General features: G+C 39.4%; 7 protein-coding genes, 2 long non-coding RNA genes and 1 pseudogene across 12 annotated transcripts in view; 4 read left to right on the forward strand and 6 right to left on the reverse strand.

Moving 5' to 3' along the window:
* The window catches only part of LOC122661976 (zinc finger CCCH domain-containing protein 14-like), a 12839-nt gene extending 12830 nt beyond the window's left edge, over nucleotides 1–9 (reverse strand). The window contains exon 1 of one of the 3 annotated variants that reach the window (XM_043857504.1): nucleotides 1–9. This exon is cut by the window's left edge and continues 227 nt beyond it. The gene's annotated coding sequence lies outside the window, so the exon portion shown is untranslated. The other 2 variants (XM_043857505.1, XM_043857507.1) reach the window with 2 other exon arrangements.
* An 8244-nt stretch (nucleotides 10–8253) lies between these two features.
* LOC122662884 lies at nucleotides 8254–11114 on the forward strand. The gene is made up of 2 exons (XM_043858590.1): nucleotides 8254–8592; nucleotides 10635–11114. Exons 1-2 carry the CDS (start codon nucleotides 8254–8256, stop codon nucleotides 11112–11114), a joined length of 819 nt encoding a protein of 272 aa, XP_043714525.1.
* Nucleotides 11115–32598: 21484 nt separating this feature from the next.
* Nucleotides 32599–33615, forward strand: LOC122662885. Its single transcript, XM_043858591.1, has one exon. The coding sequence runs from the start codon at nucleotides 32599–32601 to the stop codon at nucleotides 33613–33615; it is 1017 nt and encodes a 338-aa protein (XP_043714526.1).
* Nucleotides 33616–45476: 11861 nt separating this feature from the next.
* LOC122660911 lies at nucleotides 45477–48985 on the forward strand. Its single transcript, XR_006332805.1, has 3 exons — nucleotides 45477–45487; nucleotides 48264–48278; nucleotides 48858–48985. It is a non-coding gene; the product is annotated as an uncharacterized LOC122660911 (long non-coding RNA).
* A 1377-nt stretch (nucleotides 48986–50362) lies between these two features.
* On the reverse strand, nucleotides 50363–69887 carry LOC122662746. Of its 2 annotated transcripts, XR_006333089.1 has the most exons (3): nucleotides 69238–69887; nucleotides 50437–50812; nucleotides 50363–50395 (listed from the first exon to the last, which is right to left on the reverse strand). XR_006333089.1 is itself a non-coding variant. In XM_043858466.1 (2 exons), exons 1-2 carry the CDS (start codon nucleotides 69773–69775, stop codon nucleotides 50556–50558), a joined length of 795 nt encoding a protein of 264 aa, XP_043714401.1. In that variant the 5' UTR covers nucleotides 69776–69887; the 3' UTR covers nucleotides 50434–50555. The 2 variants fall into 2 exon arrangements, 1 of the variants encoding a protein (XP_043714401.1); XM_043858466.1 differs by lacking the exon at nucleotides 50363–50395 and having other exon boundaries at nucleotides 50434–50812.
* Nucleotides 69888–74501: 4614 nt separating this feature from the next.
* Nucleotides 74502–75762, reverse strand: LOC122662886 (AAA-ATPase At3g28580-like; the record flags this gene model as incomplete). Its single annotated transcript, XM_043858592.1, has 2 exons — nucleotides 74502–74906; nucleotides 75385–75762. Coding segments are annotated over 2 exons (783 nt in total), but the record flags the coding sequence as incomplete, so codon positions are not given.
* Nucleotides 75763–95975: 20213 nt separating this feature from the next.
* LOC122662299 lies at nucleotides 95976–97421 on the reverse strand (annotated as a pseudogene).
* A 2232-nt stretch (nucleotides 97422–99653) lies between these two features.
* On the reverse strand, nucleotides 99654–103468 carry LOC122662887 (receptor protein kinase-like protein At4g34220). Its single transcript, XM_043858593.1, has 2 exons — nucleotides 103283–103468; nucleotides 99654–100130 (listed from the first exon to the last, which is right to left on the reverse strand). Exons 1-2 carry the CDS (start codon nucleotides 103466–103468, stop codon nucleotides 99654–99656), a joined length of 663 nt encoding a protein of 220 aa, XP_043714528.1.
* A 12101-nt stretch (nucleotides 103469–115569) lies between these two features.
* On the forward strand, nucleotides 115570–117027 carry LOC122662888. Its single transcript, XM_043858594.1, has one exon. The coding sequence runs from the start codon at nucleotides 115570–115572 to the stop codon at nucleotides 117025–117027; it is 1458 nt and encodes a 485-aa protein (XP_043714529.1).
* Nucleotides 117028–117593: 566 nt separating this feature from the next.
* Nucleotides 117594–119341, reverse strand: LOC122661203. Its single transcript, XR_006332843.1, has 2 exons — nucleotides 118853–119341; nucleotides 117594–117924 (listed from the first exon to the last, which is right to left on the reverse strand). It is a non-coding gene; the product is annotated as an uncharacterized LOC122661203 (long non-coding RNA).
* Nucleotides 119342–144179: the final 24838 nt, after the last annotated feature.

Raw genomic sequence — 144179 nt, forward strand, 5'->3', positions numbered from 1 at the left:
ACCCGGAGAGAGAGTGAAACTGTGAAAGCCAGAATAGACAAACATGATATACCCGCACACAGTACACACATGTATACAGTGAGAGCCAGAGGGCTATAACCATTAATAAGGATGTAAATGAATAGTCGAAATCCACTTCCGAATTCATGTTCAGATCCATTTAGCATTATCCGAATCCGTCCAAAAGCTAAATGGATACGGATACGAATAGATTATAACTATTCGAAAAGCTATTTTTATATGTAAACGGATAAAATATCCGATCCGTATCCATATCCGTGTCTGTATCCGTTTAATACTATCCGAATTCGTCCGAAAGCTAATCGAATGCGGATGCAGATATAATACTATCCAAGCCGAAGCCGATCCGTTTACATCTCTAATAACTATCTTACGCCAGGAAAATGCGGCGCCGAACCATAGTAGCTTTTAGCCTTTGGGCATCTTTGTGATTAGAGTGATTAGAATGATTAAATGGTGATTAAGGGTGATTTGGGGGTGATTAGCCAATGGCAATCACGGGGAGCCCACACCTGAAAGTGTCACCATTCTTAGTTTGTTACCAGCTGTCAGAGATGGTAGTGGGCCCACCTGACAAAAAGAGCAAGAGGAATGTCATTAATTAGGAATGATTTCAGAACGGTTGGATTATTTTTTTTTTTTTTTTTTTTGGCAATTGTCTAAAACTCTAACAACGAGTTTAAACAGATATCTAAAATTAGATGACAGCACATATTCTCTATTGGGAGGAATTGAGGAGGGTCGATCATTCAGAAACTCTAATCAAACGAGGGGAAGATCAGTTGTTATATATACTTTTAGCTTTGCTAGTGCAAGACCTTCACGCAATCTTAATCAGTTAATCGTTTCATAGAAAGTTCTTCCTACCACACTAGTTAGTTTTTTGTTTCCGTCAAGTCAACCACTACCAATTAGTAAAGTTTTCACAAAACTTCAATATTGTACCTCACACGCTCAAACAAGAGAGATGGAGAAGGGAAGTCAATGAGAATAAGGGTGTAACTCGGTTTGGAACCGGGTATTCGGTTTGGTTCCGATTCGGTTCCAAGTAGTGGCAGTGGGATCCAGATCCAAACCAAGGTCCGGATCAGTTCTAGAATTGAATACTCTAACCAAACATGGTTGGTTCAATTTGGATCTGGTTACAATTCGGTTCATGTATTCGATTCTTATCTGGTTACTTTATCCGATTTTTATCTGGATACATTAGAGTCTCATGAATCATTATTTTCTACAAAGTAGTGATACTACAACAACAACAACAACAACAACAACAATTGTACATCATGCAAGGGCTAAGAACAAATGCACAATGGCTACTATGGCTCCTGTAGACTAGAGATCACCCTACACATAAGTGGAGAAATCCATATTCATGATAGAATATCATTTTCGAAGCACAATCTTGGTCGAACAACCCTGGTTTTGTCAAACCATCAGCCACTACGCTAAAACTATAGTTTCAAAGTAGCAAACAAGAAGTCTACAGAATCGTATTCATAGGGTTAACTTAAGGCTTAAGCGTTAAAGCAGTAAAAGCTATTAGAGTTTTAACAAGGCGGGTCATTCGGTTCGGGTTCGGTTAGATCCGTCAGTTTAGTGGCGAGATCCAAATCCGGACCGAACCGAATTATAAACACATCTTTCAGATCGAGGACTTGACCATATTTTATTCGGTCTGAATCAATTCAGGTTATTCGGTTCCACATTGACACCCTCAACTGGGAGAGGAAGAATTGGTTGAGATTAGTTGGGAGAGTTATGATTTCCTTCTTATCTCTCAATATATCTCCTTAAAACTCTTTTAGAGGATATTGGTGATTTGGCTTTCTATGTTGGAGTCAATCACCAATCAACCCCTAAATTATACCTTATAGATCAAATCCTAAAATGGTATGACTTCGGTGTAATTTGAATTCACAATTCAAAAATGTAGAGAAATTCTCTTGCACATCATCTCTCTAATATTGATGTGAGATTTCATCTCTCATCAAAAATCCTTTATTCAATGGATATTATCTAAAATACTATGGGCAATAATAAATATACTATATTGATGGGTTGTACTAATCGGGTAGGAGTAGGATCTCCCATTGAGATTCTATCAAACATGCCACGTGACAGATCATTGCCACATTCTCAATGTGGTATTTACCTACACAGCCAAATAGGTGTATCCAAATTCTCCCAAATTAAGTAAGTAATTACACATCAGTCCCTCTACAATATAATATCACAATAGGACATGTATAAATTTCTATTAGAACCATAGTCTATCGAAAATGCCATTTCAAAGATTTTTTAATGTCGATTAGACCTTTAAAACATTTTCAGAAATATTTGTGAAAATAAATAGAAATAAATAATATTAATTTTCAAATCTTTCCAAATAATTTTACCAAAACGCCATTGGTACCAAATTTGTGTCCAATCAATTATAGACATTCTCTCTTTTTTATATGCTCTCAATTAAAGCAATGACTTCCATGTTGAACATTTTTTTTGAATACGGCCGAACACTGCAAATCCAATACACTGATATATAGTCAATGAAACATCAACTGTAACGTCCCGAACCCAGAAAAGGTTCAAGGCACTGCTCTCGCGAGCACCAACCCAGAAGGTCACAAAAAAATATGTAAAGGTAGTAGCAAAAGTCCCAGTATCGCATACAACACAGCGGAAGCATAAAGGTTAAGTAAGAGTTAATTGATGCACTAGTGACAAATAGCTACATTTATGTATATACAAAATTCTGAATCTAACATATCAAAGTGTTATTTATAATTCGAAAAGTCAACTGTTTATAACATCATGAAATGTCTTTTGGGCCCTAACCTTAAGTTCTCAACTCACATACACTAGAGTCGCACAAGCCTCTTCATTTGAAAAATATCAACATAAATGGGATGAGCTTACGCCCAGTAAGGTACACATGATTCTATACATGCAAGCATTCAAATATACGATAATGGTTACAAAGACATAAATGACATACCTTAGAAATTCATTCCTTAATTAATTAGATCAGGTCTGCCCATTTAGTGAACTATTGTATTGCACAATCTGTTGAGGGTAGTAGTTGACCTCGTATCATTATTCTACTCGTATTCACAGGCACTGCAGCCCTGGGGAGGATGATAGGGTGAGCATTATAGACGAGCTCTACTCCTGTGTATCCAGGCACTGGAGCCCTAGGGGAGGAACCCTCACCTAATAAACATCATACTATTTAGACGGGTTCTACTTCCATGTATCCAGGTACCGAAATCCTGTAGAAGGAACCCTCATCTAATAAGCATCATATTAATATAGACAGGCCCCCATGTATCCAAGCACCGGAGCCTTGGAGGAGGAATCCTCATCTATAAACATATACTAGACATGTCTACTCCCATGTGTCCAAGCACCATAGCCTTGGGGAAGGACAAGCTCTAGTTCATTGTAGGCCACATCTACACCTTGTTTCAAGAGACTAGAGCCCTATGGCGAACGTGGTCCTACTCATCATAAGGCCCTTATCTAGTACATAACCCCTACTGGAAAGGGGACGGTAGTCACAAGGATGTTTTACAAAGTTACCATTAACCATACATATATGTTTCTCTTTCATTCATTTACTTCATCTCTTCATTACCTTTTTCATTTCATAATCATTCATTGCTTTCTCTTGGCATAACATGTGAAATCGTTCTCATACATATTTCATTGCATGGCATATCAGATTCATATCACATTCATAAACCATATGCTTAGCATTTCATATAAACATCTCATGTCATACTTCTTACAACATCCAAGTAGTATCAAGTAAACACTTTAAGAATTTTCATGGCATTCATTCATATAACAATATATAAATCAAGCATCATTTAATAAACACATAACATTATACAATTCATACCCATGCTTCCCTCACACAACATGCATACATTGTATTATAGTACATAATCATGGATCCCTCACCTTTGACTCAACTTCTTTGTTTCTTCTTAATATCCTTTCAATTCACTACTCTAGTAGCACTAAAACTCATTAAAATATATAACAACATCAATAAATAATATCAGAGAACAATAGAACATTCCCACCATAATACAAATATAATAAAACATTCATAGAATTATAAAAATATTCAATTCCATCTAAATATCAATAAAAATAATTATGACATGCATGTGGGGTGTTACATCAACCATTGGTTCGTCAAAACTCACAATGCATAATCATAATGATAAGTATACCTCAGGTCAAAGGACCAACTATGCACTACAAAAAAGAATTCTATTCCCAATCATGTAATAATAACACACACGTGAAAATTTTGTATGATCTTAGTTCAAAGTTCACACTGTATATACACTTGTACTAATGCCCTAGAATCTCCATCCTTATGTACATACAATGTGATGATCATATAAATGGGATATTCAGTCTCGTCCTTAGTCGTGAACAATTTTAGGTCAAAACTTAAGGACTACCAAGGCCCGTCAATAAATCATATAAATTTATTTATTTAATTAATAAAAATATGAATTTAATAGACATATTTTCAACAATCTTTCATTTGTACATCAAAGACATCAATTTGTTTCACATATTCTGAATATGTTTGCATCCTTCACCAATCCCTTTGTTAAGTGATTTAAGAGATCATTCATTGAGTTGATCAACTGACTGGATCAATCTTTTGACACGATGCAATTTGTATTCCTCATGCAAGTGTAAAACTTCTCATTATCACATATTTGGACAATAAAAAATATATTCTATCAGTTCATGAATAGTTTCTTGTTTGGTCAAGAACATCTCTCAACCAAACATCCTAGCTAAGAACCAATATCCAGATGTTCCACTACTATAATAAAATCTTTAAAAAAATTTACTGTTTGGTACCATTCCAAAAGACATCACCATCATTGAAATGTAAAACCTTGATTAATATTGATTCTATGACATTCTTGCCAATTTACAAGTAATCTAGTATAACTTAAAATCGACAATTACCAACATCACGAACTAAGATTTGCTTCTCAGTAATTCTCAACTATTTGAGATGAAATTGACAACAATCCAACTTTTTTATCTTGAAATATTTATTTTAAACAAGTCCATGTAGAACAAGACAACACTTTTCACTCCCACTTAACACATTGTCCATCTAAAATCTTATCAAAACAAACAATTTGATATATAATCAAAGGAAAATGTTTTGGATAATAGAAATTGTCATGAGATCGAAATTAGATCTCATAATCCACACACTTTGCTTTTATATTCTTAGAAAGATAAAAACTTTATGGATACTGCATGTCAATACCTTCTTAAGATATTAACCGAGGAAAGTAGTTTTATCGTCATACTGCCAAATCTATGACTATCATAGTGTGCAACAAGGAACAATAAAACCTTAAAGGATTTCCTCATCACTACTGGGTAAAAGATTTTATTACCCCCTAGGATATGGCCTTTGTCAACAGTCTTGCTTTGATCGCTATCTTCCATCTTTGTCTTCTAATGGACTTGCACCTCATAGTAGATCAATAAAAATTCAGATTTGGTCCAAATGTAAAGAGTCAATTCTAAAGCGTTGATCTTTTATCATTTTCCATATTTAGATCTATACTGCTTCAATAAAAGTCTGTTTGATCCGAATAACCAGACACATTTTTAGAACTATTCGACCAAGTCATCCTCCTTTACAAGAAGGGTATGGCACGTAGGAGGTTTAATCATCCCCCCACTACATTGAGACTTTCAAGGATGTTTCACAAAACTGGTAGTCACAAATATCGATTCAGTTGAAACACATAGAACTCTTCTATGTCCTTAGAATCTTTTTCTTTTTCTTATTAATTTTTTACCCCCGAATATTATTTGGGACCCGGGGAGGCCCTTAAAATTTTATTAATAAAAGTGGAATTAAAAATCAAATTCAAGGGGGGGGGGGACATTGCCGCCTTACCCCAAACTACGGGAGCTCGAACTCTTAATCACTCAAACAATGAAAACCCTTACCCTTTACATCAGAAGGAAACAAAAAGAAAAAAAATCAAGCACTATCTTTTTCAAAAGATCGGCAAACCAGCCCTATTCTTAGAATCTTATGACGAAGTGATACAATCCTCTTAAGAAAAAACCATAGCCAAATATTCTACAGGATTATAAAAGCCTATATTGTTTATCGGGTATCCCAAAGAAATAGCATCTTCCTCATATAGACTCCATCTCAACTCTCAGCTGTCTTTCACATGTATGTTATGCAGTCTTTATATCTTAAGAAATCACGGAATAGGCTTTTTCCCACTCCATTATTCAAAAGGCTCATTAGATACATATTTTAACTGATCCTAATTCAAAATATTCACAACTATTTCAAAAACATAATTCCAATATAACAACACTTACTAATTCAAAATATTCACCACTATTTCAAAATTATAATTCCAATATAATAACATTTGAAATTTTCCTTATAAGGTCCTATTAAATCTTACAACAACATCATACAATTTGATGTCTTCAGACCTCTCAATAGAGAAGAGATTTTATACCTTTTTAGGTAATCCAAAAGAATATCCGATAAATACTTCCACTTGATCTAATTAAGATTCTGGATGAACACCTAATTGGTTCTTAACCTCGGAATAGGAATCCTTGAACCTTTCAAGTTTTACTTTTTTTTTATATATTAAGGAAAATGACATATGCACTAGCTGGATGTTATGAAATCTTACATATTGGCATTGTCTTGACCGTTCGATGAAACAAAAAGCATTTCAACTATTTTTTTCCTCTATTGTTGCATCACTTGCCCACCACTGGTTTTCCTCTTTATCTTTTCTCTCTCTTCCCTCACCAATTCCAGCTACCCCTCTTCTTCTTCCTCTTCCTCTCCAGCCCACCTTGGCCCACTCCCTGACATCTGCCTCCCTTACGTCAACCCCACCCTTACAACTCCCCACTTCCCAAACCCTATGCTTACCCCTCTTTCGTTTGCCTCCCATAACCCATTTCATCAAATCACCATCCATGTCCCTGTTTTATCAATGAATATCTGTTCTTTCCTCACTTCCTCCTCCTCTCTTTTAATCCCCGCTTCCTCACCTTTAGTTTCTTCCCAACATCTCCATCAAGTTGACAATTACAATGTGATTGTTCATCGTTGTTTATCTTCAACCAAAATACTAAATAGAAATTACAGAAAGAAGGGTTCATACTTCATATAAAACGGGTTGCAGATGCCAAGGAAATGTATTATTATGATGCCAATCAGACTCACATTGATCTTAACTACAACACTATGAACATTGTGGTCACACATGTCACTATGTTCCTCCCTATTTTCAAGCTCTATGCCTTGAAAATGCCTAAAGAACTATTAAGATTTCTTTCAATAGACAGTAGCCGCACTAGAATCAGATTTTAGAAACAGTTTTGGTGTCTTTTAATTTAAGATGCAATTATCTAGGTCCTTGTTTTACCTGCTAACTCTCGTTTTGATGCATGACACCTCTATGATGGAGGTTTGAAAAATAAATTTAAAATTATTTTGGCACGTAGAAAGAATTTGAAGGGAATGATGCAGTTTTGTTGTCAACACAATCATTTCAGAGGGTTGATAGGGGATGAGCTTGACTTAGAGATCCGCAGGTGGGTTTGCGATCTGTCAACATTAAATAGGGTCGAATAGCAGAGAAGAAGAAAGGGGGATAAAGAGGATCAAATTGTCACATGAACTCAAATTGTTCAAAAAAAAATCCCAAAGTAGCACATGAACTCAAATTGTTCTATTTGATCTGTTATAGGGAACTAGGGCACTAAAATTGAAATTTGACTTAATCATCCATCTAATTTGAATTAACAAAGAAATAGTGCTTTTAAACTTCCAAGGGTCTCAAAAGTATTTTTTTTTCCATGAAAAGATGCCAAGATTAGATGATAAACTCAATATATTATATTTTAACTATTAATTGTCCTAGAGGAAGAGGATCACTCCAGCACATCGTGCCATCTCATGCCTTCTATTTTTTGTAAATTACATCCTTATTTCTTTCTTATTTTATGTAATCAGATCCCACAATCAAAGGAACAATTTTTGTATATATTTCCTTCTGTTTTATCCTATTCCAAATTTTCTCCTCCACATTTTGTTTTTATGACTGTCATTCACTCAAAACAAGAACCCACTACCTTCACTGAAGCCTGAAACATGCTCATAGGAGAAAGGCTATGACGGATGAGATTCACGCCTTTGAACAAAATCAAACTTCATCGTTACAGTCCTTACCTCCAGGCAAGTTCTCCATTGGCTGCAAATGGGTCTACAAAATCAAACGCAACGCAGATGGCAGCATAGAAAGGTATAAGGTTCGCCTTGTCGCCAAAGGCTATACTCAACAAGAGGGCTTTGATTACACTGACACTTTTGCTTCAGTCACAAAGCTTGTCATGGTTCGTAGTCTTCTCGCCATCGTTGTTGTGCGTAGTTGGCATTTACACCAACTCGATGTCAATAATGTAGGATCTCAGCGCCTGCCAATCTGTCAAAACCCTGAAGTTGTGAAGAATGTGCTACTTAATACCTAGTTGTAACGAGACAAGCACCACGACTGGGCCGGGGTCTGGGCGGGCGTTGGATTCCTCAACAATCCCCCCCAATGCATGCTCAGGGACCACTCGCAAGTATAGTATGCTCCGCAGTATGTCGCACGCAGGGAGACTCAAACTCGTGACCTCGCTCTGATACCAATTGTAGGATCTTAACGTCTGTCAGTCTGTCAAAACCCTAGAGTTGTGAAGAAGATGCTACTCTATACCTAGTTGTAGCAAGATAAGCATCACGAGCCGAGTCGGGGTCTGGGCGGACGTGGGATTCCCCAACAAATAATGGCTTCTTGCATGGCGATCTTCATGAAGATGTCTATATGCAAGTTCCATCGGGGTTTTCCAAATAGGGGAGACTCAATATTGTAAACTTCATAAATCACTTTATGGTCTCAAACAGGCATTTCGAAATTGGTTTGTTACCTTGACTCGTTCTCTTATTGTCGGTTATCGTCAATCCAAAGCTGATTATCCATTATTTGTAAAAAAGCACTGGCACCACCTACACTATCGTGCTTATTATTGTTGATGATATCATCATTGCGAGTGACGATAAAGTGACTATTCAGGACCTCATATCCTTTCTCAATCATCGTTTTAAGCTCAAGGATCTCGACAAGCTTAAATTTTTTTCTCGGCCTTGAAGTTACATGCAGTCCTAAGGGAATTTTTCTTAATCAATGAAAGTATACCTTGGACATTTTATCAGAATTTGGGATGTTAGTGGCTAAGCCCATGTCCTTTCCTATGGAGTAGAACTTACGGCTTGATCCTGACACCGGACCATCATTATCCGATCCATCTCAATATCGACGTCTAATTGGTCGTTTGCTCTACCTCACCATCATGCGGCCTGATATTGCCTACTGTGTCAATAATTTGAGTCAATTTTTGCATCAATCGAAATAGTCACACAAGGATGCCGCCATCTATATTCTTCGGTATCTGAAGTCATCTCCGAGCACTGGCATCTTCTTTCCTATCTCTTACAATTTATGGTTTATAACCTTCTATGACTCTGATTAGGCTGCTTGTCCTACTACCAGGCGATCCATCACTGGCTACATTATTTTCCTTGGCAACAACCTTATCTTCTAGAAGTCAAAAAAGCAAAGCACAGTTTCCCATTCATCCGCTGAGGCAGTATATCGCATTATGGCCACTACTATATGTGAGTTAATCTGGTTGCACACTCTTCTTCAGGATTTTGGGGTCCTAGAGTCCATTCCCATGTGGTTATATTGTGATAACCAGGTTGTGCTTCATATAGCTGCCAATCCAATTTATCATGAGCGAACTCGATATTGACCGTCATGTGGTCCAGGAACGCATCCAAGACGGCTCCATCAACACTTCCCACGTTACTTCTTCCATGCAACTTGTTGACATATTTACCAACCCACTTGGTCGTGACAACTTTCATAGCCTTCTTTCCAAGGTGGGCGTTCTTGATCTTCACGCTCCATCTTGAGGGGGAGTATTAACGGTCCTAGTGGAAGAGGATCAATCTAACACATCGTGCCATCTCATGCCTACCATTTTTTGTAAATTACATCCTTATCTCTTCCTTATTTTATGTAATCAAATCCCACAATCAAATGGACAATTTTTGTATATATTTCCTTCAATATTGGTAATGAAACCATCCACATATTTTCACCAGAAATCCCAAAATTAGAACAACTATTACAAGGAAATCAGGCTTAATTTATCCCCAAAACATAACTGAAACATGAACTAGTGCTTTTCAACTCCCACAGGTCCAAAACATGGATTAAGCATACATGCCCTCAGATGCCCTAACAAATGCAACTCAATATGTTATGCTTCAGCTATTCTTGGGAACTTCTATATTAAAATCCAAATTTGGCATTATCTACAGTCAAATTTGAACTAAAACTTTCAAAATAAGAAAGTTGCACGTGAATCGTGCTTCTATCTTGTGTTGGTATCTTTGGAGAGCGAGGAACGATTTTGAATTCAACACTAAAAATTGGACCCCACAGGAGGTGATCACAGTGGTTGAGCGAGCCTTTCTTGAGTTCCATGCTGCATCTACTGGTGGCTATACATCAGCATCTGCACCTTCTAGTGCTCGAGTATCTTCTGTGGCTAGTGCACCTATTATTCCCAATTGGACAGCTCCTTCGGTTGGTTACTATAAAGTTGCTTGTGATGCGGCGCTGGAAAATAAAACTTTAAAAGGTGGTGTAGGTTTCATTTTTAGAGATCATAGGGGCTATCGGGTGAAGGTGATCTCATCTCCTCTTCACTTTGGATCGACGATTCAAGGTGAAGCTATTGCAATTCGAGGTGCTCTTGTAGAAGTTGTGGCTGCTGGTTTCACTCACCTTCAAGTGGAATCAGATTGCAAGGAGGTGATCAATTATATCCATGACCAGAACCGAATTCCACCCTATGAAATTTCTATTGTAATTTCAGATATTAGGAGACTATCCTCTTCTTTTGGTTCTATTTCTTTTTAATGTATTCCACGGGCTATGAATGGTGTTTCAAATGCCCTGGCTAGAAAGGCCACGTCTATTATGTGTGTGACAACTTGGCCAAATTCCACTCCATGGCTTCATGATCTTTGTGAATCTGAAGCCTTAGGATGTACACATTCTATCCTTCAATGAATTTTTTTTTTACCAAAAAAAATAAAAAATTGAACTAAATCTTTATTAATTTTGTACTTCAACTCCCAAGGCTCTCAAAGGTGCATAATGTGAGCACACACTCAATATGATATGTTAGAGTTATTCATGGTAAATTAGACTTAAAAACTTAAAAGGGAATGTCTAAATGATCTTTCTATAGGTGTATTTATTAATAGTGAATTTGATTGTCGTATGTCTTTTTCCCAAAAGTTTGGTAAAAAAGGGGTTGTCAACCTAATTTGAAAACATAGGGACAATTTCCTAGACTACTAGATTAGAAAATTAATTACAAATCAAGTAAGTGTAAACAAAATCAAATCTATTTATTTTATAATTATTTTCTTATCGACCTAAAAAAATGTCGTAAAGTAACTTATCAATCAAATCTACTTATTTTGTAATTATATTCTTATCTAGTAGACCTAAGAAAAGTCCCAAAGTAACTTTTTTTTTTTTGGATTAAGAGCTTGTATAATAGGGGGGGGGGGAATTAGGGATGGGGATAGGCCCCAAGGTGGTTTGAACTCATGACCTCTTATTTGAGAAGTTGGTCTTTTACCAACTGAGCTGACCCCTTAGGGCAAGTCCAAAGTAACTTATCTGTTACAATAGGATAGTGATCCCATGTGATAGGAATTTTAGTGTATTTACAAGATTTGAGTTCTTATCATAAAGAGGACTCCAAGACTAATATGGAAGGTGCTCGAATACCGTGTGCAAGAGTGATTGTAGGAGTTTCACTCAAACACACACACATGGAAAGTAGGATAGACTTGGAGTACACGCCAGCTTGTGAAGGAAATCTCGGTTGAGCAATTCTTATTTGGTTTAGGAGCATGTGATATAAACCAAGAAAGAAAAATGGATAGCAATTCTTGTTTGGTTTAGGAGTATTAACATATAGTCACTTTTTTTTAAAATGGTCAATTAAGGACTCGGATCCTCTCCAACGCGTTAGTGCGTCCTGCATGCATCGGACGGCTGGGTAGGCTGGCACGCACCCAAGGCCAATGTCCAATGGTCTGATGCGTGCTGAAGAGGATTTTCATGCCTAATAATTTAAGTATCAGATATGTTAAGGTACCATTTGATAATGTTATGTTTCTAGTGTTTCTGTGCTATTTGTGTTCCCAACACACAAATAGCACAAAAAAACCGTTTGATAAACCTGTTTTGTTTCATGTGTTTTTGGTACCATAAATCAAAATTTATGGTAATTTATGCTAACAGAAACAAATTTGTAGAAACAACAAATACATTTTTTTTACCATTTTGTGGTCCAAAGTGAAAAACGGTTGCCTGATAACACTTGAAGGAAAGCCCTAAAATCAAAAGTGTTGCCCGATAACACCCAACAAATGCTACTCTTGTCCTTTCTCTGAAAACCCTTCTCTCTCAATCTCCTTGAAGAAACGGTCTGAGATCTAGGTAGCCTCTCTCTCTCTCTCTCTCTCTCGCTCTCTGAAAGCTCTTCTCTCTCACCTAATTTTGACTTTTACCTCTCCTTCTACCCTCATATTTTTTTTAGATGACCAAATTAACCCTCATTTTCAAATGTTATTCAGTTCTCACTTCCCCCCCCCCCCTTTTTTTTATTTCTCATATATATGTAGCGCGTCATATATAACTATGCAATATTCTACTACCTCATGTATATGTAGCGCACCATATATAATTTAAAGAAGCCACAAGTAGGACGTCAAGTCTTTTTAGACCTAGGACACATGCACATATATTTTAACGTTATCTAACGTTGAAGCCTACGTTACCACAGTTAATGTTAGGGACTCCTCATAGCTCACGTCATTGCCTTGCTAATGGCCATTTTGTTAGAACAAACAATAAGCAAAACAGGAATAGAAACAAAAAAATAGATTAGGATGACACAAAGATTTAACGTTGTTCACACACCAATATGATATGCTACGTCCAAGGACGAAGCTGAAGATGTTTCACTATGTAATGGAAGAAAGTTACAATGTGGAGATCTCTCAAAACACCTAAAACGGCGATGTTTCTCTCTTCTGAAAAATCCTAACACGAAAACCCCAAATTCAACTCTCATTACAACAAGACAGATAAAAAATATAAATACTCCTCCATCGGGTCAATCCATTGGAAAGAAATCATCGGCAACAGTTGTTTCTCATTACAACAAGACAGGTAAAAAATATAAATACTCCTCCATCGGAAAGGAATTATCGGCAACAGTTGTTTTCTTTGAAGCTCAATTTTTTCCCAAAAAAACAATTTGTAATTTGCAAAACATGATTTTTGGTGTTTCGAAATAAATCTTTCAAACACAAATATGATGCCATTTTTTTTGTTTCATGGGCACAGAAAATACCAGAAACGTGTTTCTGGAGTGTTACCAAATGCAACCTAAATAAGTTTATTTGCCATACACCATGTTTTGGTGACAGGCAAGTTGCTATTTATTTATCAAATTTGGTTACAAGTATCTGTTGGTAATTAATATTGCTATTATATATGTGGTAAATTGCAAAATTTGGTAATGTCTACATAAATGAATATTCGTCGTCCAGGGCTATTGCAAATCAAAGACTTTTGGAGTGCACCATAATTCAAGTTTAAGAATATTCGTGGTCCAGTGCTATTGCAAAAAATCAGACTTTGAGGTGGACCATAATTTCACTTTATTATATTGTTTAATTGGATTATTGTACATATATTCTGATTTCTTCTTAGCTTTTGTCTGGTCAAACTAATATATTAAGGACTATGTGATTGAAATGGGAGATTTTGGGCTTTATTATTTTTCTATCAGATTGGTTTTATAACTTATATTACATGCTAAGATAAAATTTTGGAGCTTAATTATGACCTTAACATTGTATAAGAATGGCAAGTGTCTCTGTTGACTGAGTTACATTGAGCCCATTATGGATGTGCAGTGCCCTTCATTGATGATTATGTTGTCAAATTACTGTGGTTCTTATATATAAATCAATATCAATAAAACTGGGCCATAAAACAAAGAAAATTCCAGAATTTAGGAGAAAAGTCACCAAGCAAAATCTAAAATTCAGATAGATGGATAACTTTGGTCGGGTGCTTGTCTTAATGCTTATAATAGTTGTTGAAAATATCAGCAAGATTTAAGGGCTGGATCTGATTATATAGACAAGTCCTTGTAGAACTAGAACTCAAAATCAGCCAAACAACAAAGTCGTTCCGATGATCAGATTTCGGATTCAATCCATTACGTACTGATCAAGAAAATGGAGCTACTGTGGCTAAAGCGAACCTCCTCGTCCCCCAATAGCATGTACACCCTATTACTACACATAACACGATAGCTAACACCACCACCACCCAAATGTTCGTCATCTCCTTCCCACTTGGCTCATGGGTATTAGGACTAGCTCGGTCAGATATGCCACCAGCCAGGCGGCCATCACCTGTAAAAGAAAACAAAGACAAAAAATTCACCCGCTGATAACTTTTCTCTTACATTGGTGGTCAAATGAAAGTAGATTGGTAGATGCCCAAATTTTTTTTTTTTTTCATAGGCATTTGTAAAAGGATGTACTTTGATTCAAACTGTTGCTTAGTCGGGTATGCACAGAACACAAATCAGTGACGAAAAAAAAAGACTCTTCAGCCTGTGTTTACCTCTTCCTAAGAGTAGAGTACAGGATGGATGAACCATGTGAGATCGATGGACTCGATCTTCAGCCTGTGTTTACCCCATCAATGAAGGATGACCAAGAAGGAAATGTAAAAACTATGGAATCTGTATATATATATATATATATAGAGAGAGAGAGAGAGAGAGAGAGAGAGAGAGAGAGAGAGAGATGTGGACAGAACTTGAAATACTCAAATTTGGTAATGATTTTTGGTGGAGTTTGTCCCCTATTTATAGGTGTAATGGTGTCTATATGGATGGGCATGTACCTATATGTATAGGTACCTATTGTGCCCCTGTATACATGTATGGGTGTTTAATTATGGTGCTATGCCCACTAAATGATTTTTTAAGCTTTTAATGCAACGACGAAAGGTAGTAAGAAGCTAAAGCACTACAACGTTACCAACAGAATACATTTCTGTTTCTGTATTCTATTTATGCTATAAAGGGTATTTCAGACATAAGTAATAGAGAGAGAGAGAACTTGAAATGCTCAAATTTGGTTATGATTTTTGGTGGAGTTTCCTCACCTATTTCTAGGTGTAATGGTGTCTATATGCATGAGCATGTACCTATATGTATAGGTACCTATGGTGCCTCTGTATAAATGTATGGATGCCTATATTGCTAGCCCACTAAACGATTTTTGAAGAAGTTGTTAATGCAACGACGGAAGCTATTAAGAAGCTAAAGCACTGCTACAACGTTACCAACAAAATACAATTCTATTTCTGTATATAAACAAAATACTATAAGAGTATTTCAGAGAGAAAGAGAGAGAGAGAGAGAGAGAGAGAGAGAGAGAGAGAGAGAGAGAGAGAGAGAGATCGATCTGGACAGAACTCTAAATGCTCAAATCTGGTTATGAGTTTTGGTGGAGTTTCCTCACCTAATAGGTGTAATGGTGTCTACACGTATAGGTACCTATGGTGCCCCTATATACATGTATGGGTGGCTATGGTGCTATGCCCACTAAACGTTTTTTTGAAGAAGCTTTTAATGCAACGACGGAAGGTATATATATATATATATATCATACTATAATATAAAAGCACGTTGTAGCAAATATTTCAGTTACCTATTCTACCCTTCATTCTTATTTAAAATTCCATTCTTCTACCCTTCATTCGTATCTAAAATTCCATTCTTCAATTCTTATTCTTATAATTTCATAATCTTAGGTACCCTTAGTATTAATTATTGTTTTTAATTAGTGGCAAAATTATCTCATCTTCAATGGACCTCCTTGTTTTCCATAAGCAATGTTATTACGGATTGTTTCATTGAATAATATAGGCTCTTGGCTTACCAAACCCATCTATTGCCTTAACCAACTTGGCGTACCAAACCCATCTTAGGTACCCTTAGTATTAATAATTGTTTTTAATTAATAATATTTATTATTATCTTAGGTACCCTTAGTATTAATTACTGTTTTTAATTAGTGGCAAAATTATCTCATCTTCAATGCACCTCCTTGTTTTCCATAAGCAATGTTATCACGGATTGTTTCATTGAATAATATAGGCTCTTGGTTTACCAAACCCATTTGTTGCCTTAGGCAACTTGGCTTACCAAACCCATCTTAGGTACCCTTAGTATTAATAATTATTTTTAATTAATAATATTTATAATTATTTAAATTTAAAGACAGTTCATTTTTCTTAATAATATTTATTATTATTTAAAGCAAATCTTTCAATTACCTCTTTTATCCTTCATTCTTATCTAAAATTCCAATTTTCTACTCTTAATCTATAGGTCATTCTTTTTTATAATTTCTTAATCTTAGGTATCCTTAGTATTAATAATTATTTTTAATTAATAATATTTATTATTATTTAAATTTAAAGACTGTTCGTTTTCTCCGAAGAGAAAATTTAACTTTTCGTTTCCCACGAAAAAAACTAAGTACTCATTTCATTCCTCCCTAAACCGTTTGGTTTCTTCTTTAACTAGTGTGTTTATATCTCCAGCCCTCTCTCTCTCTCTACGGAACACACCTTCCAAAATCCAAAAGACATGTCCATTCATTCCCTGTTTCTTTGGAAACCATTCAAGATCCTATCTGAGACGTCGGAGCTCTCTGCAGAGTAAACCAGCAAGAAGGTTTTCTTGTTCCGGTTATCTGTCCGAGAACTTGGAGCTTTCTTGCAAGGGAAATCACAGTATCTCCTGTCGAGGACATCCCACCGAAGACATCTCCAACCGGATTTACAACTTTGCTGCAACCGAAGTCGCTCAACATGTGAGTCCTTACCTATTCCTCTATTTCTTGGTGAAGCATGACCATACCTCTCAATAGGTGAGTCCTTACATTTTCCTATATTTCTTGGTGAAGCATGACCCTACCCCTTAAAGATTCCCTGATCAGTTCCCTCAAAGCATGCCCCCATCCCCATTGATGATCTTTAAGGTCATTGGCACTGCGAGAAGGAAAAGTCCTGATGGGTACGATGCACGCCCATGTCGTCACCACGGGCAGCCAAATCGACCAATCTATACATGAATCTGATATATTGGTCCGTTGCCTTACCAAGGAATCATGTGGGTGCTTTGATACACCTGCTTAGTTTGCTTTGTTTGCTTGGTTTGTTATCCATTTCTCACTTGTAGGTGAGTAAAAAACAGAGTTGATATGAAACAGAGAAATCTTTTTTTAGAGAAGAATCTGTTTTTTGATTTGGAGAAGGCTACTACTTTCCTAGGGCTTACTACTAATAGGAGGATTTGAGAACAAATCTCTAGAGAAACAGCTTGTTCTACAGTACTTTTCACTTGGGTACTTGAGAAACCTGCTTCTCTCATAACTCTACTAACACTTGGGTCATCTAAGATATATATAATTAGTTGTTCTATCTCTACCTTCACAGTAAGGAGAGGTTGTTGCTGGTTCTCAATGGAGCCACAGTGTTGGTTGGCTTGCGCGTGCTTGAAAGCTGCAACCAAGGCATCGGAGAGTGAAGGGTGATGGTGAGAGTGGTGACCCATTATAGGGCTAGAAGTTGATGCAGGCAAGCGGTTGAGAGCAACATTGAAGCAAAGCTCAGGGGCTTTGCATTGGAGAGGGTGGGAGTGAGGTTGAATACAAGCTGTTCGAAGAAGGCCAGTTGAGGAAGCAAGCATGGTGTTGGCTACATGGAGAGGAGTTACTTGGGCATTGCCTCGCTGTTGTGCAAGGTTCACTGCTTGTTTCACAACACGAGCAGCTTTTGAAGTTAGTGTCTGCGGCACTGTGCAACCTCCTGCTCTCATTTTGCTCTTCAAGTTGTTATCCTTATTCTCCTTCTACCAAAGCAAAAAAGTAGTAGATGAAGGCAAAGAAGAGAGGAAAGATTAAGGAAGAACTTCTATACTGTGTTGTATCATTTGGATAAGAAGAAGAAGAAGAATGAGAATTGGGTATGGAGAAAGAGAAGATATGAATGAGGGGATGGAGTGGGAGAGTTTAGAGAGGAGAGACAGAAGGAGGAAGAGGTTTGCTATCTATTATGGAGGTGAGTAAGTGTAAGGGTATTTATGTAATATCCCTTCATATGTTCTAATATAATCCTACTTGTATTAATGCCCAGGCTGTGAGGGGCAATCTAGTAATTAACCCATTTGACCTAAACCCTAGTTTCCTATAAATACTAGTTGGAGGCAGCAGTCTGGGTATTCCAAACTAGATACCCAGGGTGTAATGCTTTAAGCAACCTTGTGCTTAAACCCTAACCCTAACAATCTTAAAGCATTATAAAGGGATTGAACAAAGATCGAACATTCAAAACTACGGGGGAGATGGGGTTAAAGACCATTTAGTCAGGTCTTAATCTAACCCAGTATTATTTTGAATTATTCGAATCTCATCTAGCCTTGGTAAGCATTCGGGATAGTTTACATGTTTCAGATAACTTAGTTAGGTTACTAAGTATGGGGGTTTGTGAAACCATTCCAAATTTGATGGTGTAGCAAATTTTCATGTGAAGTTTTCTTACTTTGTTATTCCACAAAGGAATATGGAAATTATCTGATATGTTTCAATGATATTGTGCTAGTCTTTATGTCATTCCAAATTTGATGACATGTCTTTCATAGTATGGTGTACCATTCCAAATTTGATGATACAACATAAATCTATGATTGATATGACGAACACAGTATTTCAAATGGAAACATGGTATGATCTTTATGATAGAGACTATATAGGATTGGGTTCTTTTAAAGAAACTTGATGATGATGTTTATTGTTTTTTATTTACCTTCAGCCATATATAGAATATACTAAGTTCTTATTGTTGAACTAGATACTATTGTATAAATGATTGAATTCATATTATCTTATGAAATTCATATTTGACAAATTACAGAGAATGGCGAAGATAGAGGAGAACGGTTGAACCTGGATCTCGATGAGGATGACTTACTTGATGAGTAAAGTCACATGGATTGCAAGGACTTTTCCTTTTTTTCTTTTGGTTTAGCCACTTGCATGTGGAACTTCGGATTTATTGTTGGATTTAGTTTTGATCTAAAACTCTAGTTTTATTTCTTGAAATTTACTTATTGCTTACTTGATTTTTTGGATTATTGATATTCAATTTATATTGATTCAAGTACTGATTGAACAATGGTTTTCTATACATGTGTGGTGGATATATGTAGAACATAGGAGGAGATTGTAAGGGTATTTATGTAATATCCCTTCATATGTTCTAATATAATCCTACTTGTATTAATGCCTAGGCTGTGAGGGGCAATCTAGTAATTAACCCATCTGACCTAAACCCTAGTTTTCTATAAATACTAGTTGGAGGCAGCAGTCTGGGTATTCCAAACTAGATACCCAGGGTGTAATGCTTTAAGCAACCTTATGCTTAAACCCTAACCCTAACAGTAAGTAATGAGTAATGTGGTAGTGAGGAGTGGGTTTGAGTGAAGTTTTTATGGGATATGGGTTGTTCTTTTCTTGTAGGTGACGGAAATTTTGGGGGTCAAAGCCTGATATTGTAGTGGAAAATGAAATGCATGTGCTGACAAGCAGGACGAATGCTGCAATCTCAAAGGTAACTCAGCTTTGCTCCCCTCCTTCTCTAGCTCTTTCTTTCTTTCTTTACACATATTATTAAAATATACACAAACACCCACAATTATATAAAACTAAAGAGGTTTTTTTTTTGGGTAAAGAGTTAAAGAGGTATTTGGGACTAGACTTAGAGTGGGTCCTCTTTAAGCTCTCTAAATGTTAACCTAGAAACTTAACATTTCTCTCTCTCTCTCTCTCTCTCTCTCTCTCTCTCTCTCTCCAATTTGGATCCTTTGCTGCAGCTGTTTGGCGCCAGCGTGCAGCCTCACACACGCAGGGGTGAAATAACTATCTTACCCACTACCCATGCGGCTGGCGTGCAATCTCACACAAGTAGGCGCAAAATGACTGCCCTACCCATTGCCTATGCAGCCAGAGTGAAGCCTTACATAGACAAGGTGTGGACCCCACGTGAACCCCACCCTGGTAGGGTGCTCAGGTAGTGGGTAGAATGGTCATTTCATCCCTATCTGTGTGAGGCTGCACACTGGCTGTACGGTCAACGGCAGCAGAGGATCTGCCTAGCATTAGAATAGTCTATTTTTGTTCTTTATACCCCGAATATGTCATGTATAGCAAAGAATATTTGAAGATTTACCAAACCCAACATCAGAAAACAACCATTGAATAGTAAATTAATGCATGCCACAATCTAAGAATTGTGCTTGTATCCATTGCTTAATTTGTAAGTAAACTCCCCAAATCAGCTTTTTGGCCTGCAAGGGTTAGACATAATAGTTGAATGAATGTTAACATCGTGGGCTGTAGTAGCCCTCTTGTATATATAAACAAAGAAGCATTGTTCTCTATTTAGTCTAATACATGAAAGGATGTTACTGAATTAGGCTTCGTAACTTGACATGTGTCTTCTAAATAGTATCGTTGGGTGAAGTGGGTGGAATTATGCTCTGTTTAGTTTAGAATGAATTGTTGGTTTTGTTATCATCGTTTCTGTGAGCTTGGTCATCCATAGGTAAGCTTTAGACTCTATTTCATTACTTTAAATAATGTGATCCTATCCCCATCAATTGCCTGTTATTCTCAAAGCATGTCCATAGGCTGGACCATGTTATCCTTTTGTTGGTATTAAAAGCTTTATTTATCTAGGTAATTGTTTGAGTTTAATTTCAACATATTATCATTCTTCTTTTCATACTTTTATGGCTGATGGGCAGAATCTCAAACCAACTCATAGAAAATTGGATATTTAAACAATGCCACTTGAACTTAATAGACAATGAAGAATAGCAAGTTCTATGCAATATATAATAGACAAAACACAGAGTAGCATTAAATTTGTGGAACATTGTAATAATAAGTTGAAATAATAAGATTTGGTATTATTCCTTCATATGTTTGTTGTTTTTTTAACTGTAACACTTTGGAGATTATTCCTTTTTTATTGAGTTTAATTTTACATTGGTATTCTTGCTCAGCAATTTCTCAAAGAGATTGGGTATTTTCGTAGAAGTGGGATATATTCTTCATAGCAATTTCAAGATTTACAAGGTTAGTGGACTCTTGCTTTACCCACATTAGACAGTAGTTTTTTTTAAGTAAACATATCAAATTCGGATGGTTACCATGGTCTACAGGGACCACCTGACCACTAAGACAAAAGAACTCTTTCTTTCTTCTTTTTATTTGTTTGGTGGTTGGGACGGTATGAACAGTGATGGGACAATGTGGGTTTAGTTCTTTTTTAAACCATTCTTTTGTATGAGATTCTTCTTATTGTGGAATGTTTCTCTATTGGTTCAATGGAGTTTTTCTATTGAACAACTCTTTGTTTCTTCTTTACTATTATTTAATTCTTCTTATCCGTCCATGAATGGTTGTACGATCTAAACTGTTAATATCACAAAAGAAAGATAAACTTTTTGTACATTTTCTAATTATTATTATTATTACTGATGATTTTAATTCATTTTATTTTTTCATCAATTATGCCTTTATAGAATTTGTATTTGTATTTAATAGTCAGTTGCTATTTCCTATAAGGATGTTGGAAAGGCCAAATCAGTCTCCATGTGCCTCACATCAGTGGACCATGCGGAGCATGGTCCATTAACAACCTGAATAATGTAAGCATCTAACACATCCAAAGCTAATATATTTGGACTTCTCTCTCCAAATGTTTGTACTTGCATGCTTTAAGAAAACAAATATGATATGAAAGAATGGGTCCATTATCTTTAATAGGCCTAGACAGTTCTTCTTTGCAATTCCAACACCTCTGTATTTCATGGTTCTATCTTGTAGATACTTATATAACTGAAAGCAATAACTTCCTCAAATAACCAAAAAAAACTTGGAATATATCGAGACCAAATGGTTCATATTTATAAGAGTATTGTTGATTTCAACAGTCAAGGGTTTTTCATCTATTGCATTTGCAAATTCACTACAAATTTCAAGTTCCAAGCGGGTATCAGTGGCGAAATAATGCGGTGCCCCATGCACAGTAAGACTTCCTCTATCACAATATGCACCTACATCCAAGTTTCCAAATGCAATGATTTGCTTTCTTTTCTTTGGATGAATACGCAAAGCCTGGATTTCCCCAAATCTATTGTTATAAGTAAAGCATTTGCTTGGCCTAGCATTGCTGACTCTGCTTCAATTCCTCCAACTTCTCATCCAGTAACTCAACCCATCGATCATAGTTGTATGGGAATCAATTCCAACAGCAACATCAGGGTACAGCAGGCCATCAGTTCCAATGTAAGTACAATCAAATTCCTAGTGGTAAAATGACTGTAGCAAAAAAGTATACTAAAGTAGTACTAATGCTTTATGTAGATTATTGGAAACCATTTTAACTATGAAGTTTTTATTAAAACACAAAATATAACTATTTCTAAAATTCTAATTGCAAGTTGTTATATTGAATCATTACAATTAAAGTTCTAATTCAATGTTTATTTTTCAATATCCTAAGCCCTCCTAACAAATCTTATTTTTTACAGGAAAAATGACAAACATTGTCAATATAAATCAATTAAAGACAAATGAAAGAGACTGGAAATTGAAGGTGGTAGTACTGCACAAAAATATCGTCAAAGAATATAATAATAAAAAAGGGTCAGAAAAAATTCAAAAGATAACTGTAAGTGATGATGAGGTACATAAAACTAATTTATAAATATTTTAATATAGTGATTTATATAATAGTCAAAACCAAAGTTTAAGTCTTATTGGTAGAATATCTAATTAAAGAGTCAAAATTTCATTTTATAGGGAATCAAAGTACATACAGTGATGCATAATGAGATTGTAGATAAATTTCATGATAAACTAAATGTTGAAAAAACATATTTTATTACGGATGGGTTGGTAAAAATGGTAAATTCAAATTACCCAAATGTTCATAAGGAACATGAATTAACTTTGGCCAACATGTCAGTAATAGAAGAAGTTGAGGATGGGACAACAATTATCACACCCCCATCCCTCAACCTGGAAAAATATGACGGGAATACCCTTGTATTCCACACCGATCAACAGGATCAACGCTTTGCTGTGTCATGTATACTATTCGGGTTCTTATTCAGAATATAAGAATCGAAACCAGAGTTGCAGCGGAATAAATATGTAGTCAATTCGAATATATTAGGAATTTTAAACGATAATTTTCTTATATAGATACCGGCCTCAGTTTTCAACTCAACAGTTAAATACCACATATAGCAATTAATAATATTCAAAGAAAATAAATAAAATCCCAAGGTTATTGGTTACAGTAATCCAAAATGTTAACCAATAAGAAAGAAGTGAAGTTCCAATCAAAGGGCCCTTAGCCTGAACTACAGTGTTTCATGAGCACACTCATCACACAGGTAGTCAGATGCATGCTCCATCTCTGGTTGACTACCCCAAGCCTCATAATCCTCACCACCAAGATAGGCCGGGTCAATCTCCACTAGATCCGCCGTCCCTGCATCCATATCTAAAAACAAAGGATCCCGAGGGATGAACTTACACAAGACCAACGAGCAATCAAACCAATCACAATCATACAATAATAGATATACCATCAATGCATGCTAAAGTATGCACATCACATATGATGCATGAATGCTTTTGTTCAATTTTTCCCCTAACAACAAGATTCTAAGTCAAGTCAAGTAATACAATAACACAGGCAGCATCGTCGACAAACGGTACCATAAACGGATAACAAATAACGGTACCATAGAAACGGATGGTATTTTGATCATGTCGACCCCATGTTACTAAGAAAACCCGCGAGACCGGACTCACTCACCGAGTTGTCTGCGAGCCTCCAATATAAATCCCGTCCTGGCGTCTACCGAAATACGATCAGGACCAAGGGTTTGCTCGACACCTACAACCTTGTCGGAATGGTCGTAGTACTGGGTATGTTACATCCTAACCAGCAAACAACTATTGACTGCATATGTATATATATATATAATCTCACGCGTGCGGGTGTAGCCTGGAGATCGAGTCCATAGTGCTTTAATCGGAGGCCAACTATCCTCTCGTTTCTCCAGCTTATACCCACACCAAGTATCAATATGGCGGGTGTGATACCGAAATAACGGTCGGCCAGTCACTACCCAAATCAAATCTATCAATCAATCATTATAGAATTTCACATGTAAAGTATCCTACACTATCCACATCTCATTCTCATATATAGTATTATGCATAACTGATCATGTTTCATCATGTTTAATATCCAATCCTATTAATAGTCAAGATAAAGTTGAATCAATATGTAAAACTCATACAATTCAGCATGCACAACTAGCTTGATGCCTAATGAGAAACACGCCGTAAAATAGTTCAAACGTTCGATCCACTCACAATCAAGTATAGGTATCTTTTGCTCCCATATAGTGCACGCTCCTCCCGTACGTGTATACTAACCTAACATGACAATATAAAGGCGTACAACAAGTGAGAAGAGGTCTGGTCAGAGGTCTCGGGTTCAAACCCCAAAATAGCAGCATTTGCACTAGGCAGCTCATGTTCTGCATTTCCTGGCAGCTCATGCATCAGCCGCCTACGGCATCGTCCGCCAGAGTCCGAGAACTCAGTATTTGGCATGGATTACTGCCAAACTTTGGTCAATGGCCAAGCAGCCATTAGGGGTCAGTGTGGGGATACTAAGGGTCTCCAATTAAACTATCCTACCCTTGGTTTTGATCCAATTAGGATCCACCAAGCAAGACTTGACCCAAACACCAAAATCCATGAAAATGGAGTTCCATAATGGGGCTTTCATGGCACTATAGCCATAGGACTGAGAATAGCCCAACCTAGGGTTCCAATTGATGCAGTAGGCATACAATTAGACAGATATATCATCAAGTACGAAAAGCCCTAAGATTAGATGCAAGATTGAATTGATTCCAATCAAATCTAAACATGTACTAACTAGGAAATCACTAAGGTTGGAGGGTTTACCAAGTAGTGAGCTAGAACAGTTAAGTGGAAACCTTCAATGGCTGAAATGGAGCTCCAAATAGTTATTCCCACAAGCTCCAAGAGCCAAGGATGGAGGCAGTCAGCTAGGAGGGCAAGGTGAGCTCCAATGGGTCTTCAATGGAGGTGGAACCTCCCTTCTTCCTTCTAGCACCCTCTCTCTTCCTTTCTTGCTCTCCATGTTTTTCCCTCTTCTTAGTGTAGTGAAATGAGAGAAATAAAGAGAGAATAGGGTTTTGGCTGGGTTTAGCTAAGTGGCTTAGGCCTTATTTGGTTTGGGAATGGTTTTAAGGTCTAAAATGGGTTTGGTACATGGTGTAACCCAAATAGACCATAGGTTTATGGCCAGGGACGAAAGAAAAGAGAGAAGATAATCGATTTCTGCCCAGACCTACTGCACCATGCCTTAAGAACGAGGCTCTCGGATGGTGGGTAGCAATTGAACGTCTATGACAGCAAAGCTACGAATGACTATCAAGGGAATTCACGCAGTTGAGCTACCAGCCTACTCTGACCAGGTGTGCAACCATTTTCAGACCTTTTGTAATATGCCCTGTCTTGCTATACCTGAGGCGACACGCCGCTATACCGAAAAAATATGGTGTGTAAGGTAGGGCCAAAGAAGGTAGCATGGCTACTGGCAGTGAGACTAAATGCTTTAGTAAGTTGGTGAAGGAAGAATACCTGAGCTTCAAGCAAAGAAGGCGGGGACCTCGGGCCCTCATAAAGTCAACGATCTAGCCGGGAAAACATTCCACACCTAGATGTACACTCTCAGGCCCTAGCCCAAGGTTTAGGGTCTAGTTGAGTCATTTGGGTCCCAAATAGCCTAAAATAGGCAATGGCTAAGCCCTAGGCTAAGGCATGGTCGAACTAAGCTAGTCTTAGCTTCACAGAAAAGCATTTCGACATCTGGCGGCTCATGTACTAGCGGCTAATGCATCATCCGCCAGATATCTTGTTATTAGAGCCGCCAACCCCAAATGACAGCTTGAAGATCCTACAGGATTAGGGCCTCTTGAGTGGGTCTAAACAGGCAAGGTGGGTAATAATAGACATCAAATAAGAGGGTTGGCACACCCAATTTCCCAAGGGCATAATTAGAAATATAATAATGTAAAATGAACATACCTTCATTCCTCCAAGGAGGGTAGTTCCGGGGGAAGGTTGACATGTGTGGAATCGTTGATGAACCTTCCTTGAATCCTATCGAGGAACTTCTCCTCAATAGGTTCGCCATCCGATATATTAAAGACCCTATAGGTTGGTTTCATGGTGATGTTCCAGAGATCCCCAACATAATAGAGCTCCGCCCCTACACACAAGTTTAAATTAGTATAGGTTTGGTTACAGATGTAATATTCTCCCCACCTTATCAGAAATTTTGTCCTCAAAATTTGGCTTACCTGATAGTCCGAAGAAATCTAGATGTCTCGCCCTTAGCTCGCTCTCGAGCTCCCAGGATGCTTCCTGATCGACGTAGTTGCTCCAACGCACCCGAACATAAGGGATAGAGCGGTTTCGAAGGTTATACTCTTTTCGCTCCAATATTGCAGCAGGTTGCTACTCATATATCAAATCCTCATTTATTTCTGGTAGTCCTTGGGAAAGAATATGAGTTGGATGTGAAACATATTTCTTTAGCATGGACACGTGGAACATGTCGTGTACCCCTGCCAAGGTAGGAGGCAGAGCCAACCTATAGGCCACCTGCCCAATGCAGGCTAGGATTTCATATGGTCCAATGTACCTCGGACTCAGTTTCCCCTTCTTCCCGAATCTCATCACCCATTTGGTGGGTGACACTCGAAGAAATACCTTCACCCCTATTTCAAACTCGAGGTCCTTCACCTGACATCGATGTAACTCTTCTGTCTTGCTTGAGTAGTCTTCAACCGTTACCGAATAAGATCTACCACGCTACAAGTCTCCTAAATCAAGTCTGGTCCTAAGATGCATCGTTCGCCAACCTCGTCCCAATACAATGGTATCCGACACTTCCTTCCATACTGGGCTTCGAAAGGTGCCACACCAATTGATGCCTGATAGCTATTGTTGTAAAAAAAATTTGACGAGAGCAATGTACTCATCCCAGCTACCCTGCATATCGATAGCACACATCCTAAGCATTTCCTCTAATGTCTGGATGGTATGCTCCGACTGTCCGTCGGTCTGAGGGTGAAAAGCTGTGCTAAAACTTTTTAGTGAGCCCATGTCCTTCTAAAAACCACCCCAAAATCTCAAAGTAAACCTCGGGTCCCGGTCCAAAATAATGCTAACCGGCACACCATGTAAGCGAACAACATTGTCAATGTAAAGCTTGGCTAGCCGGTCCATAGTATATGTCATCTTCATAGGGATGAAGTGTGCTGCCTTGGTTAACCGATCAACAATGACCTAAATGGAATCTACCCCTCTAGCTATGCGAGGTAGACCAGTGACAAAATCCATGGTAATGTTATCCCATTTCCAATCTGGGATAGGCATCGACTGTAGTAGCCCATGGGGTCGTTGCCTCTCGGCCTTTACCTGCTGCCAAGTTAAGCATCAGGAGACATAAACTGCTACATCTATCTTCATACCATACCACCAATATTTCTGTTTCAAATCCTTATACATCTTGGTGCTACCTGGATGTACCGAGTATGGTGAATAGTGAGCCTCGCTCAATACTTCCTTCTTTAATTCCTCATCATTAGGTATACAAACCCTTCCCCAAAATCTAAGTATGCCATCCCCAGATACGGTGAAGTCCGGATCGGAGTTGTGCCCACCTTGAGCCTTCTTCATCAACTTCTGAAATTCTGGGTCGTTGGGTTGAGCCCCCTTGATCCTCTCGATCAAAGATGATTGCGTTGTGAGGGCAACAAAGGATACCATTGTATCATCAATTAGATTGTTCTCCATGAGGGTTGCTAACGGCATTGCTACATTTTCCACCAATACCTCCAGATCCATCTGGTGAGCTTTCTCAATCAACTTCTCACACGTGGTCAATGCCGCCAAAGATGTAGTTTGAAATTTTTGGCTAAGGGCATCCATTACCACATTTGCCTTGCTGGGGTGGTAATGGATCGTGCAGTCATAGTCCTTCATAAGTTCCAACCACCGCCTCTGTCTCATGTTTAGCTCTTTCTACATGAAGAAATACTTCAGACTCTTATGGCCATTATAGATCTCACTCCTCTCGCCATATAAGTAGTTTTGCCAAATCTTCAAAACGAAAACAACTGCCGCCAACTCAAGGTCGTGAGTGGGGTATTTTTTCTCATAGTCCTTCAACTATCTCGAGGGGTAGGCCACAACCTTTCTATTTTGCATCAACACGCATCCCAATCCCAGTCCTGAAGCATCACTATAGCAGTCATCCCACCTGTGCCACCAGGCAATGTCAAAACTGGTGCAGTAGTCAAGTTCTGCTTCAATTCCTGAAAACTTTTCTCACATTCATCAGACCAAACAAACTTCACTCTCTTTCAAGTTAATTTGGTTATAGGGGCAGATATGCGTGAGAAGTTCACAATAAAGCGTCAATAATAACCGGCCAATCCCAGCAAGCTTCAGATCTCCCCTGCATTCTTCGGTGCCTCCCACTCCATTACCGCCTTTACCTTGCCCGGATAAACTTTAATCCCTTCAGTTGATATCACATGGCTTAGGAAGGCCACTTGTGAGACCCAAAACTGTAAAATCCGCCAAAAATTTAAAACTTTTTGGAACTTGTATGATTTCAGGTTCCAGCTCTGTGTCCATGATTGCTTCGATGCTATGGGCTGCATTGGTCGAGGACACAGATGAAATACTTGACACACCTATGGAGGATTCCAAGGATCCTTCCCATCTTGCCCTTCTGGAGTCAGAGGACCCCGATGGAACCCCGCATCGGAGTTACCTGTGTCGGATTTGCTGCCTGGAGGCTATGCAGAAGCTCTCCCTCAATTAGAATTATTGTAAGTATGATTTAAATAGATTTATATAATGTTTTGTACGATCGAATAGGGTTACAAGGGTATTTTAGTAAGATTGCCTCTGTGGGACCCAGTTCGCCAGTGGGGAATCCTGTTCCAGACAATTACCCGTGTACGGATTACCCCCTTGATGTCGTCTGACGTCATTCTATGGTTAAATTAGTGTAATAGGTACGAAGTTTTCGTTAAAATCAAATTAGAAATCAGATTTAAATCTAATTTCATCAAAATGACCATTTTGCCCTTTAGTGCTTAAGTTATGTATATCAAACCCATTCTAAAATAAATACTATTCACAACTCTAAGCCTTAGAAATCATAAACGAGTTTCTCTCTTGGAGAACAAGAAAGAAGAAAAGAGAAGAAGGGAGAAGAGAGGGCTGTTCTTGAAGGCTTGGATCCCATACCTGGAATTAAGCTTTGGAACCACCATTAGAGGCTGAGCTGCATAGTGAAGGTTGTTTCCATCTTGTTTTCACTTTTGAATTCAGGTAAGCCATGAACCCATGCTGTCCTCTTCCTTATCTTCTCTTATCTCTATCCCTAATTGACCTCTCTAAAGAAAACTGTCATTAAACCTTAGCATAGGTGGATTAAATTACCAGAACCCATCTCTGACCTCTCAATTTAAACTTATCTATGGTTCAGACCTGAGATTTAGTTGTGAATTTCATGTTGTTCTTCAAATCACAGTTGAATCTCTTATTCTATTGAGCCCTAAAATACTAATTTAGGTTAATTAGCTAAACCCCCCCCCCCAATTTAATTATGGTTTTAAAAATTAAACTATGAAATCAGGTTGACCCACTTTAAATATACTTCAAAACCTGCAATTAGGGTCATGCATGTTAAGATCTGGCCATTTCAAGCAAAAACCCCTAATTCGGACACTGAGCCGGATGCTGTTGCAGGCCCAGGGGCGGTTGACCGGCTCCCTAGAAGTCTGATCTGGTTCCCCCTTTTAGTGCCCTTATGACCTAGACTCTATGGGATTTGACCCTGGGCCATGTCTGGGCCTAATGGATGTTGTTTTCGCATGCTATATAGGTCTATTTCTACTATTCTTGTCTGTTTTGCTGGGCCTTGGAGAGTTAATTGCAATAGGCAAAGCTACATTTCATGTAAGGGGATTTTGATTTTAATTTCGGCGTGTTTGTGATATTTAATTTTGTTTTGTTATGACTGTCATGTCATGCATCATACCAATAACACTGATCATGTATTTTTGTTAGCTTTAACTTCTTTGTATTAGATGTACATGATATTAGGTTGCATTTCCATATTACATTTTGCATTTATTACTTGATTCTTGGAATTTATTATGATGTTGATGTGGTTGGACAGAATTGTTGTATTATCTATTATGATTCATATGTCATCATGATAGTATGCATTGGGTTAGGATTGGCATGAACCCAGTGCTACGACCCTTACCAACAGGGGTTGAGGTGTTGGATAACCCGTGGTTGGTCCGAGGGATTAATTCAGGAATGCCATTCACTGTCCCATGTTAGCTTGTGTACTCCGCTGTGGGAACAAACAGTAGGGTTAGTCATTGGGGGTCTGCTAGGGTCCGATGAGTTCATGCCGGAACTGGCGGGTTTCCACCGTAGTAGAGTGGTATTCTTGGGAAGACCGATGAGTTCATTCCGTGACTGGGAATATCATACCTACTACAGTAGCATTTATACCTCATGAGACTTAGTATTGCTATTAGGTGCATTCTTAGATCTAGGTCATGCATCATGGACTATTTGCACTTGTTTGTGTGTTTCCCTTACTGGGCTCGGTGGAGCTCACCCCCGTGGATCCTTATTTTTTTTTCCAGATGATCTTGTTGTTGCTTCTGTGGGAGTCTCCTCTACGCAGGACTCTCCTTCAGCCCTTGAAGTTGATGCTCCTCTGACGGTGGTGCACGATGCTTCGTGCTCGTGCAATGACTGCGCGTTCTCTTGAGATACTGCTAGATTCAGGCTTCTTCCCCTCTTTTACTTATACACTTTTGTATAGTTTATGTACATAAAACCTTTTGTTTAATTCTTTTGTTTATGGAAGAATCACTATAACTCTGGTCTTTTGAATATGTATATATATATATATCACTGTTCAGTTTAGTGTTCCTTTATTGTTGTCTTATTTATGTATTTAATTGCTTCCGTTGTTTTTAATTCTGTATTTGTGGATATGATTGCGAATAGAGTACAGCACTTGCGATCCTGGTAGGTTGGTTGGATGTGAGACACATCCAGTCATACTTGGCCCTTAGAAATCGGGCCGGGGTGTGACATTTAAGTGATATCAGAGCAATCATGCTCTATTTTTATTCGCAATCAACTTCATGATACGGCAGCTCTTGGACTCATTGATCTGAAGGTGAGTCCTGTCTAGGGTTAAATAAAAACCTTAACTAAAAGCTACCAAGTAAAAAGAAACTTGATTGTGAGACTTGTATAAAAAATAATAATAATAAAATAAAATAGAACCTAAGATACATCAAAATAATAAAATACATAGAACAAAAAATTAGGTTAAACATGTACATTAAAAGTATGTATTACTGTAACAAGTGCGAATAAAGAAAGAAATTAAATACCTTATGATACTAAAATATGTATTCTTGTGTTGTTATTATTATTATTATTAATATTGCATATAGTGTATGATGAAGCATACTATATTGTCAGTTGCTGCATTCATACTTTATATGCGCATTCCTGTATCAAACTATAAATGCATATGCTAATAGTTTGATTTCTTCCTCAGCTGATCAATTATGGTGGGCCAACATCCTAACACTTATCAGAGGCGTACCACTGAGGGGCGTGCACAGGCAGCCCCTTCCTCTAACCCTGCCCATAATGATCCTCCAACTGAGGGTGCACAAGGAAACCCGCCTAACATGCCTATACATGACGTTGCTGGCCTTGTGAACACTAAAATGGAAAGGCAGCAACAGCAGATGCATCAGATGGTCACTACCATGGGTGATCAATTCCAAGCAGTTATTAGGAATTTACAGACTCCACAGGCAGCCCCTGCTGTCCCTACCCCTCCTGCACCGCATAATGATACAGAAGGTCGCCTAATGGAGAGGTTTCTGAAGATCCAGCCACTCACATTTGTTGGGATTACCTAGGACACACTGCAGCCCGTGAGATGGGTAAAAGAAATGGAGAAGGCTTTTAAGTTTCTAGGTTGTACCGAAGAGCAGAAGCTTACCTGTGCTGGTTATGAGCTTCAGTCTGAAGCAGAAGCTTGGTGGGAGACAAATAGGCCTATCTTAGAGGCTGCCCACCCAGTTCTGACATGGGAGATCTTCAAGCAAGCCTTCTTTGGAAACTACTTTCCCACCAGTGTAAGAAAGAAGAAGGAAATTGAATTGGCTGAGTTGACACAGGGACCTAGATCAGTGTTGGAATACCAACAGAAGTTCGAGGAGCTTTTCTTCTTTGCTCCTCCTCATCTAAACACTGATGAAGCTAAAGCTCAGAAATTTGAGGATGGGTTGAGGCCACAAATTGCCTCCATCATGACTACTCGAACCACCCAGGGTTACTCTGAGGTAGTACAGCTGGCAAAGAGAGTGGAAGATAAACAAAGAGATGCCTATCAAGTAAACCAAGGCCTTGGCAAGAGGTCTGTACCATTTGGAGACAGAGAATACAAGAAGTTCTCCAAGCCCTCCTATTATAGCTCAGCTCCATCTCAGTCTCAAAAGAGTGATTCCAAATCATCGGCCCCCAGGCCGGTATATGCAAACCCCACCATAAGGGCTATTGAAGCATCGATACCTGCTGCCAATCAAGAAGCCAAATGCTATAATTATGGTCAAGCGGGCCACTTTTCAAGGTCCTGTTACAACCAGAGACCCATACTCCCTTATCGACAACAAGGAAATCAGCCTCAGGGGCGAGTTATCTTCGTCTCTGCTGATGATGCTAGGGCAAACCAGACAGTTGCTATAGGTATCACCCTTGTCTATGCATCATTAGTATATTCATTGTTTGATATCATGCATGTGTACACACTAAGTCCCTATCATATAGGTACCATTCTTGTTTGTTTATCACCAGCATATGCACTGTTTGACACCCATAGGGTCAGTGATAGAACTAAGCACGGTATCTGGACCATGTTCAGTAAAGATTTCTGGCCAGGAGATGATTGCCCATTTAATTCAGCTTGATATGACTGACTTTGAAGTCATATTAGGTATGGGTTGGTTGGCGGCATACAAAGTAGATGTGCTTTATGCAGAGAGAAAAGTCTTATTCAAGCCAAGAGCCGAGAAAGAATTTATGTTTGTGGGTGACAACAGTGAAGACTTAGGAGTATAATATAGCTTAGGAATGCCTTAAAATAATAATAATAATAATAAATAAATAAATAAATAAATAAAGAAGAAGAAGAATACTACATTGCTTAGATTAAGTAAACAAAAGAAAAAGGATAAGAGAAAGCTAGACAAATGGGAACTCATCTCACAACTGATACAAGGGGGTTTAATGAAGATAAAAACATATATAGACTTTAACAAAGATCAAATAGGACTGCTAAGCAAACCACAATAAAATCTCTAATACGAACTATAAGGAACTAACCTAATTTCATGGAAAGTGCATTGGAAATTAGACCCAAAAAAAGTATAGAACTATAGGTGACTCAACCCCCTATGAAAGCAACCCAAGAAGCCATAGGAGACATGTAGAAGCGAATAATAACATTTGATATAATTAGGCTAGGCTTACCTAAGGCCTAGGATCTATTAAAACCCCAATCAAATTTTAAGTAACCTGAAGTATTAGAAGGAGAACCTCCTAGATAAGAAGAAATTTCACATAAGAATACTTATGAACAATCCAAGTATTGAAAAGTATAGGAAAATTTAAGGATTTCATAATGAAAGACCTAGGAATGCTAGTTTAGGCATCCTACCAAACACCTTAAAGGCATTAGAATAACAAGCTCTTCTTAAAATAAAAATAAAAAAATTTTAATTCCTTCACTTAAAACATAATGCAGTCAAGACAAGAACAACTGAGAATAGAAAGGGACTGAAACTGAAAGATTTGATAATACTTTGCTCAACGACAGGTATGAGTGGAGTAATGGGTTCCCAAATGTCCCCTTCGTTATTGGGAATGAGCAATAGGGATCCCATCAATATTTCAATTCATCCTACAGTTGAGTTAAGTATTGCAAAACCAGAAGTGAAAGTCTTCATAAAGGAAAAACCCTATAAGCAAGAATTGTACAAATTTATACACTACAACCTAAAGAATAATAAGAACGAAAATAATGATAACAATACTAATGAGAATATTTTCTTTGGATTCGTAGTGTAGATACTTACTTTGTCGATATACTGAGTGAGCCTTGTAATGGATTGTTCCCAGCTTACATTAGATACTCTAGGACCCCCCTGTTGTTTATTCTTGTGCGTTTACAGAAAGAATAGGAGAGTTTAGGAAATGAGAGTAATGTCTTTGGTAATTTTAAAATGTTGTCTGACCCGGAACCGGTCAACAAAGCCATCAACCAATAGATCGTACGGTACCCAATACAGGAGACGACTTAAGAGTGTAAGTTATAATGCAGTTGAAGTAACCTCAACTGTTCGGATTACCAGCTACGTCAATTTCGAGGACGAAATTCTAATAAGGGGGTGGAGTGTAAAATTCGCAATAAATTTAAAACTTTTTGGAACTTGTATGATCTCAGGTTCCAGCTCTGTGTCCATGATTGCTTCGATGCTATGGGCTGCATCGGTCGAGGACACAGATGAAATACTCGACACACCTATGGAGGATTCCAAGGATCCTTCCCAACTTGCCCTTCTGGAGTTAGAGGACCCCGATGGAACCCCGCATCAGAGTTACCTGTGTCGGATTTGCTGCCTGGAGGCTATGCAGAAGCTCTCCCTCAATTAGAATTATTGTAAGTATGATTTAAATAGATTTATATAATGTTTTGTACGACCGAATAGAGGTACAAGGGTATTTTATTAAGATTGCCTCTGTGGGACCCAGTTCCCCAGTGGGGAATCCTGTTTCAGACAATTACCCGTGTACGGATTACCCCCTTGATGTCGTCTGACGTCATTCTATGGTTAAATTAGTGTAATAGGTATGAAGTTTCTGTTAAAATCAAATTAGAAATCAGATTTAAATCTAATTTCATCCAAATGACCATTTTGCCCTTTAGTGCTTAAGTTATATATATCAAACCCATTCTAAAATAAACACTATTCACAACTCTAAGCCTTAGAAATCATAAACGAATTTCTCTCTTAGAGAACAAGAAAGAAGAAAAGAGAAGAAGGGAGAAGAGAGGATTGTTCTTGAAGGCTTGGATCCCATACCTGGAATTAAGCTTTGGAACCACCATTAGAGGCTGAGTTGCATAGTGAAGGTTGTTTCCATCTTGTTTTCACTTCTGAATTCAGGTAAACCATGAACCCATGTTGTCCTCTTCCTCATCTTCTCTTATCTCTGTCCCTAATTGACCTCTCTAAAGAAATCTGCCATTAAACCTTAGCATAGGAGGATTAAATTACCAGAACCCATCTCTGACCTCTCAATTTGAACTTATCTATGGTTCAGACCTGAGATTTAGTTGTGAATTTCATGCTGTTCTTCAAATCACAGCTGAATCTCTTATTCTATTGAGCCTTAAAATACTAATTTAGGTTAATTAGCTAAAACCCCCAATTTAATTATGGTTTTAAAAATTAAACTATGAAATCAGGTTGACCCACTTTAAATATACTTCAAAACCTGCAATTAGGGCCATGCATGTTAAAATCTGACCGTTTCAAGCAAAAACCCCAAATTCGGACACTGAGTCGGATGCTGTTGCAGGCCCAGGGGCGGTTGACCGGATCCCTGGAAGTCTGCATCTGGCTCCCCCTTTTGGTGCCCTTATGACCTAGACTCTATGGGATTTGACCCTAGGCCATGTCTGGGCCTAATGGATGTTGTTTTTGCATTCTGTATAGGTCTATTTCTACTGTTCTTGTCTGTTTTGTTGGGTCTTGGAGAGTTAATTACAATAAGCTAAGCTACATTTCAAGTAAGGGGATTTTGACTTTAATTTTGACTTATTTGTGATATTTAATTTTGTTTTGTTATGGTTGCCATATCATGCATCATACTAATAACATTGATCATGTATTTTTGTTAGCTTTAACTTCTTTACATTAGATGTGCATGATATTAGGTTGCATTTCCATATTGCATTTTGCATTTATTACTTGATTCTTGGAATTTATTATGATGTTGATGTTGTTGGACAGAATTGTTGTATTATCTATTATGATTCATATGTCATCATGATAGTATGCATTGTGTTAGGATTGGCATGAACCCAGTGCTACGACCCTTACCAACAGGGATTGAGGTGTTGGATAACCCGTGGTAGGTCCGATGGGTTAATTTTGGAATACCATTCACTGTCCCATGTTAGTGTGTGTACTCCGCTGTGGGAACAAACAGTAGGGTTAGTCATTGGGGGTCTGCTAGGGTCCGATGAGTTCATACCGGAACTGGTGGATTTCCACCGTAGTAGAGTGGTATTCTTGGGAAGACCGATGAGTTCATTCCGTGACTAGGAATATCATACCTAGTACAGTAGCACTTATACCTCATGAGACTTAGTATTGCTGTTAGGTGCATTCTTAGATCTAGGTCATGCATCATGGACTATTTGCACTTGCTTGTGTGTTTCCCTTACTGGGCTCGGTGGAGCTCACCCCCATGGATCCTTTTTTTTTTTTCAGATGATCTTGTTGCTGCTTCTGTGGGAGTTTCCTCTACGCCGGACTCTCCTTCAGCCCTTAGAGTTGATGCTCCTCTAACGGTGGTGCACGATGCTTCGTGCTCGTGCGATGACTGCGCGTTCTCCTTAGATATTGCTAGATTCAGGCTTCTTCCCCTCTTTTACTTATACACTTTTGTATAGTTTATGTACATAAGATCTTTTCTTTAATTCTTTTGTTTATGGAAGAATCACTGTAACTCTGGTCTTTTGAATATGTATATATATATATATATATATATATATATATATATATATCACTGTTCAGTTTAGTCTCCCTTTATTGCTGCCTTATTTATGTATTTAATTGCTTCCGCTGTTTTTAATTCTGTATTTGAGGATATGATTGTGAATAGAGTACAGTACTTGCGATCCTGGTGGGTTGGTTGGATGTGAGACACATCCAGTCATACTTGGCACTTAGAAACCGGGCCAGGGTGTGACAAAAACTCACACTTTCTAAACTTTGCATACAACTTCTCTCTTAACTGCTGCAATACCATCCTGAGATGCACTGCAGGATCCTCCTCAGATTTTGAGTAAACCAGGATGTCTTCAATGAATATGATCACACACTTGTCCAATACATCTTGTAATACTCGGTTCATCAACTCCATGAATGCAGCTGGGGCATTAGTCAAACCAAAAGACATCACGAAAAACTCATAGTGGCTATAGCGTGATCAGAATGCTGTCTTGCTAATGTCACTCTCTTTAATCTTCAACTGATGATACCCAGACCTCAAGTCTATCTTGGAGAATACTCTTGCTCCTTGGAGCTAATCAAACAAATCATCGATTCTATTGTGAGCTTGTTAAGCTCCCTATAATCAATGCACATCCTCATGCTCCTATCCTTCATCTTGACGAAGAGGACCGTTGCTCCCCATGGAGATACATTAGGATGAATGAAACCCTTCCTCAACAAATCTTGCAACTGCTCCTGTAATTCCTTCAATTCGGTTGGAGCCATCCTGTATGGGGCTTTGGATACCGGTGCCGCTCCAGTTAGTAAGTCAATGGCAAACTCGGTCTCTCTATCAGGAGGCAACTCAGTCAAATAGTCCGAAAAAACTTTCAGATAGTCTTTCACGACCCCCCCTCAACTCTTCTAATGGCACCACCTTAGCCTCTGTGTCATTACGGATGCTAGGTAGCATTCACACCCTTGATCCATAAGCTTCTTGGCTTGAAGAGCCAAAATGATAAGCCTTTTGGATCGCTTTTTCCTAGCACCATCAAATACAAATTCTTCCCCATCGGTAGGTTTGAAAACAACCTGTTGCTTCATGCAAGCTAGGTTCGCCTTATAGGCAGCCAACCAATCAATACCCAAAATCGCATCGAAGTCCTTCATGTCCAATTCCACAAAGTGTGCAATCATATCTCGACCATTGATCCGCACGGGGCATGGTTTATAAGCTGTGTCTAAGTCAACCACACCTCCCGTAGGTGTACTAACTACTAATCCTGGCACTAGAGTTTTCAAACTAATACCCAACTTCTTGGCAGAAGAAGAGGATACAAAAGAATGCGACGCTACCGAGTCAAAGAGAACGTATGTGGGGATAGAAGCAATAAGAACGGTACCTGTTACAAATACATTATACAACCATGCATGCATGAAGTGACATGATGCAACACATTAATTCAAGTAGCTCAAGGTTAGAGAATTACCTGTCAGCACCCCAGGTGTTGCCTCTGCCTCAGCATCAATCATAATGTATGCTTGGGCTGGGTTTCTATTACCCTGTGTTTGCACAGGGGGTTTACCCACCAGCTTGATGTGAGATGCCTGCGAATCTGAAGCCTGAGTTGTAGTCCGTGGCACCCAAGGCTTAGGCTGAGGGTAAGCCTTGGAGATATGTCTGTGTTTGTTGTAGTTGTAACACCGTATGGTGCCACCAGTGGAAAGGGATGAAGCTACAGATTGAGCAGGCTGTGCGGGCTGGGTTGAATTCGCACGCTTGTAATATGTGGGTGCATAGCCTGAGTACTGTGTCCGAGAAATTTGCTCGATTCTCGGCCAATTATTGTTGTTGCCTGCCTCTTACTCTGAGCCGAGTGAGCAAAGTACACACTCCTTTTCCTGTCTTCAATGGTCTTGGCTATTTGGACCACCTTGGCATAGGTCTGGGACCCATGGGATGACAAAATCGAGCTAATTCCCGACCTCAAGCCCTTCTCAAACCTCTTCCCCTTCTCAATGTTAGACCTCAGGTGGGGAGGTGCAAAGTGGAACAACTCCTCGAATATATTTGTTGATATTCGAGGACAGATTTGGCCCCTGAGCGACCTCCATGAACTCCATCGCCTTCCTTTCCCGAAAGCTCTCCGAAAAGTAGTTTTCGAAGAAAGCCCCCTTGAATTGTTCCCAAGTAAGGTTGGGATGCTCTATAAGGAGGTTGGGCTCAGTTGATTTCCACCAATCATCCGCCTCACCTTTTAACATGTAGGCGGCACACCGAATCTTGCAATCTTCGGTGCAATCGATCATTGTGAACGTCTTCTCCATTTCCCTAATCCACATAGACAGGTGCAAAGGATCTTTGTTCAGCCCATTGAATTCCATGGGCCTCATCTTTTGGAACCTCTCAATAATCTTCGTAACATCCACTAGTTAAGTCATTTAGGTCCCAAATAGCCTAAAATAGGCAATGGCTAAGCCCTAGGCTAAGGCATGGTCAAACCAAGCTGGTCTTAGCTTCACAGAGAAGCATTTCGACATCTGGCGGCTCATGCATCATCCGCCAGATATCTTGCTGTAAGAGTCGCCAGCCCCAAATGACAGCTTGAAGGTCCTACAGGGTTAAGGCCTCTTGAGTGGGTCCAAACAAGCGAGGTGGGTAATAATAGACATCAAACAAGAGGGTTGGCACACCCAATTTTCCAAGGGCATAATTGGAAATATAATAATGTAAAATGAATATACCTTCATTCCTCCAAGGAGGGTAGTTCCGGGGGAAGGTTGACATGTGTGGAATCATTGATGAACTTTCCTTGAATCCTATTGAAGAACTTCTCCTAAATAGGTTCGCCATCCGACATATTGAAGACCCTATAGATTGGTTTCATGGTGATGTTTCAGAGGTCCCCAACATAATAGAGCTCCACCCCTACACACAAGTTTAAAATAGTATAGGTTTGGTTACGGATGTAACAACAATAGTCAACATGAAATACAACTTCAGCAACCTTACAGATTTTAAAAATCATGTTGAGAAAAATGAGGCAATATTTAGTAAGTAATTATAATGTTTAGAATATTAAATAATTATATATAAATTAACTTAAATTTAATTGTTGATGAAATTAATAGATTAACTTTATTTGTTTATTTATGTCTTTTGGCAGATGTTATTGGAGTAGTTTCAAAAGTAAAAAATGTGGCCACAATAACAACAAAAAACAATGAAAAAAGAATAAAAGAGAAATTGAGATCAACAACATGGAGTAAGATTTGTTAAATTTAAATAATTTTATAATATATTTTAAGATAATAACTAACAATATTTTTAGCTATTATTCATATTGATTAATAGTTCAGACACAATAATGTTAACATTATGGGAAGAATATGCTACAAATGAAGGAAGCGAAATAATAAATTTAGCATCACAAAACCCGATTGTAGCTTTCTCATCAATTGCAACATCAACTTACCAAGGTAATGTATAAATTATTAATTTTAATTATTATTCATAAAGTATAATAAAAATACCACTTTTTAAATTAGCAGGATTCTCACTGAATACTACTAGAGCAACATCAATTAGAATAAATTCAAAAATTCTAGGAACTGAAGAATCAAGAAGATGGTATGTCTCAAAATCCAGAAAATGAAGAATTAAGAAGATCATAGGTCTCATAAATTATATATAAATACATATATCTCACGTTTTTAAAATTATGTTACAGGTACAAAGAAAACAGTGAAATCAGAAAAATAAATCAAGCCAAATCAAAAGAACACAAATACAAAGAAGCGGAGCTTCTTACAATTAATGATTTAATAGAGAAGTCATTTTCTGCAAATTCGATAAATTAATATATTGTAATTTAAGTTAGTAAAATATAAAATATAACTATTGTTTTCATTTTACTTTGAGGACTCTAACATATACAAATTTGCAGAAATTTTTTTATTAAATTAGAGGAATAATCTCAAAAGTTGAAAATGAAGAACCATGGTACAACGTATACATAAAATGTAGCAAAAAGGTATTCCTCTAAGGAGCAAAAGCAACATGCGAAAAATGTGCAAATGGTGATACAGATACACAAATGTAAGACTCCATTTTACCAATAAATTAATACAAGACATATTTATTTTAAGAATATTTTAAATTATTAATTATTTTACATTGACAGGTACTTGGTAAAATTCAGGGTCTCAGATAATACAGAAACAATAATTATGACAATATTTAATAATATTGAAACAATTACCGGAGTTTTAGTAGTTGAATATGCAAAATCAACAGAAAAGGTAAAGAAATTATATAAATTTTTTGAAACAAATTTATTAAAATAAATAAATAAATTACTACACTTAAATATATATTTAATGTTTGTTTTCTATTTTGCAGCACAAAAATTCTTTAAAGTCTTGCGTATCCAAAATATACTGTTTCTACTTCAAAATTGATGACAGGAACTGTTCAAGTAGAACATAAAAAAGAATCGTTGCAGATACACTCAATGAAAGAAATGCGAAAAAGAAGAAAGTCGTTGATTTAGAAGACAATCAAAATCAAAAAAAAAGAAGAAGATAAAAATTGCGAAGGAATAGATATGGAAAGCTAAAAGGCATAGTTACAAAGTATTTAGAAGTTATTTCAGGTTTGATGAGAATGAACATTGTAAATATTAATGATATTAGTGTTTTAAATTTATTACTCTTAATTTTAACTTCAATTTCTTTTTTTTGGGAATGATTTTAACTTCAATTCCAACCTAACAGTAGCATCACTATTTACATCTATTAGTTCCACTCTTTAATAACTCTACTTAGAATCCACGTATGGTCACACGTGCATTTTTACTAGTATGTATATATATATCAAAGGAGAATTCAAACATCAGAAACATGTAGTGGTTCATTGGAATCTATTACATCATTATCCACAATATTTACAACATAAAAAGTGAAGAGAATAGATAATTGGATTCAATATTCATTAAACAATATATACATAAAAGAGTAACAAGTATTATATTTAATTAACTGCAAAATCACCCTCAGTTGATTATTTTTATGAGATAAAAGAAGTCCCTTAACCCCCTTCCCTTCCTTTTTACTTGTTTGGGAAAACCACAGGTTACCACTATTAAGTTTTCCTTTACAAAACTACCCAATTTTGGGTTTAAAAAATTATTCAATACAATATTCCACCCTCAATCATGTGTATTTTTTTATCATTTTACCCCCACCTCTCCTTCTCCGATCAGTTTCACCCTAATCTCACTTTGGTTCATCGGGTTTCAGAGCTATTTTGCAATTGCAACGGGTGGTGGTTGCTATTTTCCATGCCCCTCCTCAAGCCCACTCCACCACCGTAGTCGACCCTATAGAACCTACCACCTACACACAAGCTAAAGATAGTCCTGAATGGTGGACGGTGATGGCTGACAAGTTTAACGCCTTGGTTCGTAATAGAACTTGGTGTCTTGTTCCTCCTAATCCCAAATTTAATGTTGTTGGTTGTAAGTGGGTTTACAGGATTAAAAGAAAGGCAGATAGCTCCATTGAGTGCTACGAAGCTCGTCTAGTGGCTAAGGGTTCTCACCAACAATAGGGCATTGACTCAACGAGACATTCAACCCTGTGGTTAAACAAACAACTATTCGAACGGTTCTTTCAGTGGCTGTCACTACGGGGTGACCTGTGCGCCAACTTGATGTTCACAATGCTTTCCTCCATGGCGCCCTGAATGAGGAGGTCTATATGGTTCAACCTTAAGGTTTTGAGGATCAAAATAACCCTGGCTATGTTTTCCATCTGCATCACTTGTTATATGGAGTTAAACAAGCCCCACGGGCCTAGTTTCATTGTCTATCGCAGTTCCTCATTCAGTCAGGCTTCAAGGCATCGAAGACTGATCCTTCCCTCTTTATATATGTTACAGATACTGTCACCACCTATGTCCTAGTATATGTTGATGACATCTTGGTGACTACTAGCAATGGCTCTCGTGTATCAACCCTCCTTGTGCAACTCTCTAGGGAATTCTCCATCAAGGATCTTGGACTGTTACATTATTTCTTGGGTATTGAGGCTGTGGCCCACCCACAGGGTCTCCTCTTATCTCAACAACATTATATCACAGATTTGCTACGTAAGACTGGCATGACTGATTGCAAACCGGTGCTCACCCCGATGCCTGCATCCTCTAAGGGCCTTCAGCTCGGGGGTGCGGTATTTAGTGATGCCACACTGTACCGCTCCACTGTTGGAGCACTCCAGTACGTTACTCTCACCAGGCCAGATGTGGCTTGCCACCATATGCACTCCCCGACTGATGAGCACTAGGTCCTTGTAAAACGTATTTTGTGCTATCTTAAGCACACGAAGTGCCATGGCATTCTGATCGATCGATGGTCCAGTCCTTACATTCAGGCTTACTCCGATGCTGATTGGGCGGGTGACTCTACTGATCGCCGGTCCACTGGGGGTTTTGCAATTTTTATGGGTACCAATTTACTCTCCTTGTTCTTATGCAAGCAACGCACTGTTGCTAGATCTTCTACTGAAGCCAAATACAAGGTTTTTGCTGGTACTGCAGCCGAATTGACATGGTGGGTAGCTTTGCTTCCAAAAATGGGTATCTCTCTTTCTCAACCTCCTATATTATGGTGTGACAACATTGGGGAAACATACTTATCAGCCAACCCGGTATTTCATGCCCGCACAAAACACATAGATATTGACTATCACTTTGTTCAGAAAAAGTTTGCTCGTCGTGAAATCTCAGTCCAATTCATCTCCATAGCTGATCAGCTTGCTGACATCTTCACCAAGGGATTGTCATCGAAGCACTTTCAGTTTCTAAGTGCACACTATATTCGGTTCCCTTGGCAATATCTTCCACACCTGGAGTTTCCTTGTGCGTCACACGATCAATAACCCACAGTTACCTTATATTTCATGTGAATAGAATAAGAAGATTTTCTATATTTCATGTGATGAATATAGTAAGTTCTTGGCTAAGAATCCTTACCAAGGATCTCATCACTCATGTATATAACCATACTGTGCCACGTTTATGGTGAGGCAAAGATCAAAATTAATACAAAATCTCTTTAGAAATTACATCAGCCTCAATACCCAAGAAATAATGTAACGGTCGAAGATCCTTAATGGAGAATTCCCTGGAGAGTTGCGCAAGGAGGGCTGATACATGAGAGCCATCGCTACTAGTCACCAATATGTCATCAACATATACCAGGACATAGGTGGTGACAGTATCCGTCACATATATAAAAAGGGAAGGATCAGCCTTCGATGCCCTGAAGCCTAACTAAATGAGGAACTGTGATACACGATGAAACTAGGCCCGTGAAGCTTGTTTAAGGCCATATAATGAACGATGCTGTCGGCAAACATAGCCAGGGTTATTTTGATCCTCGAAACCCTAGGGTTGAGCCATATAGACCTCCTCATTCAGGGCGCCATGGAGGAAAGCATTGTGAACATCAAGTTGGCGCACATGCCACCCCTTAGTGACAGCTAGGGAAAGAATTATTCTAATAGTCATTAGTTTGACCATAAGGCTGAACGTCTCATTATAGTCAATGCTCTGTTGTTGGTGAAAACCCTTAGCCACTAGACGAGCTTTGTAGCGCTTGATGGAGCCATCAGCCTTTCTTTTAATCCTGTACACCCACTTACAACCAACGACATTAAATTTGGGATAGGAGGAACAAGAGACCAAGTTCCATTACGAACCAAGGGAAGGCCCTAAGAAAGAGGGCATAAGGGAAGAAAAAGGAAATGAGAACTCATTGAAACGGACATGCCTGGCAATATAAATTTTATTAGTAGCAATATCTATACAACGCTAACCAGAGTGAGATGGACTATAAGTGGTAATGATGGGCATTGTGAGTGGTATGAGTGGCATGAAGAATGGATGATGGAGCAATGGTGGTAGTGGACGTGAGGTTAGAGGTTTGGATGTGAGTGGGATCTGTTGTGGCATTAGAGATAGGAGTGGAGGCAGATTGGTCCTCGATGGAGATGGGTAACCCATCCTCAATAGCCATAAGAAGATAGAAGGTAAAGTCGCGGCTGCATGCTGAATATGTTGAAGAAGAGACCTAGAAGAAAAAGCTCAGTGGAGCTATTGTGGTAAGAAGATTAGAGAAGAGGAAAGATGCTTATTTGAGCTATAATGGCTCTGATACCATGCTAAACTGACAAAATTTCTGAAGAGAGACTAGTCCCAGATGTGGCAATCGTGAGGCTTGGAGAAAGCCACACCACCTTCTTGGACACATTTGCAGAAGTAATGCCCTCCACTAGCACCATCGCTACCAAGCTTGGCTTGGAGGAGTTGGTTAGCCCATAGCCTCTTGCCGTTGGTAATGGGTTGTCATGAAGGTGAAGATGTGTTGCACACAAATAGCCGCATGAAAGGACAGTCGATGTTAGTGGTGATCTTCGATAAAGGCAGGGCATGCTACGGGGAATGGGGTGCGAGAGGGCTTCCCTGTTAGGGTGCTCACAATGGGGGTCGCGGAAGGTGCGGCCGGAGAGGGAGGGGGAGGAGGAGCCGATTTGGTACAATCTTCTTTTTTTGTAAAATTCCTATAATTACCCTCAAATATTGAAAAAATGAATAAAATATATGGATAAAAAAAAGTAATAGTGAAACAATCCACTCCACTTGCCTTAGTGCTGCGAAAGATTACCCAAAAAATAAATAAATAAATTAGGGTTTTCTTCCTCTCTGTAACTCCTTTTTCCCTGGATTGTGATTGGACAAAAATTAAGATAAACAAGGGTTCAAAACTTTTTAAATTGGAAACACCACGGAGAAAGACTTTGGTACCGTTTAATAACGTTACGCATGTTTCTGTTCCGTTTCTCACCAAAAATGTTTTTTTGGTGTTTTTGGTTACAGAAACATATTTCTGGGTTGCAAAATGGTGTTTGATAAGCCTGTTCCCATTCTCTTCCCATACTCCACCCATTCAAAAAGACAACATTCATTCTTCTTTTCACAACCAACTTTAACACGATCCCCAAATGCTTCTCTTCCAAACTAATTCGTCCCTAACTTCATAGCAAACGCATCTACTATTTTTTTTCTTCCCAAAATACTATCTCAAATTCACTTTAAAAAAAAAAAGATGGAAGAATACAGAGCCCGTGGATTACCAATAATAGTAGATAGAGCACAAATATAAACAAGTAAAACTAGGTAGTCTGAGCAGAATCAAGAGCTATAACATGGGTATAATATCAAACAGAACATAAGCATATCATTAGTAGCCACAAACTCAAAATGATGGAATCAAGTTTAAGAATCAACCAAGAAACGAAAAGAAGGGGATGGGAAAAAAATGACCATTCACTACACCTGTGACAGAACTTGATCGAATCGAGATGGGTTTCCTTAGATTAAGATGTACAGCTGAAGATCTAAATGAAATTGAAGACAAAGATCCAGGCAAAGTAGAAGAAGAATTTGTGGGCAGACGACAAAGCGATGGGCAGAGTCCGTGAAATTTCACAGAGAACTTTAGGGTTTCTGCAAAATGAAAAGAACCCTAAAAATTGGTTAGAAGAAAGATCCAACATAGAAATGCTAAAATCGCAGCATAATACACAGAAGAAGGTTAAACCGCAAGATAACAAAAAAAGGAAAAAAAAGAGGAAGAAGAAGAAGAAAACGATGGCTTACCTGAGTTGGCCATCGATGTTCAACAAACCGAGCTTCGGCTTGGAGAGGGCTTCGAAATTCTGGATGGAACTTCCGAGATTGCAATAGAGATCCTCAAAGTTCGATGTTCACACTTCATTGGGAAGACGGTCGATGGAGTGGAGAGAGCTTCGAATGATATGGTATAGGAATTATCGGGCACAACTTTCCCTTTCACCAATTTTTTATCGAGCAATACTTTTTCACATTGGTACACAAAATGGTAAAAACAAGTAAAACTTGGCACCGCTTGATAACCTTCCCAGAATCAGTTTCTGGTGTTTTTTTATGCTGAGAAACACAAAAACACTAGAAAGTGCTTGATCACCACTGTTCTGTATAAATTGTTCTCTGGTGGATAAATCATTATTTCTATTCTCCAGAAGACTTTTTACAGAACATGTGTTACATGTTCTGCATTGCTCAACACAATTGGACAAAAAGTGTGCCCGATAAATCTTTAACCTAAACCCCCCAAAACCTAAACACTCCTTCACCCTTACGAACTCTCACATTCTTCACGGCGGGAAACTCCTCCATTGCTTTGAGAAGACTACCCTAACGACGATTCCAGTTGCTGTTGCCCTCGTCGAAGCCTCAGGCCATCGCTTCGAGTTGCTGCTGCCATCGTCGAAGCCTTAAGCCGTTGATTCGAGTTGTTGCTGCCATTGTCGAAGCCTCAAGCTGTCGCTCTGTCTTTCTCTCTCTCTCTCGCAGGCTCTGCAACTCTCTCTCTCTCTCTCTTGTAGGCTCTGCAGCTATCTCTCTCTTAGTCTCTGCAACTCATACCCTAAATCGAGTGAGAGCAGGAAACGAGGTCGAAGCTGAGGATGCTAGTGGGTATAGTCCCTTCTCCGGTATGTCATGTTGAAGAAGATGAAGAGGGTTGCGATGGATTCTTCTCCTTCTCTCTGGGTTTAGCAAACTTTATTTAGTTTTTCTTTGATTGATTGATCGGATTCTACTTCTAGGGTTTCTATTCTCATCTGCTAGATTCAATAGATACAGTTTATTCATTAATGATTCGGAGTCCATTCAGGCTGGGTTTGAGATCATTTTTCTTCAAGCTTTTTTATGAACGAGCTTAGACAAGAGGAGGCGATGGTGGGTAGCGAGCATGAGTAGGAGCTTGGCAGCGAGTTTAGCGGTGATTGTTGATTAACAAGAGCCCAACCCCAAAGAACAATCAGAAAGGCATCGATTACCTAGAAATTCTCAGCCCTCTGTTATCAGATTGAATCATGAGAAAGTATTTGAGTTCTGTGCTTCCTCTTATATGGGTATTCACCTAACCACTGTATTCACCCAGGAAGAAATTTGAACATAAATTTTTTTTTTTGGCAAGAAAAATAACATTACTTGTGTAAATGGAAGTGAATCTACAGGAGCTCTCGCTCTCACGATTGCAGTCTCTCACTCTCCCTTCAATTTGTTTATTAGGTTTTAGCTTTGGTTTTCACCAATAAAGGAGAATTTGTTGTATGTATATTTTGTTTCGGAATCAAGTCGGAATTGAAGAGAAATTGAAGAAAATTTCTCCTTGTTTTCTGTGAGCTGTTCTTTGGGTTCTATTGGAGAGGATTATTTGTTTATGAATTTCACCATTATTGATGGTTCATAGAACACTTGCAGATGCTCTGATCAGCAAGAGGGGCGTGCAAAAAATAATAAAGGTTGGTGCAAGGAGGAGTTGGGCTCTGGTTTCTGTTGTTGTTGTTGAAGGGTTTGAGAGACGAAGGTGGAGGAGGGAGGAAGTTGGAGTGTAGGAGGGAGGTGGGTGAGTGTTTTGGGAGAGAAATTGGGCGAGCCAATGCCATTTTGGGGCTTATTTTGGAGTTGGGAGAAGCAGGCAAGAGGATAAGAAATTGCAGAGGGAGTCCCTTGGGAACAAATTTCCAGAACAGGTTTACCAAGCGGGTAAAAAACGGTTTCTCAGCAAAGAAAATGAAAAAAAAATGTTTTGGTGTTTCGCAGCACACTTCCAGAACAAAAACACCAGATAAGGTTATCAAGCGGTGCCTTTGTTTCGACAAATCTGTTTCTGTTATTATAAATGACCATAAATTTTGATTTATGATACTAAACACACATGAAACAAAATAGGTTTATCAAATGGTATTTTGGGTGTTTTTGTGTGCTGGGAACACAAATAGCACAGAAACACCAGAAACGTAACATTATCAAACAGTACCTAAATTTACTTACCACCATAACAAAAGTGACCAAGTTTCCCTCCACCCACGGATCCCATTCACCGAGTGGCGGGAATGAGTATCAGGAGAGTATTTTTGAACACATAAAAACCCTAGGAGGGATTTGTGAACCCTAGGCTGGTGGGTGAACCATCCTCTATGGGTGGAGGAAAACTTTATCCTAACAAAGTTCAACTTTCGTGGGTTCCGAAAGTGCAATACATACCTCTACATGCCCTGACAGATGCCCAGAGTAGCACATTATCTCCATATGCCGTGTTTTAGATATTCAAGGGAACTCAACTACTCAAGTACTAAAATTCTAATTGGCTTTATCTACATCAAATTTGAACCGAAACTTTACTAATAGTGTACTCCAACACCAAAGGCTCTCTGTCAAAAGTGATCACACATGCATTAAAAGACACCCACAGGAGAAACAGTTACTCAATATGCTGCATTACGGCTACACTTAGGAAATTAGGCACAAAAATTCCAGTTGACACTAATCTGATAAAAAAAAAATTCAAATTTGACATGGGAATAGTGTCTTTCAAGCCCCAAGGGTCTCAAAAGTTCATTTGTTGAGCACACTACTTAAAAGAACCCCATAGTAGCACATTAGCTCAATATTGTGAGTTTAAACTATTCAGGGGAAGTCAGACACAAAAGTTTAGGTTTGGCATCATTTAACACGAAATCCGAATTGAAACATGAGAATAGAGTTGTCCAACTCTCAGGTGTCTCAATGGTGAATTCCATATGCACACATGCCTTAAAAAGAAGCCCAGATTGAACAAACATATGGAATGCATTTTATGTATTTTTTTATCTTCGTTTGACATGATCTTGAAAAACGCAAAGGTAATCTCATAAATCTCATTGTGAGAGCACTTGAAGGGCAAAAATCATTATGAGAGTAATGGATATAGGCTAGTCCCTGGCCTCCCCCCTACCTTTAATCCTTCTAATTTTTTACAGAATAAACAAAAACAATACATAACACAAGCAAGCTCAAAAGTCAAGTCATGATCTTGAACTTGATTCTTTGAACTGGTTCAAAGGTGTAAGGACCCCAACACAGTCAAATAACCATATCTGAGTTCCACATAAGGGGTGATAGAAGCTACATCCTACAGATACATTAGTTATCAGATAACCTTACAGTTGACAGCGATGGAAAATCACCAGCTCTACTTGATCAAATTGGAAAGTTGGTCAAGGGTACCAGCAAGATTTCCTAGAACTTTGATCAGTTCATCACCTTGCTGCCTAGCAAATATAGTTTGGTTCTTCATGTCAGCCAACCCGTTGTCCGTGTTTCCACTCAGGTCTCCTTTAACTATGGCAAAGATGAGTTCTGCGTTCTCACGTAATTTTGTAGCCATAACTTTCTCCCTGTGTAACTTGCTTTTTTTAGGGCCAGACTTGCGCTTACATTTCTTTGAACCTAATAAAACCCAGATGTAACACAGTGATTATTCATTTATCTTGCAATGTTATACTTGTCTGCTACATGCAGATTGCTAATTTAATCTAATGAGACTCAGATGAATGTAAATGGTAAGTAGTACCAGCTTATTCATTTGCTGGCAATGCTCAGATCATGCACTTGCATGCAAAGTTCCACCAAACAATAATATGTATCCATTGTAGTAGTATTAGTAGTGGTAGGCAGCTGAAGAAATAACTCATACACCACAATATGTTTGACCAAAAAAGTAACAGTAATGGTATCAACAACTAACGTAATAAACTAAGCACCACAAAATGTTTCTGCAAGTATCAGTAATGGTATCGACAACTAACGTAATAAACTAAGCACCACAAAATGTTTCTGCAAGTATCAGTAATGGTAGCTGCTCCGGTAGCAATAGCAGAAAGCATCAATAGCCAAAAAAATGTACTGCAAGTATTACTAGTAATAATGGTAGCAGCTTCTGTAGAAATAATAGTGGCGGTAGCATCAATAGTAAATAACCCAAGAACCACACAAGATGTCTCGGTGAATCATCTCCACCAGAAAACAGAAAAATATGAGCATTTCTCTATACTGTCAAATTGAAGGAGCATATATTGAATAAGCTGTGTTGTTCAATGAGATCAAACAGGAAAAGATGACTGGATGGAGATGTTAAGATATATGTATCGCAAGGGTATTTCTGGAATTACATTTGTTCTTTGGGGACTTATGTGTAAGTTCACATAAGTAAGAGGTTATAGTTGTAATTGTTCAGATATATGATTATAAATATAAGTTATTGCTACCGACTGGACAGACTAATTATTTTTTTCATATTGTAGCTATCTTTCTCTCTATTCTCTCTTTGTCTCTTCTCCCTTGTTTCCTTCTTATCAGACAATTAAATTGGTATATCTTGATAGTTCCCAAAATCTGAAATTTTCAAGTTACTATTTCTTGGTAACCATTATAACAGCCTATCCAACCATTGGATCATTTTCGAATTTTGAGGGTTTTAACCCCCCTAGCCCGATACTCAACCAGAGTTTGGGCCTCATCCCGAGTGTTGATTTCAAGTTATTACTTTTCTCTTATTCTGCTGGTTCCCAGCACCCTGTGGTGCTGCTTGTTGAGGATATTTGTAACCTGCTGTTAACCTCCTATTCTACTAAGTTCCTAACACCCTACGGTTCTACTTGTTGGGGATATTTGTTTCTGTTTTATCAAGGTTTTATTAGTTTGTGCTCTGTGTTCTGCTGTTGTGACTGATTTAGTGCTGCTGTTATATATTCTCTGAATCAATGGGTGATTCAAAATCCTCTGTGGACTCAGTGAATGTTACTCAATGGAGCATCCAAGTATCTTTTATGGGGGCAAAGGCTGTGAAGGTATATATCAACGCAGAAGGAAAATTGAAATATTTGATTTCAGAACCTCCCTATGGTGTTCTAAAGATTATGAGGAATGGATGCGTGAGAATGATACTTGCATGGCTATGAAATATTATGAATTCGTATCTTGCTGTTAATGTTAAGCATCATACTACAGCTAAAGGGATTTGGGATGATTTGAAGAAAGTTTTTCCCTAGATGAAAAACATGTCTTGTGTGTATGACCTCTTTGGGATCAGCTTCTCTTTCAAGCAAGGTGATAAGTCCGTGGGTGAGTATTACAGTAACCTCAAGGGCATGTAGGAAGAACTAAATGTCTATCAGCCCCTCACCACTGACTTGGACTTGTTGAAGGCCCAACGTGCGAAGTTTCTACGTCGCAAAAAATTTTATCTGGTTTGAATTTTGATTTGCAGCCTTCAAATTCTTGCTGGTGAAAGAGTCCCTTCCATATATGAAGTTTTTTGTCGTATTCAGCACCTTGTATCTCCCTCTCACTAAGTCTGAGAAATCTTTCTCTTCTAAGGACAACTCTGCCTCTTTGTTGTTGGCAGTGCTGGTCATGGCTCTGCATTTCCAGGAAGAAGTCTTGGTTCAAGGGGGTCTTGGACGTGGTACTGGTGGAGGTAGAGGACAGCAAACCGACCAAATGTTGCATAGGGTTACGCAAGGTTTCACCAGGTCTTGACTGCTGTTCAGTCAAATGCCTACCTAACCAAGAATTGCCTTCAGGCCCTAGCTTAACTCGTCTGATTGTCTGGGCTGGTTAGGTACTAGAACACTAATTAGTCTAATAGGAAGCATTTATAAGATCATCTCTAAGAATCCTTTAAAGTATTTTAAAGGTTTCTCCCTTAAAAAAGGGCTTCTGTAAGAGGGAGACAAATATTTAATAGTATATTTGTTGCCAATCAATGTAAATGAAAGAAAGAATAAAAATGGTTTAAGATTGGTGTGAAAGCTTGGTTAAAAACGCATATGTTTACATTGATCAGAAAATCCTAGAGTTTGTCACAGAATGAAATAGAGAAACTCAGAAGTGGATGTTTGAATGCATTTTTTTCTGACAAATAGGTCCATTCTGGTCAAGGATGATTTGAAGATCATTTCAGGTTCTCTAGAAGATAAGGACAAGGAAACACTTTAGTATGGCAATTGGGCAGGTTCAAACAATGCCTCACCTCACCATGCTCCCAATGATGAGATTTAGGATATGGTATGAACCTTACTAGGTTAGGTTTGGCATGGTACTGGAAAAACCCAGGGCTTCTCCACAGTTACCTTAAAAAACTGGTTAGCCCTGTGCATGTTTCATGTATTGGTGAATGTTAGGGTTGATAGATATGTTAAGTGGGTCAGATACCACCCCATTACAATCCCTACAAATATAATTTCTGTGTGTCCCCAGTTGACATAGCTTAACATAGGTAGATGGGTATTCAATGCATTTCATTGGCTAAATCCCATTCTTATCAGTGGATCATTTAAATGCCATTTTTTAGGTTCTCTAGAGATTACACCAGGTAGATCCTGTCTCGGTGATGCAGATTCATCACCAAATAGGGCTTGTTTCATTAGAAATAAGTCTAGCGTTGGGTTACATACATGTTGGGCCTTTGATCCCATGGGTTTCTAATGTAATAGGCCACTTTTCTGGGCCTAAAATAGGGGTACATAGGTTGCATACGGGATTAGCCCAATACTTAGTTTTTATTGTGTGTTTTTATTTGAGCCGGTTTAAATTGGTTGCAGCCAATTGGTTCAATTGGTCTAATTTAAGTGAAGTGATCCTATTGGCTAAGAGGTTCTTATATCCTATTGGCTATTAGGGAATCTTCTTTATTTTAAGTAGTTTAAGTTGTTTTAAGTCATTAGGACTCTATTTTGAGTCTATTTGAGTTTCCTAGTCAGTTTAACTTGCCTAATAGATTAGGGTTAAGGTTAGGCCATTCCTTTTTAGTGTCTAAGTCTATTTTTGAGTCTTCTATATAAGTTTGTAAGGGAGGCCAGCATTGTATACGAATTTGATTAATAAAAATTAGCTTTATGCTTGCTGCCTTTGTTGCTGTCTTTGCTCCATCGTGAGTGTGCCTTGTGAGTAATATCAAGGTTGAAGGGATTGGTGGATCTCCAATCGACTCCTTGCATTGTGAAGATCGGGAGGGCTGCTACTTAGCTCCTTGCATTGTGAAGATCGGGAGACCCCATTGTTCATCTTCAAAGTTGTTGCCATTGAAGACCTGTAACAAGTAAGAAATTCTGCAACTATTCTTCTTCCTTCTAGAAGGTCACATACAAGGTGATTTTCGTGAGAATTCTGCCCAGCCAAATCTAACCATTAGAATCTGTTAAAAATTTGATCAAGTCTTTCTCAAACCCTAAGAGAGACTCGATTCAAATTTCAGCACCATCCACCCAGCCGATTGTCTGAAATTACAGTTTTACCCCTCTCTCTTACTTCTACTAGGAAACCTCCATAACTCCAAATCTGTCCATCAGTTTCAAACCAAACTTTCAGCATACATCCCTTACATCATTGTTGACACTCGATCCAAGTTTCAGCCCCAAACTCTCACTTTATCCCCTCCATTCCTTCACTCCATTAAAACCCAAAACCTGCAACACAATTCTGTCCAGAACTGCAGAATTTTAAAACCTTCCCAAATCCTATTATTTTTATACCATATTGACCCCCTAGACCTGCCCATTAATACCCTATAAACCCCTTTCCCAATATCCAACCCTAACCCTAGGAATTGACCTAAATCCTAGTGCTGTCCATTCGAACCAGCAGCCCCTTTTTTTATTTGATCCTGTTGTTTGGCTCCTAGTAGGTCTCCTACCTATCTAGGACTACATTAAGTGGTATCAAAGCCATGGATGAGCATGGCCAGCCCATTACCTCTGTGTCCATCGACTCTTTGAACAAAATTCTGGAGAAGCTTCAGCAGTTTCATGCTGGTCAAAGGGCTATAAGTGAAACATTGCAGCGAATTGAGCAACACCAAACTACTCCAGTAAGGAACAACAACATTCCCCTAGAAAAGGACAAATATCAAGTCAATTCGGTAGCACAAAGAACCCCAAGGACAGATCAATACGAGAGAAGACAAAGATTACAGGGATCGACGTAGGCATGACAGAGATCATAGTGAAGATAGGAACAGAGGATACAAAGATTACAGGAGACGCCATAGACCTCCGAGGCGTATGAGTTGAGAGACTATGATGGCGGACTGGATCCATGGTATTCTATGATTGGTTAGCTGCTTTAGATGATTATTTTAATTGGTATGATTTGCTCGAGCATAGGAAAATGAGACTAGCACATACCAAGCTAGTGGGACCAACACATAATTGGTGGAGAACCCGGATGGATTATTCGACTACCGTGGTAGAGAACCTTACATGGGCAGAGATGAAAGAAGATCCGAGTAAGAAATATTTCCCACTGACGCTCGTGAGCTCTACAACAAGGTAACTTAAATTCCCATCGACAACATCACCACCAAAAAGCCTTCAAATCTGAAGACAACTTGAAGCCTCCATCAATGAGATTCCGTTTGCAAGTTGTAGAGTGTTGGAAATCGACATCACCAAGTGTTAAATCGGTGGCTGAATACAAATGTACATTGCCAACGGAAATTGAGAGAGTACAAGTTGAAGACAAAGTGAAGTGATCACGGTGAATTGTGATGAAAAGAAAGAGACAATGCCCGGAGCTTCAAAGATGGAAAGTCAACATGCGGAAGATTCTATCAAGAGGTCTACCTTGAAGAAGTCAAAGTAGACAAAGCTGAAACAAGCGAGAAGATGAAGAGGTGGTTGAGAATATTCCACAGAGATCAATGATATTCAAGATGTTGTTCTTGAAGAGGTGGAGCTTGTATCTCAAGTATTAGATGAGAAGGTTGCTAACACTAAAGACTCTATGGATAGGGCATTCACAGTTGGTGCTGATTCGAGGTAGAGCACATAGAGTTTGTTATGCCACCATGGTTCTTCGAAGAGAAAGCTCCACGCCTTGAAGACTATATTCTTAATGTTCCCGCTTTATCGGAATTCTGTTTGGGGATGGTCAAAGTCGCGCTGATCACATGTTGATTCCCCTCATCATTACAAAATTCGAGGACGAATTTTTTCAAGTTGGGAGAGTTGATGCAGATTCATCACCAAATAGGGCTTGTTTCATTAGAAATAAGTCTAGCGTTGGAGTTACATACATGTTGGGCCTTTGATCCCATGGGTTTCTAATGTAATAGGCCACTTTTCTGGGCCTAAAATAGGGGTACATAGGTTGCATACGGGATTAGCCCAATACTTAGTTTTTATTGTGTGTTTTTATTTGAGCCGGTTTAAATTGGTTGCATCCAATTGGTTCAATTGGTCTAATTTAAGTGAAGTGATCCTATTGGCTAAGAGGTTCTTATATCCTATTGGCTATTAGGGAATCTTCTTTATTTTAAGTAGTTTAAGTTGTTTTAAGTCATTAGGACTCTATTTTGAGTCTATTTGAGTTTCCTAGTCAGTTTAAGTTGCCTAATAGATTAGGGATAAGGTTAGGCCATTCCTTTTTAGTGTCTAAGTCTATTTTTGAGTCTTCTATATAAGTTTGTAAGGGAGGCCAGCATTGTATACGAATTTGATTAATAAAAATTAGCTTTATGCTTGCTGCCTTTGTTGCTGTCTTTGCTCCATCGTGAGTGTGCCTTGTGAGTAATATCAAGGTTGAAGGGATTGGTGGATCTCCAATCGACTCCTTGCATTGTGAAGATCGGGAGGGCTGCTACTTAGCTCCTTGCATTGTGAAGATCGGGAGACCCCATTGTTCATCTTCAAAGTTGTTGCCATTGAAGACCTGTAACAAGTAAGAAATTCTGCAACTATTCTTCTTCCTTCTAGAAGGTCACATACAAGGTGATTTTCGTGAGAATTCTGCCCAGCCAAATCTAACCATTAGAATCTGTTAAAAATTTGATCAAGTCTTTCTCAAACCCTAAGAGAGACTCGATTCAAATTTCAGCACCATCCACCCAGCCGATTGTCTGAAATTACAGTTTTACCCCTCTCTCCTACTTCTACTAGGAAACCTCCATAACTCCAAATCTGTCCATCAGTTTCAAACCAAACTTTCAGCATACATCCCTTACATCATTGTTGACACTCGATCCAAGTTTCAGCCCCAAACTCTCACTTTATCCCCTCCATTCCTTCACTCCATTAAAACCCAAAACCTGCAACACAATTCTGTCCAGAACTGCAGAATTTTAAAACCTTCCCAAATCCTATTATTTTTATACCATATTGACCCCCTAGACCTGCCCATTAATACCCTATAAACCCCTTTCCCAATATCCAACCCTAACCCTAGGAATTGACCTAAATCCTAGTGCTGTCCATTCGAACCAGCAGCCCCTTTTTTTATTTGATCCTGTTGTTTGGCTCCTAGTAGGTCTCCTACCTATCTAGGACTACATTACTCGGTTTTCTATATACATTCATGAGAGAAACTCATACAGGGATGCCAAAAAGAGGAGAAATGTGAATCTTGATAGGGCTACAAAATAGGTTGAGAAAGAAACAGAAAAGCATCTCCTCTCCAATCATATTCCCTGAGGAAAGTGAAGACATTTTTGCTGAATTTTAAGCACTTGCTAAATTGCTTTAAAGTAATCTTGACTTCTCAGATTTTTAAGACAAAAAATGGGCAAATAAAAAAAGTTCGGCAAGATTCATATATACCAACATGATAGTCTAGGTTCATCAAGATTCTGTGAGGAGGCAAATTGGACTTTCTAGTTGTTTGGTTTCGAGTGAGGGGTTCGATGCCCAAAATGGCCAAATTAGGTCCCAAAACTTTTAGAAAACCTTCTTTTAGGCCCTCTAAACATAGTGGAACCCTTATATTTAAAAAAAAAAACCCATAAAATGGTAGTGTGACTTTGGAACCTAGGTTGGTAGTATACATTGTACACTACTATATACATTCTCTAATATGACCGATTCGACACTAAATTGAACTAACAACAACTAAGTATTAACCTTTTTTTTCCATAAAAAAATTATTGCACGAAAATAATTTTTTCCCAGAAAAATTATATCCGACTCTGTGAAGTCATAGATCGGGGGATTGGTGTATAACATGTACAAAATTGAAGACCAACCACCAAGTATTTGCCCTATATTATCCAAAAATACATTTTTAGGAAAACTGATATACTTTCAACTTTGAATCTTGCACGAATCTTCCACAAAATGCAGCACATTGTCACTTCCGTTGCGTTCCACTACTGCCCAACAACTTTTTCCATGCTTGTATGGTAGTGATTTGGCAAAAAATCACAAAAAACTAGGTGAGCACAACCCTTGGAATCAAAACTAGAGAAGTGAACAAAATGGGTCAAAATTTCGACCCATTTCATTCGAAATTATACTTTTTATACAAAATCCTAAAGGATCGTATTGTTTCAGTCAAAATGATATATTTCATCAATATTTTTTGCCAAAACTGCAAAATTTTGACCAAGACACTGCATTTTTTATATATCACATAAGGTTTCATTTCATCTGTCGAAAGTTGAAACTGAAATATATATGAAATTTCGGCAAACCCTTGAACATTGTCGAGAACTACATGGTGGAGGGTTAGGTGGTCATTTTGGCAAACAAAATACTCTTCTACAAGTCACGGATTGCTATTATTGACCTCACATATCACGAGACTTCGCCTGCGTGATTAAAAGGTGTTGTGTATGTCAACTTGCCAAAGGAACTAAGCAAATCACAGGATTGTACTCTCCTTAGCCTGTTCCACACACACCTTAGATCCATAATAGTATGGATTTTGTACTTGGCTTACTTACCAAAAGGGAGAAACATGATTATATATTTGTAGGGGTCGATCACTTCTCTAAGATGGCGCATTTTACACCTTGTTGATGGATTTATGATGCTTCACATATTGCTACTCTCTTTTTCAGGGAAGTAGTACGACTTTACAGTTTACCGGAGTCTATTGTTTCTGATCGTGAAGTCAAGTTTATGAGCTATTTTTGGAAGACTTTGTAGATGAGGACCAATACAAAGTTCTATGGCCTTTCATCCTCAGATAGATGGATAAACCGAGGAGGTAAACTGGAGTTTGGGTAATTTGTCACGGTATCTTGTTCGTGACTATGAAACGACGAGTCATACTCCGTTTGAAATTGAGCTTAGAGTTCAGCCCAAATGATCCATCGACCTTGTTCCTCTACCATTTGAGGCACGAGTTAGTATTGAAGTTGGCGAATTCTTGCATCATATTACTGAAGTGCAAGCAGATGTTTGTAGACAGATTGCCCTCAGTAACGAAGCCCATCAGGTAACTGTTGATCCTCATCGACGCCATGTAAAGTTTCAACCTCTCCATGGTGTTGGTTCGTATTGCCTCGAAAAGATTTGCCCCAAACGCCAACACAAAATTGCATCATGTGAAGGACCCCTACAAAGTTCTGAAGAAGATTTGCCCTAATGCCTATGTACTTGATCTTTCACCAGATTTGGCCATTAGGAAAGTCTTCAATGTGGCCAATCTTACTCTCTACTTGGGCCATCATTCGGACGAAGGTGAGATTGAAGATGAGGAAGATGATATACATACCATGACATGGAGAGGGGTGGTTATCACTCTTTCCTTGTCAAATCAAAGGTCGACCTTGAACGGACTAGACGTGGATCCATGAAGATGATGACTTCAAGCGCCTAAACCCTGACTTGTACGAGCAATATATGACGCATGCATTTGTCATGGACAAATGAATTCAAGCTGGGGGGGAATTGATCTGGATCAGAGGTTCCAGAAGAAATATTTCTGAGGAATTGATGGTCACAATACGTCATTGAGAGTAGGTGAATCAATAACCCTTAAAAATTCCATTATGAACATACTTGTCAAGGCAACGTCTAGGCGTCCTATCCACTTCTTTTTGTTGGCACCTTGTTGGTGTCGTCTTGGTTTTTGACCCCCTTGACAGCCTTGGTTTGCCTAGGCACCGTGACAACTATGGTCACGATAGTAGTCAACCAATCACACTGCTTGCAGTAAACAGATTGGTTGGCGTTGACCTTTTTAACCAATCATACACACAGTCGCATGCAACACCTTGCCTCTCAAGTACATGCATTCACAAATATGTAGCAAGGTCTACCCGGTGTGCTCACACATCCTGCATCAAACACACTCCAAATATATCCATACAATCACACTACAGGAGACAGAATTTTTACATGGTTCAACAAACAGTGCCTTATGATGTTGCAATTTTGCCTCCTTGATTCTGGCATCTACCTCATATACTAGCTTATCCCACACATCTTTAGCAGTGTCACAACCGATCACTCTGACAAATTCAGTGTCAATCAACCCACTAAGAAGTGAATTCTTGGCATTAGAGTCATTCTCAAACTTATTCTTCTCAGCTGCTCACTCAATGACTAGTTCCGTTGTAGGAGTATACCCATTCTTCACTGAGATCTAGATGTCATAACCCTAAGCCTTCAAATAAGTTTCCATACGGCTATGCCAGAATGCGTAGTTTGTGTCGTCAAATATGGGAGCCTTATCATAGGAGTGATTTGTTAACAAAACAGAGAAATAGGAGATGCTTGAGTGATCGATATGATCAAACAAGCCATATATTTATAATATGAAGAGTTACACCCTAATGACAATAATACCCCCCAGCATAGCCGACATAGCTAGGCTGTACATAAACATAAAAATAAAGCAATAAAAAGACCAGATTACCCCCCACGGTATTCTGGTTTACATTATTCAACACTCCCCCTCAAGTTGGAGCAAAAATGTCAATCATGCCCAACTTGACTAAACTAGGATGAAATAGCTTTCTAGATAATCCCTTGGTGAAAATATCAGCGAGCTGATCAGCAGACTTCACAAAGGGAACACAAATCAGCCCTTCTTCCAATTTCTCCTTGATGAAATGCCTATCCACTTCAACATGCTTGGTGCGATCATGCTGTACCGGGTTATGTGCAATGTTAATTGTAGCCTTGTTGTCACAGTACAACATCATAGGAAGACGAAGAGGAACACCAAGATCTTGTAGCAAACCTTTGAGCCAAAGTAACTCGCAAATACCTTGTGCCATAGCATGAAATTCTACTTCGGCACTAAGAACAAGCAACCACATTCTGCTTCTTGTTTTGCCAAGTGACAAAATTGCCACCTACAAAAGAACAATACCCAGAGATGGACTTGCGATCTGTAGAACCAGCCCAATCAGCATCTGTGTATGCCTTTATCCGTAGGTGACCATGAGGAGATAGGAGAATGCCTTTTCCTGGAGCTAACTTCAGGTAGTGAAGGATACGAAGAACAGCCTCCATATGAGAAGAGTAGGGATCATGCATAAATTGACACACAGTACTCACAGCAACAGCAATATCAGGACGTGTGTGTGAGAGATAAATCAACTTCCCCACTAGTCTTTGGTACCGGCCTTTATCAACAAGTTCACCCTCTTTTTCCTTGAGACAAACAATAGCATCCATAGGAGTATCTGAAGGGTGGCATCCTAACAAACCAGTTTTAGCCAATAAATCTAGGACATACTTCCTTTGGGAGAGAAAGATACCTTTAGAGGATCTGGCAACCTCAATCCCAAGAAAATACCGTAGCTTCCCCAGATCTTTAATCTCAAACTCCTGCCCAAAAAAGGTCTTCAACCGATTGATCTCATCATATTGCCAGTAATCACTATGTCATCAACGTAGACTATAAGAACAGTGAGTTTTCCACCAACTCTCTTTATAAAGAGAGTTTGATCAGCATTACTTTGCTTATAACCCACAGAAATCATGGCTTTGTGGAACCGGCCAAACCATGCTCGAGGTGACTGCTTCAGCCCATAAAGTGCACGTTTCAATTTACACACTTTACCTTGGTTTTTGTCACAAGAGAACCCTGGTGGAATGTCCATATACACCTCCTCATCTCCATTTAGGAAGGCATTCTTCACATCCAACTGTTGCAATTCCCATCCAAGAATGACTGCACAGGGTTGCAAAACTCGAACAGTATTCAGCTTTGCAAAAGGGGCAAAGGTCTCCTGGTAATCAATGCCGTATGTCTAAGTGAACCCCTTTGCCATGAGTCGTGCCTTGTACCTATCCACAGTGCCATCCACCTTCTGTTTCACTACAAACACCCACTTGCATCTAACAGTTCTCGTTCCAGGTGGAAGAATCACAAGCTCTCATGTGTTATTTTTTTTCAGGGCTTCCATTTCCTCCATCATTTCTGCCTTCCACTTTCCATCTGATAGAGCTTCTTGTTAATTGTTAGGAATACGAACAGAAGAAAGAAGAAATAAAAGCACGAAAGGATGGTGAAAGGGAGTCATAAGAAACAACATGGGATATAGGATGCTTGGTGCAAGCCCTGACACCTTTGCGAAGAGAAATAGGTAAATCAGGAGAAGAGACATTTCCAGGTGGAGAGGCAGGTTCTGGAACCAAGTTCGGCAATTGAATGGGTACCGGTGCAACAGTGGATTGAAGCTGCTTCTATTTCCTTGTATAAGTCTGCAAATTAGATTCATTAATCCTCCTTTGAAAGTCACTAATGGTTTTCTGGATTGGAGTTTGCTCCCCCTTGAATAGGAATGTCAACAACATCATCTGTGATGGTCTCCTCCTGTACAGGAACCTCTCCCCCAGAGGCAGAGGGAGGACTAGGAGTAGGAGGAACAGGAACAGACTCATTGTAAACAGACTGGAGGGGAGGTTCTATGGTCAGCACATCTTCACTAACACTCTCCCCCTGAAGAGGTAGGGACACATAATAAGAAACAGTCTCATGAAAAACAACATCCATACTAACCAATGTAGGTCTGGTACGAGGATAATAGCACTTGTACCCCTTCTAGGAGGCAGAGTATCCTAAAAAAATGCAGCGGAGACTACGGGGTTCAAGTTTACCAGGGGACCTAGTATCCCTGGCATAACAAACGCAGCCAAACACCTTAGGGGGAAAAATAAAAGAAGAAGAGCCAAATAAGAGCTCGATAGGGGACTTGGAGTCAAGAACCCAACTGGGCAGCCTATTAATCAAATAGGCTGCAGTGAGGACATCTCCCCAATAAAAAGAAGGAACATTGCGAGCAAACATAAGTGCCCTAGCCACCTCCAAGAGATGGCGGTTTTTCCTCTCAGCCACACCATTTTGGGCTGGAGTATCAACACAGCTGGTGTGCGATGCAAGATCCCATGGGCAGCAAGGTATCTTTGGAACTGACCTTCCATATACTCTGTCCCATTATCACTTCTCAAGACCTGGAGAGTGGCATTGAATTGGGTCTGAACCATCTTGTAAAAATGCTGAAAACAAGAAAAAACTTCATTTTTGGAGTATAGGAGGTAGACCCAAGTAAACCTTAGACATACCACCGATGACCAGAAAGAGAAGATTTTCTACTAGGACCCCACACATCAGTATAAACCAATTGAAATAAGGAAGAAAATCTTTTATTAGAAACTAGATAATTTGAACATGTCTGTTTGGCCAAGACACAAGGCTCACAAAAAAAATCTTCCTTATTATAACTTTTAACTAATGCTAGAAATAAATGGGATAGAGTTCCTAATGGGGGATGACCTAGTCTAGAATGCCATTGATGTAATTCAGAGGAGAAAGATGCAGGGTGACAGAGCCGAGAAGGTAATGCTTGCATAGCAAGAGGGTCTTCATCAAGCAGGTACAGTCCACCATGTACTTTACCCGATCCAATCGTCTTCCCCGAGTCTAATTCCTGAAAGACACAATGGGTAGGAAAAAATGTCACTTTACAATTCAGATTTTTAGTAATACTACTATTAGAAAGAATATTAGTAGTTAAATGCGGAATATGCAATACAAAAGACAAGGTAAGTGATGGGGAGCAACTAATGGACCCTTTCCCTGAAATGGATGAGAGGGATCCATCATCTATTTTTACTTTATCCTTGCCAGAAGTAGGGGAATAGGTGTGACAAAGGCTAGAAGAACCTGTCATGTGATCAGTGGCACCGGAGTCGATAATCCATGAAGTGGAGACAACCGATGCACAATGACCAGCAAAGGAAATACCTGAACGGGCAAAGTGGGAACCTGAGGGATTGGAGTAACCGGCAACAGATGTAGTAGAGGCAACGGAGGTCTGTAATATATGCCGGAGAGCCTGAAATTCTTCCTTGGAAAAAATAGTTTCAGCAGTGGGGGCTGTAGCTACACTTTCAGTGTGATTAGCCTTGTTTTTTGTCTTAGCACGACCATGTTTGGCTTCAAAATCAGCGAGTTTGCCATGCAATTTCCAGCACTGAGCCTTAGTGTGATATGGTTTGTTGCAATATTCACACTTCACAGGCTCTTTTGCTGAAGCAGCAGATGCAGAAGCAGTACTCTCTGAAGTAGGAATAGGGATGGAGTTTGCAGCAGCCTGTAAAGCTGATCTCTCAACCGTAGGGGTCAACATCATAGTAGCCCGACGTGTTTCTTCACTGTGAACAAAAGAAAAGGTCTCCTCCAATATGGAGAAAGGAACCCTACCAAGAACTTGCACACGAATGGGATCATAATCAGCATTAAGGCCAGCCAAAAAATCATACACCTGAAATTGGTCCACATAAGTCTGATAGGCAGTGATGTCAGTAGTCGTAGAAGACTGAAATCGAGCATAGTGATCCAGTTGCTGCCATAAACTTTTGAGGACAGCATGGAATTTAGTGACAGACAACTCCTTCTGAGTAGTGTTTTGGAGTGTCTTCCTGATCTTATAGACCTGAGCACCATTACCCAATCGGCCATAGGTTGCCTTGACAGTAGTCCATATCTGAGTGGCAATGTCAAGGAGAAGGTACTGACTGGAGAGGTCAGGTTGCATAGAATTTAGAACAAAGGACATAACCATAGCATCATTAGCAGTCCATCGATCCTTAGGGTTACACTCTTCAGTTAGCTGTTTAGAGGTGCCAGTAAGATGGCCAGTAAGTCCTCTGCCAGCCACAGTTAAAGAGAGTGATCTGGCCCACATGAGATAATTGGTTCCAATGGCAGCAGCATATGGGAGGAACTCAGTCCTGGACTGACTATCTCCTCCAGAAGTAGCCGTAGTAACCTCAGAGTCCGGCATGATGATGGCAAAGGCTTGGCAGAAAAATCAGAAGTCGAAGCTGAATAATATGGCTAATAATACTACTGGCAGCAGCAATTTGTGTAAAGAAAAAAGGCAGCAGTAAACAGCCCTAACCCAAAAAATGGATAAGGCTCAGGGTTTTGAAAAAAACCCTGAAAGAGGAGATTGATTGGGCCTAGGGGTCTTCAAACAATCTGAAAATAGGTGATAATCTTGTCAAGTACTCCTTGAAGCAGTGTGAAGAAGATCTCCAAAAATCAGCCAAAGCAAAGATGAGAAACCCAAAAAATTGATAAAAGTTAGGGTTTTTCAAAACCCTGAAGTGAGATCGATAATGGGTATGGCCTGCAAATAACTTGAAATTCCAGTGATAGTTGCTGTCCAATACTGCTATGAGGGATCTCCAATAGGGAAAATCAGCATCCAATGCAAAAAAGAGCTTGATCTTCAAGAAGGGGAGAACTCCAAAAAATCGCAGAGGCACAGAGCAGCAGCTATCGATCTTGATATGTAGTTAAACCATTAGTTGAAGAGGTTGGATTGAGGGCAGCTGCTAGATCGTAGGATCACCTCATAAGTGCTGCCCTAGTGAATGAAGAGAACCAAGGAAAAAAGAAGGGAGAAAGAGAAGATCGAGTGGGAGAGGGTAGAAGAGAAAAAACGATGGAGGGGATGGGGTTTTGAAAACCTAGATCAGAGTAGTTGGCTCTGATACCATGTTAACAAAACAGAGAAATAGGAGAATACTTGAATGATCGATATGATCAAACAAGCCATATATTTATAATATGAAGAGTTACACCCTAATGACAATAATACCCCCCAGCATAGCTGACATAGCTAGGCAATACATAAACATAAAAATAAATCAATAAAAGACCAGAATACCCCCCACGGTATTCTGGTTTACATTATTCAACATGATTTTCACCTGATGCCATTGCTACTATAACTCTGTACTAATCTAATCAACCCTAAGCTGTTAAGCTCTGGCTATAGAGAACCTTGTCTGATACCAATTGATGGTCCCATTACGTCGCTAAGAGGGGGGTGAATCAATGACCCTCGAAAATTCCATTACGAGAGCAATCAAATTGCTTGCAATGAAACAGTTTGGTTGGTGCTAACTTTTTTAACCAATCGCACACAAAATCGTATGCAACACCATACCTCTCAACTACATGCATTCACAAATATGTAGTAAGGTCTACCCGGTGTGTACACCCATCCTGCATCAAACACATTCCAAATATATCCACAGAATCACGCCACAGGAGATAGGATTTTTACATGGTTCAACAATGTGCCTACATCCACGGAGCAATGCCTTAAAAGGGCTTCATATATTGCTTAATACACTACCACTATTTTGATTGCTATAATGACCAAGCAAAACCTACCCCTCTTACAATCTTTGCACCCACAAAAGAAAAAGACTATAACCCTAAAAACTACCAAGCACCCAATTGATAGTGATTACAATAATAATCAAGTAATAAAGCAAATCCCAACCCTTATTACATTCAATGAACTAGGAAATTCACTCACCTATACTAGAATAAAATAAAAAGGGTTTGCAAAATCACAAGCTACCTCCCTTGAATTAACCCTAACTGAGAACTTGTAGGCCTTGTTCTACTCTCAGATTCAACTTCTTGCAATGTCAGATGATGAAATCTCGCTCTTCTTGAACTTCTTAGAGAGATATGGGCTTCAATCAATCACTCTTATAGCATAGAATGGCCTCTCTCTTTTCTCCTCTCTCAAGGCCTCTCACGTTTCTGGCTCAAAATAGGAGTTCTTCATCTAATAGGTCAAAAAGGTGGTTAGAAAGACGGATCCAATGAGATTTGTCGATTTGGAATCTTTTCCGTTTGGCCTTCTATTGCTTTGAGCTTCTACAAATTCTGCAAGTAAGGCAGCTCAAAAATATCATGAAGTCACTGCATGTGCAAAAACAGAATTCTGGACACCATACGCTACATCTGCATTCGAGATCATAACTCCCTCATCTGAACTCAGATTGACCCAATTCTTGAGACATTGTAAAGCTTACTCATAAGGCTAGAGTCTTTTAATGTTGAGCTTCAACTGATCTTGCATCAAAGATAACTCAAAACTCTCATGAAGTTTTTACCATGCAAATCTCCCTACAAATCACAGAACTTCACCTTCAAGCTTTGCCTCCTTTCCAGTCTCTATCCACCTCATCATGCCAACTCTCTAAAACATGCCATACACATTTGTGATTGTGTGTTGGCTCTATAAAGACAAAGATATTGCCAAAAATGACAACACTCTATGCCTGTTGAATATCCAGACTGCCTATTGTCTACTATCATATCATGTGGTCAACAATAAAGGCCTAAACCAGGTCCAGTCCTAAGTTAACCTGGACTGGTTTGGTGTGGTTCTTTTTGGCTTCAATATGGGTCTGATTTTGGACCAGCCAGCTGTGTGGAGGAGTTTCTAGAATTCATAAAGCGCCTTGTGTGGAGAATATTCAGGGGAGATTATTTTCTGTTGTTTTGTCATTAAGAATATTAGGTTTCTATATTTGAGTTCCTATTCTTGTACGCTTTTATTTAGTTTCTAATTTGTTAAAACTCCCCCTTAGCTAAGGAGAGTTTCCTTTTTGTGTAACAAGGAAGTTCTACTAATATTAATAAAAAAGGGACAGTCTATGCTCCCCACGATTTTGACGGAAAATAGAACCTTGCTATGTGCATGTGTGTGAGTGTGAGGCATTCCTGCTGTGAGAGACGGCAAAACTTGGTCAGATTCCAAGGAGGAGATTGGTGAGAGGCCATCTTCTACTTGGTTGGAGACCAACATATTCATGTTCTTCTTTTCAATTCTTCATCTTCAACTGCAGACCTCAAGTCAGCCATTGTTCTACACTTCTATGGCTGTTAAAGTATCCCCTTTTCAATTCCTCTTTGTCATACTCTGGTTTCTATTTTCAGAACTCACCCCCAGTTGCAGAGCATATTTTCAGTCCTTGTTATAACAAATCTGCCACCTTCTATCTCCTTGTTACTAATTCTGAGTACCCTATTCTGTTCTGATTTGAATTCAGTTTACTAATGCTACTGATGTGCGCCTGGAGCTACAGGACTGAGGCTCATTAGTTGCTATTGTCAGCCATCTTCCAAATTTAGAAACTTTATGAATTCTTGACCTTCTAATCTGGTACTACAGGAATCTTCAAAAGTTTTTAAATCCTATCACTTTTTAAGGTACTAGTCTCAAACTACATCTAAAATTTCTGACTTTCCAATTTTGATTGGAGGAATTTCTATTTTCTGGCCTAGTCCAAACCTCCCAATTATACCATGGGATTCTAGTGAGATTTTGAAGGTTTGTTCTTGACCCTAGATAAACCATTCAACCAGAAGTTGTGGTCCATCTGATCACCGGATTGTGAGCTACAGATTTTCTCTCAAATCTGCTCCTTCCCTATCCCTGTGGAAACTGGTCACTACTGTGAGGTGATTAAGATACCATTACTTGGACTTGATATAATTTCAGCCAACACTTTCATGAGTACTAGTTAACACAGAGCTGTAGCCATTCACATGTGAAATATGTGATACAAATACGGAATTAAATTTCTCATGAATAGTAGAGTGAGGTCCACTTCCTAGAATTGAATTACTGAAATATGCAGCTATAATCTTTCAAGACATTAAAATACTCCAATAGTCATCACGGACAAATAAATTATTCATAATTAATGATGGTAGAAAAGGGACCAAAATGGCAATGCATGAGATGGATTGCCTACTTGAATTAAAATATAACGAGAAATAATCAGCAGAACAATTTTTCTCACAGACAAGACGAATACCAGAATCCATTAAGACCTCAAGCATGTCAGGCTCTTCCAAATCAGTTCCTGTATCCATATCTGATCGATCATCCTGATCCTTTACAATATCATCAATTAATTCAAACAGTTCTCTGTCAAAAGTACTAGGAAGCCCCAACTTCATTTTTCTTTCATTTTCCAAGGACCAATATGAGTCAATCATTGTATGGGATCCCCACTCCTTGATCTTTTTGTATTCAACAAGCAATGAGTCCCACTTTTTGCGGCACTGATTTAAAGGTCGTACAACATCAAGAGCACTGCAGTTGTCAGCTATGATTTTCCATTTCTGGTAAGAAGGCAGGACCTTCAGGGAATCCCCTTCAACAGCTGAGATCTCATTCACGAGAGTTAACATTTCCTGTAGAGTCCATTCGACAGCAACCTGAGAACGAGTGCAACGAGAAGGTATAACCCGAGATTTAGGACAGGGTTTTTCTTCTATTTCCAAACCCTTTTCTTCTTTATTAGGTGTTTGTAGATTTTGAAGCTGTCCAGCTAATTGGGTTGCTTCCATTTTACCAATTTGGGATAACTGTAACACAATAAGAACAGAGGGTTTTGTAAATTTTAATGATAGATATGCACAAGAAGACAAAGGAGCCAAAAGAGAAATACATCAGGAGGAGGGAAAAAACCAATTGTGAAATAAACAAACAAAAAACAGAGCTCCATAATTCTCAAGATTGTAGAGTGTCATGGATGCACCCATAAAAATGATAGATTAGCTACCAAGGATCAAAAGTTCAGATATGCCATTTGACCAGTTCAACCATTGCACGGAAAAAAAAAAAAAAAAAAACCAATGAGAATTTCAAATACAGAGCTTTAGTTATATATATCTATATGATAGGATATACCATGGTTCATAAACATAAGTTAATTTAGCAACCACATGGAAATGATATCACCCATTTTGGTTTTCAAGTGACATCATGAACACACTTATTCATTTTATATTAGTCACCACTACAATGAGAGAGAGGGAAGAGGGAGAGATGAAATGAGTCCAACAGTCAAATCCCAAAATTAACACATCTTAGATATTTCCATAATAGAATCCCAGCCTATACCGTGAAAGAGTCATTTCATATGCTAAATTGGGACAAATTCATTCTCATTCTGCCTAAAGGAATTCACAATTTTAGAACTAACCAATCCAGCAGTATAACCACCCCATGCAAAAAGACTAACAGTTATTAAGAGAATGAACAATACTGTAATATTGGCTCCATAGATATATCAAAGTTAATGCCTGAAACCTATCCTAATCTATTTTCTGATGGGTCAACTGTCAGAAAGTAAAAGTGGAAAAAGAAACAACGCAGTTAAAATGAACATTATTTTTAAGAAAATTAACAGAGTTCGAAATGGATAGATAAGCAATTAATCTGCAAAACAGAAAACAAAGGTGGGGGAGGGAGAATTTAGCTTCTAAGCTGGAAACATAAGAGACCTGATAAAATCCAAGTGGCAGAACTCAGAGAATCATCACGGGCACCGAAGCAGCTTCGTAGTTAGGGTTCCAATATTAGCGTCTACGTCTCTCTCTCTCTCTCTCGGTCGCTCGCATTACAGCGGAAGATCATTCATACTGTGGAGAGCATTTTAACCGATTTCAGCAGCAGAGACCTGCACTCCGGTAACGTGGCATATCGCAACCCCAAAAGGCTCTTGAGCCGTTCGGGTGGGTGTGATAGCACCCTCTCTACGGCTGCAACAGGTCGGGCTGGGCTGGGCCGGGACGTTCTTTTTAAAACCCAATCCAATTAAAACTAAGGCTGTAAATGGATAATCGAAAATCCGAATTCGATCTGCATCCGTATTTGTTTAGGGGCATCCGTATTCGATTAGAGATATCCGGAAAAAAATCCGAATACTCCGAAAAAAATCCGAATCCGAATACTTAATTATAAAAAATTAAGTAAATAACGATTTTAAGGGTTTTTGAAGATTCAACATGTTCTAGAATATGAGGAGAAGAGAATCATGATCTAAAACTATGGATTGAGAGTGAATTGTATCCACTAGGGGGAGGAAGGTTCGGCTTACACAATGCAGAGGTGTAAACGGATGGTCAAAAATCCGAATTCGATCCGCATCCGAATCCATTCGAATTCGTTTAGAGGTATCCGTATTCGATCAGAAAATATCTGAATCCGACTACATCTGATCCGTATCCGAGCCTAATCCGATCCGTTTACAGGCCTAATTAAAACCCAGTCCAACCCTGAGTCCCCTTACCTGGCCCTAGATCCAGCCTCGACTTAAGGCCAGAAAATCTGACCTTGGCCTTGAGTTAGGATCGGGCCAGACTGACCGTGGTTGGCCCTGATTATGGGAATTAGTGAAGGGAGATGCATGGGTTGGGCTGGGTTGGGGAGATACAACAACAACAAACTCAGCCTTATCCCAACTAAATGGGGTCAGCTACATGGATCCATTCAGGACAAATTAAGTAAAACAGAGATCCACACAAAAGGAAAGGAAAGTAAGAGAAATGAGATAAGAAAAGTAAGAAATGCAAAACGAAAAATCAAAAATGAAAGATGAAAGTAAAAGGAAAGAGGATATCCGAGGAAATCAAGAGAATCTTAGCTACATGATGTCGACAACGTGGATCCTTGCCCTCCAATAGGCTTATCTGAGGTTACTTGGTACAAGACTTAGACTATGCATGTCATTCTTCACAACCCCACCTATTGTCATTTTAGGCTTGCCCTAAGCTCTTTTAGCTCCTTCAATCGGAATTAGACCACTCCTCCTTACTGAGGCATCCTTAGGCCTCCATTGCACGTACATGGTCAAACCACTTAAGACGACATTCTCGGAGCTTGTCACTGATCAGGGCAACCCCCACATCAGTTCTAATACTTATATTCGTTCTTCACTTTATCCTTCCTAGTTTTGCCGCGCATCCATCTTAACATCCTCATCTTTGCAATACAAACCTTTGCTATTTGGCAATTCTTAACTACTCAACATTCTGCTCCACACATCATAGCAGGTCGGACAATAGTCTTGTAGAACTTTCCTTTAAGGTTTAGGGGAATGTGTTGGTCACACAGTACTCCGGTGGCACCTCTCCATTTCATCCATCCCACTTTAATTCTTTGAGAAACATCATCATCTATGTCACCTTCTCTGTGTATGATAAACCCCAGATATCTGAAATAGTCACTTAGCGGTATCTCTCTCTCCTCAATTTTCATCCTGCCATCTTCCCGCATAGTGTGACTAAAGTTACACATCATATACTCCGTCTTTGATCTGCTAATCTTAAAGCCTTTTATTTCCAAGGTCAATCTGCACAACTCTAACTTAGCGTTAATCCTGCTTTTGTCTCATCCACCAAAACGATATCATCGGCGAAGAGCATATACCACGATATCGCGTCTTGGATGTTCTTGGTTAACTCATCTATGATAAGCGCAAACAAATAAGGACTTAGGGATGATCCTTGATGTAACCCAACCGCAATTGGGAATTCCTTGTCTTGGCTTCCCATAGATCTCACACTAATCACCACACCTTCATACATATCTTTAATTACCTCCATATAATTACTCGACACCCCTATCTTCGCAAAAATATGCCAGATTAAATCTCTAAGGACTCTGTCATAGGCTTTCTCTAATCAATAAAGACCATATGGAGATCCTTCTTGCTAGCTCTACATCTTTCCATGAGCCTCCTCAATAGGTAGATAACTTCTGTCGTGGATCTACCTGGCATAAAACCAATTTGAATTTTTAAGTTATGAGTCTCTCTTCTCAAAAATGCTTCAATAACCTTCTCTCAGAATATCATAGTATGACTCATTAGTTTTATGCATTGCATCGTTGGACATCACCCTTATTTTTGTAAACAGGAATTACAATGCTTCTCCTCCAATCATGTGGCATTTTCCTTGTGATCATAATCTTGTTAAATAACTTGGTTAACCAATATACCCTACAAACTCCTAAGGTTTTCCACACTTCTATTGGGATCTCATTCAGGCCTGGTATCTTGCCTACTTTCATCTTTCTTAAGGCTTCTTTAAGTTGCCATTGTTAACTTGCCATTGTTGAGGAGATAATTATCATTTACATAATTTTTTTTTTTTTTTTTGGTAGAAATCATTTTTACATAAAATAATACTATAATAAAATATGTTATACCACTTATTATTTTCATATTAATATATTTTATTTATAATAGGGGCAATTACTATCACTACCCTACACTTAGCCTATATTTACTAAAACTACCCTACTTTAAACTTTTTTTCTAATACTACCCTGCTTTTAAACTTTTACATCTTCTACCCTCATATTTTTAAATACCCAGATTGCTCTTCCTTTTCACCTAGAAACCTGCTAATCTATTTAACCTACCATTGTTCTATTTTTTTACTATTTTGTCATTAAAATAGTAAAAAATAAAAGCACCCACCCACTTCTTCTCTCTCATGTTTTTTACTCCATTCGGTTTTTTTTTCTTCAATTTTTGTATTTAATTAACTTTTTATTCAACATTTCATCCTTATCGTTCTTCTTTGAACAGATCATGGTTCTAAGTATCGGTATCGTATCGCCCATATCGGGGGATATGTATCGGTTTTGCTAGTCACCGATACCGATACTGTGCCAATATCGTATCGATAGTACGGTACGGACAAGGGGTAAAATGATCAGAAAACTCATTTTTATGGAGATTCAGGGGTAATTTTGTCTGATACAGCCGATCCAGGCCGATACCGTATCGATATCGTATCGATTTTGCAGGTTACCGAGACCTGTTTCAATACCGTGCACTAAAACCATGGAACAGATCGACACTCTTTTTATATTCAATATATCTTTTCGTGTTTTTTATTTGGGTTGTTATTCATGTAACAAGGGTAGGTTACATTTGGAAAAATAACAAAAGGGTGAAAAGATTAATGTACATTAATCAATAGAACATTGAAGGATCAATTAGGTGGGGCAAACTAGACATTTTATTTTCTTTCAGAGTAAATTACTCCTCCCTCCCCTCGATTATGCTCTAATGGCAAACCCCTCCCCTGGGTATTGCATAATGACTCTTCCCTCCCCTGCATTAACAAGATTCTATCAACCGTACCCATTCCGTTAAGTATGACTGTTAAGTGTTATAAAAAGACCATATTACCCTTTGAAAGTTAAGTTTTAATAAGAGACCATACTACCCTCTGAGAAGAGTTAAGTCTTCCAAAAAGACCATATTACCCTAGTGTCTTAAAACATTCTACTCTTTCTCCTTTCCCTATCGTCTTCAACCATTGGAAAAAAGAGAAACTCGAATGTGTGAAAGTAGGGAGAACAATCAGACGACAGTGGCCAATAATTTGCTTTTGTTCCCTGTGTCATCTTCTTCTTCTCCTGTTCCTTCTCCTTCTTCCTCTTGCTGGTGAGATCGACCGAACAATCGATGTCTTCGATGACGATGACGGACTTGCCGGAGGTCTCAATTAAGAGCTTTCGCAGCTCCGTATTGTTCTTCACGGTGGTGAGTTCGAGGTCATAGATGTTGTAGTTCAAGAGATTTGCCATGGCGGCGATCATGGTGGTCTTTCCGGTACCTGGAGGGCCGTATAGCAAGTAACCCCTCTTCCAAGCTTTGCCGATCTTGGCGTAGTAACGCTCCAATTTTATGAGATTTTTTTAATGAGAAGATAGTAAGTTAGGTTTATGTAGGTTCAATGGGAGTGTTAATCGCATATAATTCTCTCTGAATAAGTTAGCTTACTTCCTTTTTTTTTTCACATTTGCAGATCAATGCGGGTGAGTTGGTTTACTATAATCATCTTATGTTGAGTTAATGATATTACAATCTTCTTCAGGGGAATGAAATTCCGGGGGAAACATTGCCAGAGCCCTTCAACCAAGCAAAACAGAAAGTACTCTCAAGCAGTCACTGCCTGCAAACTTTCATTGCCAAATGAGACATCATCTAATGCTCTTCCCCAGTAGACAGCATTGCATCTCACCTATCTAAGTCTTTCCAAAGCACTTCTCAAAGAAAGTTTTGCCAAAATTATCGATGATATTCCCAAGCCTTTGCTCTGCCACCATCAAACCCTTGCCCCAAAGAATTTTCTTCCAATGAAGAAACTCTCACTTCTGTTGCTCCATCATCTCTTGGATGTTCTTCAAAATTGACCAATAAATTTTGGCCAGAATTAATGACGAGATCTCGGTGGCGCTTGTGAAAGGAGAGCCTGAAAGAATGCTTTTCCTTGGAGTAATTATCGCCGTAGAAAGGGTTTTGACGGTTGGTGGTGGAGACATGGGCTTTCCACCAGATCTTGACCCCTTCAAAATGATCAGTGACTTCCTCGTGGTTATCGAGGTTGAGAACCAGTTTTGTAGAGTTGGTGGTGATATCGGCTTTGAGTCGCTTGGCTTGTGAGGAGAAATGGGTGCTAAGGTAGGCTTCGATGGAGGTGTAAGCCTTGTTCCGGCTGAAACGACCGCCGCTGTGCTCGTGGAAGCTGATTTACCATGTTCATAAGCTGGAAACCAGTTGGTGCTGTTTGATTGTTCATCTGGGTTGGGGGCAACTGGCGTTGCAGGTAGAAGAAGAAGAAGAAGAAGGGCATTTTTTTTTTTTTGGTAAATAAGAAGAAGAAGGGCATTAGGGAGGGTAATCTTGGGATATCATAATCATAAGGGTATTTGTGGGTTTAAATGAAAATATTTAGGGTGATGTCATCACTTAACAGCTATTTTTAACGGAATGGGTACGGATGATAGAATCTTGTTAATGCAGGGGAGGGGAGAATCATTACGCAAAACCCAAGGGAGGGATTTGTCATTAGAGCATAATCGACGGGAGGGGGGAGTAATTTACTCATATAAAATCTAAAAACTTATAATTACTATTAGATTTTTTAATAAAGGGTTAAAATGTAATTGTGCACAACTCATCTTCCCAAAAGTCATCTCTACCCAACATCTTTGTCGTCCTCGACCACGAACCAACCCAACCTCTCTCATGTTTTCGACGGAGCTAAAGGTCCCTTTAAGTGACCGGCGAATACTGCAAAGAATGTTGTGGCAGCATTCCAGGTCGTTGGCATGGGAATCATCTCCTTCCTTGAGACTTGAAACTTTAGGACTGAGTGGAGAGCGCAATGACAGAAACAGAGAGACCAGGACAGAGAGACGGAGAAGGAAAGGAGCCGGATACTATTTTCAGTCACCGTTTCTTTCCACAAACCACAATTGGTAGTCTTTTGTTTTCTCTTCCTTTCTTCTTTACAATCAGTTCTCGGTTTACCTTTCCCTCTGTTCTTATTTAAAAAAAAAAATAATAATCTCAATCTCCTTAAATTTGTTCTTTGCTTTCTTCTGATCTGACTTTTGTTTTGATTGTTCACTCCTATTATATAAATAGGAGGGATTTTTTAGTTGGATGTATGGTTATTTGATGGGTGTGCTAAATATTTGAATGGATGACGTTAATTGATAATCTTGAAGCTTCTAGGCTGCGCGAATGTCGAAAAATTGAGTGTTAGTTTTATCTTAAAGAAGTAAACTGGACTTGCTTATTCTTTTCACTTTCTGTTTGAGCATCTGAGGGGTGATGATGTATAGGTTCTCCATAGTAATGTAGTTCTTTCTTTAGTTCAATACATTGATTCTTGTATCTTTCTGTTCCTAGTGTGATTCATAGTTCTAAATTGCTTATAGCTATACCATAGAGCTGTAGAGTACGAGATTCATTCGAGGAAGAAAGAATTTGACTCATTGTTCTCTGTCTCAACCTGATTATTTTGGCTTTATATTGTTCTTTGTCAAAGAGATGTACCATAGTTTTGCGCTCTTTCTTTTTCTTTTTTTTTTTGGGGGGGGGGGGGGTGGGGTGGGGGGGCTAGATTTGTCACTGCTAGCATGTTGGGAAGTTACTTTTCTTAATGGTTTAACCACAAAGGACAAGTTCCTGCCTTTGTGCAGATTCTTGGACTGACCCGGCATTTCCCCATAAACAACACTTTTCTGTCTTTCAAGGATCACTTTACCGTCTATGATACCTAGATATGTATACTTAGTCATGCTGTCAGACTATCAGTATGGGATATGGCTCCAACTCTATGGCCTAAAGAGTCAAATGTTATGATCTACCAATAGAGATTAGGAAAAAATTTGTATTGTATTTCTATGTTGTCTCACTCATTTTATCAACTACTAAGTACTATATCTGGGAGATAGTGACACTGCTTCTTGTCCTAAGGAAAAGATCAGGCTAGTTCAGCAGTGTGCTGGACAATTAATTGATTTAAGTGAGAAGATTTCAAAGATTGTTTGGATGGAAAGCCTCACTCATGCACAAAGTGTGAACAATTGTTCATGGCTGACTCCACAAAAAAATGGGATGTTCATTTGAGTGAAATTCTGAGATTTATTTTCAATAGTTCAATATAAGCAGATGTTATGTCTCTCCTATTGAGCGAAATTATGAGATTTATTTTCTTCTTTCACATCTCTCTAGATTCCTATTTTTTTTTACCCAGCTACTGTTCTTTCTCTCCCCTCATTTGTCTAAATTGCAACAATAGTTTGTTTCAGTCTTCGTGTTATGTGGTATTGATGCTGACTTGCATATGGGCTGATGTTTGAGGGATTGGGAGAGGGTGATCAGATTGACTTGCTTTGGTAGGTTCATACGAATAGGTTGAGAGAAAGGGATCAGGTGGAGAGATGTGAAAGGCAAGATGGCTTTGAGGGAAGAGAGAAATAAGAGAGTAATGGTGCTTTAGGTGGGAGAGAGTATCGACAGAGAGAGATCTTGGGGAAATCATTATAGGGGTGTGGACAGGGAGAGATTTGGGGGAAAATATTATAGGAACAGCTGAAACTTGTGTGTGTGTGTGTAATTTGAAATATCTAAATTAAGATTGTGGTGAGACACTGATGGTACGTTCCTATTCTGCTTGTAAGCTTTTCTCTTGAAGGTGAAACTAACAATCCACGTGGATTGTTTTAGCCATAAATCACAAGACTATTATGAGAACCGCTGGTATAGTGCAGGTCCTCTATTTTTATAAAATGGGGCTTACATGCCCTTTAAGTTGCTCCATTGTGACCAAGTGGTCACGGGTTCAAGTCTCTGGAAACAACCTCTCTGCAAAGCAGGGGTAAGGCTGCGTACATTATGACCCTCTCCAAACCCCGCAGTGGCAGGAGCCTCGTGCACTGGGTACGCCTTTTGGGGCTTACATGCACTTTGGAGAGTCAAATTACTGAACCATGCAATACAAGGCTGGAGCCAGACCTGGTTTTTGTATTTAAACAATTTCTCAGTCCCCCATATTCTTTTACAGATGAAATTGCCTATATTTTTAGTTTGGGTCCTTATGGAACTGATGCAAAAACATATAAATCCGCTATAAAAAAATTGAGAACCTACATTGTAAATGGGGGTCCTGTTTTACTAACCTGAGAAAACACTGAACACTCAATTCCCCTTTGAATGAAAAGGCAATACCAACATTGTTGATGTGGGTTCTTATTTGACTGACTTGAGACTGTGTGAGCTCCATTCGATGGTGGAGGAAATGTTATATTAGCTGTTCAGAGGAGATAAAGGTTTGGGAATTGTACAAGAGTTGGGATCGTAAAGCCTAGATTTGATGCACAACCTAGATGGATAGACGGTCTCCAACTTGAGAGAGAGAGAGACTAGTTCTGAGATTTTTATGCGTGGATGTGAGAAAAATGCGATTGGCCTCATCTAAAAGTACAATTAGTAGAAAGGGGGAACTCTACAATGCACACAAGCTTTTTGAGTGAACTTCTGTTTTACATGTCCACTCAAAATGAGCATTCAAGAGAGAGAGCAATCCTTCGGAGTGATGTAGATCAAAACATTTAGAAGATCGTGGGGGCAAAATAGTCTTTTAATTATCGACTGGAATATTTAGAAGACTTGAAATCTAGTTTCTATTTTTGAGTCAATCCTAGTTGCTATTTTCTTAGTTTCTATTTCCAAGCTTAGTTTCTAATTGTCAGTTTAGTAGTTTCTATTTTCTTTTAACTTGAGGTGCAAGCATAGTCCTTTATATATTGTAAAGGCTTTTATAAGCCTCCCCACGATTTGAATAGTTGAATGAAAAAAAATTTCTTGGAAGCAAAAGGTTCTCTTGTCCAATGGCTGTGACATGAAGGGCTCTGTGGCCTGGCTGAGAGAGCCCAAAATCCTAGGGCTAATAGGAGCCTGGCTGTGAGAGCCGAACCCTCTTATCCCTTCCCTCTTCTTATCCTATCTTCTCTTCCTGTCCTACTCGATATCCCTTGCTGTGTTTGTGACTGCAACTTCTGTAACTGATCACTGTTGAAGCCAAGAAGCTGTTCTCCAAGCAAGCCTTAACTGTTGTTGCTGATTATCACCAGAGAAGGATCGAACCACACTCCTGCAGATCTGTTTTCTGCCCTGCTGCCTGCAGCAATCGAACCAGTTTCTCTTGAAGGTCTGAGCCTTGTTCCAGTAGAGCTTTGGGTTATTGAATCACACAAAGAAGGAGCCCACTTGATCCCAGTTCCAGCCCAGTTTGCTGGCTGGATTGTTCCACAACCTTAACCTTCTAATTTCATCACCAACTCAGATCTTCTTTGCTGTCCATCAGAACTGAACCAAACTTGCAGCAAAGCTTCATCCCATCCAGGCCTACACTCGATCCTCCTTGGAGCCCAAACACAGTGCTGTTTTGCAAGTTATTGTTTTCTTTCTATTTGTGGGTGTTTACCTTCTAATTATGATTTGCTTCCATTATTGATGATCTGCTGCAACTTTTATTGATCCTACTGTAGAGTACGTGGTTCTTAGCTGAACCCTTTCTACATTATGGAGTCTCCATCTAAGGACAGCTGGTCTACATCTGGTTGGTGGGTTAGCCTCTAATCTTATGGATGGGTTTTGTTGTTCATATATCAAGGGCTGGTAAGGTTTTGCGTGGGAAATTGATTCTCAAAATGCATTTTCTGAATAAAACCATAATTTTGGGCTAACAACCTTGAGATATGGATACCTTGGGATTGTCTTAATACAGCAGCCAAGGAATTACCCATTTCTTGCTGCCAATTTTAATCTGAGCAATAGTATATGGAAACCATATTAGTGATAGATTATTATTATGACTGGTTATATGTTCATCTTTACAGGCTTTTATAAAGAAGGCTCAAGGAGCATTCAGCTAGGCAAGACCATATTAATCATTTTGTTCTTATTCAATCATAACCGCACTCATTTGCTTTCTTCTGTGTGAGGCTTTAGCTTAAATAGGTAGAGCACTTGGGGATTCCCTAAGAGATGGTGGTTCGAATCCACCAAGACTCATTGAATTTTCTTATGTTCAATTTTTTTTTATTCATTCGTATCGGATTATGTTTAAATTTGTATTCCATTTGGGTCCGGCGTTTGGATCGTTCCCCTTGTGGACACGTCAATGAATGTGACAAGTGGGAAAATAAATAAAAACGGGCATTGAATATTTTGGAATTTGATCTTTGTTTGATTAAACAATTTCAGCTACTTTTGTTGTAATGTTAACAATTTTGATCAAGGGATCTTCCCATATGTTGGCCAGTGGACCTTACAATTGATCTTTTGTTTTTCTGCTGGCCAGATGCTGTTAAATTTGTTTTAAATCATGCAGTTATACATGCCATTTTTTTCCATCCCATAGGAAATGAACATTGTGAGTTCTGACCTTGGGTCTTTCAACCTGACAGTTAATAGTCTTGAATTCTAGTTCTTAACTCATATAGGCAATACCCTGTTTTAGAGCTACTTTCTCCATTCTAGTTCATAAAATAACTCTCTCAAATCTCAAATTGATCTGAAATTTCGTGGATTAACTTCTGTTATAACATTCTCTTAATTTCTATTTTAACCTCTTTGCCCTGCTTTCTTAGTAGAAGCAAGTCTGTACCATTGCCTCCTGATTTCAACTTCGAAATTCTGTGAGATTTTTCCAGCTGATTACCTAGAGTGATATGGTCATTCGACCTGAATATGAGGACCATCAGAACATTACTCTTTTAATTATTGATCCATAGTTCCATTCTGAATTTTTCTTATAGTTCTCTGATTTTATTCTGCAAGTTTCTATTTTCTCTATTATTCTCATCCATTTTGCTGCTCCAATCCTTTGAGCCTTTTGTTTAAGAATTGGGACTTGAGAGACCAGATTCACATTAGTGGGACAAGTCGACAAGATGACAACTGATCTCCCTTCACCAGTGCACTTGAGCAAATGATATTTCTGTTATGAATAAGGATGATTTGATCAAATTTATAATATTTGGCGATCTTGGTCAAACCTGTGTTGTCATTTTGTCAACCTTGCGATGTGTTGTCAACTTTGGCCAAATTGAAGAAAATTAGGCATATTCAGATAAAATTTTGACATCTTGGTCAAAATTGTGTAAATTAGGTCAACTAGTAAAGATTTTGATGAAATTAGGAGAATTTTGTCAGATTTATCAAAACCCTACACTTTAATCAAATGAGCCCATTACATGGTTTTAGGTATCAGCCTCGGATCAGCCGTATCTGGCGATCTGTATCAGTATCAGTTGAAACCGATACCGATAACTAGCTAATACTAGATCAGTGCATGGTACATGAGGAATAATGGTCAAAATACCCTATGGTATCGATATCTTTGAGGGTAAAATGGTTTGATATGTTCAATACCGATCGATACTATATCCATATCCAATTGATATCGATCCACCAATATCTGATATTTAAAACCATGGCCCAGTAGGATCGGAAGTTCGGATCAATAACCCCTAGTTGATATTTATAACCCCATTAAGCTCCAGCCGTTGAATGTTTTGTTCATACTAGGGCTGCAACAGGATCGGGTTGGGCTGTTTCCAACCCTGACCCACCCTCAGGGCCAAAAATTTCCAACCTAACCCGCCCTCAGGGCCAGTATATCTCAACCCAAGCCCTGTTCAGGCGCAAGGCGGGCTCGGGCAGTTAGGGCCAAACTTGCACTCCTAGTTCCTACGGCCTCTCAATCGTGTTTATACAGCTTCTGAGAAGAGGATCTTAGGAACCAATGCTTCCCTGATTCCTGGGTTGGCCCATGTTAGAAGGGCCTTCATGTGGGTGTTCCTTGCCCTTGGTATCTGACTTTCTCCTTTCCGGATCTCCTTGCTTATGGGGACATTGATCCGAAGCTCGAGTATAGTCCATTCACAAATTTTCTTCTACCATGATGAATCAATTGATTTAATGAAAACCTGTTTGGCAGCTCGACATCACCTATAGACACAAAGAGAGGTAAAATGACTACCCCACCCCTCGTGAATGTGAAAAATTCAGCCCATGATTAATGTTCCCATGTGTTGGCGCTGGGGTCCTGCTGCAAGACAGAAAACTCTCTCCCTAAACAAGGCTGAAAGACAGAGAACCCTCTCTCTAAAAAAATGGCTATATAAGTATTGCCTCTAAAATCCATGTGAAGGGGTGGTTTAATCATGGTTTTAGTGCACTAGTACCAGAGCGGGTATCAATCACCTGCAAAACCAATATGATACCAATACGGTATTGGCATGGATCGTCTGTATTGGACAACTTTGCCCCTGATTTTCCTTAAAAAAAATAGGATTGTTGACTATTTTGCCCATTGACCGTATACAACACGTTATCGGTATCAGCAACTAGCAAAACTTATTGGTATCATTTTCAATATTCTCATTCCCACTTTTTCCCCTCCTTTTCATCCTGCCTTTACCCAATCTCTCCGTCCTCTTTCCTATACAGTATACACTATGACAAACATCTCCTTGTCTCTCTCCTCTTTGACTCTTTAGATCGGGTGCTACCGAGCTGTACATAGTTGAAAATCTTTGGGCGTCTTTAAAGTGTTAGGGTTTTGTTGTGGCGTTCTTGCTGCGAGTCTAAGTTAACACAATCTTTTTAGTTCCGAAGTGTGAAAACCACTGTAAATTTGAACTTTGGAACTTGTGTGATTTCAGGTTCCAGTTCTGTGTCCATGGTTGCTTCGATGCTGTGGGTTGCATCTGTTGAGGACGTAGATCAACTCCTCGACACACCTATGGAGGATTCTAGGGAATCTTCCCAACTTGCCATTCTGGAGTCTAAGGACCTTGCTGGTACCCTGCACCAGAGTTACCTATGTCGGATTTGCTGGTTGGACAGCTTGTAGAACCTTTCTTCTATCTTTTAAACTTACCGTAAGTACTATTTATTTATATTGTATATTGAATTTTATTGATCAATTAGAGTTTGTAGGGGTAGAATAGTAATTTATCTCTGTGGGACCCGCATCCCTAGTGGGGAATCCAGTTCCCAGTAGTTACCCGTGTTTGGATTTCCCCTGATGTCATATGACATCATTTTATATTTAAAAGAAGATAATTAAGTACGAAATTCTAATTAGAATCAATTTAGGAAATCAATTTAAGAAACAAATTCTAGTTAATTAGGCAAACATGCCTTAACTTAATTATCTATATAACCAAATGCTAAATCACTATTCACTATTCTAAAACAATACCAATCGATTCAGCCTTAGAGAAGAAAGTAGAAGGAAAGAGAAAGGAGAAGAAGAAGAAGAAGGAAAGAGAAGGCTGTAGACTTGGTGCTTGTTTTCTCTACCTGAAATTGAAGTTTGGGACTGAATTTGGACATCCTGTTGCATACTTCAAAGCTGTTTACAAACTGATTTCAGAGTTGTACACAGGTAGGCCCTAATTTCAGCTCTTCCCATATTGCTCTCCTCCAATCTCCAGTCCTAATTAAACCCTAAACCCTAATCAGCCATTAAAACTTAGAAATTTTAGGTTTATTAACCAATTTCAGTAATTAAATTTTGTTTTGAATCAATTAATGGTTCAGGTGTGGTTGTGACCTAAAAGTCCCATCTTAGGAACCCAATTCCAGCTGAATTGTTAAATTCATGAACCCTAGGTTACAAATTTGGGGTTTATTTGTTAAACCCCCAAATTAATGTTAGATTTTGGAATTAATTCATTAAATTGGATTGACCCACCTTAGAATAGGTCTGGAACATGAAATTAGGACCTTGCATGTCAAGATCCTAGGGTTACAGACAAAAGCCCCAATTCTGACGTTTAGACCGCATGGAGTTGCAGGCCTGCAACCGGTCAACCGTAGGACCTAGACTCTGAATCCGGTTAAGTGTTTTTACCCCAATTTGCCCCCCAATGCTTGGTTTTGACCTAGGACTATTACTAATTCTAATTTATGATGTTTTGTGTTATTTTAGGACTGTATAAGTCTGTTCTTGAGTATTGTGTCTGGATTGCTGGAGTTTTGCTTTCCTAGACTAGACTGTCATATCAGGTAAGGGAATTTTGACTTAATTTGTGTGTTTGTTAACTTAATTGTATCCTTGTTGCGTATACCATGTCATGCATCATGAATAATACTCAGATTCATGTAATTTATAGCTTTTGGTTCTTAGCACTAGTTACATGTGAGTTAGGATGCATTGGCATGCTGCATTGCATTGATATTTACTTTGGAACTGTATAAATGATGATAATGATGCATTGGTTAACTTACAATTGCTCTATTGATACATATGCCATCATGTTAGAATGCATATGGTTAGGATTTACATTACCCAGTATTATGTCCCTTACCAATAGGGGAAAGGTGTTGGATAACCCGTGGTAGGTCCGAAGGGATGATTTCGGAATGCCATTCACTGTCCCATGTTACCGTAGAATACTCAGGTATGGGAATAAACAGTAGGGTTAGTCACTGGGGGTCCATTAGCGTCAAATGTATGATGCCTGAGCCACCGGGTCTCCACCGTAGTAGAATGCTTTCGCTCAGGTGAACGACGTCTGGTTATGTGTTTTCGGGACCGAGACTAGTATTCTATTACAGTAGTACTTATACCTCATGAAACCTAGTATCCGTGTTAGGAGCATGTTATTTAGGGACATTCATCATGGATTATTTGTATGTGTTTGCATGTTTTTCCTTACTGGGCTCAGTGGAGCTCACCCCTGTGTATACCTTATTTTTCAGATGATATTGCTGCTGTCTCTGGTGTTTCTGTCGGAGTCCCTTCTACTTAGGACACTCCTTCAGCTCTCGGAGTTGATACTCCTCTCGTGGTGGAGCATGATGCTTCGTGCTCGTGCGATGACTGCGCTTTCTCTTGAGCTGCTTGACAGACCAGACTTCTTCCTCCTTTTTGTTATACACTTTTGTACTTGACTTGTGTAGATATGTCTTTTGTTCCTTACTTCTGTGGAATGGTGTTGTAACTCACTTTCACTTCACTTATATATATATATATATATATATATATATATATATATATATAAAACAGCTTATCATTAGATTTCCTTTATTACTGCCTTAATTCTATATTTAAATTGCTTCCGCTGCATTTAAATTCTGTATTTGTGAATATGATTGTGAATATGGTACTGCACTTATGATCCCGGTGGGTTGGCTGGATGTCAGAGACATCCAGTCACACTTGGCCCTATAAACCTGGCTGGGGTGTGACACGAAGGATTCTTCTTTCTAGTATTCAAACATAGAACAAATCTCTGCAAATATTATAACTTTGAGACATAGTTTGTAGATAAAATCTTCGATTCATTTTAAGAATTTTGGCAAGGTAGACAATCTAGAAATCATGGCGGGAGGAGATTTTATGGGCAGAGTTATTTCTTATGTCATTAATGAATTGCTTGCCAATACTCTTGCTAATAGGTACAAGACTGGGTTTTCTTTGTTCGTTGTTTCCCTCACTTTTATGCAATGCTTCGATCATACATTTTTTATTATTTTTTCTTAGTTTGTGATTTTTAAAGCTTCAAAGTCTGGTCGATGGGATCTATTTAATTCATCAATCGATTCGTTCCCCTTGAAGGGATTTGGTCTCAACATTTCTATCTCTATTAGCTTTTCTTGCTGAGAAGCATCTGTCTCCTGCGGGCCAGAAGGTTGAGAAGACTAAGGTTGTGTTTGGTATGCATTCTTACCAAACACAGCATAAATATCTGAGAAATGGTTTAGACCTTATATTTTTCTACCTTGTATATTTGATGTTTCTTTGAGCTGTTAAATCTTGAATTGCACATGTTATTCACACTCTTTCCCTTCGATTTATTAGAATGTTCAAGTTGAAAATGTTACTGTAGCTAAGAAATCTTCACAAATGTTAAGATCTTCAGATAATTCGAAGAAATTGTTCTTGAGAATGCATTCCAATCTACCTAGTGGTGATGCTGTGGATTCTGATAAGGGGGAGAAAGGGGAAGACAAGACCGCTCCGGCCATTCCTGTAGTATCTCTGATCGCAAAAGGTAACATTTATCCCCTCTGCTTGGAATACTCTTTGCATGCTCAGAATATTAAATCCCGATGTATTTTTTGAGCACCTTTTGGTCTTGTTATTTGCGGTGCTCAAAAGCACAGGGAGCAAGAAGTCTGTCCAAATAATTGGGAAGGTTATCAAAGATAGCTTGTAATTTAGTTAGTAGAAGTTTTTGCATTGCTATGCTTTAATTGATGTTTCTTGGGATGTATCGCTGCTACATATTTGAGCATGTGACTTTTGATAAGACTAGGTTTTTGAATAAGTTTGTGCATCATTTTTCTTTTGCTGAAGATCAATAATAAGGTCTTTGATCTTGATCAAGCTATTTCTTGTTTTTTTTTTATTTTATCTTTTCTCTGTCGTCAAATACAATGATGTTTCATTTGTAACGAAGACTTTGGATAGTTGTGTAGGTATTCGAAGGAGATTCTAAATGTATATGAAATGTCTTTGTTTGATGCTATTGAAGGAGAGAGGAGGCTATTCATCCAGAGTGATGAGTTGGATGCGGTGTGGAAGCTCTTCACCCCTGTATTTCAAGAGTTGGAGATGATCATAACTAAGGGAATCGGGGACCAGTGGGCAGGGTTTCAAGAATCAAGGAATTGTATTGGGAATCACCTGATCTTGATTTTTGACAAATCTATATGGTCAATTCCTGGATAAAAACACCAGAATCATTTGAGTCTTCCTCGAATTTGCGGTTTCTAAGGCTTTTTCAGAACGATCCCAATCTGAATCGAGTTGGAATTGACACTAAACGCTTCTGTCAGAGATTATAAATTTTAAAAACCTGACTGTGGGTGCCCACTATCTTATTTATTTTTGGTATCTTGCAGCAAGATACAATGTATAGTTGGATGGGAATAGGAGAGGGGGGGGGGGGGAAGTCTCACCACACCAGCAGATACTTAATCGATTTATGACTCACAAGTCCTCCCTGTAATTCATTCCCTTTCTCAGAATGAAATAAAGTGGGCGTCTATTGTTTAACTTTCTGCACCAAGCTGAAAATGTGTATTGTAGTTTTAAGAGATTTTTGGGGAAAAAGTTATTTCAGCTCTAATTCATCCTGTGTTGTCTTCGAGTTCTCTTGAATTCTCTGGCTTAATTGGATAAAATAAGTAGCACAACAGAGTCAACATGAGCTTGGCCGATTGGAAAATGGAATTTATTTTACAGGTTCGTATATCTATCCTTGCCAAATCAAATGTTGTCAAACTTTAGAGTACCCAACTCTGCTTGCAAGGATCTTAATACAATCAACAGATGGGATCATGAAAAATAAGATACAAATTATAGCTACCAAAAAGAGGCAAGTTCAAATCAAATCACTTCTTGCTGATGCACTAGGGCCATTAGGCAAAGACTGTAAGCTACTTGCTATGGTTCGGAGGAACACTTATACACACACCTACTACAATTGCATCATTGCATTATTTCAAGAACAAATACTTCATATCAATAATATACTTCCCAATGTCTTTCCCATTTTTACTTTTTCAGTGGATGTCTGTCCCAATTTTAATTACAAAAATAGTAACAAATAAGTACAATTTTTGACATCCTGATGTTTCACATCCAGAAGGTATAAATTTCAGAAGGAACTGGGAGAGGCTGAACATTTTGCGACACTGATATTTACAAATATCTCCATCTATAACACACAAGCAAGAATTTCAGAGCTGTTTTTCCATGTTCCACACCATAACATTCTCCTTCTATTGGTCATCCGGCCAACCAATCCAAACAAAGAATCTTGGAATGCAGTTATACTATTTTTTGTTCATCCTCTAAGAAAACCTCAACAGGTGGGTGCCTAAACCCACGACATATCTATCAGTTGGATATCGTACACTTGATGTCCAACCATGAGTCCCTTATATAGTTATTAGTGACTATTTTCATCCGATTCTTGCCTTTGAAAGCAGTAAAACAAAGAGTTTGTCAAGACCTGCATGTTCACCATTTAAAAAAAAAAAAGGAAGATGAAAGAGACAGAAATTTCTAGGCTCAATTTGAGATGGCACAGATGATGGGAAAACTAGTGTAACAGATGCTACAATGACAAGAAAATCAATGTGTCAACATGCCAATTTGACACATCCCAATCCCAAAAGCTGATCAAGGAAACATGATACTCCCTGTAAATGAACTTCCACAAATTCATCAATGCACAAGCATGTATGTCCATAGAAGGAGTCTTCCACTCTTTCAAAATTTACAGCACCCTCAGGAAGAGCATAATGACAGAAGAGTATTAGTTATACTCATCAGGGACTAAGACTCACCAATAAGGTTTCGATTACATTAATGATCATCTGTTGTTAAGAGTTAAAATATAGATGCTCTTGTCTATCAACCATCAGATAACCCTCTTGGTATGCATTCCCTGAAATGCTCTACTCCATAGAGGTTATACCACAGAAGCAACAAATGCAATTCATTAATTAATCCAATGGTTTGCCTTACTCTTGTTGAACTGATCTGGTTCGATATCAGCTCATCGACAATTTTGAAAACCCGGATGATAGATTTTTAAAGCTATAGTATTTTCCAAAAATGCCCTAATGATGTTTTTTCCAGTATAGATATTGGAGCAGCAGTAGATGATTCAGGTTCCTCTATTAGACTGTTGAAGGAGAAAACATTTGTAACCAACAAATGTTCATGAGTAAGAAACTTGAGTATTTTACTTAAGTAACCCACCCAATAATACATCTAAATATTGGTAAGGAATATCAGCTGATCCTGAAAGAAACATGAAAAAAATTCCATTACGTTATTTTCATTTAGAATGTCATCAGAAGAGACTATCTTCTCAACATCTTTCCTTCTCTCCTTATGCAGACAACTCCATAGTCTCTGCAGATGGTTCTAACTTGAAAAAACGAATCGAAATCTAAGTAGTTCATTTGGCAATGCAAAGCAAATGTTAGAAGACTAATATCCAAATGCAACAAAACTACTCATATCCAAATGCTTGAGTTCACTTGTTTTTGTGCTGAAGATGATCCTAGAGAATGCAAAGACTAATCAACTTGCTGATCTTTGCTCCAGAAGAAATATAGTCCAAATGCCCAAACTAATCTTTCTTGCATACTACTTCTATATTGAGGCATCACTATCTTTAGCCAACCTCTGGCCTCCCAGACTCCCAGTAGTGTACTACTGACAAACATAAATTATGAATGGATCAATCACCCAAAACTAAAATAAGGAGATCTTTTACTTTATATAGTATGGAGTATTTTGATGGTATGGTTTATATCTAAACAAGACAATCAAGCTGGTTCAAGTGATTCCACCAGGGAATCCTCTCTCTCTCTCTCTCTCTCTCACACACACACACACACACAATGTGTAATATGATGCTAATAAAAGCACAGCAACTGCACACCTCTATAGCCCGTGACAACAATGTTGAGGTTAAAATACCAAAACACAACATCATAGACAGAGTAGCTGTATTCTTTAGCCCATGACCAAGTTTACGAATTCAGATATCATAGACAGAATAGGTGTATTCTTTATGCAGAATTGTAGGGTCAGTCCAAGGATCTGCACAAAGGCAGCGACTTTTCCTTAGCGGTTAAACCACTAAGAAAAGTAACTACTCAACATGCTAGCAGTGACCAATCGAGAGAGCACCCCCCCCCCCCACCCTGCCCAAAAAAAAAAAAGCAAAATTATGGCACATCTCTTTGACAGAGAACAATATAAAGCCAAAATAATCAGATTGAGACAGAGAGCAATGAGTCAAATTCTTTCTTCAACAAACGAATCTTGTACTATACAACTCTATTGTAAAGCTAGAAGCAATTTAGAACTATGATACGAACACTTGGAACCAAAAAGACACAAGAATCATTGAATTGAAAAGTAAGAACCTATACGCCTCTCATCAGTTACTTAAACAGAAGTGGAGAAAAAAACAAGCAAATCTGGTTTAATTCTTTAAGATAAAGCAACACTCAATTTTTTTTATATTCTCAGCCGAAAAGCTTAAAGATTGTCAATGAACGTCATCCATTCAAATATTTAGCACACCCATAAAATAACCATACATCTAACTACAAAAAGCCCTCTTGTTTGGCCAAACTCACTTTTTAATTGATTCGATTCTAGGAAACATAATGGATGGAAATCATGGAATGAACTAACAGAACAATCGTTTCTGTAGATACTAGATAGAATGAGGGAGAGAATTCTTTTCAAGAATATCCAGAGAGAAAAGTTTCAGACTTTCAGTGGGGTGACACCGAAATTCCTGTTTTATATGATCCAACAAACCCCCAACTTAGTATTTTTTTTCGTGTACAATAGGAGTGAACAATCAAAGCAAAAAGTCAGATCAGAAGAAAGCAAAGAAAAAAATTTAGGGATTTAGAGGATTTTAAAAAAAAAAAGTAGAAGTGCATGGGGAAAAGGAAAACCGAAAATTGGGTGAAAGAAGGAAGGGAAAGGGAAGACAAAAAACCGTAAAACCCTAGATGGTAAAAGGAAGAGATTACCTGCGAGCAGCGACCAATGATGGCTCATGGAAAGCAACGGTGACGGCAAAAATCTTATCCGTATCCTTTAGTTCTCCGTCTCTCTTTCAGTCCCGATATCTCTGTGCTCAGTGCGCTTGCAGTGACTTAGACTCAAATTTCAAGTCTTAAGGAAGGAGATGATTTTCTGGCCAAAAATCTAGATGTTCCTTGGAGTAATCGCCGGTAAATTGAAGGGACCTTTAGCTCTACCGGAAACAAGAGAGGGAGGTGAGGTTGGGGATGGGAGTGCTGATGGATAGATTTTGGGGAGGATGGGCTGTGCTCAATTACATTTTAGCCCTTTTTTTTTTATATAAAATCTAGTTAAAGACTTAAAGTTATTAATTTTCTTTGAATTTTTTTTTATTCTTAGCAATGAATGTGATTTTACTCAATTATCCTTATAAATTTATTTTCAATTATATCTCAATTGTAGTTGGGGAGGCTAATTGACGTCTTGTTATGTTTGGAGAAATAACAGACTTTTGTTACGTTAATAATTCCCCTTTTTATTTTATTAACCTACAATGTGATTCTTGAGTTGTCACTCTTCGATCTTCTCCCTCTTTATATTTGTAGAAGTAGAAGGCAACCCTCCCTCTTCATTACAATTGATCTTTACACGACCATCTTCATCTCTCCTCAACCTCGCAACCATGGGATAGAACGACACAAGATCAATCATCGGATTGTCTCTGCCTTCTTGTCAATAAAAAATTAATTAAATAGAAAACTTGGAGAAAAAACAAAAAACAAAAAAACCGAATAGAGTAAAAAATAGGAGAGAGAATAAGCGGGTGGGTGCTTTCATTTTTTACTATTTTAATGACAAAAATAGTCAAAAATAGAAGAAGAATGGTAGGTTAAATAGATTAGTAGGATACTAGGTGAAAAGGAAGGGCAATCTAGGCATTTAAAAATAAGAGGGTAAAAGGAGATGTAAAAGTTTAAAAGCAGGGTAGTTTCAAAAAAGAAGTTTAAGGTAGGGTAATTTTAGTAAATATAGGCTAAGTGTAGGGTATTGATAGTAATTGCCCCTTTATGATAAAATGTGCGTGACATTTAAAGTTTATAATATAATTTAAACTAGAATCGGGTTGGGTTGGGTCGAACTTGGTTCAGCCCGAGGTCACTGGCCTGGCCCGGCCCCCATCCTTGACTGAAGGTAAAAAATTCTATCCTTGACCCGCCGCCCTCAGGGCCATGGTATCTCAGTCGAAGCCCTGTTTGGGCTGAGGGTGGGTTCAGTCCGACAAGGGCCAAACTTGCACCCGTAATTGAAATGACCTCATTAGATAAAGAAATGCTTCCCCCAACCACTAGAGGAAAGGTTCGATGAAGGGTTGATCCGAAAAAACACTTTCAGAGATCGAGATTGTATTTGTTTTTCATCGAAAATGACCTATATATATGCACTTTACATTGGTATAGGTTTTGTGAGTGGTCCATGTAACTCAGCTTGCGGGTGAAAATCTATTGTCACCAATTTTTTATTCGTAAGTACCGAACATTTAGAGTCCAAAATTTTCAAATTGAATAATTTATCTTCTTAATTATTTATGAAATCTTTGTCAATAATTGATAAATATTGCAGCAAAAACTTATTTCGATGGAATTTTAAACCAAAACTAAATCAGTTTGAAAATTTTTAAAATTTGTAGGGTTAGCAAATAATTCATAATGAAATGAATAATTAAGCCCAAAATTTTGGATTTAAAAACTTTATCCTTATGAATAATTCACGTATAATTTGGAATGAATGGTTAATATCCATTGTGATAGATATGACATGCAAGGGAAGTAGCCAATTTCAGCCCAAAACACAGACTACAAAAGGTCCCTGCAATGCTAAAAGTTGGATTAATCCAATAACAAATGTTACAAACCAATGGTGGTTTACATCCATCCATCCTTCTTACCATGGAACAGAAAACCTTGAGCTAGTAGATGATATCTCGACTACATAATGCAACCTCGTTGTAGAAGCAATGGATATGAAGAGTCAAAAGACACATTCTTCTAGGTGTGCAACCGAGCAAAACAAACATAGGAACAAAAGAAATCGCAAGGGAAAACTACAGTTTTCTAGATTGTGGTAAAACTCTTCTTGGTTTCAAGGGTTTATACACTCAGGGTGTTTGTTCCAAGCAAATTCGATTCTTCTATTTCATTCTCCATTATAATGAACAAAGCTTTTACAATTTATAAGAAAAACTAAACCCTATTTCTATCTCTAAACCTATTAAATTATACGGCAGAGATTTCATAGAGAAAATGAGTCTAATCAAGGAGACATTTACTAAGGTAGGTTCCTTGGTACAATATATCTCTACTTTATTTCGTGAAAATAAAATCTCTTAAAAACTGAACCGATATGAGGCAAGATCTCTTTTCTTATTTATTATTGGAAAGCTTTAAGGCCAAATCCTTCAAATCTTCTCTGCTTGCTAGAAATAGAACAAGGTCATGATCTCCTTCAACTACCACTTGTTGATCTTTTCAAATCAGAAATTCGAAACTAGGTCAGCTTCAAAAACTGAGAATGGGAAAAGATCTTTTGTTGCTAGCATTCCATCTTGGTTGTTCATGCTAAGATTACCTTCCAAATACAAAAGGTGGAAATATTGTTATTTGCATAGATCATAGATATGGAAGAATCCTTGATGGGCTTTCTAATTTCAAAATAGGAAGGTTGATAATATCCATAGATCTTCCAATATTGTAGAATCCCTATGGTCAATATAATAAAAATGGAAAGATCTCCTGCAACCATGCAATTGGTTGGTGCTTATAGAAGGAAGCCAGATGAGTTCCTGACTCATCCAGAGTTGGTGCAGGAGGGGTTGGACCATAGTTAGTAAGTTCGCTTATTGATTGCCGTATTAATTGCCATACCCAATCGTATAATTCAAATTCTCAAGTCATATTAATTGCCGTATTAATTGCAATATTAATACATATTTATATATTTTAATTTAATTAAACAAAAATAAAAAACTAAAACCTAAATCTAAAACCTAAAAATCCAAAAAACAGTGAGAAAACCCCCAAACCTTAACCCATTCACGATTCACATTTACGAACAAGACAACCCTAGGCCCCATCTCTTTCCCTTCTCTTTCCAAATCCAAATAAAAATGAGAAATATTGAACCCTAAACAGCCTAAACCCCTTCTCTTTCCCTTCGGCCTTCTGCCTTCCCACTTTGCGTTTCCTGCAAATCATCTACACAGAAAAAAAAAAAAAGGAAAATCGTTGAACCTGAAGGAGTTTTGAAGTCTGAAGTTTGAACTTTTGATGAAACATCAGAATCGTTGAACATATACAGCTCTGAAGGCGATTCTTGAAAGTAAGTTGTAAGAGAACCCTCTCCTCTCCCGTCTCCCATCTCGAATCGCCTGTAAGGCATTGTAAGACTAGCATTGTCTCTGTTTTGTTAACATATATATATAATTTTCTTTTCTTTTTTCAACAGCTCTGAACTTTTTTGACTGATACATGCTATTATTTGCTATGGTAGATTGTGGTTGATGGATTACCCATCAACATTTGTTTTGATAAACATGGTTAAACTTAATTAATATTAGATGTAGAGATCCAAAAGAATGGAAAATGATTTCAAATTGGAAAGCCATATTGGTTTTAAGTGTTCATGAATGCATGAGAAGAGTAGAATTTAGTTGCAAAAAAATCAGTTTTCTCCTTGATTTTTACTAGGATAAACCCGTCTTTTTTGCTCCCGTACTATTTCAGGGCAATCGTATTAAAACACATATTAAACAAGTACCAATTAATTGCTGTACGCGTTTTAGTGCGCCGGATTTTTGAAAATGAACTATTACCGTGTGGACCGATTAATTGCCGTACGTATCCGTTCCCATACTATTGTCATACCCGAGCTTACTAACTATGATGCTGGACATGCTGAACTGAGTTGGTGAGGTGGATTGGCAGCTCGGTTTGGCTGGGTCTTGGGCCCGCTTGGGCTGATTTTTGAGGACCTGCCGATCTGGTCCATCCATGATCATGGCATTGATGGATATTGACCCCAGACAAAATTTTGCTGCTACATTTGTAGTAGCAATATCAGGCTGGCAGCCAAGGAAATAGGATCTTAAAGGGTATTTTAGGAAATACAAAAACTTAGGAGAGTATTTGTGAACCCAAAGGGGAAGTGAGTTATTCCGTTTCCTTGGCTGCTAGCCTTGTAGCAGGAACGAACAAAAATTCTCACACACATGATGACATTTTATTTGAATGAAGTAGAATATTTTCTATTCAATTAAATAGGAAGGTTCTTGATCATCCATACACATTCTAATTCCGATCATTTTTAATTTTTGTAGTCGTCATCTCTTATCCGAGAGCAAAACTTACACTTGAAGAAGGCAAAAACAGAACCAAACCTGCTACCAGTTAGAGAGACTAAGAAGAAGACTTAATGGATCTGATGGGTTTTTTTTTTTTCCCATAAATGGTTTAGTTTCATTAACAAAAAAAAAATGAGGTATTATTGTAATGACTTACAGTGAATCCTGCATCCCGCATTGAAACAAACAAAAATTTTCTGTTGCAGTAGAAACAAATAACCCAAAATTCTGATCACTCATTCTTGCCAGAACAATTGGGAGTTCCACTGGTTCGTGCCCCCGACAACACAGGCAGGAAGGTACTAATGTTAATGTGAAAGGATAGGTTCAGTTGCAGAAATTGATAATTTATGATCAAATAAGAAAATTTCATTAAAACTGAGAGTAGCAGTTACATTGACATTGTTGTAGAAAGAAAACCTTTAGATCGATGCCAAATGGTTTCAATCTTCCATTCTAGTCTCTATCCTGTATTAAGTTAACAACCATGTTTACCAAAGGAATTGTGCCTTTAGTCATATAATCTATGCTAGAAGTAATATATAGAGGCATTAGATAAATAAGAAATCCCAAAACCTATAAGCTCAGGAAAAAACAATCTAGATGAAAAGTATCCGTGCCAGTAATATGGTTCTACATTAAAAAATTCATCAAAAGACCTCCTTGTGCCTTGTAAATCAAGCTGAAGCAAAAGTTCCATACCCAAACAGAAGAATTCCCTCTGTCTCCTCCTCTCTATTGGCCATAAATCTTTCCAAACTTTCTCAGACAATTCATCTCCTGAAAGCCGCCTTCTTTCATAACTAAGGTACTTAACTATCGAATCTGCAACTACTGGAGCAGCTGCAAGAGTTCTTGCCAACATATAACCATTTGAAGGATGAACCATACCAGCAGTTCCACCTATTCCTATAACTCTCTGAGGAAACATAGGAAGTGTTCCACCCATTGGAGTAATACATCTCTCATCTTCTTCAATTCTTTTCACTTTTATACCTAAACCTCTCAACCTAGCCACCATTCTTTCTTGTATATCTTTCACTGGTACTCCAGGTCTAGCAACAATAGAAGTCTCTTCTAGAAAAATCCTCTGTGATGAGAAGGGCATTGCATACAGAAATGTAGGAACCTTACTATTCTTTTCTCTCAGTTCTTTGTTGTTGTTTAGATGTGAATCTCTGCAATCTAATAAAACCATTCTATCCAAATCATAGGGGTGTTCTTCAACCTCTGCTAAGATCCCATAAGCCACTTGGAACCCAGGATTATACGGCTTATCGTATTGAACAAGACACCTCGAGAACCCGGTGGCATCAAGGACTAGAGTTGCTTGGACAGTGACACCATCGTTGCAAAACAAAAAAGATTTAAGTTTCTGATGAATCACCTTAGTAACCTTGGCTTGATGAAATTTGACACCATTTGATATGCACTTCTGCATCATTTTCGATTTCAGAAACTTCCTATTAACTCTACCGTAAGGTCTAGCCAGATATTTATGTGTCTGATCATCGATGAACACAGCAGAAGTAGACCAGGTTGTGTCGAGGCAGTCAAGAAGATCCATGGCTTCAAACTCGTCGACCCAGACACCATAGTTGTTAGGCCAGATCAATTTTGGAGATGGATCAATTAAACAAACAGAAAGGCCTGCTTTAGAGACTTGTTGTGCAACAGAAAGTCCTGCTGGACCTCCACCAACAACTGCAAGATCAAGAACCAGATTCTTTGATGATGATGGTTCATACATGGGGAGCTCAAAATCAAGATTCTCTTTTTGGGTTTCTGGAACAAGTTGGAAGATGGATTTACTACGGGCTTTAACACAGCCAATATTCCTCCATAACATCCGATGATGAGAGCTGTTGGAACCAAATCTGAACTGGTGTTGACCCTTTGAAGTGCATAGAAGATGATTGAGTTTTTCTACAAATCCACCATGAAGTACTAGTGGGTGAAGCAATTCAAGCTTATTTTGTGTTATTATCATATCAATACTACCCATGAAAAGAAATCTCGTAAAATCAAAGGAGGGTATCAAAAATCTCACATAAATAGTAGCTGGGGTTTGAGGTTTTAGCCTTCTGAACTGAATGAAACTGGCAATGGATTTCAGGGGAAGCGATAATAATTGTACGATGTTAATTATTTGAAAAAATGGACCCCCCAATGACTTTTAATTATGTGTCTTTTCAAACCTTATCTATTTGAAAAAGTGGATCCACCAACTGACTTTTTAATTATGGGTCTTTTTACATTTTGTGTGCACTCGTAGAATAAATCTATGAAGGCGGCGAAATTCATTATCAACTAGTCATGATGATTCCCCGAGGAAACCTCTACTTTTCTTGATGATATTTTTTTCCTGATCAATTAAGGTCGCGTTTGATAACATTTTTGTTTTAGAATAGGTGTTTTTTTATTTTTATTATTTTTTATTGTTTCTATGCTGAAAACATGTTTCTGGACGCTAAAATGGTGTTTGATAAACTTATTCCAAAAGCGTTTTTAGAACAAAAATACAATACAATTCCATTTGGTAAAACCTATTTCGAAACACTTTTTACCAAATTAATGGATTATTACAAAAATATCATTACTTGACTAATTGGAATTTAACTCCTTCACAGAAATTTTCTATCTTTTCGGCCTAGGAAGGATATTAGAAGTTGGAATCCAAGGGTTGCCTGGTCTGACGTGATTTGTAATAGATCCCTTCTTCCTTGATACTCTTGCTTTGCTTGGAGATTAGTGCATGGGAAAATTCCAACCGAAGAGACTCTTAGATTGAAGGGCATGCAGATTGTTTCTCGATACGAACTTTGTCTTAATGCCTCTAAGTCGACTCACCACCTGTTTTTTGAATGTGATTATTCAATTCAGGTTTGGTGTGGCTTTCTAGATTTTTTTGGTCTTCAGTGGCATTCCCCCAATTCGTTTGAAGAGCTCATTTGATGCTAGAAGAGAAAAGCCAAGGTGAGCACCATGTCTGATTCTTGGTTAATTGGTGCGGTTTTGATTCCCTATGTTCTCTGGCTAGAACGAAACCATAGGAAGTTTGATGGAAAATCTCAATACGTTGACTACACCCTCAATATGACTTTAAGTCTGTTAAGGATCTTGCCATTTCTTTCACTACTCCAACTAGTAATTCCCAAAGCTTGATCTGTGCAAGAAGGCCGAATATTCCTATTATCTCTAAGCCGCCTCAAGTTATCTGGGAGGTTTTTTGGTGTAGACCACCTAGGGGGTGGGCGAAGGCAACCCAGGTAGAGCTGGTGCGGGTGGAATTATCAGAGATGATCCCCAATGTGGCATTATTTCAGCCTTCAGTTTGTTCACTCCAAATCCATCCCATGGTTCAATATGCAAGAGTGGATTGCACTAGAATCATTCTTGAATCAAATCTCCTGGAAAATTTCTCATTGCTTTAGGAAAGCCAATCCCATAGCAAATTACCTTGCAAACGTTGCAGCAAAAAGAAAAGTATCTTCTCAGGCAGTAATTAGCTTCCCTCTCTCTGTTAGGGATGTTTTATCTAATGATTTTATGGGTCAGGCGAGATATCGATTCTATTAGGTTGAGGTGATCCCTCTGATTTTATTTTCTGTAGGATCCTTTTTCCCCTATCTCTTGTTTCCTTGTAAATGTCTCGGAATGCTTGGATGTTAAAAACTTGTATTTTTTCTTTTATCAATTAAAATCTTGCTATCCTTTAGCAAGAAAAAAAAAAAAGTTTGTACATGATAGACACATGCATTTCAACTAACAACATCTTTAATTAAGAAGCTTGAAAAACAATGTCTTTATTCTTATATATTTCAACTACCAACATCATTATTTAATTAAGAAACTCTAATCCCAAAAAAAAAGGGTTATTTACACATATCACCCTTGAGGTTTAACGAAAGTATGATTTTACCCCCCAGTTTTGAAAAATTTTGCGTACCCCCCTGAGGTTTACAAACGTTAACAAATAAACCCATTCTATCAATTTATGATAAACGGTGTTAAAACAAGGGGTAAAGTTACAAAAATACCCCTTGAAAAAAAAAAAAAAACCCCCTGCAACTCATCTTCCCCAAATCAATTGGGGAAGATGAGTTACAGGGGTTGAGTTTATAGCCTTGGGCATCACTGCAATTGCCATGTGGCATCAGTGACATTTGGAGGAGTAGAGACCGAAGAAGAAGGAATGGAACATGGTTTGTTAAGGAGTTTCCCACATAGATCAGGGTTCCCGGCAAATGACTCTGTCTTCTGATCATTGTAAGTTCTAGATTCCGGGACTTCTCCGGTTAGATTGTTGCAGGTGAGGTCGAGAGTAGCAATGGTAGGGATTTTCTTTGCAAAGTCCGTTGGGATAGCTCTGGAGAGCCTATTGTAAGAGAGGTTCAAGTAACGGAGTTTATCTCCTCCAAAATATGCAGGCAATGATCCGTTGATTTGGTTGGACAACAGATCGAGAACTTCTAGACCTTCAAATCCGCTGGGTACACCGCCAGAAAAGTAATTGCTGCTGAGGGAAAGGACGGTGAGATTAGGAAGCGCAGTGAGGAAACTAAAAATCAGAGACTGTCCGGAATTATCAGAGATTGAGCGACTTGAGGACTATGAATCCTTATAGGAATTATCAATTAATGGGGCCAGATCATTAAAAGCATTACTGGAGGATATCTCAACCCTGAAAAATCTGAGCTATTTAGGTATCAATGGGTGCTGCTGCTCGATGGAAAGATTTCCTGATCTTTCAAACTTGAAAGAGTTGAGGGAATTATAAACAGGGGTTGATTTGGGTGGTGGAACCCTTGGATTAGGATTACCTATGTGGATACTGCCTCCAATTAGGATCTCAGGTCAAAACCAAAGAGCAGCAAGGAGTTCAATCACTTCCTTCTCAACCTGGTATTATCAATAGTAACACAAACAGTAGCTGGGTAGAAGAAGAAGAGAAGAAGAAGTAGAAATCAGAGGAGGGAAGAGATGCACGCAAGGCTGATTTTGCTGAGATATTCTACTTACATGATCAACCAATCAACTAGAGTTTTATGCATAACTGAATTGTCTGGATTGAGTTTTTAAACATCTCTCTTTGAAACCCTAATTTAGGGCAGAAGCAGAAGTGGAATGGGGAGGAAGATGAGTTGCAGGTGAGCAAAGGGTTCAGATTTGGGGTTTTTCCCTAATTTGAAACCCTAAATTGCCAAGGGCAATTCCGTCAGGTCAAATCTAAATTTTAACACTGTTAGTCATGAACTGACGGAATGGGCTTATTTGTTACTATTTGCAAACCTCAGGGGGGTATGTAGAATTTTCCAAAACTGAGGGGTAAAAATATCCTTTCGTCAAACCTCAGGGGTGGTATGTGTAAATTACCCAAAAAAATGCAAATATAGTATTTTTTTTTTTGACCTTTTAATTTAATATGTTTTAGTATGTAGAAACGATGGCTAACGGCAACAACGGATGACATATTATGATTTTATTTTACATCAACTTGTCTTGTAAATGAGGGGATAGAATACTTATCTGAACCACAGATAATCCCAGTTGAACACATTGATGATTAACATTAAATATCGTATCACAAATCTAAAAATGGGAAAACTACATGATTACTTTTGGGTTTTCATTTACAAAACTGTCCACCCTATGTTTGAGTTAACAAAAATAGACAAAAACAAGTTTAGTTTTACAAAACTAGACAAAACGGTGACTCTTCTTCCTTCCTCGGCAGTTCCCCTTTGAAAAAATCTCCTTTTTTTTCCTCTGTTACTTTGGCGTAGCAAAGAATGGTGGTGGCTGGGACAAGGGTAGGATTGCAGGGAATGGAGGATGCCTGGGCGAGAAGGCATTAATGATAGGGGTAAAAATGTCTAAAAAAGTAAGTGTGGGAGGGAGAGACACTATTTTGTCCAATTTTGTAAACTTTAACTTGTTTTTGTTTATTTTTGTTAACTCAAACATAGGGTGGACAGTTTTGTAAATGAAAACCCAAAAGTAGCTAATCATGTAACTTTCCCTCTGAAAATACATAGCGAAACTTAAGGAATCAGTGGGGCTAAGTCATGCTACCGAAAACTTTCCTTAGAACTGTTGACGTCCCGTATGATGCAAGTTGGATTCTTGCAAATCAGCCTCTAAGATAAATAGCTTCATTGGCCTTTACAGTAGTCGTTGCACTCGCTTACTGAGTCACGTCGGAACATTTCAAATTTGAGCTCAATTAATCAAACAAAATAGAAGTTGGGATTGTATAATAATTGTTAAAGATATGGATAATACCTTCTCTATATATATAGAAGAGGAAGGAACTACCAAGGTATCTTCAAAAGACATGCCTAATCACTAAGTCTTTTCCCACAAGACATATTTGTTGACCATTCAAAAAAGTCTTCCAATAGTCATGCCTATTGATCATTTAAGTGGCTATTTAGGAAAAGACACAACCCTCTAATATTTGAAATCATCTATTTTAATTTATATAAAATCTAACATTTTTTGATCTCATAGAACTAAGAAATTATGCTTATAATAAAAGGGGGCAGGGAGGTTAATTATTACACAGAGGGAGGAGAGAGATGGACAAAGGTCCAAAAGTGTAGTGTATGCTTCTGTCCGAGAGCATACACTACGGAGACAGGAAACACTCAATCACAACCCCCTTGATTGTTAAGAATGCAATCAATATTATGGAAAAGGATAATATTTCTATTAGAGTGTGATATACTTATACAAAAGAATAGGAAAGAAATAAACCACATTACCATTATGACTTATGTGGACCCGACGGCCACTCTGAGTCTCGTTGCTTCAAGAAACATGGATATCCTCCAAAGCACTCTTCCAAGGCTGCCACTTCCTGCCCATCAATGCACACTACTCACTCTCTCATGGCAACTGTTGTGGCTCCGATCACTGCGCCATCCTTCATCACCAAACAATACCATCAAATCTCGGATACTACATGCTTTCTATGCTCCATGGTGTCGGATACTACATGCTTTCAAATCATTTCCATGCTTCATGTGATGGGTGGTACCGGAATCAGTGACCTAGATGAGAGAGTTGCAACCATTACCTACAGTGTTTTCCAATGGTGTAACGGTACCAGATTAGAGCATGGAAATGATTTGATGGTATTTTTTGATAGTGAAGGATGGCGCAGTGATCGAAGCTGCAATAGTTGCTGCGAGAGAGTGAGCAGTGTACGTTGATAGGGAGGAAGCAGCAGCCTTGGAAGAGTGCTTTAGAGGATATCCATGTTTCTTGAAGTAACAAGACTCAGAGTGGCCATTGAGTCCACAAAAGTTACAATGGTAATGTGGCTTAGGTTTACCATATTTGGAGCCGAAGTGACCATGAATAGCAGTAAGGGAAAATTGATGAAGCGAAGAATCTGGTGTGGCAAGAACAAACCATTGACGTTCCTCCTGAAGAAGAAGGGAATGGGCACGGTTGATGGCCGGTAACGGATCCATTAAGAAGAACTGACTCCAAATGGAAGAGTATGAGTCGTTGAGACCCATCAAAAATTCCAGTAAGCGATCTCGTTGAAGGAGATCAGAATGATGTTGAAGAACACCACAAGTGTAGTCGAGGTATTAGCTATATGAAGTGAGTTCGTCCCAAAAACCTTTGATGATGGTGTAATAATATGCCAAAGAGGAAGTGCCTTGACTATGATTGGAGATTGCACTACTGATCTCAAAAATCCCTGGGGCATTCTTTTGGGAGAAACTGTCATGAAGATTGACCCAAACATCACGAGCTGTGGATGCATATAAAACACTGTGACCAATGTCAGTAGCAAGGGCATTGACGAGCCATAAGAGGATCATGCTATTGCATTGAGTCCATTGATGGAGGTTAGGAGAAGCAACATTTGGTTTAGGAATGGAACCATCAATCAAGGCAAGCTTATGTTTTGCCTCACGAGCCATGCGCATTGCACGACTCCAAGTGGGATAGTTGTCACTATGCAAGGGCTACGTAACAAGACTAGCTCCAGGATTATCCGACTGGTGGAGAAAGTATGGAGAAGTGTAATCGAGACCGAGAGGAGTACAATATGAAGCCCGCTGCTCTTAGGTAAAGGACCATTTGGGTCACCTACCAGAGGAGTTCAATATGAAGACTGTTACTTTTAGGTAAAAGACTAGTTACTCTTAAGTAAAGGACCATTTGGGTCACCTGCCAGAGCAGTACAATATGAAGCCCGTTACTCTTAGGTAAAGGACCATTTGGGTCACCCGCCAGAGGAGTACAATATGAAGCCCATTACTCTTAGGTAAAGGACCATTTGGGACACCAGCCGGAGGAGTACAATATGAAGCCCTTTACTCTTTGGTAAAGGACCATTTGGGTCATCCGCTAGAGGTGTACAATATGAAGCTTGTTGCTCTTAGGTAAAGGACCATTTGGGTCACCCGCCAAAAGAGTACCATTTGAAACCCAATTACTCTTGATTATCCATGATTGTCCCTGGTCAACTGGAATATGTTGAAACATGCAAGGAAAAACTCAACATTGTGAAAATTGATCAAGTATAAGAATCGACATGATTAAGAGTATCATACACATGTTTTCTATATATTTTACCGAATTTGGATTTACTATTTTTCACCAGATTGGATTTCACTATTTCGCATATTTTCACATGATTTCAGCATAGTATATCAATCAATTTTCATCGAGGTTACCCGCTCGCATTTTCGTATTGCAACTCTGCCGCTTTTGAGTTAGGCGTCAGCAGTACATGCTCTTGGTGACAAAATCAGATGCTCTTTTGTCTTTGTCCTTCGGCTGTGACACAGGCCTTAGCCAAAGAGGGGAAAACTGTAGATATTGAATTTTGTCACCCCCCAATGATGATGATAACAGGACACAGATAGATGTCGGTACCTCTCTCAAAAAGGACTTTTGCCCTGGCCATATTACCCTCACACTTTTGAAAAATCTCAAAATACCCTTAAAAACCCATGGAGACAACCAAAAGGCCCATGAAAAGCCCAGAAACTGAGTGTTGAAGGAGCATTATAAGCGCGGCGCCACACTTATAACCGCAACGCTACAGAAGGTCTTCACGGTGCTGCAAAAGGGCTTCACGGTGCCACAGAGGGTGACCACAGTGTCACGCTTGTGGGGTTCTCCCTATAAATAGGAGGGTCCCCCCCACCCTCAAATCAAGGAAGAAAGGGTGACGGAGATCCTCCCCAGCTCCGTTTTAGAGCATTCTTAGCCCATTTTCTCCCCAATTTGTCTCTCCCGAGAGTAGGGAATCACTCTGGTGACTGCGATGGGTAAATCCATCGATTACCCCACCTAAGAAGTGATCCTACTAACTATCTCTCCTAATCGTTATTCTGTCTACATACAGGTAATGAAAGCCCTTATTATAGCCATTATTTTGTCTGCATACAGATAATGAAGAAGCCTTTATTATAGTCATTATTCTATCTGTATACAGATAACGAGAATCCCATATACAGTGGTTACTTTGCCCAAAGTCCGAGTAACAAAATCCATCTCATATAGTCCTAACTCTACCCGACAAGAGAGCGGCAAGCTGATCATCCGTCTCCACATGAGCTATGGGACATCACACATGTCACATTTGGTACATTTTCCTTCATTTCTTTTATTTCTTGATAGGTATCTATCTCTTTCCTTCTTATTATTTTTGGCACAATGTAGACCATTAAAGTAATTCACTTTAGTGTACATAGTAAATGGTTTTTTTTTTCTTTTTTTTGTCATGTTTGGTGCATTATAATCTAGCCTTGCATGTTGGTATAACACGCATTATTAAGGGAGAATTTTCTAAATTTAGCATCTAGTAGAAAGACCGGTTTAACCGAATGAGATGGGGTACTAATATCTTCCCACGCTTGTAACCTAAGAACTTACCCATAATCTCTAACCAGACCATGCGGAATCATGTAATCCTTTCTGCTAACCCCGATGGGGCTACACCCATTGGGTCTTAGGCCCGAATCCTAGCAAGTGACTCCATTTATTTTAATCTATGAAGCATGACCCCAATCCCCATGATGATGTATCAAAATGGTACGCCCTAATTCATTAAAGGAAAATTCTGTCACCAGAAGGCCACAAAACTCCCCGAGGACCACGGTACTTATACTGTCATTAAAATGAAAGGGGGTGAACAACTCCGGAGCACGAGCAAAATGTAGACTACAAAAATAGAAAAAATATTTGTTCAAAGACCAGGGGGTTACCGCACCCATAAATTTGTAAATGGCTATCGAGAAACGATCAGATAAGGAGGATGGCCTATATTTGGGAAAATAAGCATAAAGCCAGGCTTGTAAGAGCCAAAAGGGGCCTCCTCCTAATGACAAGTCAGGGATGAAAATACAAAGGCCGCAAGAATGATAGGCCGATCTTCGGCCAAGGCGTTGGCCAGACATAGAAAAGTCTTAGGAGCCTTGTTAGCACAAGTACAAATCAAGAAACAACAAATCCAATAAAAAAGAAAGACAACATACTCTTCTTTTGTGACTTCACCACTAGTACATCGGTAACGAGAGAGATGAGACGCATATCCCGCTTTCTTGGAAAAGTCAATCCCATGATCTTCAAAGGACACTAGGGACTCACCATGAAATTCTTCTCTACCTGATCGAAGCCTAAGCAACGTCCCAATGTCCAGTAAGGTTGGACTCATTGCACCAAAACGAAAAATAGAAAGTATTGGATGCTCAAGACCAGAAGCATAAGGCCGCAGATAGGAGAGCCTTGTTAGCATTAATTGGGGTCTTGAATAGATTGATGGCTTCGGCTATACCAAGCTTTCACCAAGAATCCGTTTTATATTCCGCCATTCTGTTGGGGTCTTGGATAGATTGATGGCTTCGGCGATACCAAGCTTTCACCAAGAATCCATTTTATATTCCGCCATTCTATCGACCCAGGCATTCCAAGCTTGCGAGTATGTAGGCCAAAAATGAGAAAAGGGTCGAGGCAGTCCATTTGGTAATGATGGGATGCTTGCAGAGAATAGCTTGGTCTCACTCACTAGCGGAGAAGTAATAAAATGCATATTCAGGAGATGGAATGTGTGGGCCTACAACAAAGTGAGAATGCGATGAAGTAAGGGTTTCATATTTAACAAAGTCACCAGGAAGAGAACCCCTTTCTTTATTCGATTGAAGTAAAAAAGAAGCTGACTTTCTGTAGGAAGAGGAGTTGTCAAAGGCGTTGAATCACTTGGAATATCAAAAGAAACATGGGCAGAGTTCATCTCAGCCCTTGCCTCTGACGCTACGAAAGGGTATTGGGAACTTTCAGCCATTGGAGTATAATGAAGAAAAGAAAACGAAGAAGAAGAAGAATACACCATAAAAGAGGAAGATAATCTTCTACAATCGTTGGTATTTCTTTATTTAAACCAGTGCTTGAAAGTTTCAAATTGACTCAATCCCTAGGAAATCGGGAGCGCCGCCAAATTGAAGGAAAGTAGCAAGGAAGCATTAATCTATACATTACCTTCACCTACAGTTTTCAAACTTCATTCCAGACGTTTCTTTGTTTTTGAAAAAGGAAATACATGTAAAGGAAGGAAAAGATTCAAAAATCCGACTACACTGTCTGTTTGAGTTAAAATAATACTGCAAGCGTACGGGTCAATCGTTGGGTCAAACACGAGGAGATATACGCCACTCTATTTAACTAACTTAAAAGTAATGCAAAGTGAATCAAATTAAAGTGTTAAATTAAACTAATGAAAATTAATGCAACCTAACTCATAAGCATCTAACAAAATTAAGGGATTAAATTGGCGTCCTAGCACATTAGCATCTAACCTATCAAACTAACGCAAATTGAAAGGAATAAAAATACAGCCACATATAATAACCACATAAAAAGGAATAAAGGAATAAAAGTGCATCCACAAATCACAACCATATAAAAAAAATAAAAGAAATAGAGGGAGAAGAAGAAGAAGATAGAGAGAGATAGATGAGAGGGAGAATGAGATTAAGGGTTTAGAGAATGAAAACCAAAATGTGCTTGAACCGGACTGAAATCGCTTCCTCTTCTAAATCTCCAAGTCTTGTCATCAACTTAGAAACTTAGATTAGAAAGCTTGAAACTAAACTAGAATTATTATAACCAAATTGAAGACATAAAATTAAAGCATGAATCAAAAGCATCACAACCATGAAATTGAAAGCATGAAATCAAACTAGAACTTAGAAAGCCAAAAACTAGAAGAAGAGAAGAAGAAATTTCACTAATTAATTGAACTAAAAACTACACTAAAAACTGAATTAAAATTGAACTAGAAACTAACTAAAAACTGAACTAAAAACTAACTTCTTACAACCCAAAGGGCAAGGGATATTTATAGGGGGAAGGGAGAAGGGAGAAGAGAGAAGAGGGAAGTGGTAGGAGAAATATTCCCTAAGAAAAGAGAATATTCTCTTCTCCTTCCTCCTTTACATTGCCTTGAATCCCAAGAAACAAGAAAAAAAATAAAAAGAGGGAGAGAAAAGAATCCTAGATACATAAACCTTATATTTATTAAAAAGTAACTCTCTAATTCTAACTTGTGCTTCCTTTCTTTGTAGGTGTCTTCTCCAAGTAATGAGATCAAGGCATCTTTGACTTTTCAACCTTCCATAGATGAGAGAATATCTTTCAAAAGAAATCTATCCCAAGTAGAATTCCAAAAGTACCTTTAAAAAGTTGGAGGAGAGAGAGAGCAAGGGTGATGACTAGGATTCCACTCACAATTAATGAAATACCAAATCTGCCCTTAAAAAAATGTGGAGCATGGGATACTTATATGGGCCTCATTGTTGTATTCCTTACGAAAAATCACCCAAAATATACACAAATTTTGTCCAATTTGGAGTTCAAGAGCCCAAGATAGCTCAAGTTGAAGTTGGACTGCTCCAGAGCCTTCCAAATGGAATCTTTCGGCTGACAGAAAGATAACTTTTGATAATTGCGCTAAGGCTCCTAAAATCCGAACTTCTGCTTTACTTTATCCCCGGTCGACTGTCAATAATTATAAATAAACCCCTATCCACGGAAACGGCCGTAACTTCTTCGTTTCAACTCGGAATCAAGTGCCGTTTGAACCGTTGCGAAGCTGACTCGACGGGCTACGCATCCATACTATTAACACCTCAAAATTATGCTAAGGGGACCACTGTAATCACATTCAAATTTGATTGATTGGCATGATTCTTTCAGTGCTCAATCCAAACTTTGTTTTCTCGACTCCTGGGTGCTTCCGGCTATTCTTAGCATCTTTTGCTCTATTTTCACAAGAATTCACCTAAAACCTGAAAAGCACAAGAAAGCACCAAAGTAACTCTGTCCAATGTGGTAAAATGTATGCTTTATGCCCTAAGATTTCACACATAAATGTGCTCATCACTGTCCAATATGGTCTGAGATGAAAATTTAAACAGCGGTCTGGGGGGTTGTTGCAACTTCATAAGGACTTTTTAAGCATCGTCCTTAGAAATTGCAAGGGGCATTGTTTACACCCTAAAATTACCAATGGACCAATAATGCAAGACCAACCATTCAAGACCGATTGAGCTTGAATTGTATAGGATTGGTCGGTAAGGTGGGCTTCTCACAGAGGAGGAACGTGGATGAAACCGGAGCGGTTATAACTGTGAAACTCCCAAAACTAAACCACATCCAAAGTGGCAGCCACTCCAAGAGGACATGATTCCTAAACGGTTCCAAAACAGTTAGAGCAATTACAATTAGGGAACACATAATGGAGACCCCATTCTCACAAGTATAAAAGCCAAAATCGCAGAAGATGAAGGGATTTCTCGATCAATCAACAAACCTGCAACTTAAATTTTCTTTTATTTTCTTTTCACATTTAGTTTAACTCCCTTCTTCCCCCTGATCCTTGTGATCATTCTTTCTCTTTCTCCCCTATCAAGTTCTTATACAATTTCTTGTAATAATGGTACTTCCTTTGTATGTGCCTACATCAGGAATCAATAGAAGTTCTCGATTTCACATCTCAATATCTATTATTTTGTGATTAGCCATTTTTCTGCAACTATTGCAATTTGGTCTTTATTATAAAGTCTTTGGAGCAATCGAGATCCACATAGCTTGATAGAAGTTAGAAGTGCAAACTTCTTTCACATTGAGTCTTGAAGACTCTGGCATGCTTGCACTTTCCAACAATACTGTTGGTGATGGTAAACCGATCCTACGGTTGATCGATTGTTTGAGTGATCCAAAAAAGAGTCAAAACAAATCCTAATCCTTGAAAGGTTGCAATTTGAAGTTGAGAGCTAACTAGTTCCCCTACGTACTAAAAGTCAGAAAAGAAAGAGGGTTCATCTGTGTCAAGACTGAAGTGGATTTTGTTCATCTTCATAGTTTAAGGCCCTCAATGCGTAAGGAAAGGGAACTGAAATCAAATCATAACTAAAATGAAAACTTTTAATAATCATTATGTAACATGATTGTATAACTAACTCAAAAACATTTTAAATCCGGGTATTACATTTTTGGAGAGGGTTAAGCATGCCGCCAACTTTCGATAAGCTAGTGGAATGCACCAATCACCCTTGGCGACGTGCCCAGCTTTTCCCCTTAAATCTTGTTTTTTTCACAACTAAATTCTTTGGTTTTTAAAAAAATAAAGATATCATTTAAAAAGTATGACTACCTTTTTGTTGGGGGGGGGATATCCTAATCAAGGCTTTATAGGCCAACTACAAGCTATAGCTAAGAGGGAAGGCTTAGACAAGCCAACTATCAATGGGGAGGGGTAAAGGGTGCCTTAATATGGCACAAATGTGACAAGGAGAATCAAACCCATGACCTCCTCGTGGGCATGCACTTCAACTGGCAAGCCACCAACCAATCGACCAAACGGTTGTTCATTGATTACTATATTTACTGGGACCAAAAGATAGACAAACAATCATGAGTACAAAAGTTTTTATTTCCTTTTTAAACAAATCCACTTCCTTTCCCTAGGCTCTGTTTGGTTGCAAGAGAAATTAAAGAGAAGGGAAGTGAAAATTTTCAAACCTAAAAACGAAGTTTTTGTAATCATTTCCCAACATGATTTTATAAACTTTTTAAATTTCTTACGATATGTAGAATGATACTTTTAGAAGTAATTTCTATTGGAAAATTATCAGTGCCACCCCCTCACGTTTGCTTATACTTTAAAACACACCCACTAACTACCATAATATCAATGGTTACCCATTTTTGAACAGTGTTAACCTCTAAAATTGTTTTGACCAAAATACCCTTTACACTAAAACATAAAAAAACCTTACCTAAATCATTTCTTAAACACACACTATACTCCCCTAAGAAGAAGAAGAAGAAGCCCTCTCTTCCTTCACTTCCCAAGCCCCCAAAACAATGCCGCCAGAACAAGCGGCATCGGAAACAATCACCAGAACACCACTAACAATGGTAGCGACGGTGACGGCCATGAAGAAAAACAACTTTTTTCTAGTGAAAACCAGTACCCAGCCATTTCTTCCTCCCTGAAGCTGTGGCAAACTTCAAATATTGGCAATGGGGGTCGGTCCTCTGTGATCCGGGTATGCATTTGCGATGTAGGTCGGTGGCAGAAGATCGACGAAGGTCAGTCACGGGAAGAATAGTACGATGAACAAAATAAAAAACAAAGGTGGGAATTCATATTACTGACCGACACAAACAAATAAATTTAAACAGCAACCATAGGAATTGCAACGACGTAAACGTTGAGGTTCAATCGAGGTTAATCTGATGGAGGTGGAGCAACAACAATGAAGAAGTCAGAGGGTTTCCCTGAGCTCCCCAGGTTGGTACCGTGATGAAGAATTAATGTTACCCCTCTCACGGTCGCCAAAATCGAATGGTTCGAATCACTTCTTCCCTAGTACGAACTGAGCTGCCATGGATCCTGAAATTATTTTCATCGATTGTACCGTGGCTGCTTCAGGGAGAACGACGGTTGCTGTTTCTTCCTACAGTTGGGGTCACAAAGATACACCGAAGGTGAGGAAATCGAATAGAAGAAAGACGGGGGGAAGAATGGGTTATAGGTTCACTTGGTCACAGAAACACCACAGTAATGGTGCAATAGCTGGAAAATATAGAAGAGAATAGAAAGTGAAGAATGGAAAGGTGATTTTAGCAACAGTGGAATGGAAATGGTAGGTTAGTTATGGGTTCAGTCATAATGGGTCGGGGTTTTGATCGGTGGATTTTGTAAGACAAGTAGAGGATGAGAGAAATGAGTTTTTGGTTGGGAGAAAAATAGAGAAAGAAAATGTTTGGTCAGTGGATTAGAAGGTGGAGATGGTGGGACGATTAGGTTAGGTTTTCTTTTGGAAAGGCAGAAGGTAGAGGTGGAATGGTTCAGGGATGATGGAATAAGAGTTCTAATATGAAGATCGGAAAAATGAAAGAGGGTAGAGATGAAGACGGTAGGTTGCAGTAGATGTTCTCCAATGTTGTCGACTGAGCGTGAGGAAGAAGAAGGGTTTGTGGGTGTTTTAATTGAAAGGGTAGATTAGGTACTTCATCCATTAAGAAGGACTGAATTGTCTTTTAAAAAATATTATATAGCCGACATCACCACTTAACAACTCTTAACAAACGGTAGGGGGTCTGTGTGGAATTAGTTTGGTAAAGCAGGGGGTGGCATTGATAATATGGTAGTTAATGGGTGTGCCTTAAACTATAGGCAAACGTGAGGGGTGGCACTAATAATTTCCCATTTTTATTTTACTTTTCAAACTAAATGATTTGGATACCGAAAAAGAAAAAAAAAGAAACTTAATAACCAAATATAGAGTGATTAAATTAGTGATATAATCATGTGGTTAATGATTACAAAAGTTTCTATTTTAGGTTTAAAAATTTCACTTCCCTTTTATTTAATTTTCCTTGCAACCAAACAAAGCTTTTAAGTACAAAACATCTAGGAATCTAGAAAACAATGAATAAGCAATGAGATGACCCATTCAAAAAATGTTGGAAAGTAAGTACAATTGAAAGAGAACGTCACCTTTAATGCCTAGTTGTTTAATATGTGCAGGACACATTAAAGAGGCCAAGAGCTAATACTATGGAGGATACACATACGGATCCGGATACTGAGATGCATTCCGGTGACTCGTCTGCTGACCCAAATACAAATGTGCTCCATTTTTTGGGCATACCCCCGTGGTGTCTGGTTCCCAGCACCATGGGTCACAATGAAGATATTAGGATGGAATTGTCAGGATTTGGGGAGTCCCTTGACAGTTCGCTCCTTTCATCATATCCTCAATTCTGATCATCCTGATGTGGCGTACCTTATGGAAACAAGATGTGGAGGTCAAAGTATGGAAAGATTGCGTAGAAGAGCAAAATTTGATTCCATCTTTTTGGTGGACCCTCAAGGAACGGTGGGAGGTTTAGCTTTACTTTGGAATGACTTGGTTTCTCTGAACATTCTCAACTCAAATAATCGCTTTCTTGATGCGGAGATTCTGTCAGTTGATAATCCAACTTTCTATCTCACATGTGTTTATGGTGACCTTGTAAAGCATAAAAGGCAGCAGGTATGGGATCAGATTATTTCTTTAGGCTTTTCTCGCAATAGTAACTGGCTTTGCCTAGGCGATTTTAATTCTTATTTATCCTGGCATGAAAAATGTGGAGGCTCGCAGTCTATGTCTAAAGATTCTGACAACTTCTGAGTCTTCTTGGATTCTTGCAATTTTTTACATTTGGGTTTCCATGGTCCTTGTTTTACATGGAATAACAAAAGGGGGGGGGGGTGACTCAAATATTTGAATCCGTCTAGACCGAGTTTGATGTAATTTAGATTGGCATCTCTCTTTCCCTGATGCCTGTGTGTTTGTGAAACCAGCTTTGGGCTCGGACCACTACCCTATACTGGTAGATACTTTGGGTGGGATATTTTTTGGCCAAAAACCTTTTCGCTTTGAAGCAATGTGGTTTCACCATGCTGATTGTAGGAATGTAGCTTCAAAAGGCTAGTCGATTAACCCATCAGGCAATTCCTCTCAGGAGATTGTGGCGAAAATCAGGAATTGCAAGAAGGTGTTTAGAAGATGGAACATGGATACTTTTGGTGATATTCACATGCAGATTAAGCTCCTTAAAGTTGAGCTTGAGCAACTGCAAAACCTTCCAGCTACCTCCTTCTCTCAAGCCCGTGAAAATGATCTGCAAAGGCTTCTGGATGAACAACTTGCAAAGGAGGAAGAATTTTGACATAAAAAATCTAGAATCGACTGGTTGCAACGTGGGGACAAAAATACATCTTTTTTCCACATTTCCACTATCAAGCGGCGATACCACAACAAGATTCTCAAGTTAAAGCTCCCCTCTGGGCAATGGACGTCTTCAGATGAGGAAATTTCTGGTATTTTATGTAATCACTTTGCAAATTTATATTGCTCTGAGCCTGTGGACCCTATCTGCTTCTCTCAAGTATTAGGAATGGTCCAACCTAGTGTTTTAGAGGATTAAAATACTACCCTAATTTCCCCACCCTCGATGGATGAGGTTCGTGGGATGTTGTTTGGCATGGCACCTCTGAAGTCTCCAGGACCCGATGGACTTCCTCTTGTTTTTTATCAACGCTTTTGGGATATTGTTAAGGATGAGTTGTTTTGTTATGGTTCTGAGTTCTTTGTTTTTGGTATTATTCCTATGGAACTCAACCATACTTATATTTGTCTTATCCCCAAAGAGCCTTGAGTCTGTCGATCAGTTTTGACCAATAAGTCTTTGTAATGTGGCCTTTAAAGTCATTACAAAACTTTTTGCGGATCGATTGAATGGAGCCCTTCATCTTCTGATCGCTCCAACCCAGTTAGCTTTTATTCCAACAAGGGGTCATCTCAGATAATATTATGGTGGCACATGAGATGTTTCACTATATCAAGAAGCAGAAGAAAAGCAAGACCAAATTCCTCGCTCTAAAGCTAGACATGTGGAAAGTGTATGATCGTTTGGAGTGAAACTTTATTGAAGGTATGCTCTTGAGAATGGGTTTCATGCTCACTGGGTGAAGCTTGTTATGTCTTGTATCCGATCTGTGACTTACAACCTTCTCATCAACGGTTGCATCAAGGGGTCTATTACTCCCACCAGGGGAATCCGTCAGGGGGATCCTATCTCTCCTGCTTTGTTCATTCTTTGCTCTTAAGCTCTTGCGGCTGTCATAAGAAATGCAGAAGACTAGGGTGATATTCATGGAGTTAGAGTCCGCATTAGGAGTGAGCCTATTAGTCATCTTCTTTTTGCGGATGATTGTCTCCTTTTTGCAAAGGTTTCTCTCCAAGAAGTAACTTCCATCAAGCAGTGTTTGGAGCTATATTGCAAGGCTACAGGTCAAGCTATAAATTTTCATAAGTCAAGCCTTACCTTTAGCCCTAATACTCATGTGAAGTTCAAGAGATGGTTTTCCAGGGTGCTTAAAATTTCCTATGATGATGGGCCTTCAAAGTATTTGGGGTTGCCTATGGAGTTTGGTGTGACAAAGAAGAATGTGTTTAATAAGGTAAAGGAGCGCACCCTTAATAAATTGCAAGGTTCGAAGAATCACTTTCTATATCATGCAGGTAGGGAGGTCCTTCTTAAAGCGGCAATCTCTCCTACATCAAATTTTGCTGGTTCCCATTTTAAAATTCCGGTCTCACACCATGATTCTATCAATAAGGCAGCTGCAAATTTCTATTGGGGTATATCAAAGAAGGGCCCTAAAATGCACTGGATTTCTTGGTCGAGAATGTGCCGCTCAAAATCAAAAGGTGGGCTTGGCTTCAAGGACTCAAGGCTTCAAAACTTAGCTTTGCTAGCAAAGGCTACTTGGCGCCTCTGGTCTTGACCTGAATCTCATTGGGGCCGCTTCATTAAATCCATATATTTTCCCTTCACGGATTTCCTTCATGCTAGGGTAGGTAATAGGCCATCTTGGGGATGGCAAAGTCTCTTGGAAGGTAGGGCTGTTCTCCAATCGGGTTTGATTTGGCAAGTGGGAAGTGGTGACTCGATCAATATGTCGAACGACAATTGGGTTCCTACCTTACCTGGTTATAAGATCCAAAGTGCGATGCCAACTAGTTGTCAAGCTCATGTGGAGTCAGATTTAATAGACTCTATAACTCGCACCTGGCGAAGGAGTTTGCTTCAACTTCTATTTTGCCCAGAGGAGATGAAGGCTATTCAATCTATTAGCCTTAGTATGTTCCCAAGAGACGATAAATTGGTTTGGGGTGCCGCAAAGAATGGGTTGTTCAGTGTGAAATCAACACACCATATGTTGTCTAATATGGCTCAAGCATCTGCTGCAAACCATGCTTCTATTTCACGACCGCATAAATGGGATTTGGTTCTAGACAAGGTTCGGAATCGTATTTGGAATGTTGATACCTTACCAAAGATTAAGGCCTTTATGTGGAGGGCATGTGCGGATGGTCTTCCAACAGGTGAAGGGCTTCACACTAGGAAGATTCCAGTAGATCCAAATTGTCATAGATGCGGGGGTATGAAGGAGACATCAGACCACATCCTTCTTAGTTGCTGTTTCGCAAGGGCTGTTTGGTTTGGGAGTTCCATGTCATACATTCCTCCTACTGGCCAAGATCCCTCATTTCTTCTATGGCTACAGAGCTGGGAGGACCTTTTTAGGAGGGACAAAAAATTAGCCAAAGAATCATTAGCAAGAGCTGCATTTATATGTTGGTATATTTGGCGAGCGCATAACGACTATGTCTTTGGCACGAAGGAATGGACCTCTCAAGAAGTCATTTTGGTGGCGGAGAGTGCGTTCCTGGAATACCACAAAGCGTCAGCGAAAGGGTTGCAACACAATACGACAACAACTCCTTTGCAGCCTCCACATGTCTCGCACTGGTTCCCACCTCCAACAGGTTTTGTAAAGGTAAACTATGATGCGGCTTTGAAACAAGGTAGCTTGGAGGGAGGCATTGGCTTGGTGTTTCGATCAGATGTGGGAAGGCCCTTACATGCATTATCTGCTCCCCTAAATTTCACTTCTGCACTTCAAGGTGAAACTCTTGCCATCAGAATGGCCATTGCCAAAGCGGCCACTCTGGGAATAACGCACCTTGTTGTAGAATCTGACTGCAAAGAGGCAATTCTCTACCTTCAGGGTTCTCTTATGCACCCTTCCCTTGAAGCAGTTGTAATTCTGAATGATGTAATGCGCCTATGTAATTCTTTTACTGCTGTTTCATTTTCTTCTATTCCACGGGATCTGAATACTGTTGCAGATACCCTGGCCAGGAGGGCCCTATCTAGTGTGTGTATGACAGATTGGCCCATTTCCACTCCTTGGCTCCAAGACATGTTTGGAGTTCCAAGTCCCTCACATGATTACCAGAAAACCAAAAAACAGGGCAGGATGGGCTATAGGGATTTTGTACAACAAGAAATTTGTTTTTGTGGAGATGAACAATGTTTTATCCTGAATGTATTTAGAAGCAGAAGCTAGGGGGCTTCAAAAAGGAATATAATGGAGTTTATATTTAAGATGGACTAACATGCAGATTTGGAATGCATCCACAGAAATACGAGACATCATCAAAGAGTCCCTGCATCGCAGGATATGTGGAACTCTGTTTATATTTTGGATAAACTAAAATCTCTTTAACATACTTTCTCTTTCTGTAATTTTGGGAACACCGATATGATCTGTATTTTTAAACAGCTTGCTATCAAAGCAAGCAACCACTAAAAGGGTACATGGATAGATATTAATGTATCGGATATTTTAATTTTTTAATGTATTTCTTTATTCCATCCCAAAAAAAAAACACGAGATAAATCTTTCAAAGAACTTTTTTTCGAATAAGCCAATTCATTTGGGACCTTACAGATCCATTCTTTTTTCTATTGAAAGATCAGCCCTTTGTCTCTGTGTTTTCCAGTCGAGAATTCTTTGCAGATGAAGAGATGTCAAAGGGGCTTCTTACTTCCCAAACAAATCCTCTTACATCTATATATAAACGTTGGTTCATCAAGAACATGCCAGAAAACTACATAAGGCAACCACCAAACTAAAAAATAAATGAATGTAATAACTTGAACAATAAGCATATGTTGGTACATATGAGGTGACAAATTGCTTTTGCATGTAAAAACAATGATACAAGTATATATGCCCATTTATTTTTAATAAGCTTACCCATCAATGCTTACAGTGTTCATGGGGTTGCATGAACACAGCTTTATAAATTTGACTAACCTAGTTGAGAATACCCTTGAACCCATCTAAGTATCTAACAGAAACTATTCGGTACAACATTTTCTGCCACCAACTATCAACAAATCCAAGCACAAATAATCGCTTGAGTTCGCCTCTGTTGCCACCTCTCTATTAAAAGTTTGGCTGCACATAATCCCACGACTGTTAGCAGTGTCAAGTGACTAATCATGGCAAGAAGTATCTTCCTAAAGAATTAATCATAACAATGCCAATATAAATCACATGGAAAAAAGAGTATGAGGTCCTCATTCGAAGTCAAAATTCCAAATTTCAATCTTCAAGGTTCCTTTCGTAGTCAAATGGTTCCAATGAAGAGTAAATTCTACTCTCTAATCACAGATTTCAACCCACTGGTTCTAATGCAAAATGAAAGAGACACTCAAGTTGCTTCTATATTATTATAAAAGTCCAAACTTAACCAGGGCTTTACTTGCCCAAAGATGTAAAATAAGCAAATCACAGAATTTATATTGGAAAGGGCAGTTTTCTGTTTGAAGCAGTTTACAAGTGAAAATTTTCCTATAAGTGGCGAAGTTAGTAAGTGAATATTCCCTGCAGTGAAGTATATTCAGGTTTCCAGAAAAATAAGTATAGCCCACACACACATGTATGGGATTTTCTTATTGACACCCCTAAGATGTCGATCGGTTTGTAACCTTATTCTTTTACCCTTCTATTATAACACTACTATTTTTTCCAATGAGGGTAAAGACTGTCATTGCACATGTATAATGATAATTCACATTCAAATTATTTTTGAAATCCCTTTTATACACCTAACTTAAAAAACTTTTGGGAATAAGACAAGATGCGATTAAATGAAGGTTTCAAGTTCTAAATACAACTATATATATATATATGTGTGTGTGTTGGCTGGTATTGAAAGATGCTATGGTGTGGAAAGGCCTTTTGTTATTTTCAGTTTCTTGCGAAAAATGGTAACTTGGTAGGCATGAGATGTAAAGTCCCTCCCTTATAAATGGCAGAAAATAATGGCTACTTGATCTTCAGATTGAAGCAGTTGCAGGAACCTAGGAAACGGGAAACCTACCAGACTGAATTCTGGAATCAAAATGCTGACATCCTTCTGTCCGGTAAGAAACCAGTAACTCTCTTCAGTATCTTTAAACATTGATTTTTGGAAGAGGCATTTACCAGTAATTCCATGAATTGAAGTCCTCCTGGTGTCAAACACTAGACAAGTGTTAGTTTTAAATTAAGAGCAACATAATGTAAAGTTTTTTAAGGATTTAAGTTTTATTTTTCAGTAATACCATGAGTAGAAATCCTGGACTCACACATGATATGAGCATCAGTCCATATAAATTTAAATTAGGCCAAAAAATTTGAGGGCATAATTCTTATTTATCTGATTTGTAAAGCTAAGGAAAAGACAAAGTTGGATGACCTGATTCAAAAACAGATCCAACATACTGCAGTACAAACAGGAGCAGGAAAGCTATAACCAAAGGGTGCATCACCCTTCTTTCTGTTATTTATGTATGAAGAGATGGGACTGAGTCTCAGCCGAGTTTCTTCTCAACCAAAACAGCGCTTACATTTCTTTGAACCTAAAAAAACCCACATGTAACACATAGTGATTATTCATTTATCTTGCAATGTTATACTTGTCTGCTACATGCAGATTGCTAATTTAATCTAATGAGACTCAGAAGAATGTAAATGGCAAGTAGTACCAGCTTATTCATTTGCTGGCAATGCTCAGATCATGCACTTGAAGGCAAAGTACCACCAAACAATAATATGTATCCATTGTAGTAGTATTAGTAGTGGTAGGCAGCTGAAGAAATAAATCATACACCACAATATGTTTGACCAAAAAAGTAACAGTAATGGTATCCACAATTAACGTAATAAACTAAGCACCACAAAATGTTTCTGCAAGTATCAGTAATGGTAGCTGCTTCGGTAGCAATAGCAGAAAGCATCAATAGCCAAAAAAATGTACTGCAAGTATTACTAGTAATAATGGTAGCAGCTTCTGTAGAAATAGTAGTGGCGGTAGCATCAATAGTAAATAACCCAAGAACCACACAAGATGTCTCGGTGAATCATCTCCACCAGAAAACAGAAAAATATGAGCATTTCTCTATACTGTCAAATTGAAGGAGCATATATTGAATAAGCTGTGTTGTTCAATGAGATCAAACAGGAAAAGATGACTGGAGGGAGATGTTAAGATATATGTATCGCAAGGGTATTTCTGGAATTACATTTATTCTTTGGGGACTTATGTGTAAGTTCACATAAGTAAGAGGTTATAATTGTAATTGTCCAGATATATGATTATAAATATAAGTTATTGCTACCGACTGGACAGACTAATTATTTTTTTCATATTGTAGCCATCTTTCTCTCTATTCTCTCTTCGTCTCTTCTCCCTTGTTTCCTTCTTATCAGACAATTAAATTGGTATATCTTGAGAGTTCCCAAAATCTGAAAATTTCAAGTTACTATTTCTTGGTAACCATTATAACAGCCTATCCAACCATTGGATCATTATCGAATTTTGAGGGTTTTAACCCCACCTAGCCCGATACTCAACCAGAGTTTGGGCCTCATCCGGAGTGTTGATTTCAAGTTATTACTTTTCTCTTATTCTGCTGGTTCCCAGCACCCTGTGGTGCTGCTTGTTGAGGATATTTGTAACCTGCTGTTAACCTCCTGCTGTTAACCTCCTATTCTACTAAGTTCCTAACACCCTACAGTTCTACTTGTTGGGGATATTTGTTGCTGTTTTATCAAGGTTTTATTAGTTTGTGCTCTGTGTTCTGCTGTTGTGACTGATTTAGTGCTGTTGTTATAAATTCTCTGAATCAATGGATGATTCAAAATCCTCTGTGGACTCGGTGAATGTTCAATAACTGCTATTAAACTCAATGGAGCATCCAAGTATCTTTTATGGGGGCAAAGGCTGTGAAGGTATATATCAACGCAGAAGGAAAATTGAAATATTTGATTTCAGAACCTCCCTATGGCGTTCTAAAGATTATGAGGAATGGATGTGTGAGAATGATACTTGCATGGCTATGAAATATTTTGAATTCGTATCTTGCTGTTAATGTTATGCATCATACTACAGCTAAAGGTATTTGGGATGATTTGAAGAAAGTTTTTCCCTAGATAAAAAACATGTCTTGTGTGTATGACCTCTTTGAGATCAGCTTCTCTTTCAAGCAAGGTGATAAGTCCTGGGTGAGTATTACAGTAACCTCAAGGGTATGTAGGAAGAAATTAATGTCTATCAGCCCCTCACCACTGACTTGGACTTGTTGAAGGCTCAACGTGTGAAGTTTCTATGTGGCAAAATTTTTTTATCTGGTTTGGATTTTGATTTGCAGCCTTCAAATTCTTGCTGGTGAAAGAGTCCCTTCCATATATGAAGTTTTTTGTCGTATTCAGCACATTGTATCTCCTTCTCACTAAGTCTGAGAAATCTTTCTCTTCTTAGGACAACTCTGTCTCTTTGTTGTTGGCAGTGCTGGTCGTGGCTCTGCATTTCCAGGAAGAAGTCTTGGTTCAAGGGGGTCTTGGACGTGGTGCTGGTGGAGGTAGAGGACAGCAAACCGACCAAATGTTGCATAGGGTTACGCAGGGTTTCACCAGGTCTTGACTGCTGTTCAGTCAAATGCCTACCTAACCAAGAATTGCCTTCTGGCCCTAGCTTAACTCGTCTGATTGTCTGGGCTGGTTAGGTACTAAAACACTAATTAGTCTAATAGGAAGCATTTATAAGATCATCTCTAAGAATCCTTTGAAGTATTTTAAAGAAGGTCCGCGTGTAATGGTTTGTCCCTTAAAAAAGGGCTTCAGTAAGAGGGAGACAAATATTTAATAGTATATTTGTTGCCAATCAATGTAAATGAAAGAAAGAATAAAAATGGTTTAAGATTGGTGTGAAAGCTTGGTTAAAAACGCATATGTTTACATTGATCAGAAAATCCTAGAGTTTGTCACAGAATGAAATAGAGAAACTCAGAAGTGGATGTTTGAATGCATTTTTTTTTGACAAATAGGTCCATTCTGGTCAAGGATCATTTGAAGATCATTTCAGGTTCTCTAGAGGATGAGGACAAGGAAACACTTAAGGATGGCAATTTGGGCAGGTTCAAACAATGCCTCACCTCACCATGCTCCCAATGATGAGATTTAGGATATGGTATGAACCTTACTAGGTTAGGTTTGGCATGGTACTGGAAAAACCCAGGGCTTCTCCACAGTTACCTTAAAAAACTGGTCAGCCCTGTGCGTGTTTCATGTATTGGTGAATGTAAGGGTTGATAGATATGTTAAGTGGGTCAGACACCGCCCCATTACAATCCCTACAAATATAATTTCTGTGTGTCCCCAGTTGACATAGCTTAACATAGGTAGATGGGTATTTGATGCATTTCATTGGCTAAATCCCATTCTTATCAGTGGATCATTTAAATGCCATTTTTTAGGTTCTCTAGAGATTACTCCAGGGAGATCCTGTCTCGGTTTTCTATACATTCATGAGAGAAACTCATATAGGGATGCTGAAAAGAGGAGAATGTGAATCTTGATAGGGCTACAAAATAAGTTGAGAAAGAAAGAGAAAAGCATCTCCTCTCCAATCATATTCCCTGAGGAAAGTGAAGACATTTTTGTTGAATTTTAAGCACTTGCTAAATTGCTTTAAAGTAATCTTGACTTCTCAGGTTTTTAAGATAAAAAATGGGCAAATAAAAAAAGTCCGGCAAGATTCATATATACCAACATGATAGTCAAGGTTCATCAAGATTCTGTGAGGAGGCAAATTGGACTTTCTAGTTGTTTGGTTTTGAGTGAGGGGTTCGATGCCCAAAATGGCCAAATTAGGTCCCAAAACTTTTAGAAAACCTTCTTTTAGGCCCTCTAAACACGCTGAAAATCACAGACCTGCTTCGTCTTCGACTCAGATTATTGCTTCGCCCTCGGCTGCAGTGCCTGCTGCTGGTTCGCTAGATCCTGGGGTCTCCCTGCTTGACCCTCCTGCTGATGGTTCTCTCGCCCCTGCTGAAGATTTCTCGATGGATGCCCTTGCAGCTTCTGTTGATGATGGTTCTATCGGAGCTCCCAACGAGATCAACTCCATCGCTACTACTGCCATCACTGCGCTTCGCGACAATCCTCGTGGCCGGAAAAAACAAAGGCACCGCCACCGGAGGAGTCGCCGGGAACCAGAAGAAATTTCAAAGCTTGGCGAGTGCCCCGAGGCTCACCTACCACGACGCTCACCTGACGCTGGCCACAACAGGTTTGCTGCACTCAGGGACCTCGATCCTGAAGCGGCCTGTGTTGTCGCAGTCTCGCCGGTTCTTCAGGAGCTCTGCGATGACCTGCAACCCCTGCTAACCCCCCTTCCCCTTTTGCTATACAAAACACGATGCCTTCCACTGCTTCTCCCTTAAACCCCCCCTTTTCCAGCTTTCACCTACCCCCTTCGTCATCCCCTTCTCCCCATATTTCCCATTCGACCTTTCCACGTGGCCCTCCCCTTGTCCCATCCAACTTAAATTTGTCCCCTGATGACCTGTCCCATTTAACCATATACCCCCGCTTTTCCACAAACCAGTTATCACCACTTCTCCGCAACCCGCTTGAACCTATCCGAACCGGTCCCAACCCAATTCACTTGCAACCAAACCACTTGAACACAACCGAACCAGTCCTAGCTTCCCTTACCGGGTCATTTGGCCCCAACTTGTGCCATCCCTCTCCCTGTTCTCCCCTGGTTTGCTTCCCCCCCTGTGTGAATACCGTCTCAAGCCCCGCAGCGTTCCTCCGGGGTCCAGAGTTAGTTCCTCTACTGGATGGCTGCCCCCTCCTCCCCCCCTCTCATGATCCCTTGGACCATTTGGAACGTCCGTGGGCTCAATGCCCCTGCCAAACAAGCTGAAATCCGTGTTCGCCTCAAGACTTCCAAATCCCCTCTTTGCTGTCTCCTTGAAACCAAAATGCTCAAACATAACTCGTCCTGCATTGCTCACTCTCTGGCCCCCTCTTGGTCCTTCCTTTCCAATTATGTCCACTCCCCCCTTGGCTGTATTTGGGTTTTGTGGGATCCCACAAAATTCCATATCTCAGCCACCTCCTCTTCCTCCCAATTTCTCCATCTCTCCATTTTCGACCACCTTCACAACCATCTCTGTTTCTTCACCATGGTTTATGCCCTCAATCGTCATCCTGATAGAATCCCTCTTTGGGAGGATATCCGATCCATCTCTTCTTCTGTTGGTTCCTCCCCTTGGGGCATTGGAGGGGACTTCAATGTCGTCCGTTTTAGTCATGAAAAATTAAGTGGTTCTCCTATCGACCACCAAGCAGTCATAGCCTTTAACTCCTATCTGGAGGACTCTGGGCTAAACGACCTCAGATGGTCGAGTGCTGATCTCTCTTGGCACAACAAGCGCTCTGGCTCTGACAGAGTTGCCTGTAAGCTTGACAGAGTCCTTGTCAATGACCCTTGGCTTTACTCCTTTCCGTCCTCCTATGCTCTCTTTGACCTCCCAGGCCTCTCTGACCACTCCCCCATTTCTCTCTTTGTCCTTCCTTACCTTTCTTTTGGCCCGAAACCCTTCAAGTTCTTTGACATGTGGTCCTCCCACTCTGGTTTTCTTCCCCTTGTCCAAGAGGCTTAGAACATCCCAGTCCTTTCCTTCTCCTCCCCTCTCCTTGCCTTCTCCAAAAAGCTCAAAAATGTCAAGGTGGCTCTCAAACCTTGGAATTCCTCCCCCTTTGGCAGCATTTCCTCTCGTGTCTCTGCCTATCGGGACACCCTCTCCTCCATCCAGCTCCTCCTTCAGGCTGACCCCCTCAACTCCTCCCTTGTTGAAGAGGAGATCCTTGCTGCTTCCGACCTTGTCTCCTCTCTCTCCCTTGAGGAAAGCTTTCTTAAGCAGAAATCCAGAATCAAATGGCTTGAACTCAGTGACTCGAACACCGCCTTCTTCCACCGCTCTCTCAAAAACCTCTCCAACTCCAACTCTATCCTCTCTCTTGCTTCCTCCAATGGCTCAGTCCTCTCCTCTGTTGATGCCATCAAATCCGAAGCTGTGAACTACTTCACTAGTATCTTTAGTCCCCCCCCTCCCCCCACCACCCCCTCCCTGTTGACCTCATCAACAAATTCATCCCCCCCACCTCCTCTACTCCCTCAGTTCCATCCCCTCTGACTTTGAAATCACCTCCGTTGTTCGTTCCCACAAGGCTAGCAAAGCTCCTGGCCCTGATGGGTTCAGTATGGGTTTCTTCTCCTCTTGCTGGGACATCATTGGTGTCGAGCTTATCAGTGCTATCAAGAGCTTCTTCTTCAACCCCCATCAGATCCAAAATATCAACCATACCTTCCTCTGTCTCATTCCCAAGTCCTCTGGAGCTTCATCCATATCCGACTTCAGACCCATCTCCCTTTGTAATCTTCTTTACAAGTTCATTGCAAAAATCCTTGCCAACCGTCTTAGCCTTGTCATTGATTCCCTCGTCAGCCCCAACCAATCTGCCTTCATTGCTGGGAGAAGCATCTCGGACAACATCATCCTTTGCCAGGAAATTGTTCGAGGTTTTGACCACAAGTCTCACTCTCCTGCTGTTCTTCTCAAAATCGACATCCATAAGGCTTTTGACTCCATCCGTTGGGACTTCATCTCCTAAGTCCTCCTCAAAATGTCCTTCCGTCCCATTTTTGTCAACTGGATCCACTCCTGTATTTCCACCCCCCACTTCTCTGTCCTTCTGAATGGCAGTCTTGCTGGTTTTATCTCCTCCTCGGTTGGTATCCGTCAAGGTTATCCCCTATCCCCTTTTCTCTTTTGCCTATCCCTTGAGGTCCTCTCTCGAAGCATCCAGTCCAAAACAGACCTCCACCTCATCTCCCCCATCCCTAAGTGCAAGCCTACCAACTTGACTCACCTTGCCTTCGCGGATGATCTCATGATCTTCTCAAAGGCTGACTCCCTCTCCATTGAAACCATCATGTCCACCCTCAACCTTTTTCAAGGTCTTTCTGGTCTCCGCATTAACCTGCAAAAGTCCCAGATTTTCCTTGCCGAAGTCTCGGACACCACCAAGGCCTCCCTCTCCTCCCTCACCGGCTTTACCATTAGCGCCCTCCCTGTCTGCTACTTAGGCCTCCCCCTCATCCCAGCCAGACTTTCAGCCCACCACTGCTCCCCCATCCTGGATCTCCTCTGCAAGAGGTTGCAGCTTTGGAAAGCCAAGCTTTTATCTTATGCAGGTCGCTTCGAGCTCATCAGATCGGTTCTCCAGTCTTGCTACATTTACTGGAGTGGTGTTTTTGGCCTCCCTAAGGCCACCATCAAGATGGCTGAATCTCTTATGTGTGCCTTCCTTTGGAAAGGTGTGGACACTGCCAGGTTCCTTCATCCTATGAGCTGGGCTTCCCTTTGCATTCCTAAGCCTGAAGGAGGCCTCGGGCTGAGGAGAATAAAAGATGTCAACACGGCTGGGTCCATTAAGCTTATTTGGAAGATCCTCACCAACAGATCCTCCATCTGGACTTCATGGGTGCACGCTGGGCCACTCCGTAGAGATTCCATTTGGTTTGTTAGCCCAGGGACTGATTCCTCATGGGTTTGGCGTAGAATTCTGCAGGTGAGACATTTAGCCAGGGATGCCATTTCGTGTAAGATTGGTGATGGTACGACCACCTTACTTTGGCTTGACAAGTGGCACCCCTCTGGGGTCCTCTCTTCTATTGTGAGCTCCAGAGATATTTACTCCTCTGGATTGGACAGATTTACCCATGTTGCTGCCATCATTACCTCAGGCTCTTGGTCCCCCCCACCTCCCCTCCCCCCCTCGCCGACCTTTGGAGCTCCCTCCCCCCCATCCCCCTTGGGCATCGCGGGAGAGGCGACACCATCTTGTGGCTCCCATCCCAATCGGGTAGATTCAGCTCTCACTCCGCTTGGGATTTGGTTAGACATAGAGGGACCCCTTGTCCTTAGCATAGAGTTGTTTGGTTTCGTGGTCACATACCTTGCCATAGCCTCACCGCCTGGCACGCCCTTGCTAGCTGCCTTCCTACCCAAGCCTTCATTATTTATCGGCATATTCAGGTCCATCCCAACTGCTGTCTCTGTTGGAATGGGACTGAAGATGTCGATCACCTATTCTTCACTTGCCCCTTTGCCTCCTCCATCTGGTCCCGTGTCCTTCGCCATTGTTGGCCTGGTCGGCGCACTCCTCTTCCCCTCAGCCGGGAATGGCTTTGGATTGACATGACTTTTGGAGGGAAATCGATTTGCAACTCGGTTGGCAAGATATCTCCCACATTTGGATGGAACGCAACCTTAGAAGATGGACATCCAACTCCCGCTCCTTCGACACTATTTGGAAGGCCATCTTTTTTTATGTTTCATCCAAAGTTAGCTCCCTCCCCCTTTGTGATGTGAAGGATTCCCCAAGGAACAAGCTCATTGTTGTCTCCTGGGGCCTCCCTACATCTATTTTGCGCCCTAACTAGTCCCTAGTTAGGCTTTGTTGCCCTTGGGCTTGTATATTCCCTATTTTTTCTTCGTAATTAAATTTTTGTTCATCCAAAAAAAAAAAAACATAGTGGAACCCTTATATTTAAAAAAAAAAAACCCCAAAATGGTAGTGTGACTTTGGACCCTAGGTTGGTAGTATACATTGTACACTACTGTATACATTCTCTAATATGGCCGATTTGACACTAAATTGAACTAACAACAACTAAGTAATAACCTTTTTTTTCCATAAAAAAATTATAATCCGACTCTGTGAAGTCATAGACCGGGGGATTGGTGTATAACATATACAAAATTGAAGACCAACCACCAAGTATTTGCCCTATTTTATGCAAAAATACATGTTTAGGAAAACTGATATACTTTCAACTTTGAATCTTGCACGAATCTTCCACAAAATACAGCACATTGTCACTTCCGTTGCGTTCCACTACTGCCCAACAACTTGTTCCATGCTTGTATGGTAGTGATTTGGCAAAAAATCACAAAAAACTAGGTGTGCACAACCCTTAGAATCAAAATCAGAGAAGTGAACAAAATAGGTCAAATTTTGACCCATTTCATTCGAAGTTATACTTTTTATACAAAATCCTATAGGATCGTATTATTTCAGTCAAAATGATATATTTTATCAATATTTTTTGCGAAAAGTGCAAAATTTTGACCAACACACTATTTTTTATATAACACATAAGGTTTCATTTCATCTGTCGAAAGTTGAAACTGAAATATATATGAAACTTCGGCAAACCCTTGAACATTGTTGAGAACTACATGGTGGAGGGTTAGGTGGTCATTTTGGCAAACAAAATACTCTTCTACAAGTCACGGATCGCTATTATTGACCTCACATATCACGAGACTTCGCCCGCGTGATTTAAAGGTGTTGTGTATGTCAACTTGCCAAAGGAACTAAGCAAATCACAGGAATGTACTCTCCTTAGCCTGTTCCACACACACCTTAGATCCATAATAGTATGGATTTTGTACTTGGCTTACTTACTAAAAGGAAGAAACATGATTATATATTTGTAGGGGTCGATCGCTTCTCTAAGATGGCGCATTTTACACCTTGTTGATGGATTTATGATGCTTCACATATTGCTACTCTCTTTTTCAGGGAAGTAGTACGACTTTACAGTTTACCGGAGTCTATTGTTTCTGATCGTGAAGTCAAGTTTATGAGCTATTTTTGGAAGACTTTGTAGATGAGGACCAATCCAAAGTTCTACGGCCTTTCATCCTCAGATAGATGGATAAACCGAGGTGGTAAACTGGAGGTTGGGTAATTTGTCACGGTATCTTGTTCGAGACTATGAAACGACGAGTAGTACTCCATTTGAAATTGAGGTTAGAGTTCAGCCCAAATGATCCATCGACCTTGTTCCTCTACCATTTGAGGCACAAGTTAGTGTTGAAGTTGGGGAGTTCTTGCACCATATTATTGAAGTGCAAGCAGATGTTTGTAGACAGATTGCCCTCAGTAACGAAGCCTATCAGATGACTGTTGATCCTTATCGACGCCATGTAAAGTTTCAACCTCTCCATGGTGTTGGTTCGTATTGCCTCAAAAAGATTTGCCCCAAATGCCAACACAAAATTGCATCATGTGAAGGACCCCTACAAAGTTCTGAAGAAGATTTGCCCTAATGCCTATGTACTTTATCTTTCACCAGATTTGGCCATTAGGAAAGTCTTCAATGTGGCCAATCTTACTCTCTACTTGGGCCATCATTCGGACGAAGGTGAGATTGAAGATGAGGAAGATGATATACATACCATGACATGGAGAGGGGTGGTTATCACTCTTTCCTTGTCAAATCAAAGGTCAACCTTGAACGGACTATACGTGGATCCATGAAGACTTCAAGTGCCTAAACCCTGACTTGTACGAGCAATATATGACACATGCATTTGTCATGGGCAAATGAATTCAAGCTGGGGGGAATTGATCTGGATCAGAGGTTCTAGAAGAAATATTTTTGAGGAATTGATGGTCGCAATACGTCATTGAGAGCAGGTGAATCAATAACCCTTAAAAATTCCGTTATGAACATACTTGTCAAGGCAACGCCTAGGCGTCCTATCCACTTCTTTTTGTTGGCACCTTGTTGGTGTCGTCTTGGTTTTTGACCCCCTTAACAGCCTTGGTTTGCCTAGGCACCGTGACAACTATGGTCACGATAGCAGTCAACCAATCACATTGCTTGCAGTAATCAGATTGGTTGGCGTTGACCTTTTTTAACCAATCACACACAGAGTCACATGCAACACCTTGCCTCTCAAGTACATGCATTCACAAATATGTAGCAAGGTCTACCCGGTATGCACACAAATCCTGCATCAAACACACTCCAAATATATCCATACAATCACACTACAGGAGACAGAATTTTTACATGGTTCAATAAACGGTGCCTTATGATGTTGCAATTTTGCCTCCTTGATTCTGGCATCTACCTCATATACACTTTATAGCTTATCCCACACATCTTTAGCAGTGTCACAACCGATCACTCTGACAAATTCAGTGTCAATCAACCCACTCAGAAGTGAATTCTTGGCATTAGAGTCATTCTCAAACTTATTCTTCTCAGCTGCTTAATCAATGACTGGTTCTGTTGTAGGAGTATACCCATTCTTCACTGAGATCTAGATGTCATTGTTAGAAGTCATGTAATAGGGGTAGTTTAGGAACTAGTTCTATTACTAGTTGCTTTATTATGTAATTCTGTTTTTCTTCTTTATTTCCCATATACCTCCCTAGGGAGGTGGATGTAATTCTCTATTAGTTATGATTGAATGAATATATGGTGTATGGAGAAGCCTCTCCAACACTATCGATTACAACCAAAATATTCTGTCCTCTTTTCTCTTCTCTTTTCTCTTGCTATCTTCTTCCTCCTCCAACTTCTTCCTTCTCTCTTCTTATCTCCTAACCCTAGAATCTAACTTGGTATCAGAGCAGGTTCAAGGTTTGAGAGTCGTGTTCAGTCCCTGTTTTCATTCTTTCTCCTCTTTAAAATCCTTTGCGTCTAAGGATTCCAAAGAGGAGATTTTTGTGTACAGCTTTGCTTCAAGAGTATGGAATAGGCTTATGCTAGCCTCTTTTGATGATTGAAGGATAAACCTGAGCTGTTTTGAAGCTCTCTTGAAGGTTTGGACCTCATACAGCTGCTGCTACCATTTTCGCCAAGTTCAGGTTCAGGTTGCAGCTGCTGCTGCTCTCGGATTACTTTTGTGCCTTGGTCTGGCCTATTTGCATCGTCCAAGGACACTTATGAGAGTGGCTATAATCTCCCTTGCCGATTGAAGAAGCCATATGAGCAGACTTCTTTTTTGTGTGGGATCCTCTGTTCTGCCCAAGTAAACACGAGAGTGTTTACCCTTTTTTTCTTGCTTTGAGCTGCAGTTTGATGCTCTTGGTTGAGGGATGTGTATGCACAGCCTTTTTTGAGGCCTTTTTACTTGTTTGAAGTTGTTACTACTCCTTGCAAACCTTTGTGAGGCCTCCTTTTTAGGGACTGCCTGCTGGCCTGATGTTTTATTGCACTAAAAGTGCTTGATTTAAGTCCTCTTAGAATTTTGCTGCTAGGATTGCTTCAGCAGTGTGCTATCCTAGGTTGCTTATTGGACTTCCTGCTTGTTTGGGTTGAGTGTGTACTCCCCCCTTACCTTTTGTGATCTTGTTTATTGTTAGTATCCATCATGAATGATTTGGATACATCTGTGCTTGGTACTGCTGATTCACAGCCTCCCACTGTTGTCCCTCAGTTGGCTTATGAGAGTACTCATCAACAGATTTCTTTTGTTAAGCTTGATGGTACTAATTACCTAGATTGGTCACATTCTGTGAGACTTTCCCTTAGGAGTAAGGGAAAACTTGAATATATAACAGGTGCTATCAAGGCTCCCACAGCTGGTTCAACTGCCTTTGATAAATGGGAGACTGAAAATTCTACAGTTATGACCTGGTTGATCTTCTCCATGAAGCCCGAGATTGGGAGAAAGTTTATAAGGAAGGAAACTATCAAAGCTATTTGGGATAGTGTCTCTGTGGCCTTTGACAGAGTAGGTGACACTGCCAAGGTCTATCAGCTTCATCAAAGAATCCACTCATTGAAACAGGGTGGCAGCACTATTTTTTAGTACTACAGTGCATTCCTTAGTCTTGTGGAAGAGTATGATCACTACAGGGACCTTCATTTGACCAACCCAGAGGATGAGGCCAAAGTGTATCTGACTCTTGAAAAGGAGCGTGTCTTCTCTTTACTTGGTGGTCTAAACTCTGACTATGAGCCAGTTAGACTCCAGCTGTTAGGCCGGTCTCCCCTTCCCTCTCTTAGTGATGTCTGTAGTTACTTACAGAGTGAAGAGACCAGGCGGCTTACTATGGCACCACCACCAGCATCATCTGAGAGGTCAGCTCTCAATTCTAGTTCTGTTCGAGACACCTGTGGAGGTGGTAGAGGCCCAGGGCCTAATTGTGAGGAAGCCAGTACTGTGGAGACAGTTGGTGCCAGTGGAGTTGGGCAAGACAGATTTAAATGTGATCATTGTGGACGCACTGGACACACCAAGGATAGGTGTTGGTCTCTCCATGGTCGTCCTCCTGGTATGCGTGGTCGTGGTGGCCGTAGAGGGGGAGCTCGAGCTCATTCCGCAGCGGCGACTGATGCTGATGCCCCACAAGATGACTCCACCTTCATGGATGCAGTGGTTCGCAGGGTTGTGTCACAGTTGAGCACATCTTTTACATCTAGTATGGCTGGATCCTCATCATCCTCAGCTTTGCAGGTCTCCACCTCAGCTTCTACTGCCGCCCAGTCTTGGGTCATTGACTCGGGTGCCACGGACCACATGACTGGTACGTCTCATTATTATGATTCCTATACCATTTGCTCTGGTAAGGACAAGGTTAGGGTAGCTGATGGCTCCCTTTCCTCCATATCTGGTAAGGGTAATATCCCTGTGATATCATCTATTTCCCTCTCTTCTGTTCTTCATGTCCCTATCCTTACACTGAATCTTTTATCTGTGAGTCATTTGACTAAATCTCTCAACTATTGTGTCACATTTTTTCCTTCTCACTGTCTTTTTTAGGATTTGGTGACGAATAGGATTATTGGTAGTGGACGTGAGGAGCAAGGCCTTTACTTTTTTGATCCGTTTTTGCCCACAGCTCATTCCTATGTGTGTGGTCGAAATGATAGTAGTTCTGTGGATTCTGTTATGTTATGGCATCGCCGTCTTAGCCATCCATCTTTTGTGGTAATGAAGAAACAATTGCCTCACTTATTTTCATCTATTACCTCTTCTCATGTTTTTCAATGTGAACCATGTATGTTTGCCAAACATTGTCGGTCTTCATATCCTTATCATGGTAATAAAACTGTTGCTCCTTTTCATATTGTGCATACTGATGTTTGGGGTCCTTCCCCTACTACTTCTTTATTTGGCTTTCGTTACTGTGTCCTTTGTTGATGATTTTTCTCGTGCCATATGGATTGTACTTTTGAAGCATAAGAGTGATGCTTGTGATGCCTTTCAGAATTTTTACCAAATGATCCTTACTCAATTTGAGACCCGCATCAAAATTGTGCGATCTGATAAAGGGGGAGAGTACATGTTTGGTGGCCTTTAAACCTTCTTTACTACTCATGGCATTATCCATCAGCTAACGTGTGTTGACACGCCCCAACAGAATGGGGTTGGTGAGAGGAAAAATCGCCATCTACTGGAAGTCCTATTGTTTGGCATACATGTCCCCAAGACCTTCTGGTCCGCAGCTCTTCTCACTGCCTCCTTTCTCATCAATCATATGCCTACCAAGCTTCTTAATTTCAAATCTCCCTTGAACATCTTATCTCCCAAGGCCTCTGCTTTTTCTCTTCCACCTAGAGTCTTTGGCGGTGTTTGTTATGTGCATGTTAACAAATTTGCTCGCACTAAACTTGACCCCAAAGCTCTAAAGTGTCTCTTCCTTGGGTACTCTTCTACTACCAAGGGGTACAAGTGTTATCATCCTTCTTCCCGCCGATGTATCATTTCCAAGGATGTTACCTTTCTTGAGTCTATCCCTTTCTTTGTCCCTTCTCAGCATCCTCTTCAGGGGGAGAATTGTGGGAGTGAACAGGCTACTGATGATTTCTTTCTTTCTTTCTCCTCTACCTACATCCCCTTTATGCTTGACATTGGGAAACACAGGACTGTAGATGTGGTTGAGGTTGATGATCAACCAGGGGGGAATACAGATTTGGTTGTTGAAAGTGGTTCTGGTAAAGAGAAGGTAGAGAAGGATTACCACCTTACATACAAAAAAGGTGAAAGCTTGCATAATACAAGAAAGATGATCTACCAAGAGTCCTCTTCAGATCCAGATTCACATCCTGAGATTCATCCTCCTCAATCAGGTGACATTTCTTCTCCTCCATCTGATTTGGACCTTCTTATTGCTATTAGGAAAGGGAAAAGAACTTGTACTACCCAGTTTGTTTCCTACGATGCAATTTCTCCTATAGGCCTTGCCTTTATTATTGCTCTCTCTACTGCTTCCATTCCCAAGAATGTCACTGATGCTATGTCTGACCCAAAGTGGAGACAAGCCATGTCTGAGGAGATGATGGCACTTGAGAAGAATGGTACTGGGCAACTTGTTGACCTCCCCAAGGGACGTGTCCCAGTTGGATGCAGATGGGTCTATACAATCAAATATAAATCTGATGGCAATATTGAGAGATACAAAGCAAGGTTGGTGGCCAAGGGGTACAGTCAAGTCTATGGAATTGACTACCAGGAGACATTTGCTCCTGTGGCCAAGCATAACTCGATAAGAGTTCTTTTATCCTTAGCTGCCAATAAAGACTGGCCTTTATATCAGTTGAATGTAAAGAATGCCTTCCTTCACGGTGATTTGGAAGAGGAAGTGTACATGCACACTCCACCAAGCTTCAAGATGCCTTCAGCTGAAGGGAAAGTGTGCCTCCTTAAGAAAGCCCTATATGGTCTCAAACAGTCACTAAAGGCATGGTTTGAGCGCTTCCGACAGGCTATTCTGAAGAATGGATACTCTCAGAGCCAAGTTGATCATACTCTCTTTACCAAACGGAGTAATGGTACTATCACAGCCCTCATTATCTATGTTGATGATATCGTGGTCACAGGAGATGATACAGCTGAGATAGGTAGATTGAAGAGCTACTTGGCACAACAATTTGAGATCAAAGATCTGGGTCCCTTGAAGTACTTCTTAGGAATAGAAGTATCAAGGACCAAGGAAGGAATCAACATATGTCAGAGGAGGTTTATTCTTGACCTATTGACAGAGATAAGGATGTTAGGATGCAAACCAACAAACTCTCCTATTGAGCAGAATCACAAACTAGGAGAGGACCGTGGTCCTTCTCTTGTTGATGCGGGAAAGTATCAAAGGCTAGTGGGGAAGCTTATCTATCTCTCTATGACTCGGCCAGATATCTCTTATGCAGTGGGAGTTGTCAGCCAATTCATGCATGCTCCCAAGAGTGGCCATTTGGATGATGTGTATCGCATTTTGAGGTATTTGAAGTCCTCTCCAGGGAAAGGACTGTTGTATGCAAGGCACAACCACTTGAGAGTGGAAGGTTTCACAAATGCCGATTGGGCTGGTTCCATTACAGACAAGAGATCTACCTCCGGCTATTGTACCTTTGTGGGAGGTAACTTAGTCACATGGAGGAGTAAGAAACAGCATGTTGTGGCCAGATCTAGTGCCGAGGCAGAATTTAGAGCTATGGCACATGGAGTGTGTGAGCTCATCTGGCTGAAAAGACTGTTTCAGGAACTGGGATTTAACACTAAAGGACCGATGAGACTGTACTGTGACAACAAGGCTGCCATCAGTATCGCTCACAACCCCGTTCAACATGATCGGACTAAGCACATTGAGGTTGATAGGCATTTCATTAAGGAGAAGATAGACTCTGGCTGTATTTTTACTCCTTTTGTGAAGACTGGTGATCAGCTGGCAGATATCTTCACCAAAGCTCTTGGCTCTCCTCAGTTTAGCTCTTTCCTAAGCAAGCTGGGAATGCATGATATATATTCTCCAGCTTGAGGGGGGAGTGTTAGAAGTCATGTAATAGGGGTAGTAATGTAGTCCTAGATAGGTAGGAGACCTACTAAGAGCCAGATAACAGGATCAATAGCAAAATGGGTTGCTGGTTCGAATGGACAACTCTAGGTTTTAGGTTAATTCTAGGGTTTAGGATGGGAATTTTGGAATGGGTCTTATATAGCTTTAATATACAGGTCTAGGAGGTCATTATGGGATAAAAATAATTGGATTTGGTTAAGTTTAAAATTCTGCAATTCTGGACAGAATTGAGTTGCAGGTTTTGGGTTTAATGGAGTGGAGGAATGGAGGGGATAGAGTGGGAGTTATGAGCTGGATTTTGGATCGAGTGTGGGGAGAGGTGTGAGGGTTATAGGCTAGAAGTTTGGTTTGGAATTGATGGACAGATCTAAAATTATGAAGGAGTCCTAGTTGAGGTAGGAGTTGCAGGTTTAATGGAAATTAGGGTTTGATGGATGGAGGGGGGGTGTGGATTAGGTTAGAGGAAGAAGGCTTAAAATAAAAAACAGATTCAAACTCACTGTATTGCAAGAACAATGGAAGCAGCTTGATGACTTGAAAGAACCTCCCGATCTTCACAATGCAAGGAGTCGCAGGAGTCCATCTACCCTATCCACCTTGAGATCCACAAGGATATACACTCACAAAGAGCAGCAGCAATGGCAGCAAGCATAAAGCTAATTTTTATTAATCAAATTCGTATCTAATGTTGGCCTCCCTTACAAACTTATATAGAAGACTCAAAAATAGACTTAGGCACTAAAAAGGAATGGCCTAACTCTATCCCTAACCTATTTGGTAACTTAAACTGACTAGGAAACTAGAATACTAAAGGAAATAGACTCAAAACATGGCTGGACTTATAGAGTCCTAATCCAGCCCAACTTGCATCACATGACCACTTAAGTTGTCACATGACCACTTAACCAAGTCACATGATCACTTAAATTGAACCAATTGGATGCAACCAATTTGAACCAGTTCAATTAAAAAACATAAAAATAAACTAAATATTGGGCTAATCCCGTATGCAACCTATATACCCATATTTTAGGCCCATAAAAGTAGCCTATTACATTAGAAACCCATGGGATCAAAGGCCCAACATGTATGTAACCCAACCCTAGACTTATTCCCAATGAAACAAGCCCTTTTGGTGATGAATCTGCATTAGGTAGTTTAGGAACTAGTTATATTACTAGTTGCCTTATTATGTTATTCTGTTTTTCTTCTTTATTTTCCTTATACCTCCCTAGGGAGGCGGATGTAATTCTCTATTAGTTATGATTGAATGAATATATGGTGTATGGAGAAGCCTCTCCAACACTATCGATTACAACCAAAATATTCTCTCCTCTCTGCTCTTTTCTCTTGCTATCTTCTTCCTCCTCCAACTTCTTCCTTCTCTCTTCTTATCTCCTAACCCTAGAATCTAACTGTCATAACCCTAAGCCTTCAAATAAGTTTCCATACGGCTATGCTAGAACGCGTAGTTTGTGCCATCAAATATGTGAGCCTTATCGTAGGAGTGATTTGTTAACAAAACAGAGAAACAGGAGAATGCTTGAATGATCGATATGATCAAACAAGCCATATATTTATAATATGAAGAGTTACACCCTAATGACAATAATACCCCCCAGCGTAGCCGACATAGCTAGGTAGTACATAAACATAAAAATAAAGCAATAAAAAGACCAGAATACCCCCCACAGTATTCTGGTTTACATTATTCAACACTCCCCCTCAAGTTAGAGCAAAAATGTCAATCATGCCCAACTTGACTAAACTAGGAAGAAATAGCTTTCCAGATAATCCCTTGATGAAAATATCAGCGAGCTGATCAACAAACTTCACAAAGGGAACACAAATCAGCCCTTCTTCCAATTTCTCCTTGATGAAATGCCTATCCACTTCAAAATGCTTAGTGCGATCATGTTGTACCGGGTTATGTGCAATGCTAATTGTAGCCTTGTTGTCACAGTACAACATCATAGGAAGACGAAGAGGAACACCAAGATCTTGTAGCAAACCTTTGAGCCAAAGTAACTCGCAAATACCTTGTGACATAGCACGAAATTCTGCTTCGGCACTAAGAACGAGCAACCACATTCTGCTTCTTGTTTCGCCAAGTGACAAGATTGCCACCTACAAAAGAACAATACCCAGAGATGGACTCGCGATCTGTAGAACTAGCCCAATCAACATCAGTGGATGCCTCTATCCGTAGGTGATCATGAGGAGACAGGAAAATGCCTTGTCCTGGAGCTGACTTCAGGTAGTGAAGGATACGAAGAACAGCCTCCATATGAGAAGAGTAGGGATCATGCATAAATTGACACACAGTACTCACAGCAACAGCAATATCAGGACGTGTGTGTGAGAGATAAATCAACCTCCCCACTAGTCTTTGGTACCGGCCTTTATCAACAAGTTCATTCTCTTTTTCCTTGAGACGAACAGTAGCATCCATAGGAGTATCTAATGGGTGACATCCTAACAAACCGGTTTCAGCCAATAAATCTAGGACATACTTCCTTTGGGAGAGAAAGATACCTTTAGAGGATCTGGCAACCTCAATCCCAAGAAAGTACCGTAGCTTCCCTAGATCTTTAATCTCAAACTCCTACCCAAGAAAGGTCTTCAACCGGCTAATCTCATCATATTGCCAGTAATCACTATGTCATCAACGTAGACTATAAGAACAGTGAGTTTTCCACCAACCCTCTTTATAAAGAGAGTGTGATCAGCATTACTCTGCTTATAGCCCACAAAAATCATGGCTTTGTGGAACTAGCCAAACCATGCTCGAGGTGACTGCTTCAGCCCATAAAGTGCATGCTTCAATTTACACACTTGACCTTGGTTTTTGTCACAAGAGAACCCTGGTGGAATGTCCATATACACCTGCTCATCCAGTTCTCCATTTAGGAAGGCATTCTTCACATCCAACTGTTGCAATTCCCATCCAAGATTGACTGCACCGGATAGCAAAACTCGAACAGTATTCAGCTTTGCAACAGGGGCAAAGGTCTCCTAATAATCAATGCCGTATGTCTAAGTGAACCCCTTTGCCATGAGTTGTGCCTTGTACCTATCCACAGTGCCATCCACCTTCTGTTTCACTACAAACACCCACTTGCATCCAACAGTTCTCGTTCCAGGTGGAAGAATCACAAGCTCCCATGTGTTATTTTTTTTTCCAGGGCTTCCATTTCCTTCATCATTGCTGTCTTTCCACTTTCCATCTGATAGAGCTTCTTGCCAATTGTTAGGAATACGAACAGTTGAAAGAGAAGAAACAAAAGCACGGAAGGCTGGTGAAAGGGAGTCATAAGAAACAACATGGGATATAGGATGCTTGGTGCAAGCCCTGACACCTTTGCGAAGAGCAATAGGTAAATCAGGAGAAGAAACATTTCCAGGTGGAGAGGCAGGTTCTAGAACCAGGTTCGACAATTGAATGGGTGCCAGTGCAATAGTGGATTGAAGCTGCTTCTGTTTCCTTGTATAAGTCTGCACATTAGATTCATTAATCCTCCTCTGAAAGTCACTAATGGTTTTCTGGACTGGTGTCTGGGTTTTCTGGATTGGAGTTTGGTCCCCCCTGAATAGGAATGCCAACAACATCATCTGTGATGGTCTCCTCCTATACAGGAAACTCTCCCCCTAAGGCAGAGGGAGGACTAGGAGTAGGAGGAACAGGAACAGACTCATTGTAAACAGACTGGAGGGGAGGTTCTATGGTCAGCATATCTTCACTAACACTCTCCCCCTGAAGAGGCGGGGACACATAATAAGAAAGAGTCTCATGAAAAACAACATCCATACTAACCAATGTACGTTTGGTAGGAGGATAATAGCACTTGTACCCCTTCTGGGTGGCAGAGTATTCTAAGAAAATGCAGCGGAGACTAGTCAGACTACGGGGTTCAAGTTTACCAGGGGACCTAGTATCCTTGGCATAACAAACGCAGCCAAACACCTTAGGGGAACAATAAAGGAAGAGGAGCCAAATAAGAGCTCGACAGGGGACTTGGAGTCAAGAACCCAATTGGGCAGCCTATTAATCAAATAGGTTGCAGTGAGGACAACATCTCCCCAATAAAAAGAACATTGCGAGCAAACATAAGTGCCCTAGCCATCTCCAAGAGATGGCGGTTTTTCCTCTCAGCCACACCATTTTGGGCTAGAGTATCAACACAGCTGGTCTGATGCAAGATCCCATGGGCAGCAAGGTATCTTTGGAACTAACCTTCCATATACTCTGTCCCATTGTCACTTCTCAAGACCTGGAGAGTGGCATTGAATTAGGTCTGAACCATCTTGTGAAAATGCTGAAAACAAGAAAAAACTTCATTTTTGGAGTGCAGGAGGTAGACCCAAGTGAACCTTAAATAGCAATCTATAAAAGTGCCATACCACCGATGACCAGAAAGAGAAGATTTTCTATTAGGACCCCACACATCAGTATGAACCAATTGAAATAAGGAAGAAGATCTTTTATTAGAAACTGGATAGTTTAAACATGTCTATTTGGCCAAGACACAAGGCTCACAAAAAAAATCTTCCTTATTACAACTTTTAAATAATGCTAGAAATAAATGGGATAGAGTTCCTAATGGGGGATGTCCTAGTCTAGAATGCCATTGATGTAATTCAGAGGAGAAAGATGCAGGGTGACAGAGCCAAGAAGGTAATGCTTGCATAGCAAGAGGGTCTCCATCAAGCAGGCACAGTCCTCCATGCACTTTACCCGATCCAATCGTCTTCCCCGAGTCCAATTCCTGAAAGACACAATGGGTAGGAAAAAATGACACTTTACAATTCAGATTTTTAGTAATACTACTAACAGAAAGAAGATTAGTAGTTAAATTGGGAATATGCAATACAAAAGACAAGGTAAGAGATGGGGAACAACTAATGGACCCTTTCCCTGAAATGGATGAGAGGGATCCATCAGCTATTTTTACTTTATCCTTGCCAGAAGTAGGGCAATAGCTGTGAAAATGGCTAGAAGCATCTATCATGTGATCAGTGGCACCGGAGTCAATAATCCATGGAGTGAAGACAACCGATGCACAATGACCAGCAAAGGAAATACCTAAACGGGCAAAGTGGGAGCCTGAGGGATTGGAGTAACCGGCAGCAGATGTAGTAGAGGCAGCGGAGGTCTGTAATATATGCCGGAGAGCCTGAAATTCTTCCTTGGAAAAAATAGTTTTAGCAGTGGGGGCTGTAGCTACACTTTCAATGTGATTAGCCTTGTTTTTAGTCTTAGCACGACCACGTTTGGCTTCAAAATCAGCGGGTTTCCCATGCAATTTCCAGCAATGAGCCTTAGTGTGATATGGTTCGTTGCAATATTCACACTTCACAGGCTCTTTTGCTGAAGCAGTACTCTCTGAAGTAGGAATAGAGCTGGAGTTTGCAGCAGCCTGTAAAGCTGATCTCTCAACCGTAGGGGTGAACATCATAGCAGCCCGACGTGTTTCTTCACTGTGAACATAAGAAAAGGTCTCCTCCAATATGGGGAAAGGAACCCTACCAAGAACTTGCACACGAATGGGATCATAATCAGCATTAAGGCCAGCCAAAAAATCATACACCTGAAATTGGTCCACATAAGTCTGATAGGCAGTGATGTTAGTAGTCGTAGAAGGCTGAAATCGAGCATAGTGATCCAGTTGTTGCCATAAACTTTTGAGGATAGCATGGTATTTAGTGACAGACAACTCCTTCTGAGTAGTGTTTTAGAGTATCTTCCTGATCTTATAAACCTGAGCACCATTACCCAATCGGCCATAAGTTGCCTTGACAGTAGTCCATATCTGTGTGGCAGTGTCAAGGAGAAGGTACTGACTGGAGAGGTCAAGTTGCATAGAATTTAGAACAAAGGACATAACCATAGCATCATTAGCAGTCCATCGATCCTTAGGGTTACACTCTTCAGTTGGCTGTTTAGAGGTGCCAGTAAGATGGCTAGTAAGTCCTCTGCCAGCCACAGTTAAAGAGAGTGATCTGGCCCACATGAGATAATTGGTTCCATCAAGTTTAATGGCAATAGCATATGGGAGGAACTCAATCCTGGATTGACTATCTCCTCCAGAAATAGCCATAATAACCTCAAAGTCCGGCATGATGATGGCAAAGGCTTGGCAGAAAAATCAGAAGTCGAAGCTGAATAATATGGCTAATAATACTCCTGGAAGCAGCAATTTGTGTCAAGAAAAAAGGCAGCAGTAAACAGCCCTAACCCAAAAAATCGATAAGGCTCAGGGTTTTGAAAAACCCCTGAAAGAGGAGATCGATTGGGCCTAGGGGTCTTCAAACAATCTGAAAATAGGTGATAATTTTGTCAAGTACTCCTCGAAGCAGTGTGAAGATCTCCAAAAATCAGCCAAAGCAAAGATGAGAAACCCAAAAAATTGATAAAGTCAGGGTTTTTCAAAACCCTGAAGTGAGATCGATAATGGGTATGGCCTGCAAATAACTTGAAATTCCAGTGATAGTTGCTGTCCAATACTGCTATGAGGGATCTCCAATAGGGAAAATCAGCATCCAATGCAAAAAAGAGCTCGATCTTCAAGAAGGGGAGAACTCCAAAAAATCGCAGAGGCACAGGGCAGCAGCTATCGATCTTGATATGTAGTTAAAGCATTAGTTGAAGAGGTTGGATTGAGGGCAGCTGCTAGATCGTAGGATTACCTCATAAGTGCTGCCCTAGTGAATGAAGAGAACCAAGGAAAAAAAAAAGGGAGAAAGGGAAGATCGAGTGGGGGAGGGTAGAAGAGAAAAAACAATGGAGGGAATGGGGTTTTGAAAACCTAGATCAGAGTAGTTGGCTCTGATACCATGTTAACAAAACAGAGAAATAGGAGAATGCTTGAATGATCGATATTATCAAACAAGCCATATATTTATAATATGAAGAGTTACACCCTAATGACAATAATACCCCCCAGCATAGCTGACATAGCTAGGCAATACATAAACATAAAAATAAAGCAATAAAAAGACCAGAATACCCCCCACGGTATTCTGGTTTACAGTATTCAACATGATTTTCACCTGATGCCATTGCTACTATAACTCTGTACTAATCTGATTAATCGTAAGCTGTTAAGCTTTGGCTATAGAGAACCTTGTCTGATACCAATTGATGGTCCCATTACGTCGCTAAGAGTGGGGGTGAATCAGTGACCCTCGAAAATTCCGTTACGAGAGCAATCACATTGCTTGCAATGAAACAGTTTGGTTGGTGCTAACTTTTTTAACCAATCACACACAAAATCGTATGCAACACCATACCTCTCAACTACATGCATTCACAAATATGTAGTAAGGTCTACCCGGTGTGTACACCCATCCTGCATCAAACACATTCCAAATATATCCACAGAATCACACCACAGGAGACAGGATTTTTACATGGTTCAACAATGTGCCTACATCCACGGAGCAATGCCTTAAAAGGGCTTCATATATTGCTTGATACACTACCACTATTTTGATCGCAATAATGACCAAGGAGAACCTACCCCTCTTACAATCTTTGCACCCACAAAAGAAAAAGACTATAGTCCTAAAAACTACCAAGCACCCAATTGATAGTGATTACAATAATAATCAATTAATAAAGCAAATCCCAACCCTTATTACATTCAATGAACTAGGAAATTCACTCACCTATACTAGAACAAAATAAAAAGGGTTTGCAAAATCACAAGCTACCTCCCTTGAATTAACCCTAACTGAGAACTTGTGGGCCTTGTTCTACTCTCAGATTCAACTTCTTGCAATGTCAGATGGTGAAATCTCGCTCTTCTTGAACTTCTTAGAGAGATATGGGCTTCAATCAATCACTCTTATAGCATAGAATGGCCTCTCTTTTCTCCTCTCTCAAGGCCTCTCACGTTTCTGGCTCAAAATAGGAGTTCTTCATCTCATAAGATGTCTAAAGAGCCTATATAATAGATCAAAAAGGCGGTTAGAAAGACGAATCCAATGAGATTTGTAGATTTGGAATCTTTTCCGTTTGGCCTTCTATTGCTTTGAGCTTCTACAAATTCTGCAAGTAAGGCAGCTCAAAAATATCATGAAGTCACTGCATGTGCAAAAACCGAATTCCGGACACCATACGCTACATCTGCATTCGAGATCATAACTCCCTCGTCTGAACTCAGATTGGCCCAATTCTTGAGACAATGTAAAGCTTACTCATAAGGCTAGAGTCTTTTAATTTTGAGCTTCAACTGCTTTTGCATCGAAGATAATTCAAAACTCTCATGAAGTTTTTACCATGCAAATCTCCCTACAAATCACAGAACTTCACCTTCAAGCTTTGCCTCCTTTCCAGTCTCTATCCACCTCATCATGCCAACTCTCTAAAACATGCCATACACATTTGTGATTATGTGTTGGCTCTATAAGGACAAAGATATTGCCAACAATGACAACACTCTATGCCTGTTCAATATCCAGACTGCCTATTGTCTACTATCATATCATGTGGTCAACAATAAAGGCCTAAACCAGGTCCAGTCCTAAGTTAACCTGGACTGGTTTGGTCTGGTTCTTTTTGGGTTCAATATGGGTCTGATTTTGGACCAGCCAGCTGTGTGGAGGAGTTTCTAGAATTCATAAAGCGCCTTGTGTGGAGAATATTCTGGGGAGATTATTTTCTGTTGTTTAGTCATTAAGAATATTAGGTTTCTATATTTGAGTTC

Source organism: Telopea speciosissima, chromosome 5 (assembly GCF_018873765.1).
Source record: "Telopea speciosissima isolate NSW1024214 ecotype Mountain lineage chromosome 5, Tspe_v1, whole genome shotgun sequence".
NCBI lineage: Eukaryota > Viridiplantae > Streptophyta > Magnoliopsida > Proteales > Proteaceae > Telopea > Telopea speciosissima.

Bases quoted from the DNA above. Each gene is read 5' to 3' on its own strand.
- LOC122662884 (XM_043858590.1), top strand. From the start codon at position 8,254: ATGACGGATGAGATTCACGCCTTTGAACAAAATCAAACTTCATCGTTA. The intron at 8,593-10,634 runs GTGCTACTTAAT...TGGACCCCACAG, and splicing joins ACCCTGAAGTTGTGAAGAAT to GAGGTGATCACAGTGGTTGA.
- LOC122662885 (XM_043858591.1), top strand. From the start codon at position 32,599: ATGGAGAAGGCTTTTAAGTTTCTAGGTTGTACCGAAGAGCAGAAGCTT.
- LOC122662746 (XM_043858466.1), bottom strand. From the start codon at position 69,775: ATGGAAGCAACCCAATTAGCTGGACAGCTTCAAAATCTACAAACACCT. The intron at 50,813-69,237 runs GTATTCGTCTTG...GGGTTTTATTAG, and splicing joins TGAGGTCTTAATGGATTCTG to GTTCAAAGAAATGTAAGCGC.
- LOC122662887 (XM_043858593.1), bottom strand. From the start codon at position 103,468: ATGCGCATGGCTCGTGAGGCAAAACATAAGCTTGCCTTGATTGATGGT. The intron at 100,131-103,282 runs GTTTGGGTCAAT...AAGGATTCATAG, and splicing joins ATGCATCCACAGCTCGTGAT to TCCTCAAGTCGCTCAATCTC.
- LOC122662888 (XM_043858594.1), top strand. From the start codon at position 115,570: ATGTCGAACGACAATTGGGTTCCTACCTTACCTGGTTATAAGATCCAA.